The sequence below is a fragment of the Narcine bancroftii genome, chromosome 14 (assembly GCF_036971445.1).
Source record: "Narcine bancroftii isolate sNarBan1 chromosome 14, sNarBan1.hap1, whole genome shotgun sequence".
Taxonomy (NCBI): domain Eukaryota; kingdom Metazoa; phylum Chordata; class Chondrichthyes; order Torpediniformes; family Narcinidae; genus Narcine; species Narcine bancroftii.
The window spans coordinates 54,429,783-54,573,961 of record NC_091482.1 but is presented as its reverse complement, the minus strand read 5'-3'; the positions used below and the strand labels follow the sequence as shown (position 1 = coordinate 54,573,961).

General features: G+C 39.2%; 1 protein-coding gene and 4 long non-coding RNA genes across 15 annotated transcripts; 1 reads left to right on the top strand and 4 right to left on the bottom strand.

Moving 5' to 3' along the window:
* Positions 1 to 45,656: 45,656 nt before the first annotated feature.
* Positions 45,657 to 49,668, bottom strand: LOC138749396 (uncharacterized). The gene is made up of 3 exons (XR_011348607.1): positions 48,081 to 49,668; positions 47,042 to 47,139; positions 45,657 to 45,792 (listed from the first exon to the last, which is right to left on the bottom strand). It is a non-coding gene; the product is annotated as an uncharacterized lncRNA (long non-coding RNA).
* Positions 49,669 to 49,777: 109 nt separating this feature from the next.
* LOC138749607 (uncharacterized) lies at positions 49,778 to 66,192 on the bottom strand. The gene is made up of 3 exons (XR_011348768.1): positions 65,767 to 66,192; positions 52,844 to 56,380; positions 49,778 to 50,195 (listed from the first exon to the last, which is right to left on the bottom strand). It is a non-coding gene; the product is annotated as an uncharacterized lncRNA (long non-coding RNA).
* Positions 64,677 to 107,606, top strand: nr2f2 (nuclear receptor subfamily 2, group F, member 2). Of its 11 annotated transcripts, none has more exons than XM_069911225.1 (6): positions 68,986 to 70,131; positions 70,913 to 71,461; positions 72,903 to 73,090; positions 104,266 to 104,414; positions 105,941 to 106,091; positions 107,276 to 107,606. In XM_069911225.1, exons 1-4 carry the CDS (start codon positions 69,720 to 69,722, stop codon positions 104,341 to 104,343), a joined length of 1,227 nt encoding a protein of 408 aa, XP_069767326.1. In that variant the 5' UTR covers positions 68,986 to 69,719; the 3' UTR covers positions 104,344 to 104,414; positions 105,941 to 106,091; positions 107,276 to 107,606. The 11 variants fall into 11 exon arrangements, 9 of the variants coding, with proteins under 9 accessions (XP_069767334.1, XP_069767332.1, XP_069767326.1 ...); XM_069911229.1 differs by lacking the exon at positions 104,266 to 104,414 and adding an exon at positions 105,036 to 105,119 and having other exon boundaries at positions 68,987 to 70,131; XM_069911227.1 differs by lacking the exons at positions 105,941 to 106,091; positions 107,276 to 107,606 and adding an exon at positions 105,036 to 105,119.
* Positions 70,934 to 78,361, bottom strand: LOC138749609 (uncharacterized). The gene is made up of 2 exons (XR_011348770.1): positions 78,222 to 78,361; positions 70,934 to 71,494 (listed from the first exon to the last, which is right to left on the bottom strand). It is a non-coding gene; the product is annotated as an uncharacterized lncRNA (long non-coding RNA).
* On the bottom strand, positions 79,662 to 84,101 carry LOC138749608 (uncharacterized). Its single transcript, XR_011348769.1, has 3 exons — positions 84,016 to 84,101; positions 82,918 to 83,092; positions 79,662 to 79,936 (listed from the first exon to the last, which is right to left on the bottom strand). It is a non-coding gene; the product is annotated as an uncharacterized lncRNA (long non-coding RNA).
* Positions 107,607 to 144,179: the final 36,573 nt, after the last annotated feature.

Genomic DNA, 144,179 nt, shown 5'->3' with positions numbered 1-144,179 from the left:
GCCTTTTCAAAGGCTTACATTGCGCCTGCCTGCAGTCCCTGGCATGTTATTGACATAAACAGAATTTAATCTGTCTCCAGCAAGCACGAGGCAAGTACCACACCGGGTGATGACTGTGTGCATTACATAACAAACCACAGATTTTTTTTTGTCTGATTTTTTTTTAAATATCCACTGAAATTTTTCCTCATAACTGAACTGGATTTAAATCAAATTTGGTTATTGTAAATTTGGTCTCAATCACTGAGAAACAGAGCAGAAAACAAGAGTTTGAGCCTAATGAAAACAAAACATATACAAGCTTTGTTTGAAAACTGCCGTGGCGGTGAAATTGGTGTGCAACTTGGTGTTAACCACTAGTCGATTTCTCAAACTCCTGCAGCAAAAAGAGACCTAACTGGGCTTTGTTTAAATCCAGATCTCAGCAGGAAAGCATTTGGAAATTCCATGGCTTCGACAAAACCTTCCAATAGCAGCTGGGCACCGCAAACAACTGCTGCACTGTCCCACAATCAGAGAGAGGGGTGGGAAGGGCGAGATTATTCGATGATGGAGCTTGGTTTTGCAGGCATTACAAACAAAATTAGGACATAGAAATCTACAGCACATTACAGGTCCTTCGGCCCACATTGTTGATAACCTGCTCGAACAACTGCCTAGAATTTCTCAAATGCATACCCTCCATTTTCTCAGTTCCAGGCACCCATCTGATAATCTCTTCAATGATCCTATTGTACCTGCTTCCACCACTTTTGCTGACAGCACATTCCATGCACCCACCACTCACTATGTGAAAACCCTTCTCTTACATTCCCCCAGTTCTGACTGCCACTGTTAATCTACGCCCCTTTTGGGCCTCTTCTGGCCCTAGAACATTTCCTTGCTGAATCTGGTCTGGTAGAAAATTCCACGCCAATCCTTTCTGAGACGGCCTCATAAAAATTGCAGTCTGCATTCCAGTCATTTACAAACATGCATCGAGCGGCACTGATATCGTAGCGGTTAGCGCAATGCTGTTAGAGTGTCAGCAGTCGGGATTCGAATACCCCGCTGTCCATAAGGAGTCTGTACATTCTACCAATGTCTGCGTGGGTTTCAGTTTCCTCTCCTCAATCAGAAAAAATATACTGGGGGGTAGCATGGATTTGTGGGCTGAAGAGGCCTGTTACTATGCTGTATCTCTAATTTTTTTTAAAATTAATTTAAAATTCTAAATGCAGACAGGGGGGAGAAAAGTCCTTATCAAGTTTGGGAGAATAGCTTTGTCTCCTGCAGAGGGGAAAAAAAACAACTTTCACAAAGTAAAGCATGACTGAATTTGATGGATGACACAAGTTCTGCTGGGGTTAGGTACAAATATCCCCAGCAACTGATGAGTAGCATCTAGTTCATACTTGCAGACACAGAGCCCTTTGAAAACACACAGGGTCAATAAACCAGAATGCTGCTGGGTTGCTTGGACTCATCTTTCTCAACCTAAGTGGAACTTAGGAGGATCTATCAGAGGAGCCATTTCACCAAGCCACAAACTGAAATTCTCCACTCATCCACCTGCTAATTTCAGAGGATTTTGCCATCGATCTATCAACTGGAAGGATCCAAACATTGTGAAAGGATCACTTAGCATTATTCTGTTTGAATAATGTACCCATTGAGCACTGATGGATCATCTCATTAAAGCAGTTCCTAAATGAATCACTAAGCAGATAGGTTCACACCAGACACTTATGTAAAGGTCCCATTCACTGAGCCACTGTAAGATTAACTATTTTCACTCCATGGCTTAGAAAAAAACCCCCACCCATTTGCGTCACTATGGAAAGATAGATCTTCTAAACATCAAATGAAAGGATATGCAGCCCAAACCATTGAAGGGTCCATCCAGTAATCCACTGTGGAGTGGTCCAGTCAGGGAGACACGAGCTGGGAAGTGTCAACAAACTGAGGGCCTAACCAAGTGGGACTCCTACAGTCAATGACAGATAAATATCCAACCACTCTCTCAATAGACCAACTGAAAAGGATCTACTCATTGAGACAATCACAAAACATGATTTGCTGAAGACTACTTACAATTTCGAAGAAGGCATCTTTGGAATCTGGTTTACAAGGAAGTGTTACCAATCAAACCGTGCATCTTGGCGCCTCACAGTTTGGCGGGCAGCAACCTCCTTTGAAGAAGACCGCAGAGCCCACCTCACTGACAAAAGGCAAAGGAGGAAAAACCCAACACCCAACCCCAACCAACCAATTTTCCCCTGCAGCCGCTGCAACCGTGTCTGCCTGTCCCGCATTGGACTTGTCAGCCACAAACGAGCCTGCAGCTGACGTGGACTTTTTACCCCCTCCATAAATATTCGTCCGCGAAGCCAAGCCAAAGAAAAAGAAAAAATATGCACCAATCTACAATGCAGGAAAAATTAATTAGGCCATCCACTTTGAGGCCAATACATCCAGCAATAAATGCCAATGGATGCTGCAACAGCTTGCCATTGCAGTAGCATAAAACTCTTGTTTAAACAGGAGGAATTGCATAAAATAATTTAAATTTATAGCACTAAAAACTCATTCAGCCCAATGCATTCATGGAGACCAGAAAAAAATAGCTGTCGAGACTATTTCAGTATGTTTAGGCATGTGATACAAATGATGAATTTACCTTTAAAGATCGAGAATTTACAAGGAAAAATACTTGATGCTTGCTTAGAAAATAAATACTTAGAAATTATCCACTTGTTTTGCCAGGAGGTGGGAAGGAGGAGATGGAGAACAATCACAGACACAGGAAGTTATGATCCAAGATTATCCATTTAAAGTCAAATTGACAGAGATGCTTTATTTCCTGACCTGCTCTCCCTTTTAAAAAAAAACTCTCATCTTCATCTGAAAGCAGGGTCATTTTGAAATGGTGGAATCCCATAAAAATTCTTTATGACTTTTAACCTGTGGAAGCTTACTGACTATGCTACTGTTAACCATATAACAATTACAGCGTGGAAACAGGCCATCTCGACCCTTCTAGTCCACACCGAACCAAGTACTCTCCTCTAGTCCCACCTACCTGCACCCTGCCCATAACCCTCCATTCCCCACCCAACCATATACCTATCCAATTTTTCCGTAAATGACAAAATGGACCCCCCCCCCCACCCCCCGGCCCCTCTCCACCCCTCAACCCTAGTTCCTTCCAGGTAAAATTCTAATTTATGCCAAGAGTGAATTGGTTTGCCATTTAGACGTCTGTTTATGATAATTAAATTGGGAAGATCAGTGATAAATCGGAAAGAAGACAACTGAAGCAGAAAATTAATGGAAGGTCTGCTTTGCACACGTCTTTGCCCAACTATTAACATTAGTTCACAAGTTGGTTTTGTATCTTTATATTTGCTAATATAAAGTACAAAATTGGACCTTCTGAGTTTCTCCACCATTGTGTTTCTACCTCAATCATGATGTCTGCAGGCGTTTGCGTTTTACTCCAGTTTAAAGGTTGCTAAATGGCAAGATTTGAAATGGCTTCAAGTGTAACCTCATCTTTCCAAGATGATGCAAGAAAGAGGGCAGTAATATTGATATGGTTGCCAATGTGATTAACTTTGCTGCTCTCACACATTGCACATTAATTCTCGTGAGACTGCAATCGCCATTATATGCCCAAAACGCATTTTACTGCAGCTCCGAGCAAATATATGGTTGGCACATTCCAAAGCATGAGCGTCAGAGTCTTAACTGTACCTAACCTGACCTCATGATGTTCAGGTGCATCAATGCCTACAGTGGAGCTGAAGTGTTGTGGGAGTATTGCAGTAATAATGAGTCACACCTCCAGCTGACAAAATGTGGCAGCACATCTGAATTGCTGAAATGAACCAACATATCAAAGAAATGGCTCAGCTGAGGACAATTGTTTGATCCATTCATTACAATATATTTGATAATGTAAAAAAAATACAACTTTTCAAGTGTTCACACACAAAATGCTCGCTGGGTTCCTTTTAAGGGGATTCAATTCTGGATGATTTAGTCTTGCATCGAATATACAATTGTTTCCAAGAGCAATATTGAAATTTTCATATTTAAAGAATTCTGTGTTAGCAAATCAAAATGATCAGGCATTGACTGAGCCAGCTGAGAAAATGGGAATGTTTTTCAGGCAGTTGGTTAGACACCTGTAATATTACAATAAAAGCAGCAGGTTCTTGTTTGAGGCTGGTAAACATTTGAGAAGCATTTTAAAGAAATGATTAAGAACTGAGACAGTGTGCAATGTTGAAACAAAACATTTCTCTTCTTGTAAATCTGTAGATCGCCTCAATGTGTTGTTGTCTGATCACTTTCAACTCCAAGATGCCTTTTAAAAATAGCACTTTGTTCACAGCAAGAACAGTCTTAGTAGAAACTCTTTTGCATCAGAAAATAACATTGGCAAAATAAAATTAGAATAGTAGTGTTTGGAAAATGCACAATATATATCCTTGCATATTGTTTGACCTGATTTGATATTGATTTTTAAAGTACATTTTGTGGTCAGATTTTGAAAGCTTGAATTATTGTACTGATATAATTCCAATATTTTCTATGTCTTCTGATGCAATTATCAATATGTTGGGCACGTGTTAGGATACTTTAGCCATTTCAATTTGGAGAAAGAATTCATATCGAAGGAGGTATTTTAAAATGACATTTTTCTAGACAAGTTTATGAAAGCATTAAGAAGAAATGTGGTTACACTGTCAAAGGGAGAATTCTTAACTTGAAGTCTGCTCTTGTAATTGATAAATACTTAACTTACTGCAATGGGACATTTTTATTCATTCAAGTAGTTTGTCTGGCTGAGGTGTTCTGAATTCTTGGTAAGCACAAACTTTTGGTCATTCACTTTTCCAAACAGAAAATGGGGGAACATCCATCTATTTTTTTAATGGGTTATATGATTCCTTTAATGGGATTAGGATTGGATAAATTTCAAATTGCATTTATACGTTTAGCATTATCTGTAGCTCGAAAATGTGTAGCAAGTACATGGTGATTAATATAATGCGATGGCAGAATGAAATGAAAGCTTGAATTGTTATGGAAAAAAATACATATAATCTACATAATAATTATTCTTTTTTTGTTAATAAGTGGTTAGCATATTTGGAATATATGCATTTAGATATACTTTAATTTATTATATATTTTTAGTTTCTGTTTATTTTTTTCTTGGCTATCTGGCTGATGGGGTGGGAGGGTGGGTGGGGAATATTTTTTTCTCTTTTCTTTTTAAAATTTTTAAATATATATACTTTCATAAAATTGTTTTTATTGAATGTACGTTGTATTATTATTAATGATTTCTCAAATAAATAAAGTTTGGGAAAAAAAGAAAATGGGGGAACTCATTTTATCAAAGTCAGAAAGTGAAAATGCAGGATTTCAATGAAGAGATACTTTCAGTCAAGAAAGGTGCTGCACTAACATTAGAAAGTGGAGCATGCTCATTACTTTATTATAGAAAGGCAAGCTGTAATGAATTTACGAGTATCCCATTTCCCTGTATGATCATTCGCTTTCTATATGTTCACAACATATCCTTGACCTCATCAAGAATGTTTAAGACTACCTCAGAATCCAAATTTATTGTCATGAACAAGTCATGATATTCAGGGTTTCGCATCAGAGTCGTAGAGCAAATATTCATATTATAACCATCTTATGACAATTATTATGAAAAAAATAAAAATAATAATGCACAAAAAGTAAAGCATAGTCTTTGTTTCAGGAATCTGATGGTGACGGGGAAGAAGCTGTCCTTGAGCTACTGAGTGCTCGTCTTTATGTTCCTGTACCATTTTCCCAATGGTAGCAGAGTGAAGAGGGCATGGCCTGGTTGGTGGGGGTCCTTGAGAAGAGAGGCTGCTTTTTTAAGATACTATCTCATGTAGATGTTCTTCAGAGAGATTCAAGAAACAAATTAGATGATATCCAATTTGTTTGCTAGGAAGAGCACATTTTTACACTGTTTAGGTCATTTTGTACATTGATGCCAGATAGCAGGAGTCAACTGCAGATTGCAAGGAACGTGTGATTGACTTTTATCACAGTGACCGACACCACTGACCCACAAAGGTTTTAATACCAGACCTGAATTTGTACCAAAACTGAAAGGTTACTTTTCCAGATAGAGAACATTGTTTTCCTTCACTAAAGGCTCCTGCTTCCTTACCACCTTGCTCTGAAATTTACGGATGAATGTCAATAATAATATCCATGGGTGTTGTTGAAAGGTGCTGTCTTCATATCGGGTTCATTGCCACCAATTAGTTCCACACGTATTCTTCAAGACAAATTATATACTGTTGTCAGGAAAATACTTTTTGAATTGAGAACTGTTATCAAATTGCTGTTATGTAAGCTGATTTTTTTTTATACAATCGAGTTTCCAAATAACATATTAGATTAAAATATATGAATTGACTATCTTAATGACCACTTTCCCTTTATTAATGAAGTGGCTTAAACACTCAAGCAATGCTGTAGAAAAAATAGTGGCTTAGTTAACAGTGAGCACAACTTAGAGAAAAAGAAATGTACATGAAAGCCCAACAACTTCATAAAAAGGAACGAAGCCATACATTCATCTGGCATATATCAATAAGTTCTGGGTTGTGAAGTGATAATGGCAAGCATGTTTAGCTATTATTTATTGTCATGTAATAAAAGAGAAATGTAATATTACATGTTCAAAATATGAACAGATGATTTTATATTGCCAAACATACAAAATATCAGTGAGGATCGGCAAGAACATCTCCTCCAAAATCTGCATCAGTTCCGGAGCACCACATGGGTGCATACTTAGCCACCAGCTCTCCTCGCTATGCACCCATGACTGTACGGCTCGTATGACAATAACACCATCTACAAATTCAGTAATGACACCACGGTAGTTGATTGTATTAAAAGACCCGAGGAGTCAGCAGACAGGAGGGAGAAAGAAAACTTGGCTGAATGGTGCACCAACAACAACCACACACTCAGTGTCACCAAAACCAAGGAGCTGATTGTTAAATAAAACCAGAGATGTATGATCCAGTAATCATTGGGGAAATAAGAGGTGGAGAGGATGAGCAAATTTAAGTCCTTGAGAGTCACGATCCTGGAGAATCTTACCTAGTCACAATGCACCAATAGCATCGTGAAGAAAGCACATCAGTGCCTCTACTTCCTCAGGGGTTTGCAGAGGCTTGATTATGATATCTGAAACCCTGGCAAATTTCTACAGATGTAATATGGAAAGTGCGCTGACCAGCTGCATCACGGTCTGGTATGGGGACACCAATACCTAAAAGCATAAAGGACATAGCCCAGCACATTACAGCCAAAACATTCTTTACCATCGAGACTATTTACATGGAACACTGCCATTCGAGAGCTGCAGCAATCGTCAAAGGATCCTCACCATCTAGCACACACCCTGTTCTTGCTACTACCGTCAGGAAAGAGATTATAGATGCCACAAGACTCGCACAGCCAAGTTTAGGAACAGCTGCTCTACCTCCACCATCAGACTCTTCAATAACAATCTCAATTATGGACTTACTTTTGCACTTTAATGAATGTTTCCCTCTCTCTGTATTGCAGTCAGTTTGTTTAAATTTCTTTGTTTACATGTGAACATTGAGTCAGTTTTATTTTGTACTGCCAATAATTGATAATTCTGCCTTGTCCGCAGGAAAAATCTCAGGGTTTTATGTGATATTAAGTCTGCAAAGATTATAACTGAATAGCACATCACAAGGTGCAAAATGGAAGTTGATGTGCACAAAAGAATAAAGCAAGTCTAGAAAACAGAATAGAATATTGAGAACTAATTTGTTTCTCCAGTAAGTTTCTGCTTTCCCTATTTGATATCCCAAAGTCACATCACTGAAGATCTTTTTTTCCTTGTGCACTATTTACACTTGTCCATTCTGTCATACTTTGTTGTCATTTTATAGATGCAAAGTCTGAGCCAGAAATTGTTGTCTAATCCCTTGCTTAGTAAATGTTTTCATGTTAAATTCTATTAACAAAAAACAAAACAGCCACCATAATCAGTTATAGAAATAAAATCAATGATATGAATTCTGGCATTGCTTTGACAAATATTTATTACAGTAACCTAATGCATTCTCAGCAAGAGTTTGAAAGTCTGGAAATGTTCATACTTTGAGATTTCTTAAAGAGTCTGTAAACTACGACTTTGAGAAGCATAATTTGCATTAGTATATAAATACCCAGTTCTACTTTGTTTTCCTTGACAGAGTAGCTGTCATGAGTAGCTAAATGGTTCAATTCGATTGCCAATTTGATCCACCAAACGTCCTTTGAAGGGGTACTCTTTTTCGACACTCAATGAGTTCCTATAATCTTGGAAAAAAAAATAGGTATGGCCTGCTCCATTAGGGGTGTGTGTTTAAAAGTAGAAAATAAGTAACACTGGAGCATTTCAGCTGTTTTACATTGCTGTATTGCAAGGGGTTGGGTGCAGAGGCATAGATTTAGAAATTGCAAATGCTGGCAGACTCTGCCAGCAATCACTTGACCCTTAAGCCTCCACTGGAGCCAAAATGAAGAGGCCAAAGGCTTAAGTTGAATGACAGATGAATCTCGCATTGCTTCATTGCATAAACAACCAGGAGTGCCTGCAGCATTTTGTCTGTTAATTTTAGTATAATTCATGCATCAAATGTGCCCATTCTACATTGTGAATGGACAAGCAATTTGCTTCCTATGGCTGCTTGGGAAGGTGGCAAAGGTGGTGTCTTCTGAAATAGTGAGTGAGTGATCATCTGGAACGCAGAGAAAGTGAAAATCGTACCGCAGTCAGTACAAAAGAGATCACTCTTCAGATTCCCATGCCATTGGTTCACTTTCATGTGCTCCTGGGATGAAAGGGTGAAGGAAAGAGCAGCCCCCGATAACGTAGAGGTTAGCACAATGACACAGTGTCAGTGACAGGGGTTAGAATTTAGCGCTATCTGTAAGAAGTTTGAATATTCTCCCTGTCTCTGTGTAGGGTTTCCTCCAGGTGCTCTGGTTTCCTCCCACCTTTCAAAACATACTGGGGTTGTAGGTTAATTGGGTGTAATTGGGCAGTATGGCCTGATGTGCCAAAAGGGCCTGTTACTGTGCTGTATGTATAAATTTAAAATGTAAAATTTGTTTGTTTTTTTAAATTAAAAAGACAGGATTTGAAAGCTAGCAATTTGTAATGTGCTCTAATTCAATATGTCTTAGACTGAATTAATAAGATCGATACATGCTAAACCAATAGTTCTCAACCATTTTTTCCCCAGTCACATATCACTTGAAATAATCCCTCACTAACCTATGCCATAACAGTGGTCAGTCAGGGATTACCCAAGGTGATAGGTTAGTGTAGAAAAAAAGTTAAGAACCATTGTGTTGAACCATCTGACATGTAGGCAAGTTTTATGATTCTCTTGTGCATTTCAAATATCTTGTGACTGTATTACATTACAAATCTTATTTCCAATTCTAAATTCATGAGCTTATTAAGTTTCTTACACGATAGCCAAAAAGCACGTTCAGAAATTTCTTGAGCAAGTTAACAGAATCCATCTTTTTTTATTATTATTGATGCCTTAGCTGAACACTAATTTCATATTTGATGCTCCCATATGGCCTGGGCTTTTATGGACCACCTTTGCCATTTTACAATTCGTTTATTCCTGACCTATTTGTGTGTGAATTGTTCACGAGTCATGTAGATGATATCGGAGCCTCAGGTGAATGCAAGTTTTGTATGTGTGGTGCTTCATTATGAACTTTGAAGTGAAATCGATAATGTGTTTTACCAGTATTTTCCAGAGTTTCAAAACTGACCTTCAGGCTTTTAAGTTTTGAATATCTCAACTTTCCCTTGGGTGTGTCTGAATTACTCATACACCTTTTATGTCTTTAATTTACTTAATAAGAACACAATAGGAGCAGCAAGAGATCACCTGACCCTACTATTTAATTTACGGCTGATTTGCTCCAAACTGAACCTCCTCTTCTACATTAAAACCCAATAGCTTCCAATCTCCTAATTTTTCAAAAATGGATCTACCGCCATTGAAAATACTTATACTTCACTTTAATTTGTCAGAAGTTTCTAACCACCCCAGTTTTAAATAACCATTTATATTGAAAGTACATCTCTTCATTTTAAACTCTCCCACTCGAGTAAAGATCTTGACATCTACACTGTTATCCCCTTTCAGATCTGTTTCAATAAGATTACCCCTCATTCTTCTGAGGTTGGGTTTGTATTCTTTGAAGCTTTTTGACCTCTCTTGATAGGACAATCCTAGGAATTAGCCTCGTGTATCTCTTTTGGACTGTTTCCAATGTGATGCACCATCAATAATTACAAAAGACTGAAGTGGTGAAACTGATCGGCTTTTATTAACTATAGACTGATCAAGGCAGAGTGGAATGGGGTGCATGCAAAAGGCTATGGGTAGGATTGGTCTCAGGAGGTGTGTCCAGCCAGCAGTCGCCAATTATTGCATAACAGTGGTGGTTTACCACACAATGCTACTATATTCTTCTTGAACTAAAGGAACCGGAACTGTTCATAGTATTCCAGTCGTGGCCTCTCCAACACTCTGTAGAATTGTAATAAATCTTCCCCATGTTAAAACTCTAACCCTTGAAATAAAGACTAATATGCCATTTGCTCTCATAGGTTGTGGCACCTGTTTGGTTGAAACTTTGAGATTCATGCACACAGATTCCGCTGGAGTTTACTCATTGACAGTTTCTTTTCATTAAATAATAATCTGCCTTCTTACCAAAGTGCAAAATCTCAAACTTTCTGGCATTATTTGCCAGGTTTTCACTCAACCACTTCATTTATCTATCAGCAGTCATAGGGTGACACAAAATCCTCATCGCAACTTGTCCATTTTTCAAATAAATCACCAAAAGCTTTATTTCCTTCTTTGTGTTTATCATCTGTCAGAAAAGGGAATAATTTCACCAATTACTCTAGTGTCTCTCTCTTTTCTTTTAATTTTTTTTTGTTCACTTAGTTATTTTCAGTTTTCCAGTGCACACGTACTTTTTCTGTTTTTGCTGAACATTTTCTATGAATGTCACAGATTCATAGAATTTTACAACAGAAAGAGACCTTTGAGCCCAAGTTGTCCATAGTGACCAAGTTGTCCACCCAGGCTAGTCTTATCTGCCTGTGTTTGACCCATATCCCTCAGCAGTGGTTCTCAACCAGTGGTCCATGGCCCACAGCATGTTCCCATTTGGGTCTTTAAACATGTTAAATAAAATGCTTTAAATTAGAGCAGTGGTTCTCAACCTCTTCCCCCCCCCCCTCCCCCTCCACACTCACTTACCACTGTAAGTAATCCCTTACTAATCACAGAAAACCTATGGCATAGGAATTTCTTGTTACTGAAATATTTTGCTTGAGAAAAATTGTCATTGGCCCATTTCCTTTAGAGTAATGAAACTGTGCACATAAAAAGTTAATTAGGTACGATTAAAAGAGTGGTTTTCAAACTTTTTTTTCCACTTACATACCACCTTAAGTACGCATGTTAGTCCAAAAGCCAGGTGGGCTTTAGACCAAACAAAAGTTGAGAACTGTCTTCCTTTCCATTACCTTTCTGAAGCTTTCCTTTTCAAGACGCCTCCAAAGCCCACCTGTCTATTCTACTAAAATCATGGAAAGTTAAAAACTCTCTAATGAAATGTTATTTTCACAATGGGTGGAGATTTAATTTTATTTTGGAATTGAAATAATATAAATCTTGCATACTTTGATCTGTGATATTGATTTAGCATGAGGTAGATGTATTATGACTTGCATGTCGTGATTTGCTATTCACACCTGTTGACTGGGGCAAATGAGGAAATTTACACAATTGTCTTCACCAGATGCACAGACAACAAGCAGTGACAACTATTTTCAAATGACGTACACATATCACACTAACAATGACTGGAAAGAGAATCTAGATATCATTGCCAATTGGCAATTCTGGCCATAGCACAAATTTGATTGATTAATTATATATATGTCAAGCATCACCTTTTTTTTATCTCGACATTTAACCTTTCTTCCTGTCACAAATGCAGATTTGTATTCCTGGTTAGCATTAAATTGATTTTGAACTTGATCTGTTTTTCCTATTTGCATGACAGGCTAAAGGTTCCTATAGGTTGCAAACCTGGGTACGATGAGAATATAATCTGGAATAATGCTCTCCGCTCACTTCCAAAGGCCCAGTTAATGGAACAGAACGATAGGGTTGAAATGCGCTTTTTATAAATCTCTTATTTTTATTGACTACACGGAAGTGCCATGATCTTGGAATATTAATAATATGAATTAATAACTATGAAGTCTTTGTGCTCAAATATTGGAAAATATTTTAGTCAACTTAACGTTTCCGAGGCAATCAATGTCTAGGTAAATAGTATTATGTCATTAAACCTCTCAATGTGAAAGAAGACCAGAGAGTAGATATTATCTGAAAATTAGCCAATAGAATCCAAGTTAATCACTTCCTTGATTGACAACCACTTTCTGCTTATTATTGCTTAATTTTCTTCTCAGGGTTTACAAGTGATAGAATCAAGCTCAACAAGAATCTTAAAATCTGTATTTGAATCTTTCCTTTCATTTTTAAAATATTTTTATTGACTTTAACATAAGCATACGTAATTAATGACAATTACACAATGAAGCAATGGTATACAAGTAAATATGTATAGAAGGGGGAAAAGAAAAAACAATGGGTAAATAAGAAAATATGCATAATTGCCTTAATAGTTACTTATAACTCAATCTAGTAATAAACATAACGTATTCAACCATGTCAGACTCATTTATTAGACTGTTATATTAAAATAAAGATGAAGAAAAAAAAACCTAAAAACTAATGGACTGAACTAATCTAATCTATCCCCTCCCTCTCATCAAGGTTACCTTTTTTTTTAAAATGAGAAAAAAGAATCAATAATGATGTGGAATCACTGGCGACCCCCCAGAGAATAGACAAAGAATTACTGGAACGTATAATAATTATTGATTCTTCCAATTATTAAAAAAAATCTAAGAATGGGCCCCATAATTTCATAAATTGAAACTTTATATCTTTAATATATTTGATTTTCTCTAAACTTAAATAGAACATTACATCATATAGCCACTGTGTAAAAGTATGGGATGAATCTCCTTTCCTTTTTAATCAAGAAGCTCTTCTGGCTATCAAAGTAGTAACGTAGACAGAATTCGTTGCACTGTTTGATGCAAAGTTAATTTAAAATTGTACTTCTCTGACAAAGTTTCCAAAAGTGCGTAGACATTTGTGTATTTTAATATAAATGTCCTGATTAATATTTCCCACTGTTATTGGGGAAGAAAAGCATGCAGTCACCACTTTCTACTCAGCAGTGAACATTTAAAATTAGCCCCTCCCTCTTCTGTGTTGTTTCAGGCTCTTCAACTGCTTTTATATTGATAATTCATTCAACCACAGAGGATCAGTAGAAGATCCAGAAATGCTGTAATGTTTTATTATTTTCTGGATTAGCTGAAGAGTATGTTTTCACAGTAAACCTGTGTGGGTATATTTAAAGGATTTGAGAGCAGACTTTTAAAAAAAAATTTCAACCCTTATGCCACGCGCCAGCAATTTTTCTGTTTGTGATAGCCTATTTAAACTCAGTGAGGTCTTAGCACTTTTTACTAAAACACATTCTGGAAGCATTTAGCTCACTGATCATTTTATTTAACAGCTGTTGATGTGATGGTGAGAAGAAGATTAATCCTAACATTCATTGTTTATAAGATTTCATTTGCAGCCGGTGACCTAATCACGTTAATAGTTGTACATCCATTCAATTTTAGTTCAGTTATCCACAAGGTAGTTACAATGCCCTAAAATTTCATCTCCAAGTGGTTATATAAATTAAACCAACTCATATTTTTGATTCTGGTAAGTATACAGAATTTTCTCTGCAAACTCTTCTGTTCGGTCTCATGGTAAAGTTTGAATTTAGTACAATGTTAGTTTTCCTTCAATATATAGAACCCTTTCTTATTTGTCTGGCATGCCTCTGTCAAAAGTACAAGGTTCAGTTGATTAAACCATAAACTAAGTTGTGTTTATACATAACTACCAAACTGAAGATGCGTTCACATAAGCTCTAGCTTTCTGATTCATGTGGTGCCTTGTGGGAATTAATTACCAGAAAAGGAGGAACTTGTGGGAAATGAATCAGAGGGGCAATGTTGCCCTGCCACAGAGAAAATATATATTTTCATTATTAAATATTAACAAAGAGCAACAAACAATTGGCCCCAAACTTTGCAAAATCTAAATCCCATTTTTAATCAATTACCTTTGAAGCACAGTGATATTGTGAATTATATTAAAGTTTTTTTTGTTGCTTCAAACAACTTCCGGCTCAATTGTTTTTTTACAGGTCATGTTGAAATCTGAAAGGCTGGTTCTTTTCTCTTATGAATGTTTCACTCTTGCCGCATTCTGCCTCAGGTCACCGATTAAGTAGAATTTATCCCTTATGCTGTTCTTCATACAATCTGGTTTAATTAAAATATCCTTAGCTCTCAGCGCAAGCATTAATCTGCTTAAATTCAGTTTTATTTTGCTGAAGCTGCCAGTGGCAGCATTTCATTGTGGTAGCCAGAACGGAGCTCAGAATGAGAATGAATCTTAAAATGTACTGCACATAATTTTTTCTCTTTAAGTGCTTTTAGAAATCATAAACTTTGATAATAATTGAAACCTGCCACTTTAAAGTAAACCTTTATTCTCTCTTGCTGATGGAAGCTGCGTGAATTTAGTTACACCTGAAGAGGCCCATGGATGTTAATGAGCATTCTTGACCATTTTAAAATGCTGTTGGTGTAGGTTGAAAAATATAACATTTCAGCCTTAACCCTTCAACCCACTGAGTCCTGCTTTGCAAAAAAAAAATGACCTTGCAGTCCATGGAGACTTTTACCATCAAGCTGTCACAGTCACCACCAATCTGCTGTCACAATGGATGCAATTTTCATGTGTGTAAGAAAAACAATTAGTGTTCCATTTTCAGATTTGTCAGGGACAAAATTTAACAGATACTTTGGCCATTAGCACCACAGCAATTATGCAGGCTGCAATTTTAATGCTGGTCTATACCTGTAAACAAAATAAACCAGCTTCTCAAGATAGCTTGGACATCAATGGAGATACATGCAATGCATCGGGAGACACTCTTAGGAAAACTCTGGCAGAGTGTCAGTAGGTGCTCCTGGGAGTTCAGAAATGGAAGTAGTGTATTCTCCGGTGTACTTATCAGCTCATGTTTATAGTTTTTCCTTTATTAATTATACTGTAAAGAGGACCATAAATTTCTAATTATCAAATGAGATGTCTATTGTCACACTGAGTGACGCATTATAAACATTAGATCAGCATTGCCTGATTCAAAGGCGATCATACAATCTCTCTGTGAATGGCGCAGCACCAAATAGCTCTTTCTCAAGTGTGAAAGATTTGGAATTATAGCAAGGGCAGTCTTTGGCTAATTGACAGGGTGAAGATAAGCTCCGATAATGCCAGGCCTGTAGAAAAGTATTTGTTTTGCAAAATCTTTTCAAATTCCTGGTCAGATTTTTTTTAAAACTTGTATGAAATGTCTCGTGCAACTTGGATTCATCTCTGACTTATTTTAGTATTTAATTTTTTTATTATCATTGCCCATGTCCAATTGAACATTAACTTAAGTAATGTTAAAGACCTAATTCAAGTGTTTCTTCATATAGAAGAACTATAGGTTAATCCTTCACTCAATCAAGATTAATTTTTTTTATATATAGTGAATAATGATCTCCTGTAAAGAATATTTTTAACATATTTTGTGACCTTATACAAAAATATTGAAAAAACTTAATTTTCTTTAATAATGCAAGGAAGAATCTACCACATGTCAACCAAAAAATAAAAGTATCAGAAACAAGAAAGAAATTTCAGACGCACTTACCAAATGATCACGGATAGTGGAATAACATCAAATTTATTTGAAAACATGGTGTCTTATACTTGATCAAATAACATTTAAAAAGCTGCACTTACATGATGGTCGTGCTGTCTAGATCAGCAGTTGTAAGATACAGAGACCGGAATCTTATTAATCAAACAATTAAGGATTAACACCTGTAAAAATGAGAATAGAATGACTGCAATGAAAATGATCGCAATTGGCATATCCTTCACAGGTAACAGATTTGAGAGAGGTTGAACAGAAGTTAGAAACTGGGAAATGAGCAGGTTAGTTGATAATTTCATGGCACGTTTAATCAATGTAGGTTGCTTTCAATAGCAGAAGTAGCTGCATCTGGGTAAACAGAAAATAAAAGGAATAACTATGGATAATAAAAGGAGATTATAGTTTAATGCATTCTGTGAGGCTAAAGATTCTATCATATTCCAACAGGAATGTGATGGATCAATGTGTGAACTGATAAGGATCCAAAGCCAAAAAAAAATACACCAACTCATTCATTTGCTGTCATAAATTTGACATATTTAGGTCGATTATCACAGCAATAAAATGTGACTATTGAACTATTGTATCGAAGTTGAGTGGCAACAAACAAAACCTGATGAGATTCACTTTTCTTTCCCCCCCCTCAAGAGAGTGAGACATTTTAGCACCCCTGCCTAAGATAGAAACAAATGAAATGAAGCAGATGTCCATCATTTATCACAATTTTTAAAAAGTGAAATATTTTAAGAAAAATAATGGTTTCTGTTGGAAATGGAACAATAAGCCTTCTGTCTCTTTAACCTAGACAATGGCGGCTTTTGAATTTGTATTCTTGACTACTAGATTCCTTGAGCATTTTCAAAATAAGTAATAAATAAATGTATAAACAATTGGCAGAATTTAATGGAAGGACTTATCCTGTAATTGGTACACTGGTTAATGTCACCATATTTTTAAGCAATACATGCATAACTCCATCATACAGTCATCAGTGTTCCAAGAGGTCATTGTTCATTCACTGTAGCACAAAATTAGTTCATGTCTGATTTGTGCTCGAGGCCGCCCATGATAACAATCAGTAGATGATTGGACACACACATTCTAAACATGGGTGACCCATGACATCAAGGATGCAGAGGAGTCTGTCATTAGGTGCACAATGCTCTTGCGTCTCCCCTTATCTTGCCAGATGACTTTGAGATTTTTTTAAAATTCTCGTTCACAATTAGGGTCACAAACCGGCAAAGTAACAACAGTATTGCAGAAGGTTCAGAAATACTAACATTCTTATTTTATTCCGGCTTTATCTTGTGAAATGAAATACCATAACTTAAACTATGTGAAGCACAAGTAAATAACCAATAATCTCAACGACCATGAAATTTAGTGGCACTGCATTATTTTGTTCCCCATTAAGCTTTTAAAATATTAAATTCTCTGCGTCAACCTAAGAAGCTCCTAAATTATTTCTCATAACTTGTTTGCTGTTTGAAACAAGCATCAAGGTGCACACTTTATATACTTTGAGAGTCGCTACTGAAGTATATATTAACTTCCGAAATGAGCATTGATTTTTGTTTCGACTGTTAATTCAATCACATCCAATTAAGAGCAAGACCCAGGACAGAAGTCCATCAATGGAACAGTTACTTTGGTGTCACTGTTAATATTGGTTAGAAAAGGCTCGATTAAATAATACAGTGAACACAAAAACTATTGTTTGCTCTAAGCAATGGCTTGCACAACCTCAGAATGTTATAAAGTTCACTCCAGCTGATTTTGGAAACACAACTATTTACAATGCAAAAGATTTGATTTTTTAAGAATAATTTGTGGGGAATTATTAATTAATTTGGACTGAGTTGAAACCAAAAACAAACCAGCTTCAATACTCGTATCGGCTCACCAGCTAACATGTGGAGATACTCTCCATTTCTTCAACAACTTTCATTTAAAAAAGGGTCCTTTGAAGCATCACAGGCGAAGAACAATAAAAGTTGGCAAAAGCTTAAGGTAAGAGTTAAGGAATAACCTTAAACAATGAAAGAAATCTGAGCACAGAAAGGGATTTCCATGTTTTAGCATATATGGAGGTAGGAAGAACAGGGGCCTCGATGTTTTAAGGAAGAAAGTCAGGGATAAGCAAGTGATAATTAATGTTGAAACACAAAAAGCTGCAAGTTGCAGAAGACATTGTGAACAATTAGATGCCATGTCCTCATTTCAAAATTTTGAATGAGAGCTTGGTTCATGGAAGTACTGATTTGTTCTGACACAAGAGAACGTTGTATGTATGCTGGCTTCTGGAACAGCAATCTCATCAATCTCATTTCCTTGCTTTTTCTCCCCCAATATTTCTGAATATTTTTCTCTTGTCCTTCCACAAATCCCTTTTAAAGGCCCTGGTTGTTCCCTTTTCACGACACCTACAGGCATTATAACTGAGCAAAAAGATTTTCTTCACAACACCTTCTTTGGCTTGGCTTCGCGGACGAAGATTTATGGAGGGGGTAAAAAGTCCACGTCAGCTGCAGGCTCGTTTGTGGCTGACAAGTCCGATGCGGGACAGGCAGACACGGTTGCAGCGGTTGCAGGGGAAAATTGGTGGGTTGGGGTTGGGTGTTGGGTTTTTCCTCCTTTGTCATCAAATCTCGACTGAAAACTTCTTTGCTTCAGGGAGAACAATTCCAGTTTATCTGGTCTAACTAAAGTTAAAGCTTTGGAACCATTCCATTAACCTTTCTCTTCCTCCGATCAAGGAACTTGTCACCCCACCTTGTGTGAGGTTACGCACAATTGGAGCAATATTATAACTGAGGCCAAACCAGTGTTTTCTTCCCCCCTACTCAGTGCTTCCATTTATCAACCTCAGAATTCTAGCTGATAATATTTTTATTCCGAATCAGAATTTTTAAAATTTTGTCCAAAAAAGTGGAGAAGTTCTGTAGTTTTTAAACTTTGACATTCTTTGGATGAAAAATTGGAATGAGAGCAAACTGAATATCAATGTTATGCTCAACTTGAAAACAATTCTTTCCCCTTGCTATACCACAGTTCCGGAAATGGGTCAACTGTTCATGCATCTTTCATTTGCTACTTGTATTCCCTAAACTTCATAAATGACGATGAAGCATCTTAAGAGGATGACAGAATTCTATCTAAAATTGTGCAACAATTCATAACAGAATCACATTAATTTTCATGCCATTTACTGTATTCCCGAGTTTAACGAGATGTCCAAGCTTCACCTTCTGAATATGCACAAGTTAAACTAAATCACATCTTCCTTTGACCTTCAAGGCAATTCCAGGCTACTGAATTAATTTCGATCTCTCTTTGCGGCAGTCAAAGGTTCTCTCCTGCTTCAAAAGGGCATCGGTCAAGCCAGTGCCCAAGAAGAGATGCCTCGATGACTATCTTCCAGTAGCACACTCAGCTACTGTAATGAAATGCTTTTAGAGTTTGGTCATGGGCAGAATTAACTCATGCGCAAGTAAAGTCCTGGGCCCACTGCAATTTTGCCTACCACCATTAATCTACAGCAGATACAATCTCACTGGCTCTCCACTCTGCCCTGGATCACCTTGACCACAGTAACACAGACAACAATCTACTTTTCATCGGCTACAGCTCAGCTTTCAACACCATCATCCTTTCAGTACTGGTCAGCCAGCTTCAAACCTGGGCCTTGCCACCTTCCTCTACGACTAGATCCTTGACTTGCTCATCGGAAGACCACCGCCAGTGCAGACCAGTTAAAAAAAAGTCTCCTGCTCACTGACAATCAACACGGGCGCACCTCAAGGACGTAATGTTATTCAAAATTGCTTTCTGACTGCTGTACGGCAGACAAAGATTTATCATTTGTGTTGCTCAGTACCCCTTCCAGTAAGAGAGAGAAGCAGAAGAGTCTATACTGTGAGTGCCCGTTGATTTGTCTCCAGTTCTCCCGCAGCCACTGTAGCTGCATAGACTCATGTTTGGTCCATGGGCAACCCAAGCTCCAGATCCAAGCATCTTCCCCTCACCCTCAGAGTTCTGATTGGACAATGAATCACAGACATTACCTCACTTTTTTTTCTCCCTCTTCTTTTGGACAATAACACTGATGCAAAACAACACATTTTGCAATTCCTTCATGACAATGAACCTGATTCAGAACTGCATTTATCTCATGAAATAATATCTGTGAATCAGCAATGAGTTGAAAGTTCCTGTTTGATTTTACCAAAGATGGGTAGCACGGGTTAGCGCAGAGCTGTTACAATGCCAGCGACTGGGACTGAAGTTAAAATTCCCACGCTGTCTGTTTGGGTTTCTTCCAGGTGCTCCAGTTTCTGCCAACCCTTCAGGAAGTGTACTGGGGGTTGTAGGCCAATTGAGCAGCACAGGCGCATGGGCCGAAAGGGCCTGATACTGTGCTGTACGAGTGAATTTAATATTAAACAAATTAAAGATGTAAACCAACAAAATTAAACCTGATGACTAATTTGCATTTATTTAGATAGACCAGTGATTTTTAAACAGACCCCCTAAACACACATTCCAACTTAAGCAATCCCTGTGCCGTAAGTGCTCTGTGATTAGTAAGGGATTGCTTAAGGTGGTATGTGAGTGGAAAAAAAAAAGGTTTAAAAACCACTGTTTTAATCGTACCTAATTGACTCGTTATGTGCACGGTTTCATAACTCCGAAGGAAATGGGTCAATTACAATTTTTCTCAAGCAAAATATTTCAGTAACAATTGGGTCTAGAGCAGTGATTCTCAACCTTACCTTCCCACTCACATCCCACTTTAAGCAATCCCTTACCAATCACAGAGCACCGATGCATAGGGATTACTAAAGTGGAATGTGAGTCGATTGTGGGGGCAGTTTGAAAACCACTGAGATAGATGATTTGCATATCACCAGTTATCTTGTCTTGATGAATAATCCAACTAGGAATGGAGTGGGGCACCAATTCATGCTGATGAAACCCAATCCTTCCCAATTCAGGAAGCTAGGGAAACTTTCCAGTGGAATGGAAAGATATCACCATGGATGACTCTTCCACAATTGCAGAGACATCCACGTATTATAAATGGATGTTTTCTCATGTAGTGAGTGCAGATGGCAACAAAGAAGAGGGTTTGCAAAATGGGAGAGGGCAATTGACAAAATGTAAAGGTATTTCAGATTTTTGCATGTGTATATGGATATGACTCAATGCTTCATGTATTTGCTTATCATGTAAAATGATAGACAGACATCCTCCATACTGAACAAGAAACTGCATTTCACTTGTCAAATATAACTTACTCAAATACAAACCTGTCTCTGTTCCATTAGTTACCACTTAAAAAAATTACAGCTCACATTTATGTGTGACCTTCACAAAATACAGGATGTCAGTATTTTCATTTCTTTTGCTATTCCAACCATTTTCCTTCACATCAGTGGGCCAAAGGCCGTCCCTCAAGTCTGAATTGCAGTGCTGTTACTTCTCCCAGCTTTCCTAAGTCTTTCCCTTTGGTTCAATTGTAAGTTTAGAGAACCCCTCCTGGTTGAGCTTTTCTCTGTTGAAACATCTCCACTATCCTTGACAGTCCCAGACCATGAAGTTGGCATTCTTTGAAGTATGGGATAAACGTCCAAATTAAAGAAAATTAATCATACTTTTCAGAAGATTGGGGGGGGGGGAGTTGGGGATGGGGGGGGGAAGCAGATCTGAAAGCAGTGATGAAATGAGAAATTACATTTAAACACTGATTAAATATTTTACAAATTTTGGGGTCTGATCTTTTAACTTTAATATATGGTCATCTCTTGTATACATTGCATTTTTTTTTCAAGTTTCCTATTTAATTATATTAAACATACATTTTCTAAAACTTCTTGCCCCAGACACCATCTCACATTCTCTCCTTTCTGCTCGAATTTATTTATTTTTAAAATGTAATATATAGCAATATTTGCACTCGTGGTGCTGCGGCAAAACAGATAATTTTGCGACATGTTCATGACAATAAATTCTGAATCTGGCATCGCATACTGGTCTCCCAACTTCTTGGTCTCTCAGTAAAGTTATCTCAATCCACATGAAGCCTCTTACATCCTTACAACTTGTTTTCCCATTCAACAGACATTACAATTGGTCTCATCCAAGTCATTAATATAGTTTGTCTAATTCACACAGAAATTATATTTTCCAATTTGTTAAATTTTGCAGTTTTTATAAATTTTTTTGTTCACGTCACACTCAGTTATTCTTTGTACCCCTATCGAAGCTAATGTTTGATGGCTTCTGAGTGGCTCAGAATTATTTGTTTTGATTATTCTCCTTTGTAGCTCATCGGGTGCTGTACTCTATGGAGTATGCAAATTAAATTTTTACTCTCGCAGCGCATGGTAGCAATGGAAGCGTATCAATCCCCACACCTCAGGTTTGAGTTTTGTCCGATGGTCCTTTCCAGAATTAGTTATGGATCCTGACTCCAGTCATCTCATAATTATCATCATCTAGCTGAAGTCAAGTTGATCATATTCTGGCCGGGGAAAGAACGACAAAGGGCCGGTCATACAAATGACTAAAAACTATACTGTTGGTAAACTTTACATCCACAATCAGACTACTGTTGTTTATACCTGCTTTCAGAAAGAACACACCAAGGAATTCAAATTACTTGCACTCAACTTGCATCTTATGAATCTGACAGCTATTTACTGCATGGGTATCTTGTATGGCACATGAGTAAATTGTCCTCAGAAAAAAATTGTATACACTTCAGTTAAATGTAATTCCTAATATGCACTTCAAATGCTTTTAAGACCAATAATTCAAGAATATTTTAGAATTAACCTAGTGTTTTACTGATGTGATGGGAGTAGTTTAATGTATTTGGGTTTTTTTGGGGAGAAAAAGTGCATTAAAAACACATCTCTCTTTTCATTTCCATTTGGAGATTATGAAAAAGCCTAAAACGAAACACACATAACTTGTCTCTAATGCAGCTTAAAGTAGATATTTAAGAGCTCTCGCTCGGAAGGCAATTGTAACATTTGAAAAGCTACTCCAGCTTTTAGCAGCTGTCTTTTGTGGGAGTCCATGGAAGTCATTGTGAAGCAATAAAATTGATCTTTGGAGCCACAGCTATCCAATTGTCTCTTAGTCTGTTAACAAGGGGTCATCTGGAAGTTTTTAATTTCCAAATGCAGTCTTGAGGAGGTCACTAATGTGATCCACAATATCTACTGGAGATATAACATCATAAATCAAAGCAGTGCTAGATGCTGTTTTCTTTCCAAAAATGATTTGGAGAAGTGTCTGCATTCAAATTAATTAATATTATCCTCGGCCTTGTATTTCAGAGCAGACGAAAATTGTTTTTCGGTAAAGCCAATCTGAAAGAGACAAGCCAAGGGAATAAATAACAGAGAGCAAAAGTAATAAAGAGGGATTGCGAGGTATTGATAAAGATGAGGTGGTAGAGGTGAGAAGAAAGAAAGTAAATAATCTGTTGACATGTAGTGAAATATGACTCATTATCAAATTCGCGTTTAGACCATATTGGTCCAGCGACACCATCCGTCACTACATCACTCTGCTCCTAATGAGCCTTCATTGAATATTCATACTATTGGAGCATGTCTACTCACACCCTAGGCTAATTTCTGGTAAATATCTCCACCTCAATCCCTGACTCTGCCCGAGTGACTTTGTGTTATGTCACAGCAATTACAGTGCAAAAGTGCTGCGAAAGATTGATTACTTTGGTCTGTGGTTCAATTGTAAATTAGAATACGCTGCCCCTGGGGAAACAGAAGCCTATTTGTGATTAAGAAAAGCTCCATAATAGACTAATAGATAAAGTTCTTTCTCTACTTTCAGGCAATTAGCTTGATGAAATAGCCTTTTTGTGCTTCCTGGATATGTAAACTGATACTGTAATGAAGTGCAAGATGTTTATTCCCCCTTTTCACCTTACAATACAAGAAAACGCTTCATTAATGTTCATTTGATTTTCAAATTAGATAAGAAAGATGCAATTTTACAACCCACATTAGTTCTTTAAAGAAAATGGTATCTTTGTTGAATATCTAACATTTGACACTAAATTGTAGTAGGTTGCTCCGCAAGTTAAAATTTTATAGAAACTGCTTTTGGAGTAGAATGAAAATGCATCACCACAAAATGTTGACTTCTCTCCAAATTTCACTCCACTTCATTATGTTGTAGTTGCTTCAATAGTCTCCAACGAAGTGTAAAAGGATTTGGACTGACTGAAGTCTTAGAACTAAATTTCAGAAAATTAATACAATGCACATTCACTACAGAATCTATACTTACAAATTACCAATGTGTTTCCACTGACTAATAAATTTATCTGCAGACCATATTCATTGCAAGCAAATGAATATTTTGGAGGGGTGAAGATTTTCTTTTAAGTTGTGCTGTTCACCACCCTTTATATGACCCTTCTAGGTGATAACTTGGAATGGTTTTTGTTCCAACAGTTCTGGTATAAATTATTATTTTTTTCTATATTTTAGACACAACAAACAGTAATAGGCCCTTCTGGCCCACAAGTCTGTCCCACCCAAAGTCCCTAATTAGCCCATAATGCCCTCTGGATTTTTGAAGGCTGAGAGAGAACCAGAGCATCCAGAGGAAACCCATTCATCCCACAAAGCTGTGCGCCCGCACACTTGAACCAAATGGACTGAGTGCGCACACGGCTTAGCGGGATCGCCAGTGAAGAACATGCAAACTCCTAACAGTCAGCGCTTCAATTGAACCCAGGTCGCTGCCGCTATAACAGTGTCACGCTAATCACTATCCTAACCATGTACCTGCATTTACATAGCATCTCTCAGGAACATCTGCCTTGTTCCAAAATGGTTTTGACAAATAAAGAATTTAAAAGCAATGTAGATGACTCCATCTGGATATATTGAGGGCACTTATGCACTCAGAGGGGAATATGTTAAATGTTGCTCACCTAAATCAACAGCGTCTATGTAGCCTGCTCTTAGGAATTGAGGGAAGGCCCAGTGAATAATTGAATCAAATGTCGCAAAGGCATGGATCAGAATGTTTTTTTCCCTGTTCCTGGATACATCAATGTGAGCAAAACATAAATCAATGGTGAAACATCAAAATGACACTATCATGTGCCATGCAAGGTGAAGTCCTCAGTGTTTCTTAGACAAATTGCAGTATCAGTATACAATATTTCCAAAAGTGATGTCATCCTCCATAGAAGTCACCTGTTGAATTGATGCATTCTCAAGAATAATTTGTAGTAAGGCACTATGGTCGAGTCAAGAATTAAGGAAGAGATAACAAGGTGCAACTTAAATACTTTCACATAGAACTAAGACTAAACAGGAGATTTTCCAAATAATTTCAAAGCATGAAATTAAGGCATCTTTTCTCCTCCTCGTTTTGAACACTCATTGCAGACAATGGAGAGAACTTCATTATCTGTCACATTCCAATTAATTAGAAAACTCACAGAATTAGGAGCAATGTTTTCTTATCAAATAAAAACTGATGTTGAGGTGGTGAGAATGTAAATATATCCAACAATAATCAATCTACCCTTTCTTCACGTTTCATACAGATAGTTATAGAAAATATCGTTAGGTGAATCATCATGGACCATTCCTTATTATCTTGCTCAACAAAGTTAAAAGGAATTCTCCTCACATGACGACACTCATCAAGCCCCATTTCAAAAATTGTAAACTTAAGAGTGCTTAAATGTAAACATACAGCTCAGTAACAGGACCTTCCAGCCCACAAGCCCATACTGCTCAATTACATCTAATTAACCTACAACCCCATACATTTTGGAAGGAAACCAAAGCACCCGGAGGAAACCCACGTAGACATGGGAATATGTGCAAACACCTTACCGGCGACCAGAAGTGGAGTCGGAAGTGGTGCCGCCCCGGTTTGTGGTTCCCAGGGCCCCATCGATCTGTCCCCAGCCACCGGAAGTGACGCTTGAGGTGAAGCTGGAAATGGGGTGTTACAAAGTCTGTCAGCCACATGTGGCGCTGCTGGGGGAAGGTTAGGACCTACACACTTTCACATAGTGCCCTTTCTTCCCGCAAGTGGAGCATATGGCAGCTCTTCTGGGGGTGCTTCCTGTGCCCACAGTAGTAGCACTTCTGGCGCTAGTACAATGGGCCTGTTAATTTGCTGTACCTCGAAGTTAAAACTAAAACATAGTTTTGTGAATGTTTCTTGGAGTTGAAAGAACCAAAAGAATAGTTTTTTTCTTGTGTACAGTTGGGATGTAGACAATCTCCAAAGTACATAAACTTGGGAGGCAGATTTCGCTGAGGTGGGCAGTAATAGAGTTCAAGGAGAAATCATTTTGGTGGACTGGCCAGATAGGGGAAGATTAAATTTAATTCTGAGTAAGACCATGAAGAATTAAAAACTAGAAAATACAATCCTGAAAGAGATGCAAGACCAAAGATTATAAAATTGAATGGAAATGTTTATTTTCACGTGTACTAAGATATAATGAAAAGATTTGTTTTTCTTGCTATCCAGGCAGGTAAACGTCCATGTGCATTGTTCATTGAAAAATGTCAAGGCAGATTGAAGAAATTATGAACAAAAACTCAATGGTTTACAAGCTTTATTAAAGCAACAAAGAATTTTGACCTGTGAAGTTAATTCTATTTTCTTTCCAAAGATGTTGTCTGAACTAATAACTGTCCAGGAATTTTTTTTTAATGGAGGCATCACGAAACAGAACTGGACACCGAACATGAAGAATGATGTGAAGGCTTTGGAGAAGATGCAGAAGAGATTTATCAAATGAGTCCAGGGACAAGGAGCTTTACTTACGTGAACAGAATGCAGAAACCTTCTGGGATTATACTCACCTGAATTCAGAAGAATGAGAGGAGATCCTTTAGAAACAAAATTATGAAAGGGCAGGAAAATTGTTTTCAGTGGTAGGTGAGATCAGAACTAGGGGACACAGCCTCAAGATTCAGGGGAGTAGATTTAAGATGGAGATGAGGAAAAACTGTTTTTCCCCAGAGAGTAGTGAATCTGTGGAATTCTCGGCCCAGGTATAGAGTTGAGGCTTCTTCATTAAACATATTTAAGGTTCCATTGGGTAGATTTTTATATGAAAAATTAATTAAGGGGTATGGGGAGGAGTTGAGTCAATGATCAGATCAGATCAGCCATGATCACATTGAATGGCGGAGCAGGCTACATGGGCCGGATGACCGACTCCTGCTCCTATTTCTTATGTTCTTTCGTTCTAAGCGGAGGTTGTTCTTTTAATCAATGAAGTTGTGAAAAGGTCTCAGAAGTATTTAAAATTATGAAAGTTCCAGACAGAAGAGACAAGCAGAAACTGTTACCTGTTGTGGAGGCACCAAGAAATAGGGGGACAGTGTATAAAATAGATTGGCAAAGGAATCAAAAGTGTCTTAAGAAAAAAAAAAATAGACTGCACAATTTATGGTTAGAGACATTGTCAGTAATGGAACTAATGGTATATTATTCCATTTTTTCTGATGACACGGGAAGAGATACTTCAGCCTATTGAGTCCATGCGCTGACTCAGAAAGCAACTTGAGTCTCCCACTCACCCTTTCCCTGGCACAATCTCCCCGCAATTTGAGTCTCCCACTCACCCTTTCCCTGGCACAATCTCCCCGCAATTTGAGTCTCCCACTCACCCTTTCCCTGGCACAATCTCCCCGCAATTTGAGTCTCCCACTCACCCTTTCCCTGGCACAACTTGAGTCTCCCACTCACCCTTTCCCTGGCACAACTTGAGTCTCCCACTCACCCTTTCCCTGGCACAATCTCCCCGCATTTGAGTCTCCAACTCACCCTTTCCCTGGCACAATCTCCCCGCAATTTGAGTCTCCCACTCACCCTTTCCCTGGCACAACTTGAGTCTCCCACTCACCCTTTCCCTGGCACAATCTCCCCGCATTTGAGTCTCCCACTCACCCTTTCCCTGGCACAATCTCCCCGCAATTTGAGTCTCCCACTCACCCTTTCCCTGGCACAATCTCCCCGCATTTGAGTCTCCCACTCACCCTTTCCCTGGCACAATCTCCCCGCAATTTGAGTCTCCCACTCACCCTTTCCCTGGCACAACTTGAGTCTCCCACTCACCCTTTCCCTGGCACAATCTCCCCGCATTTGAGTCTCCCACTCACCCTTTCCCTGGCACAACTTGAGTCTCCCACTCACCCTTTCCCTGGCACAATCTCCCCGCAATTTGAGTCTCCCACTCACCCTTTCCCTGGCACAATCTCCCCGCATTCCCATCCATTCCATCATCCACACTCGGAGAAACTTAGAGGCCAATCAATTGACCTTTTCGGATGTCCAAATAGAAGCTGATTAAATATCCAATGAAAAGAATTTACACAGCAATTGGCGTAGAGGAGAGTGGGATCTACTGGAGTGAGCAGTCAATAGACTGAATGATCTCCACCTGTCCTACAATCATTCTATTATTCTGCGAAATACAACATTACAGTTTGCTTGCACTTTTAGCACTTCCTTCAGGTCAGTGGATTTAAAACATCATAGAGCTGATTTTGTGTTACATTGTTCAACATCCATGCTCTTTACTCTCGATAAGCTGCTTCAAAGAAGATGTTTCTCCCTTCTGTCCCAGATAGAAAAGGCACGTACGAGCTACCAATAAATCCAAGAAGAAATTTAGAAGAAACCTCATTAACCATAGTGACTGGGATGTGAAATTTGCTCGAGAAGCAATTGAGGCACAGGTGTGCGAGGGAAAAGTGGAGAGTATGCGAGGGGGAAGAAGAGGGACGAGAGGAATTGGACCAAATTCTGTATTGTGCATTCCATATGATGCTTTAAAAAAAATAACCTGCAAACCTCTTCAGCAAATCTTCATCTCCTTCTTTGTGCACTTCACAGATGGATTTGCAAACCGTAAGTGTTTAATGCTGATTAAGTGGCTTGTTTTATGCCTAAAGAGGGCTCAGCAGTATTATTACAGGTGCCATCTAATTGCTTATCAGTTGCAAGTGCATTCCAATGACATCAATCTTGCAAAAATATCACTTTTCAAACTCATGCATTTTCGTGAGCAACAAAAGTGCTGTTTTATCAATTTTCTATCTTCTGTGAAGGCTTTTATTTATAAAATACACTGTCAGCTGTGGTTCAGTTGGTAGCACACTTGCCTGTGAGCCACAAGGTTGTGGGTTCAAGTGCTGATCCACAGACTGCTAATGTTTGTATGAAATACTGCGGGACTGCTGTGCTACCCACAGTCACCTCTTAGATGAATAAAGTGATTAATGTAACAGTTAGTGCCACCCTGTTATAGCGCCAGGGACTGGGATTCAAATTCGGCACTCTCTGCAAGGAGTTTGTAGGTTCTCCCCGAATCTGAGCTGGTTTCCTCCCATCACTCAAAAAGCACTGGGTTTGTAGGTCAATTGGGTGGCACGGGCACTTGGGGCGAAAGAGCCTATCCCAGAGTTGTATGGCTAAAAATAAGTTAAGGCCTTGTCTTTTCTTTCAAGTGACAATAAAATATTTCTCACACAAACAGATGCCACCCCTTGTATGCTGGATGGTACATAATCCACAATCAGCTTTTCAGTTTGTGGGAGCTTGTTTTATTTTTGTGTTCCATTACTGACCACACCAACGCTATTCAATTAAAACATAGTGAGAGATTCTGAAAGGGACTTAAAATGTGCATTAAAGGAGCAGATCTTTCTTCTTTCCCCATAGATCCTAGTTTGTTTTTGGTCAGCTATTCTGTACTTATGTTTTGAATTGATAAACTGGATCGGAAGCTTCTGCCAGCAGTCCAACAAAGGAAAAAAGAAAAAAGTTCAGTAACCAATCTCCCATCTGAATGGTTATCTCACTTATTCTCCAAATGATCAATTTATAGACTTCATGTTGGCTCATATCCAAGGTGAGGGGGTTAACCACAAAAGTTTGCAGACACAGTGGTTGAAGTAAAAATATAATCCTGGAGAAACTCAGCAGGTCAAACAGTGTACTTAATATAGTAAAGATACATAAACAAAGTTTGTGAAGGTACTTTCAATAACTTGTGCACTTGTTCCAACTAGATAAGAGCCAAAAATGGTCCATGAAATACGCAACTCTCAAACCTGCAATCAAAGCCCCATCACATCATCGTAGCTGTTTTGAGGTGCATCTGTTTCCTTTTAAAAATTGCAGTCAGTTAATGTTATAAAACATGAAGGTCTGCACACGCTGTGATGGTAGTAAAAACTGAAGCAACTCAGCAGGTCTCACAGTGTCCATAGGAGGTAATGATATATTACCGACATTTCAGGCCCAAGCCCTTCAAGGTGTGTGCAAAAAACAGACAAGGGACGTATCATAAAAAAGCTGGTGAAAAGGGAAAAATGGGGAGACGGAGGAGTACAGACCAAGCGACAAAAGGTGTTAAATGGATATGATAAGAAGACAGGAGAGCAGAAAGGTGAGAGTTGACAGGAGTAGGGTGGTTGTTTTTGGCTCAGTGATAGAGGGTAAAGGGAATTGAGAGAGACATAAGGAGACAAGGAAAAGATGGGGAACTAACAGAAACCAGAGAAGTTAACGTTAATGCCATCCAGTTGGAGGGCGTCCATATGGAATAGGAGGCGTTGTTCCAATTTGCGAGCGGTCTCAGTCTGGCAGTGCCTGAGACTATTGACAGACACACCAGCAAAAAACTGTAGCAGGGAACTTAAATGAGCTATTGCAGCAAACAGAGCTGGGATACTCAATGAAGCCATCGCCCAGTCTGCATCCAGTCTCTCGGATATAGAGGAGACCACAACAGGATACAGCATATGACCCCTGTAGATTCACGTAAAGTGTTGCTTTACTTGGAAAGAATGGAATCTTTACATGGGACAGGGTGTAAAGAGTTGTAGTCGAGCTAACTGAGATAGAGTTGGTGGGTTTGTTGAAGATGTACAGTTCCAACTACCACGAGAAGAAGCGTGACACAGCAGCATCAAACCCCGAACAGAATTTCCATCTCAGCCGCTGTGGCCGGGCACGTCTGCCCCGCATTGGCCTCGTCAGCCACCAGCGAGCCTGCAGCAGGCATGGACAGCTCCCTTCCTAAATCTTAGTTTGTGAAGCCAAGCCATGGAGAAGAGGTCTCCTGAGATGGAGACTGAGAGATCGAGAAAAGAAAGATGGGTCAAGTGTATTTGAGGTCAGAGTGGAAGTTGGTAGCAAAGTGGATAAAGTCAATGAGCTCATCATGAGTTCATGAGGCAACAATAAAGTAGTTGCCCGTGTAGTGGAGGAAGAGTTGAGGAGCCTTGCCTGCGTTGGCCTGTAGCATAGACTGCTCCACATAACTAACAAAAGGGCAGGCGTAGCTGGGGCCCATGTGGGTACCCATGGCTACCCCTTTGACTTGGATTACATACAATTAATGTTGCCTAGTAACACATTTCAACCCTCAAGCTCATTCTGATGTCTCTACCAAAACATTCACTTTAACATTTTAAGTCCTAATTATACAGCATTTGTAATATTATATTGGCCACTTGACTATAGAAGAGAACCTGTTATCAGTAGGGATTGTATATCATAGTCTTTGTGTCTGTTGAAGTTAAAGACCCTAAACTTAAATAAAAGCGATATAATTGACTGGGAGGTTTTACTTTAAATTTGAAGAGCTAAATAATCAGATCACTTCTGTTAAAAATTAAGTCTGGCAGATGAAGCTGAACTAGTATTTAATTGTTCATCGAAAAATCTATGAATTCCTCCATTTCAATCAAGATGCACTGCCTCAAGAGACATTCTGACATTATACAAGATGCCTGTTACCCTGAACAAAATCCCTTCAGGCAGAAAGGGACAGAAGCTTGAAGTCCAGGACCTTCAGGTTCAAGAACAGTTTTTATCCAGGAGCTATCAAGCTCTTGAACTTCCCACACTACTGTAAACCCAACTATAAACTCCTACCAGAAGATCTGACTGCACTACTAAAATATCACTTAGACATACAGCATGAATCAGCCCATGAGCCCCTGTTGCCCAATTACCCCAATTAACCTACAACCCTCATACATTTGGAAGAGTGGGAGGAAACCGGAGCACCCAGAGGAAACCCACACAGGCACAAGGAAAATGTGGAAACTCCTTAAAGACAGTGCTGGATTTGAACCATTGCTGGTGTTGTAGTAGTGTTGCGCGTACCACCATGCAAATCATTTTCTTCTTGCATTAACTGCAACTATGCACATTTATTTCCCTATCATTTTATATTTGTTATCTCTTTCTCAGACTTCCAATTGGGGCAATTTAAGTTTTTTACTATTACAGCTGGTGTATCTTGCAAACCTGTTTGGCTGCAGCAAGAAATGATTTTGTTGCATCTGCAAATTGTACGCACTCATCTGACAATAAACTTACCAAGCATTGAAAGCTGAAAAACTTGCAACTCAAAGCCAGAAATGTTCTCTGTCCAACATTGACAAAATCAGCACAGCTAAAGCTTTATTGCAAGTTCATCTGCCCTGTAAACTGATGAAGGATTGCTTATTTGTGGCTTCGCAATTTAAAAAAATGTATTTTGTTGGACGGTGATTGCAATTATATTGTGGTAATGGAAAGTTTGTGGCAGCCAGAATTTGTTTGAGCAAATTTCTATGGAACACAGTGTCTAAATAAAATATGTGCACTAGAAATCAGGATACATATGTGTGCATACCTACAGTATATATAGGCATATAGACGTGTGTGTAGAACTAGAACATTTTTTTTACAAGCAACTGACATGTTGTACATTGGTCACATGTTTTATGATAAAAATATATATAACACACAGTATATATTTATATACGCACGTGTGTGTGCACAGAACTAGACTATTTTACAAACAGCTGACATGTTGCACATTGGTCACTGATTTTATGTTAAAGTCAATATTTCTGTGAAATAGTATTCTGTGAAAAATATTTTTATTTGAATTTTATTTGTAGTTATTAAATTAAAAGGAAAATATTTATCTGTTACCGAAGTTAACATCTGGAGAACTAATGGACAGGAAAATGAAGACAAGTGCACCTTGAACTTTGTGACAGATGGTTGCAGATCCAAGCTCCACCCAATCTTTTACCACATAATTGCAGTACTGTGGGAGTGCAACATCAGTTGACAGCCATCATTTAACTGTTTGTAAACTCAGGACTGGGCTACCAACTCAGGTAGATGTTAAAAAGAACACTGAGCGTTCATCATAAAAACAAAGGATTTTGATTATTTGCACTTTGCCGTCAATTATGATGTGGGGTCCCATTCTGCATGTGGCCATATCTATAACTTTGATAACAATTCTCTGACCTCCTTCCACAATGTGTTATTTTCACACTCAACAAAACCTCAAGATAAACAAATGCATTTGTTTAATTGTTTGCTATGTCTTGAAACCCAACATACAATCTGGATTTTTTAAAAATAATTTCATCTTAGAGTCCTAGAAGAAAAATTATTTTCTATCCAGCTACTCATCAGGAAGGCCCATTCATAAATCTTGAAGTGACACTCTTCTGGGATGTTAACATTCTAACATTAGCTCTCAAGATAGGTGCCAAGTTTTAAAGTATTGGTAGGAGGAGGTTTGGAAGTGTATTTTTCAAGTGAATAGGATACACATTAGGAATGTGTGATAACACAAAAGCAGACGATGATTCTAAGTTGTTGTGTAATAATTATAAAATAATATAGTATGAGAAAAACAATCACTGACTTGACTTGGATAAATCAGATGGTCTTTATCAAATACCAAGCTTTATTGGCTGCAACTGTAAGTGCCATTTTACTCTTCATTTTGAGAAAGATTTAACAAGGATTTTTTTTTTCCAGATAAAGAGCCAAGTGAAATAGACTGCCAGTTCTTTGTGTGGGATTTTGTAAGCATTAACTTAGTTTGTAAAATAAATTGGACAACTGTGAATCATTTAAATTAATATTCCTCTGCTTTTCTAAAGTAGCCACTTTATTACTAAAGATGTTGATCACCAGCCTCTGATGTGAACAATGCCAGAATCAGATATAAAGTTAGGTAAGATCAGGTTGGAGAATTTTTCTCTAAGAAACTTTTAGATTTGGGACTTGACTTAAAATTCCATTTTATACTCCAGAACAGTGGCAAGAAGATTCTGGACCATCAAATCCTTTAGATGAGTCATGGAATTGAAATATAATTGATTTTCTTTCAGGTATAGAACCTCAACAGCAGCGCGGTGGTTACATTTCTGGATTAGTGATCCAGAAATCTGAACTAACAATCTAGAGCCCCGGTCTCAAAGTTCGTCATGACAGCCATGGGAGTTAAACTGATTTAATAATCTGGATCTTAAACAAAACCTAGCCACAACTCATGATGACAACTCTAAAATTCAACCTAAAATGTTCACTAATGTTCTTCAGGAAGAGATAATGTCATTGTTACATAGCTTTGTTTCATCTGATGACTCAATCCTGTTGCAATGAACCAGTAACCTGTTTAGTTCAAGGATATCTCAACATGGGCAATAAAATCTTCGTTCTCTGCTGATGCCGGATCCAGTTAAAAAAAAACAACCATTAAATATTACTTTAGCATAGAAAAGGAATATTCCCTGAACCTTTTTGCCATTATTTACCCCTTTTAGGCAGCCAAGAGAAATGAATTATGGCCACTGCTAGTCAAAATGATCATGTTATGTTCCATATTTCTTATTTACATGTCAACAATATGTCATGTAACATGCTGAGCTAATTAAAGGTTCTTCAGAAGTGCAGAACTTTCCTCATCATTGAAAATTGATGGTGCGATGAAGTAGCATTTTCTCAGCAACAAGTCTGCACACAGAAGGTCTATTTGGATTCTGCCAAAGTCACTCAGATCTTGACCATATTACAGCTTTGTTCCAAACAGGGACAAGAAGAGTTGAACTTCAGCGGTGAAGTGATAGTGAACTACATATTGTGAACCACAGAAGTTTGCAAGGGTGGTAGTTGTAGTTAAAAACTCAAAGATGCAGGAGAAATTCAGCAGGTCTTGCAATGTCCATAGGAGGGAAAGATATATTCCCAACGCTTCAGGCCCCCCTTCAATGAATTATCCACATTCAACAACAGGAGTTGTTGATCATGGTTTGGACTTATTTTCAGATTTCTGGATCACTAATCCAGAAATGTAACCACCGTGCTGCTGTTGAGGTTCTATACCTGAAAGAAAATCAATTATATTTCAATTCCATGACTCATCTAAAGGATTTGATGGTCCAGAATCTTCTTGCCACTGTTTTGGAGTATAAAATGGAATTTTAAGTCAAGTCCCAAATCTAAAAGTTTCTTAGAGAAAAATTCTCCAACCTGATCTTACCTAACAGCAGCAGTTACAGTGGTTAAAGGGGCAATGGAGGCAGTGTGCTCCTCGACCACTTGCTGTCTCCAAAAGGTCCTTCTTTCTTTACCTCCCAATCACTTTTTACTGCTTGCAAGATAACACCAGAATGTTGTGATTCCTTGCAAGCCTGAAAAAGAAAACATTTCATGGTACTGCAGTACATGTGACAAAAATAAGTCCAAACCATGATCAGGCCTGCCACTTTTAACAAAGCCACAGCAAAATTCTAAATGTTTGGTGTTTACACTTTTCAATTAGTCATTGATTCAATGATCAATGAATCGTTAGAAATAATCCAAATATCACAATAAGATTTCCTCTGGAGACTGTCCTCTGCCAACATTTGCTGCATTAATGACCTTCCCTCCAACGTCAAGTCAGACTTGGGGCATTCAATGAGATTTGAACAGTGTCTGGTCCCTGTCAGAATTCCACAGATTTTGCAAGACCTGAACAACATTTATATTTTGCCGGCATGTGAAAATTTATATTCAAGTTACACAACTCTAAGCAATAATTGCCTTCTCTATGAGAACCTCATATCACTTCCACTTTTTATTACTGTATTGTGTTAACTATCATCCAAGATCACCATTGACCAGAAACAAGTGGATCAATCCCAAAAACATTGGTTGCCTAAAAGAGTAGGTCAGATTGGGAGTATTCCATAAGGAGTTGTTAACTTCCTCAATTGTTCTTTCTTCCAACTTCAAGACACAAGTCAGATGTAAGGAAGGATGCATTTATATTTCTTTGGCAAATCCAGTTGCATAAATGATCAACAGCACATTTCCTTGGTCCTCTCCAATCTTCGGAATTATTCTGTGCACAACCATGACTGGAGATATTCCAGCTACTTCTGCAGTATCACCTAAACTTGTAATCTCAAACGCTAAGGGGAGCAGGCATGGAATACCAATACCTACAAGTACATGCTACTACCAAATCAGAGGTTTGCACCATCATAGTCACTCAGTTAAAATGGGTGACTTCAAGATGGAGTCCAGAGAAATACGATCCAAACCAATAACACTCTTATCTTTAGAATAGAATTAGAGAGCATAAAAGTTGATATTGAATCACCATGAATTATTTTTTCTTGATAGGGCGGCACGGTTAGCACAACACTGCTGCGGCACCAGGGGCCGTGGATTGAATCTGGTCCTGTCTGAAGTATATTCTACCTACATCTGCGTGGATTTCTTTACAGTGCTCTGGTTTCCTCCCACCATTCAAAATGAACCAGGGTTGTAGGTCAAATTGGATAGCAATGGTTCGTGGGCCGAAAAGGCCTGTTACTGTGTTGTGTGTTTAAAATGTAAAGTTAATATTTAAAAATGTATTAGTCATCTCTTTCTACATTTGTTAAGTTCCTGGAGCTTGTTTTGCTCTTCTACGTAATGCAAGTTTCACTAACATTTGATCATAATTTAAGACATTGTCTGCACAAGTTTTAATTACTTAGAAAGGCAGCTGCATGGATTCATTTGGAAGCCTTGTGGCAAGCATCAGACAAATATTATCCTCGCAGATAGGACACATGTGGAAAAACACACTGAATACACATGCATGGATCATAAACTGAGACGGACTTGCATGTGTCAGCGTGAGAAAGGATATCACACCCACCAAGATTTCTCATAGCAATTGTGGGCAACTTGGGCAAATTCTGCAGCCTGAAGCGTAGGTATTTAACTTGGCTGAAGGTTAGGAAATATAAAAGGTATTGAAAACTCCAAATGTAAAATCCATTTGACAGCTTGTCTGCAAAATGATGCATTTTATGGAAAATTACTATAACCCAGCTTTATAAAAGTACACATTTAACAGGTATTTAAATTGCAGTGGAGTGAAGAAATAACTTGCACTTTTTTTTGTACTTAAGTGCAGTGATGTCAAGAAAGTGTCTAAACTTAAAAGCACTTTTTTAAAAACCTCAGTGATAGCGGTGGAAGCAGATATGATGGGTGTTTAAGAAGCTATCAAATAGACATGTAAATATGCAGGGTGATGGAGGTTGTGCAGGCAGAAGAGACTAGCCAAGTTTGGCATTGTATTCAGTGCACTCATTGTGGATTGAAAGACTGGTTCCTATGCTCATTCCAAGAATCAACCAAGTTCTCCATGCTGATTCCAATGAAAACATATACTTTAAAAAGTTTTTGCACAACACCCCAGATACCGTCCAACCGGAGCCTTGTAAAGTTGCATCAGAACTTCCCAACTTATACATCCCACACCCCTTGACTTCCATTAATCTTCCCAATATGCTTGTTGTGCTTGCATCAGTCTTTTGTTTTTCATGCACCCGGACCCTTTGATCCATTTGTGGTCCTATTACATTTATATAATATTTTGCTTCCTCATTCTTTCTTCCCAAATGGATAACCCCATATTTTCCCCACACCATCCTTCATCTACCAACTTCTCAGCCACTCACAGAAGCAATCTACTCTATATTTCTTTGTGGTATCCACATTACCCACTAATCCACTTCTATTTCCATCACTCATCAATATAGTCGCACCACACAATACAGATTACTAATATAGATTCTAAGTTGATATGGTCTCTATGAAACAAAAATTATCCTCATATTCTGACTCTCTCTTCAGTAAGTAAATCCACTATCCAAAGGGGATGGGGATTGTACTTTGGGCAATAACTTCTTCTGTGGTAATTTAACAAATCTTTTCTAGAATTCCAAATACACCTATTAATTTCTCTTCACCCCCTTTATAACATTCTCAAGTCAAGTTTCCTTTGATCATTTGATGATTTTCCACATGGTAGGTTGGTCTGGAAAGTCAGATTTCATGGGAGCCAGGGTGAGCTGACCAATTGGATACAGAATTAGCTTGATATTCAGAGGTAAAGGATGGTAAGGGAGAATTGTTACTGAAATTGGAGGCCTATGGCCATTGGTGTGCTACAGGGATCATAGTGCTTGCACTATTGTTTGTCATAAGACTACAAGATATATCAGCAGAATTCAGCTATTTGGCCTATCAAGTCTTTCCTGCCATCTGAATCATGGCTGATTCCTTTCACCCTATTTTCCTGCCTTCCCTCCATAATCTTTGATGCCTTGTCTAATCAAAAGCATAAATTTCTGCTTGAAATCTATGCAATGACTTGGCCTCCACAGCAGACTGTAGCAATTAATTCCATAGATTCACCACCCCTTGGCTGAAGACATTCCTGCTCATCTCTATTCTAAAAGGATTGTCATCAACATTAATGACTATTGACAATGCAATTAACATGGTCATTAAGTTTGCAGGCGACATGAAAATCAGTCCTATGGTAGACAATTGTTTACATAAGATTACAATAGGTTCTGGATGAACTAGAAAAATAGGCCAAGGAATGAAGGATAGAACATAACTGACAATTCCAAGGTGCTGCATTTTGATAGGTTAAAATGGGACAACACTGGGGAGTATTGTAGAACAAGGGAATATGAGGGTAAAGATGCATAGTTCCATGAAGCTGGTGATGAATGCAGACAGGGTGGTGAAGGAGACATTTAGCCTACTTGCATTCAATGGTCAAGGCGTTGTATAGAGAAACAGGGATGTCATGCTAAACTGTACAAAATGTGGAGACTGGATTTGGAGAAATGTGTGCAGTTTTGGTTACCCAGCTATAGGAAAAATATTAATCTGAAAATGGGGCAGAAAACATGAACAAAAATGGCACTAGGACTGGTAGGCTTGAGATATCAGATAGGGCTGGTTCTTTTCTCTGTGGAGGATAGGAAGCTAATGGGAGACCCGAGAGGTTTATAAAATCTTGAGGGTAACTCATCATAGATTCATCCAGCCTGACAAAGAGCCAAAACTGGAGGACATGGTGCAAAGGGGAAAGATCTAAAAGCGACGTGAGGGATATCTTCTTCACACAGACGGTGGTGGATTTGAGGAACAAGCTGAGAGAGAGGAAGTGGAAATGACATCACAAGACATTTAGATAGGTACATGGACCAGGAAGGTTAAGAGGGATTATGGACGAAACAGAGGCAAATAGGACTAGCTTTGCTGGCATGGAAAATGTTGGGCCAAAAAGCCTAATTCTGTGCTGTAAGACTCTGTGTCTCTGTCTCTATAATTGTCTTGTTATTACATCCTTAGTAAAGGATTCCAGCATTTTCACAATGACAGCTGCTGAGCTAATTGGCCCATTCTTGTGCTCGACATTCAATCGAAATCTAAGTAAAACTCAGATGTATGGTACAAATAAATAAATTGCTCATTTAATAGTTCTACGAATGCTTTGCCTGTTAAGTTCAATTCAATTTTATTTTGGTGATAAGAAGATACCAACAATATATCCAGGATCATTCAGCCACACAGACCAAAAGCTATTAAAATTATTAAAACTGAGAGCTGATACATTAAAACTCTTCATTCTTTCCCCTTCTTGACAAAGCATTCAATTTTCTGTGCCTTTATAATCAGAATCTTCAGTATTTTTTGTGCAACTGGAGATTAGGTTTTGTATTGAGAATTGTTGCTTGTTTATTGGCATTTATTGAGTTACTAAATGTTTAAAGATTAGATGTGAGAAATAAACTTGAATGATTTCTAGACTCAAATAGCTTTATAACCAGTGAAAAAATCTTGAGGGCATCCTTGTTTTACTGAAATGCCCAGGTCTGCTATTGATTGTTTTGACCAAGATGTAAATAATGGAACAGATCCTGTTCACCCGGACTTGATCAATCAGCATAGCTCCCAACTCACACCTCATCCCAGCACCCATCCTTGTCAGGAGGTGAACCCTCAGTCTCCTGGGGTGGTCAATATAATTGGAAGGTCTCATGGTCAAAACAATTCCAGAGTTGCCAAAGCTGTGGGGATTTTAACAATATGTAAATATCTCTGATATTCAATATCATTTAAATCCATTAAATTACTTTTTTTTAATAGTGAACTAAAAAGGTTTTAAATGCATGCTGATATAATACAAAATAATTTATGAAAAGCAAGTTAACTTCCCTATTGCCTTCCAATCCAAAACCTACATTCCCCACAGTCCTCAGCACTTTGTCCAGATTATATGGAATCTTAGTAAAATGGTTTCACTTCTGGGCTCCGTGCAGAGATGGACAGACTGATAGATTTGGTCTTGTAAATTGTTAAGGCATACTGGCAGATGCATTTGCTCTTCTTTAAATCATGGTGAGGGAATTTTAATGCCCAACTGGAAGCTGGTTTAGCATCCCACTTGAAAAACAACAATTCTGATAGCGCAGTAGTCCTGCAGAATTTTACAAGACTGTCAACCTAGAATGTGGAGTTGACTAGAATAAATTGACAAAAGCAAAAGAACTATCTTTGAACCCTGCCTGATACTTCTCACTAATGTCACTTATCCTTGGCCTTATCCCAAAAATGGCTCACAATAAATATGCATTAGAGTGAGAAGTCACAGATGTGTAACACCTTATTTTGTTAAATCACTTTTTATGTACATTAAAACTTGTGTACTGTGCTTTTCATTTGATCCTTCAAAGACTGGAGTGCATTGCACAGTACGGGAGTCAAATGAACAGTTGTCTTGCACTTGATGCCCAGGTGATGAACAAGAATGCACTTGTTTCTGGGCTCCAAAACCTTTCCTTGCACTTTTTAGTGTTCAGGGTAAAGTCGGCAAGTCTGGTTGTTAAGATGTAGACTGAGCGTTACAAATAATATCCAGACTGGAATTAGAGGGTCAATGCCTCGGTCAGGAAGTGCATGGAATCCCAAGACCTCAACCGCTGGGGAGATATGGTCACTGTTAGAATGGAGGCAATGGAGCATGGACACAGTTGGCCATTTGGAATTTAAACTAAGCCACTATGTGTGGCAGCATTTTTTTTAAACTTAAAATCCACCTACCTGAAACAGCTGTCCTTCCAAGCCAGTCCTCTTTAAGATGCACCTAGAGAGGTCTTACGTGGATGCTTCCAGATCATTCACACACATCAAATAAATATGGAAATTACATCCAGATTTGCACACCATTGAATGCCACAACCTTCGTGTATTAGTGACTCAGCACATGGCAGAACTAGGAGAAAAATACGATACGTATTCTGAAGAAATTCTCTAGCAGAGTACACTGAGCCTTGCGCAAAGCAATAGAATATCAAGCCCCATGAATGCATATTCACACTCAATGTTCATCTTGAAATAATTACTAAATTTAGTTGTGCTCTCAGATGAAAAACAGCCACCAGGTAAAATTATTTTGCTGATTGCATCTGAATGGGTGATAATGACTCCCTTGCATGTAGACTGAACTACTACTTGCGTCTAATTCAATTTTTAATATAGCTAGCAGTGATAAAGGTGAGTAAAAGCACCACTTAGCACCGCATTACATAAATTTTTCCACTTGAGTGTTGTATGATCTGTTATCAGTAACACCTTTTAATGATTATCACAGTGAAATATCAGGAAACCATGCAGAAAATTTTAAAAAAAAACATCTTTTCTTCAGATGAAATGAAAATCAATGCAGATTTGGAAGTGATTGAAATCTTTGGACAAGAAAATACAAGTATAAATAACTTTCAGCAGAATTGAGGCTTTCCTGTTCACTTGTTCACTTTGCTCAGAGTTATTTTAACAGTCTAATTCATTCCAACCACAACATTTTATATCTTACAGGCCAGGAATCAGTGCTAAACCTGCAAATGCTTTAAACAATTGGAAAAGCTAATTTCTTGAGATTTACACAAGGTTACTGTGTATGTTACAGTAAAAGAAAACACCATAGCATTCCTGGAATAAATCAAACTTTGTAATTCTGATGTAGAAGTGATGTTTGCCATCACTTTAAATGAACATTAATGAGATGAAGATTTAAAATCTTGTTCTGATGTACAATGTCCGCTTGTAATCTAAAAGCCGACTTTTAAACATTTCTCGTTATTCCTTTGGGAAGCTTTTGCATCATATAACTTTATGATGAACATACTTCCAAATTTATATTTTCAAGGTGTGATTGTAATTACAAAGGAATTACCTTTAATATATGTCATTCAATACTAGATAAAATCTATAGAAATTTCATCAAATGAACATAACAAACACATTTTAGAACTCCGATAAATTCCAAATGGACCATATACTGCACTTTTAGTTTATTATGTGACATTTAAATCATCATTCTAGAGTCTTGTGTTTCTCAGCAGCAAACTTTGAGCCTATATGTTTATTTCTTGTATTCATTGTTACTTCAAATTCAGCAAAAAGAGGTGAGAATGAAACAATAATATTTCTGTTTTCAATACTTAATATTAAAGTTTTTAAAATGTGAGGTGTATGCTTTAAAAGTAAACCAGTATGACAGAGTTAGAGCACGAAAAATACTAATGGCAAAAATAAGGAAAACATGTCAACAAAATCAATTGGATTAATTTGGTATCAGTCGTCAAGCATTGTACACAAAACTTTTTTGGTGCATGGTTATAGAAGCACAGAAACAGATCCTTTGGATCACTATGTCTGTGCTGGATATAAAATATTTAACAGTATTAATCTCATTTCTCAGAATTTTGCATGTAATTTTCTATCCCATGACATTTCAAATGCCCAAATCCTGAACTTTACTCTCCACATGGACCTTCAAAGGACTTTGTGTTCTTTCAATTTGCCATCTCCATTCTTCCCTCAAGTTATCAGTTGTTGGGTCTTTGCTTCTGAAACCTAGAATTTCCTCCTTAAACTTTGTACATCTCCACCTACTTTCAGGTAATCCACAAAAGCCAATGTAAATTCGAGCGTGTTGATGTTCTTGTGAAACACTTTTGAAAGATCACGCTGCCCTGAAGTTGCTACATTAACACAAGTTGTTTTTTTTCAAACCATACGGTATCAGTCATCACATTCTACAGCATGGACAATGTTCCCCTCATTTTTAGTCGTCAGTGTGCACAAAAACTTCTGTGCAATTTTTTTTTCCTGTGATTAAAAATATGTGCGCAATAAATGCTTGTGCAAATGTAAACTTGATGGCTACTCAAACTGCATTGGCATCTTTTAATATAATGCAAGTATGATCACCTACTTGTTTAACCAACGAGCAAAAAGCTTATTTTCAATAAGTATTATATGAATGACTACATGATTTAACCTTTTGTGCACCTTCCTGCGCTGGGTTGCAAAACGTGCGCACGGGCACACAGCTTAGAGGGAACCGTGGACGTGGACCAGCAACCATGCCTGTCAGTACTTAACCCACATTATTTCAATATCCCTCTACACCCTACTCATTCGTGCCTCTTAAATGTTGTTACTGTCCTGCCTTCACCACCTCCTCCGGCAGTTCACCCCAGATGCCAAATCATTTTGTGTGGACAAATGCAGCACTCCAATCTACATTAAACCTCCTGCTCACCTTAAACCTATGCCGTCTATCTTTAGACTCCTCTACCATGAGAGATAGACATTGGAAATCCGCCCTATCTATGTCTCTCATTATGTTGTGTACCTCCATCTTAACATCCTTCGTTCCAGGGAAAAAAAAACATATCAAGCCTGTTCATTCTCTCTTGACAACTCAAGCCCTTCAATCAAACCAATATCATTGTTAACCTTTTCTACACCCCTTCTAACTTTATCACATCCTTCTTTTGATGTGGCAACCAGAACTGCATGCAATACTACACTACAGACTAAGCAATTTAATAACAGGACATCCCAATTCTTAATGTCACACCATTAAGGCCATGGCCATGATGAAGTATGTAATGTGTTTACCTTATCACCTAATTTAATCCTATTTTTTAAAAACTATGGCACTCATGTTGACACAAGTTAAAATGTGAGCAAGAATGGGAAGAAGGACAACATGACATGATAAATATTACATGAATGAGCATTATGCTGTCATCAAACATACCATGTAAAATAAAAACCAGAGAATGCCGTTAACACTCACCAGATCAGAAGCAGAAAAAAAATTCATGTTTCAAGTCTGAAACCCTTCATCAGGATTGACATACAGGCCTGTGGCACAGCTAAATTGTCCATAGAATCCAGTGATTCACCTTTTCCAGCTATTGCCAATTACCCCATCAATTAGGTCGATAGTCTGATACCATGCTTCAGAGGCAAGACCATGTGACCATGACTAATGAGGATCTCCCAGTGGCAGCCTATTTCAGTTCCATGTCCCATTCCCATTGTCTCTCCACGGACTCAGGCGCTGACGGACTTTGCGCCCGTAAGTTGGAGAAACACCCCAACTTCCATCTGGCCGCCCTCCAACCAGATGTCATTATAGCATCAAGTTCTCCAGATTCCATTAGGCCTTCCCCATCTCTTATATTCCAAAGAGAGTGGAAAATAATTTTCTCAAAAAAATTCACTCCTAAAAATGATTAATTAAAACAAACTGCAGATTGGAACATAATTGTCAATATTAATTTCTGATTTACCATTAACAAATTTCCACTTTTATGCAAAAATAGGAAATTATTAATGATAGCATGAGCAGTCAAAAACGGAGCCAGCCATTCTATGGTGGTAGTCATAGGATGGTTACAGTCCTAACTGGATTGAATTGACAATGCAGAGCAATAACTAATTTGAAGTGGTTTCCAACAAAATTAGTGGCGTTGATACTCAATAATTAGTCAGAACGCGGTAAGGTTGCCAGGGAAAGCTAGAAGGTAAACAGAAGCAGAACTGCCAGTATGACCAACCACAACAGCGTTTTCCAATTACATGTTATCTCCTCATGATTGTATTGTGGTTCTCATATTTAATATATTGATAATATTTCCTGTTTAGCACAGATATTGTGATGGTGCAATGGTTAAGGAAGCCAATGAGACTTGGATTCAAATTCCATCAGGATCACTTCAGAATTTAAATTCAGTTAGTATCTTCATGATGACGGCCATAGACGCTACTGGATTGTTGTAAACTAATACCCTTAATGAAAAAGAAACCTGCTATCCTTACCCAGATTGATCGCCATGTAATTCCATGCTGCTCCCATGTGATTGAGTTACAAATAGCTCATGGCCGAACAACCAATACAACTTACGGATGAGCCGAGAAAGAATAAAACTGGACGTAGATTCCCAATTTGGACATATTTGCAAATCCCTAAGATCTAAATGAGGAGATGTGTCCCTTGTCCAGTGATGCAAAAGCCTGACCTGTTCATGCTTGCAGGGTCTTACCTGGTGGATCGTGTGTCAGTCCCCTCCATCAGAACCTCTAGCTAGCCACATTCTGTCACATCCTTAGAAGAGTACTGTTGACCATCAGTAGCAGTAGAAATGTTTAGCCTGCTGTTCCAGCATTTCACTCATTCCAGCATCGCTACCAAGGCAGGGGATCAAGACTGGTATATTAGGAGTATGGCAGGGCAGCAGCAGGTGCATATAAAAAAAGCTGAGGTCAGAGCTCAATCAAAGTACAGTGCAGGACTACTCAATGCATACTCAACAGCAGGGACATTGTGCAGTGGACAAAGTGAAGTGATCTGGCAAGCAGAATTCACATTAAAGATCGACATATTTAACTGTGAATGCCAATGTATAATTAAACTATATCCAGACAAGGCTCCAAGAACACTCCATGTAACATCTGAGTGTTAAAGCCAATACTAAAGCACTTGTAACAAGATTCAGTCAGAATTGTTGAATCCATCTTGGCTTCATTCTGAACTCCTCACCATTAGAGTAGACATTCATCAGCCAGTTTAATTTTTACCACATGTTAGCAAAAAATGGCTGGGAGCTCTGGCTAGTGCAAAGGCCTTGGCTTGGAAAGTAGCCCAGTGGTAGTATTGTGTTCCAGAACTACCAGCTGTATCTCCAACCAAGTTATTAAGCAGTTACAAAAGTGGCATTTAAACAACTGTGTGAAATATTGTTTTGTTCACAAAAGAAAATCCCATCGGCTAATTACCACATTTTACTCCATTTTATTGCAATAATCTGCGAAATCTCTTCAAGAGATGCTTACCTGGAAGAATTTCTCCTCTGCACATACCTTGATGAAAGGCTCAAGCTCGAAACGTTGGATCTATAAACTATGCTGTTTGACTTACTGAGTGTCGCCAGCATCGCGTTACTTCAATCACAGGGTCTACACACTTTTGTGTTTTGTTCCCTTCTACTGCAATAATCTGTGAAATCTCTTTGAGGGATGCCCTATCCTGAAGAAGTTCTCCTCCACTCATACCTTAATGAAGGGCTCAGGCCTGATCCGTTGGTTCTATAATGTATGCAGATTGACCTGCTGAGTTTCTCCAGCATTGTTTTCCTGGCTAATTGCCACCAATCATTCTTCTCTGAATGATCAGCAACACAATGGAGCATATTGTGATCAGGCAGCACTTACTCAACTGTAGCTTGCATACTAATGCCCAGTTTGGGTTTGCCAAGGTCATTCTCTCCTCATGATGGTCTAAACCTAGACTAAGGAGCAGAATTCCAAAGGAGAGGTGGCAATGACTGCTCTTGACATCAGAGAACACTTGTCGCAAAGCAATTTATTGGGAGGCCCAAGTGAAAATGCAGTCCATGGGCATCTGAGAAAAACACTCCAGTGGGTGAAGTCCTACCTTGCGCAAAGTGGGTGTGCCAGTTCCAGAATATCACTACATGATTCCTCAGGGCAACATCCTTAAGGTCCATCATCTTCTGCTGCTTTATAAATGACCTGCAAGCGTTGATCAAATCAGAATTGGGTTGGTTCACTAAGGATTGCATGATATTCAATTTCAATCATAACTATTCAGCAAATGAAGCAGTCTATGCCTAAATGTATTAAGACCCAGAAAATATTCAGGCAGGAACAGATAAGTGGTAAATAATACCATTGGCATAGAGTGGCAGGTAATGACCAGAACCAACAACAAGAGATGTCTAATCGCCCACCCTTGACTTTCCATGACTTTACCATCATAGAGTCAGGTTGGTATACTTGGCATAGCAGTTAGTGTTACACCAGCGATGGGGACCAGGGTTTGAATCCTGTGCTGTCTTTTCCCGGGGGGCTCTGTTTTCCTCCCAACATTTGAAACATACCACGGGTGTAGGTTAATTGGGGGTAAATTGGGCTGCAGGGACTCATGGACTGAAATGGCCTGTTACCGAGCTGGAAGTGTAAATTTTAAAAAAAAAGAGTCCACCACCTCAAACAGCCCACGGGTTGCTCTTCAACGGGAACTCAGCTAGACTGACCATTTAACAACCAAAATTATAGGAGCAGGTCAGAGGCTGGATTCCCTGTGACAAACAATTCGCTTCTTGATACCCAAAGTCTTTCCTCTCTCTACAAAATGTATGACAGGAGTGTGGAAGAATACTCTCCACCTGTCTGGATGTTGCTCCTAGAGTTTGCAGGCAGCTTTGGCGTGGCAGTGCATGAGGCCATGGCCAGACATGATGATGTGGGTATGGTGTAATAACTCCAGTACTGCATTTATCTGAGTATTAAGTGATGCCAGCACACTTCCAATCAAAGAGTTTATTGGGCCGAGGAAATCAGCTCTAAGTTTCACTTCATCTTAATTTACTGTTTGTACCTATTGCCATAGGTTAATGTCAAGAAGCAATCTAAGTTCACCTTTTCTCACCATTGATCTATCAGATGCTTACCTTGGCATGCAGCAGGTCAGAAATCCCTGTGGTCTCCAGTCTTTCCTCATAACGATGAATCTTGTTTGTTCAAGTTAAACTCCAGTGGTGTATTTCTATTGCCATTGCATCATTGCCGATTTCAATATTGAGCTTTGACACCAGTTCACTCCAACATCTCCTTCATCCTCTGCTATTTCAATGTGATTTATGAAATACACAATGCCTTCATTTTTCCATACTAAGTTTCACTACCTCCCTGCTTGTTGTGTTTAGTTGGTTCCACAATTTCTAAAGTATCTGGTTTATTGCTGGTTCCAAGTTCTAAGTCGGTATCCATGACAGTCACCCCAAAGTTGGTACATGGAACATCACACTTAGACCTCCATTAAGACCAATGTTGTTCTGCAACCACTATTTAACTGTTACCCAGTTTTCCATGTTTTGCCAAATATCATTTTGAATTTTGACAGCATTGGTTTGATTAGAAATCTTATATCAACATTTATCTTTACTATTCAGGAACTGATTTTTAATTGAATATATTTTTAGATTAGAGATGAGTGGAAGATTTGTTTAAAATGTAAATGGAATCCTACAGTTTTGATTAAATTGACTTGAAAATAAAGCAAACCCAGAAAAGCATGTTTAATTCCCTTTCAAGACAGGCAAGAGATTCATGATCCTTCATCTTCTTAGGTTACATGGTGAAGCAGAAAAAGGAAGTAAGGTGTGAGAAGTTGAAATCAGTCAAGGCCCTGGTGGAATGCATACGAATCAGGAAAAAACTTGAACAAGAAATTAAGAGGGTTAAAAGGAGACATGAAGTGTCCTTGGCACGTAAGATTAAGGAGAATCCCAATAAAAATTATGTAGATCTAAAATGTGCAGGAGAATAGCTGAATAATAGCAATTTCATTCAAGTACAAAGTTAGGAATTTGTGCATGGAACCAGACAAAGTGAGATATGAAATGAACACTTTGCTTCGATATTCACCAAGGAGATCAATATCATTAATGGTGAGATCAAAGAGGATAGCATTCTAGCGCATGGTAATATTAGGGAGGTGTTGGATGTCTTAAATAAAACATTAATGTAGGTAAATCCCCAGGACCTGATGAAATCTATCCCAGGATACAAAGAGGTAAGGGAGAAGATTCCTGATATCTTGACAAGGTTCAAAAGACAGGAAAATATCCAGTGTTATTCTTTTGTTTAAGAAAGGCAACAGGGATAATCAAAGAAATTACAGGGCACTGAGCTCTAGATCAATGGGTAGAAAATTACTGGAGAAGGTTCTTGGTGACAACATTTATTTGCATTTGGAAAGATTGGGCAAACTTGAATTATTCTCTCTGGTGCAGTGGTTTTCAAACTGCCCCCCTAAATTCACATTTCATCTTAAGCAATCCCTATGTCATAAGTGCTCTGTGATTAGTAAGGGATTGCTTAAGGTGGTAGGTGAGTGGAAAGGAAGGTTGAGAATCACACCTCTAGATCCAATTATTACTGAAATATTTTGCTTGAGAAAAATTGTAATTGGCCCATTTCCTTTGGAGTTACGAAACTGTGCAATTAGGTACAATTAAAACAGTAGTTTTCAAACCTTTTTCTTTCCACTCACCTACCACCTTAAGCAATCTCTTACTAATCACATATGGCATACAGATTGCTTAATGTGGAATATGAGTTTGGGGGGGGGGGTTAATTTCAAAACCTCTGCTGAGATGGTGAAGTATGTAAAATTATTTTTAAAATGCCATGTCAAATATTAGAAGGAAAAGATGAAAGGAAGAACATTTAATGGTGATATGAGATCCAAATATTTTACACAGAAAGTGGTAGGCGCTTGGAGGCACTGTCATGGGAGGTGGCAGAAGATATGATAGCAACATTAAAGAAGCATTTGGACAGACACGTGACTAGACATGGAAAGATGATACATGCAGGCAGGATTAATTGGATTGACATCATGGTCAGCACAGCATGTTGGGTTGAAGGGCCTGTCCTGATCAATGTTCCAATTGAATTTACCTACACTGAATCAATCGCAAGAAAAACTGAAATCTTTGAGTTGTTCGTCAAATCTGAGACTGGAAAGGATATGAAAAAATGATCCTGAAGTGCACCGAGTCCTGTAAAATTTTTAAAAATGCAACAAATGAACATTTGATGTTAACTTATTCCTGAGGAGAAAATAACAATTAAGAAGTCCAATTGTAGCATAAAGGACAGTCATAGAAAAATCATGGAAATACTCCATATCCTGCAAAAGTCGAATTGTCTTTTCAACATTTGTATCATAACCTTTGTCAGAGTGAAGCAGAAATTAGCCATATCAGTCAAGGAAAACCTCATTGAATAAGGGAGTTGAACACATCTACAAAACCCTTGAGTGATGCTTGCATTCTGCAGTAGTAAATGCATACAATTGCTTATTATTGTCCGTTGTCTGGTTAAAACACATGGTTAAAATCATTCTTCAGTTGACAATTAAAAGGGGCATTAATCAAAGTATTTTAGAGCACCCTTATTTACAGAAGCGAGTCTGATGATTTTTTGGGCAGATTCTTATTCACAAAATTCTGAAGTTGTGCATGAGATCATTGCAGATATTATTAAAGTTTAATGCCTCTCTATTGTTTATTCTGTGAGCATCAATAGTGTTTGCAGAAATAAATCTCTTCACTTTAAACATGATGTGTCTAATACATTTGAATTAAATCCAATATGCACCACTTCCTATAACTTTATGACAATGCACTTAGGCCTTGCACTTTGCAACACACACACACAGACCCACACACACCCGCACACCCACACACCCACACACCCACACACCCACACACATACACCCACCCACACACACACCCACACACCCACGCACACACACACACACCCACACACACACACACACAGACCCACACACACCCGCACACCCACACACCCACACACCCACACACATACACCCACCCACACACACACCCACACACCCACGCACACACACACACACCCACACACACACACACACCCACACACACCCGCACACCCACACCCGCACACCCACGCACACACACACACACATACACCCACACACACACACACCCACACACACACCCACACACACACACCCACACCCACACCCACACCCACACACACCCACACCCACACGCACACAAACACATATGCCCATAGATATGGCACACTCAGCATTAACAATCTTTTTCTTTCCTTCAATATTTTTCCTCATAATTACCAAATTAAATAAACTATGCCAGACTTTAAGTCTTTAAGTGATACATGCTTGTAGCCTAAGAGTGATCAAATTATGATGCAAGATGGGAAAGATCCTCGTGGCTATGATCAATCTGAGATTCAAGGAAATGTTTCAGCCCAACATTGTCCTATTTAAGACGATGCTAAGGTTATAAATACATTTTAACTAACACTAGGATAATTGAACAATTTTGCAAGGAGGCCCTTTTATTCAAGATGGACTTTCAATACTATTAGAAACTAAAGCTTTGCTTATTTTTTTTGCAAGCCATTCTAAATTTAGGAACGATTTATTAAATTTGTCGGACTACGTCCAGAGACCTTGGGCTGTTTTTTAACTCTAACCACAGATCAAGTGAAAGAATGTATAAACAAGGAACTTCAGCATTCCATTCAGCTAATTGATCCCAAATGCCTTTTGACATTGATTGTCGACACATACGCTTCTTTCTCCCATTTATTTCTTTGCAGTTCCTGATCAACACTTCAAACAATACTAAATGGAATATTGGTTCGCTTCGTGTTATCCATTAATTCATTTGTAAATATCTGAAAAAAACAAATGAAACCGTGAATCTTCTTATTCTTTTTGGATTTTCCCCCTCAGTTTAAGGAGATGATGCTGTCATGTGAAAGGTTGTTTTCTTTGAGTGGACATATTTTTAAGAGACCTGGTCACATGACAATCTGTGATCATTCTTTTCACCCATTTCAATAGGCATTTAAATAATATTTTTGAAATTCATACACATTGTTGACTGAGGCAATCATAGAAATAATTTTAACTGCTTGCATTAATAGAGTACTTCAGGAAGAATGAAAAATACAGAGATCTGTGGTTCAATGTACTTGTGTGATTCAGTGTAAAACAGGAAAAATTAAGACTTGAAAAATTCCATGTACCAATAATCTAAAAACAATGCAGAACATCCTATGAATTAATTGTGTACTATCAGACAAGACTTTGAGTTGGCTTGCCATAATCAAATTCATATTTTCATGGAATATTGAATATTTCTCACTGTAACTATTGCTGCAATATTTGCATTTTCTGTGGCTTTTTGAATTAATGGGCATAAATTCTGATTGGTGGCCACAAGTGACCATTATTTGGAATTCCCTGAAATCAATCATTGGAATGAAACTCCTTCAAATTATATCTTTCAGCAAACTGAAATACTCTTTCATTGCTTTGAATCTTGTAGAATTATTTATACCTGTATTTCCTTTGAACTTCCATTGTGTTTTGTGTTCTGTTACTGAACCCGAACAAAAGGTAAATATAACATTGGGAGTCAAGTACTTTCTGGAGTCATGTCCAACGAAAACAAAAGCAATTAGCTTGAGAGAAAAAATAACTTGCTTACCATAAATAAATATTTTATGTTTAATTTGAACCATTTATAACTGAATGAAGTCTTCATGTTATCTGCTAGGATATATCAGGAACTCACAAGTGATTTGGTTACGGATTAAAACATATTATTTAAAATATTGTGTAACTTACAGTTATGAAGACAAGTCCTCCTCACCAGTAAGAATTCACCCATCTGCAAGAGTGAAATGGAAAAAAAAGAAATCATACTTAACATTCTTATTGTTTTGTCCCATTATATTTTGAGCTTGGGGCCCTGCCCTAACTTCACCTGTTGCCCTTGGTTTTTGAGTTGTACGTGTCAGAAGGCGGAAATGAGACGGTTTTGAAATTGCAGGCCTTTGTTAAATCCAAGTCTCATGAAGACTTTGCTAACCAAATATTTTTAGACAGTTCCTCAATACAGTATACTTCCAAGTTCTAAGCTACAAAAGAACTGAATGCTGATAATGTGAAAGAACTGCAGGAGGTTTAAATAAGCAAGCATCTAATACCCTTAAACAATCAAATTAGTTTGTTTGTGTTAGAACTCAAATTGTCTGGAACATTTGCCAAACAAACCCTTCAGACTCAATATATATTAGCACATTGTTTTTCTCTCTGAAAAATCTCAGTCATGTAGACAATTGCATATGAAAATTTAATTGCTTAAAGGCATAATGGTTAACTGATGTTTATTCTCTATCTTTGTTATGTGCGATTGCAGTTGTAATCTGACAACAAAGAAAAGGAAGAATAATGTAAATAATGCCTTGTGCTTTATGTTCTCTGGCAGAGCCCTGTAACTATTTTCCGATTGGCAAAAATGATGTTTGGCATTTAAGAATAATCTCCTCGCACCAGTGCTACGAGTATGTGGCAAAGTTTGAGTTGAGTATTTTGGTTGCAATTTCTTGATTGACACAAAATGATCACCACGTTAAGGAAGAGTGCTGCTTCTTAAAATGGATTATATTTGTATCAATGAGTTTCCCATGAATGGTAGATAATGCTATTTTGAAGCCATTTTGGAGGTTTTTCTTGTGAATATTTGTATTTTTTAATATGCTGATTAGCACTTTAATAAAGCTTTCCACATTTGAAGTTAGGAAGTCCAGTCTTTCCTATTATTTAATTAGGGCTCACATCAAAATTATTCCCAAATGGAAACTTGCGAAGGCCCGCTTTATTCCACCTTGTGAACCTAGAAGTAATTATGTGTGCGTTGGATCAGATGAGTGGCTCTCATTTAAAAAAATTAAAATGTCAGGAGCCTAAAGACGAGCAAAAGAAAAGGAGGAGAAAGAAAAAAGAAGCCAAAAGAAAAAGCACTCAGCTTCTTCGCCGCTGTGGTCAGATTCCTGATTAATCAATGAACCAAAGACACTGCCTTACTTTTCGTGCACAACTAGTCTGTTCTTATCATTTTATTTTATGACAGTAATGTTGTAATATGAACGGTTGCTCTATGACGCTGCCACAAAACACCGAATTTCATGGCTTGTTCGTGACAATAACTCCTGATTCTGATTCACACCTTCAATCATTACACAACTCATCATTTCTATCGTCAGTACACAAAAAAAAAACTACAATGTTAGTTTTATCAGTTATGGTTTGATCTGACAAAATGATTGAATGACAGGATTGAAATCTTATCTTTTTCATCATACTGACAGGTGAAAGTTCGACTTGTCATATTCCAGTCAGTTTTTCCATAATCTCTGCACTCCATCCTAGGCTCAAACCTCTGAGATTTTCTCTCTGGACCCTTCTGCTTCTCGACACCTCTCTCCTCTTTACAACTGTCTTGTTGAATGAGCTTCCGGTTACTAATCACATCTTTTTGGCTGTATTTCCATTTTTTTTCCTGATAAGTTCCACTGAAGGACCTTGGCAATTTCTAATGCTTTGAAGGTGCAAACAGGTATTGCTATACATTGACTTGGTGGGGATCTGTTTCTCAGGCTACTCACCATTCACACCTTTCGCAAGGTTTGAGATCTCACTGATCTCAATGGAGATTCCATGTTCGTTGTTCAGGAGGCAGATGAGGTGTTAAAATTTATTTCAATTATTTTGTTTCAGTTTTCTTATTTGCCATTAAATCTAAGTCACTGTTCTAGTAAAAGACTACTTGAGGTCGTATGTGAGTGGGGGAAAAATTGGTTAAGAACCACTGGGTTAATAGATTAATTGGTCACATGGATGTATTTAGCATCAGGGCTTTGTGGGCCAACAGAAACATACACTAGAGTTTGCTGCATCTTCAAAGTAGATGAAATGTTAAAATTTATGACAGAAGGCAAAGCTCCAACAACCACCCTGTCCCCTCTCAACTATTCAGAGTTGCCCTTTAACAAGCTTTGTCATGAACATTCCGGACTAACTAAGACAAAATCCAGATTTTGTGAGATGTGCTGGGCCAGTAGGGTTGGTCCACTACATGCAACCCAGGTGCGCATCGGCATGCAAGGACTGCCAGCAGTTATTTAAGGCAGCTGGTCTGTCCTGGAGTGAGTTTCCCCTGATTACTGGAGCCATGAATCCACAATATCGATTCCAAATTTGGTTCTGGTGGTCCATTTTATGTGGTCAGTTTCTGGTTAGCATACAAAGTAGAAAAAGGAAAGGCTCTGGTGTATCCCTGCCAGTGTGCATAATTCTGAAGACTACAGAATAAAAAAACAACACATTCTCCATTCCAGCACATTATCATGAACTTCACTGCTGGTGTCACTGTGGCCTGAGTTGGAAAAGTGTTCAGAAAGCTAATACTTTGTGACTCATGAACTCAAAATTACGAAGCAATGTTTCTGAACATTTGCAGAAGATTTCTTTCTGAGCTGTTGCCCATCTTGAATGTGATGGACATTACAGTAGGCTGATGGACAGTATAAATTTCTAAGAATCTGAAACAGGAAAGGGAACTGGGACTGAGGTCAAAGTAGACACAAAAACCAATATGTCTGGAACATGTCTCATGATGATTCCAAGATGTCTAAGGAGTACAAAAAAAGATGAATGGCACCAAAGTCCATATGTTAAACAAACTGGAGGATAAGGAGAAGTCCAAGAAACATACACTAGAGCATCTGGTAAAGTGAAGAAACAGATCCAGCTGGAGTGAAGTCAACGTTGAATACTTAAAATGTGGTTTGTGTTTAAAACGCCAAGCATTTTCTTTGATATTTACTGCTTCTTTTCCCAATAATGATGGCATATATTTACATTTCAAAATATGCCAAGATAGATACAAGGGTGTATAGAATATCATATTTTGTATGCACTGATTTTCATTGAACTACGAAAAGAGATATAAACCAGCTCAAACTATTTTTTTCATGAAGCTACCACTGTACTTTACATATTCTTTTCAAGGCAATTCATTTTTGTTCATTTATATCGAACAACCAATTCAAATGGGTTTCTAAGTAGCTTTTGAAATATTTAATATATCCTTTGCAAGAGAGATCTCTGACAAAGCAAGGTGTGCTTAAGCTATCATTTTAATTGCTGATTATAGCAAGTACAAGGATGTTCTTTCAATAAAATATCAACTGATATCTTTTCACTTAGCTTTCTTTGTTCCTGATGGGATTTTAGCAGAACTGCTCTTGAAGATTTGGCTGATTACAGATGGCCTCATCTTTTCTGAGGGTAGAGAGCTGCGACCATAGGACGCGCAACCTGAATTAAAATGTAACAAAAATGTGATTAGTGGTGATGTGGAATACATTTTTTTTCTTTATGTTTATGGTCTGATGTTCCATTATACTGTCCAAACCTTGATGGTGCATTGCTGCTTTTTGGTGTTAAAATATATAAATATATTTTCAATTAATTTGAATGGAAAGTCTTACTACTGCCATTAATTTAAATATTTGCTCTTGGATTTAAGTCATAAATGAATATGTTAATCTGCATTTTGTTGTTACATCATCTACACACAGTTACAAAAGATTGTTATTTGAACTTGAAGCATTGCCTATTTGTAACAAAATATCAGCTGATCTTAAAACTTATTTCCTGTACTATTACAGGTTGAATCTCAATCATGCAATTTTACATACAATTGTTTCAGAGGTTATTGCATCATTTAATGTTTGACTATGAATGAAATACTTCCTACTTTACTGCATGCTAATTGTAAATGAACTTGTTATTTCACCCTCAAATACACATAGGAAATTCCACTGGAAATATCTCATAAATGTTGCACATGTGTGCATTAAAATATGGTCAGGAATGCATTTTCTCTGTTGTTTGATCTTTCCAAGCGGACAAGCCAAACCATATTTAATTAAACATTATATTATCAGTGATATGGTTTAGCATGTGCCTTGTAAACATCTATAAAAATATTGAATGCCAATTAGACCATTCCATCAGTGAAATTTACAAACTGAAATTCAACAACTTAAGTGGAGAATATATTAAATCTTCTGCCTTTTGAGACAGATTGATATTGATATTGCCCCCACCTCCATAGGAATGGAAAAAAAATTCCCAGGTGCCACTATTGAGAGATGTGCAGGTATGTCTAATTACAGCATTGTTCCAAACTGACTCAGGTTGATCAGAGAACCTGGTGTGGGAAAGTTAGAAGAGTAGAAATATATAGACTTGTCTATAATAAGTTGCCCTTTTGATTAAATGCAATGGGCATTTTAGGAAAATGAAATTCACATTTTAGTCAAGCATTGCACAAACTATGTTTTTTTCTCAAGACTGGACACAAAATTTTGATTTCTAAAAAGAAATTATTAATTTGAAAACCAAGTATGTATTTGTACTAGTTTATATTGTTCAAATTTTTTTTACAATGAATTGCAATATAATTATAGCAATAAAGTTCCAATTTTGTTTACAATGGAATTGCACAAAACACACAAGGGAGAGCTTTTTGGGGGCAGGGGGAGATTTACTACATTTGTTTTGAGCACACTCATGGATGCAAATATGGAGTAATTAACCTGTACCTGCCAGAGGATGAAAGGTGTAAAATGCTCTCTGAGGAAATACTCAGAAGCTATACAATTCATATCCATATTACCCATTCATATGTATTTATATTAAATGTGTGGTAACTTGGGGGAATATTACCCTACAAATACAGAAAGGTCCCTCCCTCCCCTTCAAACAGCAAATAAGATATGATCATAGCAAGTTATTATTTTCTGCCCTTTCGGTAAAAGAATAGTTTCATTATCAAGGGAATTACATTAAAGGAATTTTCAGAATATTGCTGAATCAAATTTTCACTGTGTTAATAATTCTGCAACATTTTAAAGCACAACTGGTGTTCTCTCTCTTTATTTATTTTCGATATTAAGGGAAAGGGTGGATCTGAGGTTGATGCATGAAAGTGACAGATCAAGTTGAAACAGACGCGAAGGGCTGAATGGCCCACTTCATCTCCTGCTGCTTCTTGCTATTCTTCGCCCCGATAGGTTTGCGAATTTGCACTTTTATTGGCAGCGAATAAGGGATGTGCCGCAAGTCGCACAATGAGACATAGTCAACATGAACCAAACGTATACATTGTTCACTTCGCAATGAAATCTCCGATTCCTTCATAATGAATGAACGTCCTGTTAATTCGACTTCTCTGTTAATATTGGGCGCCAAATTTAGAGCCACCGGTGTTAAGGAATAAAGCTTCACGTTCCAAGATAGATCATGGGGTTTTTTTTGGATTGCCATTGATATTCCAAACATTCAATATTTGCTTAGCTGTGTACAATCGAAATAGAGTGTACCCGAGGCGCAGAGAAATCTTATGGGGTAAAATAAAATCATGTGCAAAATACAATTGCTGTTTAACTTCGCCTGTTGTCCAACTCCCAGATTAAAACTAACGTTAGGGAGTTTGACTCAAAACTGGAGGGCCGAATAAATGGACCTTAAATAAATGGACCTTAAATAGCAACACAAGTTTATTGCCTGTCAGTGAATCAATCCCGTTCGCAAAATTCACAGCCCAAGTTCATTAAAATAACTTTTCTTTGAGCTATCCGCCAAGTCCCTTTCTCAAACAACCTATCCCCGTATGAGATGGCAATCACGAAACAATTCCAATTGCTTTTAAGTATCGAAATGCTGGAAGTCCAGGAAATGTGATTGAGATCTGAACTGGAACTTCTGAGATGGATACATCGGTGAGCTGCTTTTGTGAATATCGATTATTACTGTGCTTTACACTTTACTGCCGGCTTTTATTTGTATTCCCTAAACTCTTGGCATGAAGGATATGTTATATCTTCTCCTTACAGCTCTTTGCACCGCCGAAGTAGTGGGTAGTTAAACAGACACTCATTTCTGTCGGCTGTGAACAGCGATTTGATCTTGAGTTAAAGAAGAAGCCTCATAAAGTAATGCAGGACGGTGGCGTCGGGGGGGTGGTGGGTGGGAGAGTGGGTTGGGATTGGGGCTGCTATTCATCAGACATCAATGTGAAGTTAGCCCCCCCCCCAAAAAAAAGAGTCACTTTGAAACACTCATGCTTAATTATCTTAGAAGCCGATTCGTGCACAAAATAATTTCAGGTTTTGGAGAGTGAGAGAGAGAGAGAAAAAATCCTAATTAAATCCAGTATCTGAGGACTGGAGATGTTTGATAACTAAACTCTTCATCAGCAATTTATCTTCCTGGAGCATAAATTTACTGCTTTCATAGCTCTGACGAGTCCTATTAATCTTCTTCGCCAAGTTTTCGATAGGAGTCTACAGCTATTTGGGCCATGTGATCCAGGAACATCTAAATTGTCATCTGGAAGGGCAGAAGGGAGATTCCACACAAGCCTTGTTCAGTTTGAAAGAGAACACACAGACAATCGAAACCCGAACCTGTTCAGTTTGAATTGACAACTGTTTCCTGTCTCACTCCCGCACTATTTTATGTGGTTTAGAGAACCAGTCTCTTCGAACTCGATACACACACCATTGTTGAAAATGCAAAACCAAAAAAGTCATTGTAAAATTCACTATATTTGAGAGAAAATATAATAATGTCCCATCAATTGTGATAACTATGTAGAATCAAAATATCAGCAAGGTTATCATTTGGGATACGCAGGAATTGGAGCGAGGTGACAACAGGCAGGGTTGGTTGCAGTTAGGGCCTGGATCTTTATGTTGCAAAACTGAGAGAGGATAAAAACCCCGTATTTATCAGAATATTGTTCCAGTTTATTAGAACGTGTTGGGAGATATGTCCACAATTTATTTTTCTGGTAAGACACTCGTAAAGTATTTAGAATATAAACAAATGAATATAAAACTATTGATTTTGCACGGCGTGTGTTAACAGTGATAGGAGCATGAAGTCTAAAGAAAGTGTTTTGCGTTGAATTAGGAAGAAGTATTAAGGACATTATAAATTTGATTTGTTAAGTTGCAAGCAGTCATTTTAAGGAGATGGAGAATCACTGAGTAACAATGTCACGGCGCGACGGAGTCTAACTATTTCTTACAATTATCTTCCTTACAAACTACATCCACTTTGGATGTAAAGAGAAGAGGGAAGGGGAAAGGAAGAGATAGAAAAATGCTGGCGTTCTGCCTAAAGAGAAATCATTTAAACAAATTAATCCTTCGCCGGTTAAATTGACATGGCAATCCATCATCGCAGAGCCAACCTCTGAAAGCAATCTACTGGCTGCGTGTTCTCAGATTGGCCCTGGGGGCACAGAGACAGATAGAGAAGGTGAGGGGTGGGGGATGGAGTGTAACCTGCACCTTTAAATGAACAACAAAGTGTTTATGGAAGGATGTGGAAAAAAAAGCACACAAGAAACATCGAAGTTAAAGCATCTAAGTCAGTGATTAATGAAAGTTAAAACGAGTAGTGATTTGACTGTTCGGGACTGCAGGTGAAAATAAGCACGACACCTTACATCAACCATATGTTTCTTTGGTTCAGAAAATATGAGACTGATTCAGATCCCGATTAGTAAAAGAGAATAAGAGTCCAGCGGTTGGATTCGTCTCTAATAAGCAGTAAAGAAGAAGAGTGAAATCATGTTTTAAAATGGACAGTGAAACACTTAGTTATCGTTGACTTGAAAAGAGATGTAGACAAGGGCAGAAAGTCCCATTGATTGGAAGGGATAATCATTGCTTCGTACAATCCGCATGACGGCACGTTGTTCAGAATGGGGGAGCTGGTGTGAAAGGGGGACTGATAACTTATTTAATACTTGGCTGAGATCTAAACTCTCAGTTAACGCTTGTCTTGGATTTTGAGAGATCGTCGTAAACAAGAGGAGAGCAAATTTACAGAGTGTTCCGGGGATACACGTAAAACCCTGACCAAGACACGAAGAGGAAAAGCTGTAGAAACCTGGCGTTTCCCCAATAATTAAAGGAGACAGTGACAAATTGGTTTACATCGGTAACACAAATCGCGTCTGCACTTGTTTGGGAGGAACTAGGAAAGTTTTTTTTTCATAAATGGTTTGCAGGAGTTTCTAGAAGTTTAATGCACAGTGCGTGTGGATGGAAATTCTATTTCTCGCCTTTCCTGGAACTATACTCAGTGTAGCCATCGTTTTGTTAAGCATTCGCCGCCTTCTGCCGCAAATCATCTTTCTGACAATACCGGTTGTCTTTCTTTATCGATCAAGTACCTCTTGCTGCCTTTCAACATCATTTATGGTGTAACGTAAATGAGTTCAAAGCGCGCCGTGGATTTGCTCGGATTAATGCACGCGTTCGGCATGGTCTTGAATTAAGAAAATCACACGTGTTACCAATTTTGTGTGTTTGTGCTGGGGAGAAGAACATTTTAGCGGATTCTTCAGAATCTGGTAGACGGGAGAAGTGATGTTGGGGTGCTGGGAAGAGTAACACCTTTTTGTTTGTCAACGCAGTCGCTGCAAACCGAATGGATCTGAAACTTAATCATTTTAACAACTTGAAATAGTAAAAGAGCAAATGCACAAAAAGCGATTGCCAAAATTCCAATTGCGAGATCAGCGTTCAGTTCATGCTATATTTTTTTTCTGGCATCTTTACAACACACACAACCTCAAAGAAGTTTATCACGAGAAACCAATACTGATTCTCGACTGTGTATCCAGGCAAACATCAATCAGATTCTTAACAACATTCTTGTATACGCTAAATCTTTCCGCCCAGCCTTCAAACTCGATTTTTTTTTAGCGTGTTCATTAGCCTGATTAATTTTTGTTATATCTTGGGTTAATTGGGGCATCACCGTGAGGCCCAGGGTCAGAGGTGCCCATGCTAGTCTTGGCGTAGGACTTCTGCAAGAAGGTGAGGGAAAACGCAGTTTCTCTCACACGCAAACGCACACACCATCATCTTCTCCACCTGCAGCTCGCAGTTTGTCTCCAGGGAGTGCAAAACAGGAGATGACACTCTGCAAATCGCTAATTAGACTTTCCCAGATACCTCGGGATGCAGTTTGCCTTTTCGCTTCTGTACAGCTTTACGGCTAAATATAGACGGAATCTCAATTTATTTAACATTTTACCTAGTTTTGCTTCAGATTTTTTGTTCCCTCTCAATGTTGAGACACATGCGATTTAACCGTGGGATCCATTGGAATGTACAAATATCCTTTATTCATGTAGGGGTATGTACCCTGTTAGTGCGTCCGTCCTTTTCGTTTTAGAACATTACTTAAGACAAATGCAGTTGATGTTCAACTTCCTGCATCGTCCACAGATGTTTCGCCCTCGCCACCGCTTCAGTTCTCTTTCCCTAATTTTGTAGAACAGTATTATTTCTTCCTTTCCTCTTGCCCTTACCCACAATGTCAGAAATCGCTTTCCAATCAATGTCTATTGATTTCAGCACCTCTTTTTATCCAGTTATCCCCACATCTGAAACATGCCTTTAAAACCTCTCTTTACACACAGTGATTTACCCCTTTGCTCCGTTCTCACCAGCGAAAAGCAATCGATATGCCCGTGTTATTTGTGTGTGATCAGTAAATATTTAGTGTGGTGACATCTTCAGCTTCTCTACCAATCGATACAAGACCCAATAGGCGGCGTGTTGTAATCTGTAGACAACTACTGTCTGCTGTTCTCTACGGTGTACCTTTTATGCCTTTTCCTTTCTTTCTGGTCCTCTGTTAAGATCAATTTCTTCTCGCCTCAACCTCTGAGCCACGCGAGTAACCCTTTAGTGCGACATGACACATAATAAACTGGGTCGCTTGCTATCATTGTCTTTCCATTCATATATCGGTGTGAATCTTATTAAAACTGCACTGTACATTGCAAGTTATTAGGTTTATCCAGTGTATATTGCTGCTGTTCCGAATTATAGCGGTGGCCATGCACGCGAATAAATAAATGGTGTCATGTTTATTTCTAGCAATTTAGAACTGTTAAACCCCTCTTTCTAATTTCACGATGAGCAGGAATAACAACGTTCTCACATTTGTCATTATTCTGAGTTTTGAAAAAGAACTCAGGAACTACAGATACGTTTTTTTTAAAAATCCACTGCAATGCTGTTAGTTTTTTTTTCATTCGTCAAGCAGTCCTGTGCCTATATCCTTGGCAACTAAGTCACAATACTATGTTCTTCCAGGTTGCGCACACTTCTCACTTTTGTAAAACAAAAGTGCTCACTCAATATATTTAAACATGGTTATAACTAAAATAAATCATTTTAAAATAAAACGAACTGCACATTGGTGTTAAAAATGTTTCACTTATTAATCGGCCTTATCACAATGCCACCAGTTTCTTTTAAGATCATCGTTCCTCTGTGTGTATATGTATCTGTGTATCTCTCTGTGTGTGTGTGTGTGTGTGTGTGTGTGTGTGTGTGTGTGTGTGTGTGTGCACCTTGAAAATAAGCAGAATTCACACCATCAATAATTAAAAGATAGTGTAATTATATTAGCGGTAAGATTTATGGCCAAATACACTATATAGGTCGTTCTCCTTGGTTTGACATTTCACTTGTGATGTTCCTCTTTTTAACATAAATATTTTGCTTAACGTATACGTTATAGGTATATAGTGTCCAGTAGAAATGCCTTTCAGTTCTGATATCTATTGTGCCATTTGGAAGTGGCTATATGGAAAAGTGATGGAGCGGCTAATACTGGCAAGATTTGGAAGTGCACACGGACTTAATGGTTTAATTGCAGCAGATTCCAACCCGAGAATCCGGAGGGTGAGCAGTATTTAGCTGCAATCAGGCCAGAAATGTAGCACAAGATTTTTCTCTTGAAAGAGCGCCTATGTGTCCATTGAAGGGCGCTGATCCGAAAAGACAGAGGGGACAAATAAAAATCGATCTGAAGCGACCCTGGCCGTCCTTTTCACACGATTCACACACAATCCCCTCTCAACTCTACCAAGACAAAGGCCTGGGACTGGAGGGATTCTCCACAAGCTACAGATACCCTTTTGGAAAACGCGTAGATAATTATACACTGGGCATAAACCACACTGTAAACCACTAGATCATCTCAAATCTCAAAGAAATATTTGCTCTTCTGCAAAGCATTCATGGAAGTGGAGACAGGCATTTAGCATTGGAGCAATGAGCGGCGTTTGCATTTATAAGTCTGAAACAACTTTATAGAACACAAATAAATTAACCTCGACATTAAGTTCTCGGAATCCAAGCAACCACACAATCGGCTACAACTGGCGAGGGGTAGAGGGGGTGATTGAGGGTTGAGGGTAATATGATATACTCCCTCCTCTCCTTGCTAGACTACTCTAGTCGCAGTGTACTTCTGGTTTGCAACTGATGCATGCATTCTGCACTGTTGTCTGTACTTTTGGCCTCAATTGTCTTCATGCCGCCCCTCCCCCGAAAATCCATATATTGGAAACTTTTCTAATAGCGTAGAACTGACCAGAGCAAAGGAGCGAAATCGCGCAGGACAGGGGTACTACTCGCCCGGGGGAGGGGAAGGTGGGGGGGGGGGAGATTTAAAAGGCGGGGATCGCATTCCTCTGCACTTTCCCCAATTCGGCGCTATTGAAAGGCCCATAAAGTTAATCGTAAGATTGGGCGAAAGTTAAATTGCAAATCGAAAGTACTTCCCCTGGTTTCTGAATATTTATATGAGCCTCTCGCTCTCGCCAAAGGCTACCTTTTTTTTTTATCAGTTTACACTATCGGTCGAGCAAACAGATGACGGTCGATTCTCTTCAATAGGCAAATAGATCAGGTGAGGAGGAGACGAGCCCTCCTTCAGTTCACCTGCCAGAAAAAAAAGAGATTCATCTCACTCAGTAGTTTCCAACTCGGTTCCGCCAAGATTCTCAACTTCCTGTGTCCAGAGGAGACTTCACCAACCCATCACGATGCAAATAATTTCGGACACTGAACAAAGACAATTGCAAGCAATGATGTTTGGTACGTTTTTAATAAATATATATGTTTCTACTGTTGTTTACTTAATCGAGGGAAATACGCTTTTCTTGATCAAAACATGATCGTTCTTAAACACCTGTATTAATTAATCTATATTATGTTGACACGAAAGCAGGCTTTGAATTTCAACACATGCTCTACTTTGTAGCCAGTTGAATATCCGTTAAAACAATTCAAGTTTGTGCTTTAATTATTTCTCGATTTAATGGGGGGGGGGGGGGGGATCACTAAATCAAGCTCGGGTTCTCGTTCTGATAATTTTGATAATCTAGTGCCCAGTTCTTATGTTCCGGGTAGTTATGTACGTGTTTCCAAATGTAATAGCGATCGGAAATTCAATCGAACCGTGAATGGTTTACAATGTTGCACGATGGTGTAATATTATGGAATATGTAATATTAGAAAGAAACATGTTCGCCAACCTCAGGGTCCTAGAAACCTTTCTCAAGCCCGTCGAGTCCGCAGAAATCCAAAGCCCCTGTCCCGTATTTCAATTAATTTTTTTTCTCTCTCTTTCCATTCATTACCAAATTGCTGTGTAACACTGCTTTGATTTACAACGCTGTATATCGCCGGCGAGCTCATTACAAAACAAACCCCTTCTGCCTTAATATAAGAAAACAGTTTGAATCGGCGCAAATGACTGCTACAATCAACAGATTTAATTTGAACGGTGTATTAGAAATTGGTACTCACCACTTTTATCTAGATCCAGAAACGCATCTGATGATTTTTGGTGGGAAAATAAATGTTTATTTATTTGAGGGTCGAAGCAGCGGGTTCAATTTGGCAGTACTGCTTTGATGAATCGTTTTAGAGAGGGGAAAGTCTATTAGCAATCGGTTGTTTTTGAAATAAGACCAATTCCAGGCACCTAAGCCAACCCATACGTCCAGGCAGATCTAGAAAAAAAACAAAGCGACGGAGATCACGCAGTCCCGCTCAGCAACGTCCAAGTCAATTAGAGAAAAATCCTAAAGAATTAATCACATTAAAGGTGCAGAAGTTTTTTTTTCCCGGGGTATAAAGGACGCGTTGTGAGCGAGGAGGCGCCGCGATCCCTTTGAATAGCTTTGCTGCTTCAGAGTTCTACAGCGACACTCCATACGCTAGGTGGCAGCCAGATACTGTACAAGATTTTGACAAATTCTCCAGCATATGCTGCGATTTAGCACTGTAAATTTTTCAGAAGCCCGCTGCACTGACAGCTCCCGGCGGTTATCAAAGTGCCACAAGTCACCGCTTAAAAACTGCAATGACTTTGAGATCACCGGGACACAATGGGAACCACTTTCCCTATTCATTGTGTTGAAATGTCGTGAGAGAGAGAGAGAGAGAGAGAGAAACCAGGGCAAATTCACAGGGAACTCAAATTCAATAGATCTAGCTAGTTATCAGTGTACAACTGGGAAGTAAGTGGCATCTAGTTTGTGTTATAAATAACCATGCCACGGTTAGCATACAACACAATATTAATTTAACAAATCCTACACACCTCCATCCTTGGGAAAGCTTTAAACTCCGACGGAATGGTTTCTGATTGTTGGTCTCGTTGGTTCGGAGTAGCTCAAACTTACTTTTGAAATGATCACTAAGTATTTCCTCGCTGTCATTAAAGAAAAAAGAACGATTCAATTTTGCTCCATAACCCATGTTTCAGAATGTTGCCCTCATTTCTTAAAAGGGCCTTTGGCAACGCCGCCCATTTAAGTGATATTGTTGACACATTTAATTACGAACAAAAGATATTCATTTCATATTTCTCCAAACTCTAGTTTCTCGACTATCTCCTCAAAATTATTTATTGTTGGATCAGTCATTTAAGCTGTTCAATTTTCACTCCTGCGCACTTTTGGGGGGGGGGGGGGGGTAACGTTGCAACATATTTTTCTTGAGAGATGCTAGACTGGAGATGGTGTTTTTGTGAGCGATTGCATTGTGAAGTGGACATTGTAGGGAAAAAATAAGTTGATTTACCTCCAAGTAAGCACATCATGTGTGAGAGATTTTAATCACTTCCTTTAATTGTAAGGATTCTTCTGAGGAATTGGACCCTCGTACTATGCATTCGAATAGAATTCTGCAGTTCGGTCAGCACGTAATAGAGAGAAAACATTATGAAAAAGTAACGGTATTTAAGGTACGACCCAATGGACATTAAAGGAACACCTGTTTAGTGTACTCTTCCCAGGGTTATGGATTATATACTTGAACGGATGTAATTTCGTATTTTATATCTCTAAATTACGTAACAATGCAATCATCGATAAGCGTGAGAATTTCTGAATATTGCCGGTAAGGCATTCTATAAATTTTTGCAAACCTGTACCATGGGTACATGATGCATCTAAAAATGCTTTAAAGTACACGTATATTAAATGATATACTTTGGTTAAAAACGTGAAATGCGCAATTACAATTGATCTAGAGCGGACTTCTAACAGCATGCAGCCTCTTGCAACCATGCATTTTCTCCATACACTCATTCAATTCCATGTCCTGATTTAGTATACTGGAAGAATTTGGCTAAGTATTCAATCCTGCAATTAAATATAACACATAATGCGGCCAGACTCGCCAAAAGAATTCATTTTACGTGACTCTTTATATTTCTCTTGACAAAATCTGCTCTGCTTCAACATCAGTTTCCCAGTTAATTTTAGTAATGTTGAAAACAGAGTATCCCATCCAGCCAGAGTGACCACTGAATATAACGTGGCCTCAATAAAATAACCCCCCCCCCCCCCCCTTCCCCCAAGAAAATACAAGATACACTGATAGCTTTTATTATGGAAGGACAAGGGAGAACAGCAACCCCACTCCAAATAAATCGACAGTCCACATTTTTGAGGATTTTAATGTATATAAATAAACACACACACATACACATGTGCATAGATGTCTATATGTGTGTATATAAATATATTTTAAACACATATAGATATATATATGCCCTCACAAACACACATATGTATTTATATATGTATTAATATATTATATAGATAATATATATATCTTTCAGTATATTTCAATGTATCTGGATAATCAGTTACACGCGCAAGCTCTTCTCCCTTTTTCGTATCTCACTTTATTTAGCAGAATTAATAATGGTTCATCAGATGAATGAGACCCTTTCGAATATTCATAGCTTTTCTAAGCCAAGATACCCCGTGGAACGCAGAGGAACTCTTATTCTCCATTAAATTTGCAATAGCTGATTTTTTTGACTTCATTGCATTTGGGACGTTTCCCTGAAAATGCATCATCACCCTGGCTACCGGGAGGATGTCCCAATGAAATGAAATAGCATCGCCGCCCATGGTACATCTTCAGCATCAACTTCTGTGCTCGATAAACCTGAAGCTTTTAAAAAAAAATGGCATTGATGGTTCAGGAAAACAGAGAACCTATGAAATTTATATATACATTATTACCCATATGGTCAACTCAGAACTAGTTTATGTCAGATATATTCTTTTTTTCTCTCTCCATAGGACACTCCTGCTACTGTATAATTTTTTTTTTAAATTAGGACTGTTCAATGTTTATTGTTGCATGAGCTTGTCGAGTCTTTATTGCATATCCTTTGTGAGATTATTTCATCTTATCTATATATTAATTTGATCTATAAACGGATCATTTATGATAGTTCCATTTATAATATCTACTATTCCCCAATGCTTCCAGATTTTAATGAAAATTGGTGGTGATTTGGGGAGGGGGGGATAAAAACTTATTTTTCGAAGTGGACCTCTGCGCATGGATTTAATGTAAATGTGTTGCCGGCCAGGATGTGCTAGATAATAAGTAAGGTGCCTATCCAATGCGGTGCAGGGGGCGGGCCAGATGTCCCAGCCCCTCGAACCTAAAGCTCTGACCAGTCGCCTTTGATTGTCAGTCGCAAGCAGCCGCCGCTTGGCTCCGTCACTCGGCAGAGCCATATAAGGAAAGCATCTCCATAGAAACGTGTCAGTTTCAATAGTCGTGTCAAAGTTCACTATATACAGCCATCCGCGCAGATTTCCCCTTTCAGAAAAATTACTCCGCAAGCCCGCTCGTTCAAATCGGATTCACTTCCAACCCCCTTTTGCATATTTGATCAGTTTGATTCTCTCTCTCTTCCTTTTTTTTTGCCTCCTCTCGCATGAGAGAGGTTCTATAGCTCTCCCTTTTTCACGACGTCGACTCTGGGTCTTTTTTTGTAGTCTCTTGCTGGCGAGTTGTTGACTCTCATCGTGTTCCAGCACAGTACGGCGGAGAATCTATGATCAGTTGATGGTCGGGCACTTCTACTCCGGATCGTGCATCTGTCTGCAAGAGTCGATCATTTTTGTTCTTTTCAATCTTTAACCTTTCGTCCCCCCCTTCTTCCTTTTTTGATGGGTTTCCTGAATGGCTGACTGCGTGCTACCCTGGTCTTGGCCCCCCGACACTCACCTCCTCTCTGCCGATCGGGCTTGAACTGCTGCTCTCTCTCTTTCTTTCTTTCTCTTTCCCTTTCTCTCTCTCTCCCTCTCTATTTTTTGGGGGGTCAGCTCATCGACTCTCCTGCCTTCATTCCCCCCCCCCCCCACCCTCCCCACCCCTGATTTGCCGATCCAAAGAGACAAGACCTTTTTTTTGCTGCCTTATAACACTCTGCCCGAGATATGGCAATGGTAGTTAGTACGTGGCGAGACCCGCAAGACGACGTGGCCGGAGCGCAGGGCACCCAGCCACCCCCGCCTCAGCAAGGACCGCAACAGCCTTCTGGAGCACCCCTTACCCCGCAGACCCCGGGACAGCCGGGAGCCCCGGGTACCCCGGCCCAGTCCAACCAGCAGCAAGGCGAGAAACAGCAGCAGCACATCGAGTGTGTGGTATGCGGGGACAAATCGAGCGGCAAACACTACGGCCAGTTCACCTGCGAAGGCTGCAAGAGTTTCTTTAAAAGAAGTGTGCGCAGAAACCTGACGTACACATGTCGTGCCAACAGGAACTGCCCCATAGACCAACACCACCGCAATCAGTGTCAGTACTGTCGCCTGAAAAAATGCCTCAAAGTCGGCATGAGACGGGAAGGTATTGAGAATTAATTTATTTCAAATCTTTGAACCGCTTTTACCACCCCCCACCCAGCGAAAAGAAAAGCGCTTGTTTAATTCTATAAAGTTAAAATAGGCTTGCATGCATGCATATTCCAATCAATTGCCTCCGTCTGTCCCCATAGTCTATGGTCGAGAAAGTCCTTTTAAGTATTCTTGTAAATGTTTTATTTTGCTTTCATTTGGCGTGAGAGAGAGAGAAAGAGAGGGTGTGTGTGTGTGAGAGAGAGAGAGAGAAAGAGAGGGTGTGTGTGTGTGTGTGAGAGAGAGAGAGAAAGAGAGGGTGTGTGTGTGTGAGAGAGAGATAACTGAGTGTGGGAGAGAGGGTGCTCGAAAATTTCAAGTTGTAGATTAACCCTAGAAAGCGTGTTTTGATTGTAATCTAATTTGAAAAATGTGTTATTTTGCACATGAAACTTCACATGAAAAAAAGAGAAGGGAGCTAATAATGCTCTGTGCAAGTTGGAGCAGTTTGCTGAGTAAAGTTCAGATAGGGAAAATAAATCAGCCATTGTTGTAAAATATTTAATCAGTTTTTACACGCTTCAGGGAAATGACATAGCAAAATTTCATTGCAGTGTTTGGCTTAGCATATGCAGTCATGGTTTAAAATATGCAACATTGTGCTGGAATGGGTGAGATTTATTTTAAAAAGACGGTGTCTGTGGCAGCTCGTTTCTTTTAGTAAATGGCGAGGGAGATGTATTGTGTGCAAACTGTCTGAAAATGTGGTAAGATTCAGGTTTCAATATCTGTAGTCTGTTCTTTTCGCACTGCAGCAGTCCAAAGGGGAAGAATGCCACCTACACAACCGACTCCAGGCCAGTTCGCCTTGACAAACGGAGACCCACTCAACTGCCATTCCTATTTATCGGGATATATCTCCCTCTTACTGCGGGCCGAGCCCTACCCGACTTCCCGCTACGGCAGCCAGTGCATGCAACCGAACAATATCATGGGCATTGAAAACATTTGTGAACTGGCCGCTCGGCTCCTCTTCAGCGCCGTGGAATGGGCGAGGAATATCCCTTTCTTCCCGGATCTGCAGATCACAGACCAGGTAGCCCTGCTCAGGCTGACCTGGAGTGAGTTGTTTGTTCTGAACGCTGCCCAGTGCTCTATGCCTCTTCACGTGGCTCCTCTCTTAGCCGCCGCCGGGCTCCATGCGTCCCCGATGTCTGCAGATAGGGTCGTGGCTTTCATGGATCACATAAGGATCTTCCAGGAACAAGTCGAAAAACTCAAGGCTTTGCACGTCGATTCGGCAGAGTACAGCTGCTTAAAGGCCATCGTCCTCTTCACTTCAGGTAAGCAAATATTCATTCCAAAATATGGCTGATCTGCAATCAGAACAGCCATGACATCAGATCAGAATGGAGATGCAGGCAAATGTTCAGCCCTGCTTTCAATGCACTTAACATATTGTCATGCAGTCTCCACATATGTCTATTAAATGTTGAATGACTAAAAAGTCTCCTTGATTTAGCAAAATACAAGTTTAAAAATATAATGAAAACACCGTGAGCTTTTTAACCTTTTGTTATAATTTATGCCATGTACAGTTACAGCATATTTTCCAACATTTTACACGGGAATGTGCATTAAGATATTTTTACAGAGTGCAAATGTACATTTGGAAAGAGAATAAATTACTTTTTTTTCATATTTCACAGAGTAGGTTAATTAATTTACATTGAGTTCAGCATTGGTGACTTCAAGTTATAACTGCAGCAAAGCCGTTCATTTAGTGCTAGTATAAAGCTTTCAGGGATTGCTATCAGGAAGCAGAAAATGTCACTTTCTGTGGGAAAGCGGTTCACAACCCTTTCCTTGTGCCAGGGTGATCTGGGGATCTGGAAGACTCTCTGGACCCCTTCCAGTGCTCGAGCCGTGACCCAAACTTCCTTTTTCCCCCCCATGTTATTATTTCCACGCACTCACACACACACACACACACACACACACACACACACACACATACACACACACACACACACACACACACACACACACACACACACACACACACACATAAACGACGCCTTTCCAAAATGTCTTTTTGTAAAAAAAAACCCAGATTCGTCATATTAAAGTGAACGTTCAGTTAGAGAAAAACAATATCCAGGCGACTGAGTTTAAGTAAGGGTGACGTTTTGTGTGTTTGCTTTAAGTTACACCATGCCAGCTTTTATGAAGTCGTATTTTTCTTAGTCTTTTTTTTTAAATACTTGAATTACTAACCGGCTTGGAAACACTTTTAAATGTTATGCGGTTTATTTTGTTTGTTCAGTCTACTTGATCCTACTCAACCAAGAGCAATCGATGACATTACCATAGCAGTTAATTTATTACTATTTGTAAAATGTCAGGCCTTGTGTGCAGCGAAGCAAACTCACTGTTTTGTGAGGACTTTGGTGTTACATGCTGACGAGAAATACATTTGTATACATGCATGTTACTCGCGGGTGCAGGCTAAATGTGTTTGAGTTTACAAACGCAAAAATAAAGTATTATGTAAAATGTGGTTGTGAATCTGTGCTTTGTGTTTTCTTTGATGGCTGTAATAATATGCGTCTGCTGGCCTGGGTATGCAGTATTGCAAGATGCAATGGCTAGGTCAGGTCATAACCTATGCTCTCTAATTAAAGGTCCCATGCAAGTATGGGTGTAATATATTTAATCCTACACTTTTTCTAATATATTTCTTTTTTTTTGCTCCTTCCTTTGTGTCCTCTATCCTTAATGAAGATGCTTGTGGCTTGTCTGATGTGGCCCATATAGAAAGCTTACAGGAGAAATCGCAATGTGCTCTGGAGGAGTATGTTCGTAGCCAGTATCCAAACCAGCCGACCCGCTTTGGGAAGCTTTTACTTCGACTCCCTTCTCTTCGTACCGTCTCATCTTCCGTCATCGAGCAATTATTCTTCGTCCGTTTGGTAGGTAAAACCCCCATAGAAACCCTGATCCGTGATATGTTATTATCCGGGAGCAGCTTCAACTGGCCTTACATGTCGATTCAATAAATAGGATGGGGGAAAAAAGGCAAGTGACATTATTTTGCAAATTCCTTCTGTCAAGAGGGAAATAAAAGGCTGTTACAAGTTTACCTATGTGACACAAAAAAAATTGAAGAGAGGGAAGAATAAAAAAGGACTGTGGATTTCAATGACTGTACACGAACTAAAAAAAACGCATTCAAAAACTCCTGTATCGTTCAGAACAACTTGCTACTTATCATTTTGTAACGAAAGGAATTTAGTCTTTTATTTTGGTTTATTTTGTAAACTTTTGAGAAATATCGATATAAAGATAAGTGCATTTAAACAAGAATTTCAAAATTAGGAGGAAAGAAAAATAACATTTTCCAAATTATTATAAATTGTCCGGTGTCTATGTATCTATAGCTGTTTTGTATTTTTCCTGGTTTCAAACCAGTCTCCTATGTGATTCTCTACTAATAATTTTGATATAACCATTGCTTCTTATCAGATACGGTGTATCACGTAAATATGTTCTGCAAGAATTAAAACTGAATCCGCTAAAATGTTAGATGAAAGGGGTTTTTTTTTGACAGAATTGCAACTTAATACTGGAAGCGCACTTATAGTGTTAAGTCGAAAGACGTTTAATTTGGGGGAAATTGACTGCAGACCAATATTAAATGATACACACTTGTAATTTAAAAATCCATTGTTGAAAACTCGTTAATATTGACATGTGGGGGTGGGGCGGGAGTATAACGTGGGTATATATATCTGAAAGCAAAAATTTGATGTGTCCAAGACACGGTGCAATTTTTTTTTCATTAAATTTACGTGGCTCGATTTAGTTCCTGTTGCAGTATGAGGCTCCAAAACATGCCCGTTTTTTTTGTATATTTCCCACCTATTTGTAACAATTATAAATCCTTCGCCCTTTTAAAGGAAAAAAAAATACCGCAATTTCTTTTCTTGGATTCAGCATGGAATTCTATGTCGGCACTTACTATTTGACATGTGGTTAATTAAGTATCTGGAGTTTACAGTCGTGTATACAAACTGAAGGGTTTTTTAAGTGCAAATTTTCTGTACTGTAAAAGTTATGATTGGATTGTTTGGTCAGTCTTGTGTGTTATATTCAAGAAAAAATGAAAGTATTCGGAGATTATAATATCATTTGATATATGGAACTTTTCGCTGTTACAATTGTATGTTCACCCAAGGGAAAAAAAAATCTCATTACATTGGTCAAACATCGCAGTTTACTGGAGTCATTACAATTCGTGCATTATTTCTCTTATTTACTCTATATACCTGTATAGTTTACTGCCACCGTCTGTAGTAGTGGACAAACCACATGCGTTTTCAATGAAAGGATAAACCGTGCATTCATGCTACTCCTTGCTTTTAGGGTTTAGCAATGACACCCTAAAGATACTGTCACATGGCCCCTGTACTACACGCTGTACCCCTTCCTTTTAAAATTCAAAATGCCACGGGGATTTTGACCACCGACCCTTATTTTGTTCTAACTTAAGTGCCTGTGCAACCAATGTACATTAGACAGGTGTTAGGAAGCATGGATCATTATGTGTTTTAATGGTCAGGACTTTGTTTTGAAGCTTATTGTGTCTAAAGTTCACGCACAGAACACACTTAAACAAGCAATTGCTACTAGGAACAGTGTTGATTGTAAATAAAATATATTAAATGAGATTTATTCAAAAAAAGTATGTCTGGAAAAAATGTGGTTGCCAAGTTTTGTTATTGGAAGATTCTTCAAACGGAGGATGATGTGGCTGACGTTTGATGTGTAGCACTACAAGTGAGCCTGATTTTATGTATATAAATATAAATTCATTTGGATTTTTATATGTGGGAATAAACTGTGAGAGCATGGCCACAGGTCGCTAACACATTTTACATTTGTTACATACATGTAAATGTTTGATTGTATAGAGGATATACATTTAGGCGAATGATTGCCTTCAGTGCTCCCATATACCCTTGTTTAAAAGTAACACACACACACACACACACACACACACACACACACACACACACACACACACACACACACACACACACACACACACACACACACACACACACACACACACACACACACACACACAAAGCAAAAATAATAACAGAGCGAGCTGGTTTGGGTTGGCCAAGCCATTTGTTCCGAGCTTTTCCATAATGCTGCTAATTACTTTGCAGTGTGAAAAATTGCATTTTGTCCCCCTTTTTAAAAAAAATTAAAAAGACAATTTTTTTTGTGTGTGTGGCTGTCCAGCCACATTCTACATCATGTTGTGGTTGCACAGAGAGAAAAAAAAAAGAATCATTTTGTATAGTTGATGGAACAGTGATCTTTACCTGTTATAGAGACAGATCTGGACCAGAAATGATATCTAATTGTGATTATTAACACGTTTGCAGCTGACCCACGTTTTTTTTTACTTCAGGGTATTGCTACGCTGTTCTAACTTATAGATCGAGCCTTTTCAGATGTTTTTTATTGCGAGTAATATGTGTGCGGAGTTACTACGCCAGACTCCTGTTTGTGTTAGCTATTGTATACAGCGTTTTGTTGTAAATTGTTCTTGGTATTAAATTATAATTTATGGCTTTGAATTAAAGTCTCTCCCTGTTTCATTCCCTCTTTTCTTAACTTAAATATTGATCAATCGAAGCTTTCATTCTAACCAACGATTCTGGATACAATCTGTACATTGCACGAAACTGTATTGCCGTACAGTAAAGTTCCACTATTGCAAGTTGCTGGATTATCTATTCTACATTTAGTTTAAGAGAGTTTATAAATAATAATGTCCTTCTCCGTCTCCACACTAAGAGAGAGCAAAAAAAGTTTTCCCTTTTCTCGCTGCGTTAGAACAATAAAATTAACCCGGGGGTGAAACTGACAAAAGGGATTGAAATTGACGAGCTTGTCCTTTAACTGGCGAGATCTGAGGCCGCTGAGATATGGTGACGCTCCCCTGAAGTGTCCATTTTTTTTTCCTGCGGTTTTTTTTTATCTGATCTTGCTCTGCTAGGGGTTAAAAGAAACCAGCCAAACATGATCTGCAAGCTTGTACGGCTCCGGCGTGCGCAACCCCCCCCACCTCCTCCACCACCCCCCCCCCCCTCTCTCTCTCTCTATCCCCCCGCTCTCTCTCTCTCAAACACACACCCTTGTAGCGAGTGGAGGGAGGTCTGTGCAATGGGACTTCACTCGGCATATGCTCAGTAACCCAAATGATTTGCCTTTAACCGCTAATGACCAAACCTCGGCAATTCTGAAGGGTGGGGGCATATCAGATCATGTTTTACAACGCGGCTAGGCGATCTTTAAACATCAACAAAAAGCCCCATTAAGAAGATATAACTCAATATAACACCACCTGCACCGCATCAAATCCAGTGCGATCTCCAAACGCTGCTTGAAAACGCAGCGCTGGTATTGCAGCATGAAGTTTGGTGCATTCTTTCTCTGTTTGTCTTTAATATATTTTATTGGGAGGTGGCAGGGGTGGGGGTGGGATTGTATTTGTAATCGGAGATCGAGCGTGTGAAAGCATGCGTTCAGCCGGCTGGGTTTAGTGTCCTGTTAGCAACCCAACATGGCGTCGTGTAAATATGCTGCTGTCTCCAGGCGAGTGGTAATAGGAAACACATTTCAGTCCCCCTCTACTATTCACGTACAGAACCGCTCTGCTAAACCTATTAACACTGAGTTCGGGTTTAATGTAAATATATATCTATATATTACATGCATACATCTTATATTTATGTGCAATCTGTTCTAAGAGCGATGCAAAGGAGAAATTGAGCAAACTCGGTCTGTTGTTGGAAGTGCAGTTGGTTTGGCTGAAGACAGCCAGGTTTTTACCCCTTGCAATCCTCGCGGTAGAAAAAAAAGGCCCGACGTTTCACGCGATCCTATTGTGGTTTGACATTTAAATATGCAAAAAAACCACCAGCCTCAATTCAAATCTCCACCCCAGTTTCATTCGTACGGAGGAGAATCCACAACCACAAAACTATCGGACGCATCGGCTCACATAGTTGATGAACGATTTGCATTCCGGCGCCCCGTATCCCTCTCACTTCTTCCTTTCTTCCTTTTATTATTATATTGCGAAGGGCCGACAGGGTTAACTTCAATCCTGAGCAGATCAGCTTAATGGTGCGTTGACAAAGCCAAAAAGAAAAGGCACCGAGTGATTAAACAAAGTTTGGATTCCCCGTGCCACCGACTTAAGGGAAATGCATTTACAGCCTTCGAGACGCAGACGCGAACAGAATTCTAAACCCCTGCGAGCATTTATTTATTTAAACTGGGCTGAAAGTTGCTTCAGATGATTCTTCCCCCCCCCCCCCAACCCCATTTTCTCAAATTTCAAAGCCTCCCTACTGTGCTGTTACCTAATTAATGGTGAAACGCAACTCAATCTAATTACTCAGTAATTTTAAAGCAGTTAAATCTGGGCGTTGGTTGTAACAGGATTCCAGACGATGAAAGAAAGTTTACTTGAAATGTGTGTCTGTGTAGCCTCAATCAATATAAATGTATTAATTAAATAAAACGATCGGCAGAATATTCTTTAGATATCCGGCCTTTAAAAATAAGAATGGCGTTTCAGGCACACGAAGGGAATCGATAAGGTATCTTGTAAAATTTCAGTTACATACGATTATATTTTAATATATCTTTAACGCAAAGATGATTGCCATTATCCTCACAACCTCAAAGGGACTGAAAATGCAATTTTGCAGCAATTTGTATCATGGTTCTAGTGGACTGATTTTAGTTGACAACGCGTGTGCTGGGTTTGAACTCTATAATTTGCACTTATGTCTCCGTATTAGGATCGTACAGCGAACTAATGAGCTCTCGCTTAGCCGAATGTCACATTTATTTATTTTCTTCAGACGAAAGTTTCAGAAAAAAAAAGCGAAGGGTTTACACCAAAAAAAAATCTCAGCGCCTCTCGGTCCAGCCCGAGTCCACGTATTTGGTGAAGGTCTTCCTTTAAAATAGGAAGTGTCAAGAAGAATGGCGGTACAGTTGACCACTTACCTGACACTTAGAAAATGGAAGTATAATCAATAAGAGAGCCTTATGTTGACCGAACTACACACACACACACACACACACACACACACACACACACACACACACACACACACACACACACCTAACATAGTTGGACTTTAAAGCAATGAGTGAAATATTAACATTGCCAGAGGTACAAAAAAAATTAAACAAACGTGAGACTTTTGAATAAGTGCAGTTTTCCACGTTACGCATTGTTTGGGTTACGGCGGGTGACTATATACTATTGGCTAAATTTAAAGGCATTTTACGCTAGTTTCATCTTTTCCACCCTTTTTTCCTTCGCTGAAGGTTATCTGTCTCAAACAGTGTTTACCTTTTCAAGGAAGATAGAATAAATCTATTGACAATACAAAAATTGATAACAATTACACTGCGGATGTCCACTGTCTCCGTCACACGGGCGCACGCATATATATAGATTTACAGGTATATACTTTCTGTGAAGGTTCACTTTGATATACGTGGTGTTAAATAGGATCGCGACTGAATCCTAGACCATCCAACGCCATGCGTTTTATCAAGGCACTCGCAATTATCCAGCTGAGGTGTGTGATTGAAATAGATGATGTTGTTCTGCCAAATAAAAAGGCCTGCTACATTGTGATTCATATTCATCCCTTGAATGCACATTTGTTTGACGCGAAGCACTTTTTAAAAGAAAGGTAACCAGATTACCAACTCGCGCCTTTAACGCTCAGTTTCGAAGTTTATACAATCAGACACCCCACGCTCTCTCTAAAAGCATTTAATAAATGTCTATTAAACTGCTACAAAAACGAGATAAATTTACTGTAACTGCCGCCTTACAGGAAATAAATGTTAATGATGGATTTACCATCAGGGATTCGCCTTCAGCTCAACAGACTGTTCAATGCGGCCCAGTCCTCCAAAATTCACAGCTTCTGTACTATTTATTTTCAGTTCAAATTGACATTTCTTTGGACGGGAATTAATTTATTGACAACCCCATGGAATAATGCTTCCCTTTTCTACAATATTCACGTCTCCGATTTTTCTTCCTAACCCTGCGATTTGCAAATTCCTTTGTGCAAACTTTTACAAGCTTCATTGAGATGTCTATGTTCAGCTTGTCTGTCAAGTTATCTCTGTGCACACAAAGAAAGTGCTTCTAAATGGACTTTGTGCTCAGCGTGTGTGCTCTCTTAAATGTTAGAAAATTGTGCCATCTACCCGTTATTCACAGAATTGTCACTTAAGGACCTACTTCGGGTTTCAACGACAAATTATACACGACGAGATTACAAATACTTTAAAGTGGGAAAAGGCTTTATTATCTTCATACCTGCACCCTGATAGAAGTTAACCGGTCGTTCTTAGCAATTTTTTTCCCATAATTGCGGATCGTCGGATTTATTGAGACCCGTTCATTTAGTAACCACCTGTTAAGATCGGTCTAAAAATCTCGCAGGTTCACTGTAATACACATTACGTCAATCGTCGCCATCCACAATGGAAAGAACGGAGTCCAAAATTGTCTATAATTGCATTGTGGTATTGTGCTTGCTTCTGAACTGTTAAAACTTTGAGAAGTGTGTAAACTGATCGGACGCTAATGTTTTCTCACGCATACATCTTCAGAGAAAGAAATGCTGTAACAGCTCCAACTTTCTGCCGCAACATCTCTGGTATTTTTCCCCGAGAGCCAGTTTATCCCTCTGTTGCAAAATAAAATTAACGTTTACTTTCACGAGGGATGGACACGCACACACACACACACACACACGCACACACACACACACACACATACACACACATACACACACACACACACACACACACACACACAAAATAATACACGCGCTTCTACGGTTTTTCAGGTCAGTCACAAACGCGGGTGGCAACCCATATATTCAACATACAATAATTTGTCCAAATATCCACATATCATTACGTGTTCCCTTTTAAAGCTTTCTTAAAGCTTCCCACTGACACTCCTATCGATAGTCTTCAGTCGTGGAGAAGCGCTTGAGAATGGTTATAAATTGTTATCAAACGCCAGCAATCGTTATTGCAGAAATCTGTATCAACACAGACATTATTTCAAGTAAATTCTCATGATTTTGCAACTTTAGTGTTGAATATAGTTGAAGTCGACATCATCGCCGCAAGGTCCATTTGAGCACACTGGACTTGTATTCAACAGAGTTTGCATAGAATATTTGTTGTCCCAAATCTCTCTCTCTCTCTCTCTCTCTCTCTCTCTCTCTCTCGCTCTCTCTCTCGGCATTTAGACATACTAACAAAGTAAATAATTAAAAGGACACTTGGATTTTTAACAGGGTTTCCATACAAATTCCGAAGAGTACTCTGGAAATACAGAGTTGATTGTTAACAAAAGTTGTTGGTTTGTGAGTGGTTCAGTGCTGAGGATGAGGTTGATTATATCACTGGCTATGAAGCATAAATAAGACGTTCTTGGAGCCCTGGGTCAACAATCGATCCCTTCCAATGTAACGAAAGGACGGGTTAATATTGTCTCATTAGCATTCCCATTGCACGACCCTACAGATTGACAACTAACACTGATGCATTGGCTCTGAGCTTATTTTTTAAAAATCTACCCAATCACCAAACACGAGTATTAGTGTCGTTATTTTTATTTCAATAACAGAAGACAATCTAATCCTCCCAATCATCGCTTTCTTAAAATTTATTTACGTTGCCTTTCATTTATTTCTTTATATTTGTCCTCTCCTCCTCTTTCCCATGTCGTTCCTCCCCAGTGAACCCCAACCTCAAATTATGTTTCGTCCTCTCAACACTGCCTCTTCCTTCCAAATCTTATCGCCTTTTTAAAATCCAGAACTGTGCATTGGACGAGATTTAGTCGACTCTAAATTGGCAAAGTTCAGATTGTGTGTGTCTATGTGTGTCCGTCTGTCTGTCTGCCTGTGTGTGAATGGGGAGGGAGGGGGGTTGGTAGTTGAGGGTGGAGGTGGGGGCAACAGCACCGACGAACAAAAGGATGCTTGGGCTTGAAAACTATAGCAGGAATATGAAAATCGCAGTTTCGACTGGTGTATGTGTGCGTATGTACGTGTGTCCCTGTGTCTGTGTCTCTGTGTGTGTGTCTGCCTGTGTTTTAAAGGTTCCTTTGAACTGCCTTTGTGCTGAGTCGGCGCTGCTTTTTGCCAATGCAAGTCACGGTCATACGAACTTTGTGTTAACCTCTTATGTCGAATGAATCTTTTCATTTGGAAACCCATAAATCTCATTCCGTCGCTCCTTTTGTGCGGCACGCTACGATTTAGTAAACCAAGTGTGCGCCGGACAACAACTTAAAAAAAATAAAGCAGAAAAAAAGTTGCAACCGGTAAAAAAAAGTTCAACTTAAAAAAAAAGATCCCAGTGTAAAGTGCGGAACTGGCTGTTCGCAGGAGGAACGAGGAAGCAAACGGAGTGGAAACGAAGCGCAGCATGAACAACGACAGTAAGCAAGCTATTTTCTAAAAAGCTCCTTCAAGGTTTACACGGAGACGATGATTTATCGTTCTGAAACAGTCATTATTTTAGTGAATTTCAAGTAGTTAGAGACGTGCTGTGATTTGAGCCAAGAAGGTAGAAATCGGATAAAGAACTGAAAGTGAGAGAAAGGGAAATGTAGAGGAAGAAGGAAAATAAATAAATAAATGGTCTTTTTTTTCAGAATGATGTTTCTAAATGAGGTGAACAGAGAGGCACACAACACGGAAAAGAATATTTTAACTGAAGTTTATATTGAACTGTCAGCAATTGGGATTGGGGGAAGGGCCGTAAACGTGCATGCGCGAAAAGGAATGAGTGGAGAGAGACAGAGAGTGGGAGAGAAAGAGAGAGGGGAGGCAGACGGAGTGAATGAGAGGGAGGGAGAGAGAGAGAGAGGGGGGGAGGAGAAGGGAGACGTTAACATTAAAGAATTGACCTGCAAAAGTCTCGAAAGGGAACTGATAATTTGCAATTAAACCATTGGTCATTCCAATATGTGATGCTGTTATTTCTGTTTTGATTGTGTGTGAGCTGTATTGTGTGGCGCAGTTTAGATTTCTTCTTTTACACATTTTATCCAGTTATCCGCAGCGACGGTCACTTCGTTCAGTGCCTATTGCAATTCTTTCATCCGCAAGATTTCGGTTCGCCAATCCGTTCGGTTGTGCTCTACTGGAGACCCGCTTACTTGTATTTATTTCGCCTTCCCATTTGTTTCCTTCTTCTCCCTCTATCTCTACCTGCGTACGCTTTATTTCCCTTCCATCGACTCTCCCACCCAACCCCCGCCCTTTTCGAATCCTTCTATCATTCGCCATCATTGCGGATCAGCTGTGCTTATCACTACCGGTACAGGAGGATCCATTCGTCTTTGAGTGTTCCACTCAGGGTGTTATTAATTGCCACAACAACGCTGGTGATTTTTAACTAATAACAAAGTTGTAAATTAACGCGTTCCTTCAAATATTTCTAATTTGTCAACACTGATTGATTTGATTAATACACCGCTTGTATAAATAACGTGGCAACAGACCTATCTGCCTCAAGACTATTAATACAGACCGGTCCTCTCATGTTAGAAACTAAATGACTGGCGTTAAAATAACGACCGCACGACTAAAAACTCCATTCACTTTAGTTTTGAACAGCAGTTTGCCCTCCCCGCCTGTACCTTACGGTAAGTGGTACAGTACTGCATCCACGAGGTGCAATCTGCAGTTGTTTACGTCGATCGTTTACACAACACAGGTCTTGACGACACCACGTCCCAATATGTTTATTCTTTTCAATAAAACCAAGGTGCAGGACAGCAGTAACCGAGGCTTCAGTTGCAGCTTGGGGAACACCTGGAAGTCAATAGAATGCTGTTAAACTTCGACCTCTACTCCATTGGACACCCCCGCCCCACAATCACCTCCTCTCCACCCGCACCCATTTTGAGATCAAGCGTGATGGGGGGGGGGGGGGGGGAAGAGACGGGGGCGGGGGGCTTTGAATCGTCTCAAAGGATGGCTGAAAGAATGGCACGCTCTGATTATGAACTTACTGCCAGCGTTAAGCCTTTAAGCCCTTTGGCGCATTTTGACACTTCTGTTGAAAAACAGTAACTAAGATTTGCAAAGTTCCCTCGTTCTGTGGGCACCTTTTGTTTCATCCCCACTTCCATCGCCTTCTCTAAATTCTGACAACCAAAGTTTTGCATAAATTCCATTTCATTACTTGAAAGCTAAGCAGAGAAAACTTTCCACATAGACGAATCTGGAACTTCCAGGTAAAGTAGAAAGGACCAAGAGACCAATTTATATGCCTTATCAACAGTCATATTAGGAATATAAATGTGTGCATGTGAGAGACAAACTTTCCACAGGAATTAAAGTTAAGCAGACATTTAATCTCCTCCGATCAATAAATTACACGCCATGTTCATATACACAGACTATAGTGATGTACATACAATACGTTTATTTGTGTGTGTGCGTGTGTGTGTGTGTGTGTGTGTGTGTGTGTGTGCGTGTGTGTGTGTGTGTGTGTGTGTGTGTGTGTGTGTGTGTATGAGGTATTCAATCTGCCGAGTATTGTGACTCCGACTCGTCTTTAAATAGGTTGCATTTGTGTGCTCGCAACCTTTGTCTGGGTTTTCGAGCAAAGCTTTTTCAAGCAGACCCAACGATAGTTCAGGGTCATTGGCAATTTACTGTCCTATTACTATAGAGCGCAGTACCGCAAAGTATTCAAAAATAAGAAAATTGGAATGCCTGTTAAATACTACCTTGACGGTTTTTTTCTCCTCTTTTTCAACTGAGGAGTTCAGTTCATTTGAATGGAATTATATTCGGACATCACAGCGACACAAATGGCGCAGGATACAGGTTCACATTATGATAGAAATATTTCGCCATGTCAAACATACAACTTTCATTGAATACATTTCAACGTAATCAAACATATAAATGCTTGCAACAAATATGGGATGAAATACATTTCAGTAGCTTACTGGTGCATTAGATATACTATCTCTAAGTCGCCAGATGACACCTTTCTGCAGTTAGGATCACTCGTTTGTGCAAACGTGCTTTGGTCAATATAATGTCCAGTTTGATTTGGTCAGATTTGATGATAAACGAGGTAGCCTGTAAAGCACTCAATTGCGCAGGTTTGTCTTTAACATTTGAGATGTTTTCAATGGGTTGATTCGTTTTGATAAATATAGTTAAATGTTAACATTTCTATGAAGTGTTCCGAAACTAATATGAACAGAATCTCTTCGTCAGATCTGAAAGAAGGTCCAAACTTCTTATATCAATAGGCAGAATTAGGCGTCGTATGGCGACATTGCATGGTTAATCCTTTCAAATGTGGTTATTCCATCGGTAGCTGGGGACAATTGCGATTCATATTTTATATATTGATGGCGTATGATTCAAGTACCTCTGTTTGTTGCCTTCAAATAATATTCAAAATCTGATAAACATTATAAACAGTTGCACCTAAACGCTAGCGGATTTATCTTTTGCAAATTAATAAGCTTCAAAAAAGTTTCTGGGAAAATATTGAGAATATTATTTTTTGAACGTTTGACGATCCAAGCATGTGTCATGATAGTCGAACCCCAATTAAACAAGTTTCAAACTTCTGCTGAGGAAGCGGAATAAAACCACCAAATAATATGTTGTATCCCTTCTAAAATGTATGAATAAAGCAAGTGTTAGTTTAGCATTAAATGTTGATGAATTTAGTGCACTTGACCAATGCCCATTACAAATATTTTTACAATCAGGCTGTACCTAAATAGATATTGGATATTAGAAACGAAGCACACAATCGTCGTGGGTTGGCTCTTCCAACTTCGGAACCGATTTTAAATGAAACACGATAGAGTAATATCTAAAACATTTAATCCGTATTTATCGTAAATTTATTTTGACATGGTGACTATAAGGCTCCAATAGCGTAGAGTTTTGGTGCTTATACCGATTCATCTGTTTTTTTTTTGCAATATAGAAACAAAAATCCAATTGCAAGGTAAATTATTTTATTTATACGTTACCCAGGCACGATTTCCAAGAGATTAAAAAAATGGCTGCTTTATGGCAGACAATCAAGTGCCGCCATTCAGTGCACGCGGATAAATAGAACTGTTTATTATAAGTATCAAACATAATTCCTAGACGGCAAATTTTAAATATGATTTGAAATTTGTATAAAATTATGGAAATAATTAACTGGGTTGGATTTAAAGTTTTTTTTTGTAACATGTCTCTGTCTGACATCAAGAAACATTTTTAATTTATTGACTGTACATTATTGGGAATGCATGGGGAAATATGGCAGGTTATTTGTTTTGATAATTCTGATCTACAACCCAAGAAGACCGGCTCATAAGGTTGCAACACACTTATTGATCCAAGAGATATGTTTAAAATCCCAGCATTTATTGATCTTAGATGCAACACTCACTGTGTTTTCTATTTTGCATTGATTAATTTCAATGTTGATAGAGATATTGTATGTATGTAAAATATATCGAAGCTTTCTTCTGCAATCCAAAGACCTTTAGATTGATTCTGCAGCCCAGTCTTTTTTATGATGTTGAACATGCATCATATACACCTCAATGCTTTGTCTCTCTTCCCCTCTCTCTCTATCTCTCTCTCTCTCTCCTGATCCCCACCCCCCCCCCCCCCCCATTTTCTCTCTCTCTCTCTCCCTTCCTCTATCTACGTTTAATAAGACTGGCGGTTCTTTTTTAATTTCTGTTTTTTCTTTATCCTCTCTTTCACCCTGAAGATCCGACGATTAAAGCATGCTCAGAATGAATAGATTAAATCGGATCTGAGGTTGGAATCCCAGCCTATCACGTGACTCTGAACAATTGCATTTGTTACAATATCAGGACAATCAGACGTAAACCAAGACTTATTAAAACAGCAAACCTACTGTGTTCGACTTGCACTTGAACGAATCAGTATGGTCCAGGCGCTGGTGTAATACACGATGAATATTTCACGTTATTACAAGGCATTGTTCAATATATTAATAAAGTAAAATGCTTGCATGTATATTTTAGAGCCAGATACGACGCGACGGAGCTTATTAATAATACAGAGCATATTAAGACTGGGAGTAGTAAGGAAATTTGCAACATATTTGTAATGGCAGAAAGAAATATTAATTGAGGAATTCTACACCTTGCACTATTTTAACCTGTGAGGCACAGAACTGGTTTGTATCAGGGATGTCTTTTATTAACATGTCTTCCCAAATAGTCTTAGCGACTTGATGTTTAATGCTGTTGAGCTGTCTGAAGGCAATGATCCCCCCGACATTTTGGTGTGCACTAGTTCGTTTAAATTAATTGAATTATCTCATTGGATACTTTAGACATCAGGAATATATAACCAGGCTATTTCTAGAAAGCATTTCAGATATAATTCTACTAATGTTAATGAAAACAGAAACTGCACATCAAATTGGATGAATGATTCACGACCCATCAGTATTAAAAAGTAGCAGAACGTTGAATCCCTTTGAGATCAATAGCCCTTAAAAAGAGGTCCAGAAAGTAGTTCCACCATCTTCGTGATTCCAAATATTCCCAGCGCTTCCAGCACGTAATATTGAATTCAAACGCCTCCTTTCAATATAAGAGTAAAACAACGTTTTTTTTTAAAGCCCCATTCTGTTAGTTATTTGCCTTAATAATGGAAATCTTGCCGTAAAAATATATTAAACTTTTAAAAGCTTTATTGCCAAAAATAGTTTGATTCCACTGTATTAAATATCATCTGAATTATGAGGAAACTTGATGCACAAAAAAAAGACTGGTCTTATATTCTCTATCTGGTACTTTAAAATGACAAATGTCTTGTCAAATGTAGAAAACCTATTCCATCTGGATCTCCGCAATTACTCATTCAGTGAAAAGCGGCTGGAAAGGTCTGACGGTGCGTCACATAAAATAAATTTGTAATGTAATAGCAAAAACGTAGGGATAATTTGCTGCTAATCGTCTTGTAGCATGGTTGCCTGAGAGGAAATCAGCTGTATAAAGAGTGAAAGCGGTCTTGAAAAGAGAGAAAAGTTTATAATTAGCGTTGAGACAGAAAGCGTCATATTTTAAAAAATCTTTATGTTGGAGTGCTATGTGTTTCTTGTTTTATAGTCCGGGGAGAGTTGGATAAGTGCCTGACCACTGAATTAATAATGGCCAGTTTCTAGGCTGCCTGTTCTTTTGGAGCCGGGGTTTATACTGTAATTATTAGAAGGCCCTCTGGCTACATGTTTTGCATTGGTGTAACACTATGACACAGTTGTAATACAAACTCCTCAGACTTGCATTTCATTTGTGGCAGGAAGTTTAACAGCACTAGAATTCAACCTCACATTACTGGTATAAAAGTACCATTAAAATGTGCAAAGAGAGGGAACTACTTACTGTATGATTTTCAATCATTTCATCCTAAGTTTGCACCAAAATATTGATCGAATGCTTGTTCGAATAAGAGTTAGGTTTTGGTCCATATATTTATGTTTAATTATCGCCGTAATATCATTTATAATGGTATATTAATAGAATTAATTTGTAATAAATAACTTTCCAGTTAACTGTCAAACTACAAACTCTTCGAGCAAAGGTATATTTTAATGTGAGCGGTTCAGGATACTGCTGTTTGTGTCTAATAAGAGGTTCAATAATTTAATGAAAAGTTACAAAGGGTAACGATGTGTGTGTCATGTTTGAGAGACTGTTTGATCTGCTGCATGCTTTTGGAATGCACATCCCACAAATGACGGCGGGGTGGCGCTAATATCTGTCGTTTTCCTGCTGTACTTTCAAGATGGTTCAACAGAGGTAAAAGGACCTTACATTACTGAATTTGTTTGGGATCCATAAAATGTGATCAAACCCCATTGACATTTTTTTTTTGCAACTTCCAAAAATAAAATCTTACCGAACCCATATTTGAATTGCCACCTAAGATCGTAGCAGGCAAGAGGGTGGCAAATTTAAGTCCATTTAAAAGCACTAGTTAGGGCAAATATTGACGAAGAAGGTGATTTTTTTTTGCACAAAGGAGTTCCCTTAATTTGATCCCCTGGTTGCGAATCGTCATTTTGTTCGTTTGCCGAGAATCTGGCTAACAATGGATTCTGGAAACTTGCTCAGTTTTTGATTTTAGTTTTGCTTTGTTTGAATGCAAGCCAGAGATGAGAAACTACGCTGCTGCTCTATTTATTTATAACTATACAGGCTAGTCATGCAATGACTGCGTTTACATTGTTTCTCTTTCCAAGATTACCAGACATAAGATACTAAACGCACGCACGCACACACACACACACACACACACACACACACACACACACACACACACACACACACACACACACACACACACACACACACACACACACACACACACACACACACACACACACACACACACAACTATAGAACGAGCCCTGGATGTAACGATATAATTTTTTATTTCGGATTCATTGCATTACTATTCTTCAAATATATAACTATGTAATTATGGAATGGCAGCAAAATAAGGATAACACCTTAATCCTACCCCTCCCATCCCCACATCCGATCCCATCATTAAAAAAAAACATTATATTCTCGAACTGAGCATTGAATCTCACTGTTCGCGTCCTATTTGGAAATGAAACAATTTAGACGTTATTGCCTTGTATATACTTTATTCATTTACAGGAAAGGGCGTGTACGAAAAATACAAACAAAGTTGCGCAAATGAAAGTTATTAGCGCCCATAGCAGTTGACTAGTTCAATTAAATGATATTCTTAAAGATCAAAACTTGCGAAGCGTTCAAATATTTTAATTCGTGGTAACTAAACAATATGGAAAGAATGGCCTTTTAATCTTCATAGCTTTTAATTGTTTGATTTTTACCTTCTATAGCTTGGTGAATGGAACATTATATGTCGTCGATATGTGTAAAACACTAGCTATCAGTATAATTTCTCACCTTGAACAATCGTTTGATTTCAGTACGAGTTGGAAAATATTGACACTGCGTTTGATTGTGCGGTACAATTGCGAAGTTAGCATTTCACGAGACTGATGCCGACCAATGTGAAACTTGCAGCAGATTAATTCTGTTTTAAACCTTCGATTATACTAGTTGTTTTATATGTGTGTGTGTGATGAATCTTTCGGAAAAATCTACTGGAGTTAATACCCTGCTAGGTACTAGGAGGCGCTGGTCTTTGAACAAGATTATATCCTATAAAACTCAATTCTTTGTCTGGTGTTTGGTGATGAAGGCAATAAAATATTGCAAAATTAAATTTCAGCTAATGCAAAGTCAACCTGTCTATTATTTTTATAATAGTTTATCCCATTTGCCACTCCATTAAATTGATCTGCATGCAAAAATAAACGTACAGTATTTGCACCAACAACAACGAAACCATTGGCTTAATTGAATCCTGGATTTGGAAATATTTATTTAAAACTTTTTATTTAATTTGGAGTGCAGATTTCCGGCTATTATTAAAGCGAAAACACTGTAGCTGCGCGTTTATTCTTTTAGTTTGTCGGTATAATATGAATTGAAAGGCTTTCACTTGTGCACCAGTTTCGTTCAGTGCAATACCTCGAGAACGTTGTTTGTTTCGTGAAATTTAAAGTGACATTTCAGTATTAAAATCTCTTAACTGTGACTGGTGAAGTCGTAACCACGAATTCGTCCAAGGTCTTGATAACTGAAGAGGAGCCAGGCGAAAAAGGCTAATCGATGAAACCATGTTTTAACCACGACGTTAAAGGAAATTATAAATTGTAATTGAAAATAGCTGATATCATTCTGAGCACTAATCTAACCGTTTCAACCGAGAATCAGACAATAAACACCGACGACATGCACAATTACCAGATCTTATTGTACTTCTGAACATTGCACATTGAGATCGTTTGAGGTAATCAGAAGGGGTTTCTTTGTGTGTGTGTGTGTGTGTGTGTGTGTGTGTGTGTGTGTGTGTGTGTGTGTGTGTGTGTGTGTGTGTGTGTGTGTGTGTGTGTGTGTGTGTGTGTGTGTGTGTGTGTGTGTGTTTGGCGGGGCGGGGGGGGGGGGGGGGAGTGGGGAGGAGGGAGCAAAAGACCCTGTTTTCATGTACATTAAAATGAAACAAAGTTCGGAAACATTAATACTGACAAATTTTCCTGATTAATAAAATTAAATCACGTGCAACATGTAAAGTTATTTTAAAAGTAGCAAATGCACGAATCAACATGTAAATGTGCTTTAAAACGTCTTAACTGAAAAATAATGATTTACACAGAAATATTACTTATATCAAAATAAATTTCTATTCGCTGTATTGATATAAAGAATAGCTATGTTCCTAGGACAGGAGTTATTGTCATAAAGTGATAACACACCCGCATGTGATCCTGAATGGTCTGCCATTCATTGAAGGCGAAACTTTCATTGAAGCTCTGTGATTTTTTTTCTAATTTCCTGTCTCCTTATAATCTTCACAATTGTCAGGTTGTCACACTGTCGCTGCATCAATATAGTAACGGCCAAAGCAAATCAATTTGTTCTTTACATTTGTTTCTTATTCAACGCTGATTTCAGCTTATAAAACACGTTATTTTCTTTACAGATTTCAAGAAAATGGACAAACGGGGCATAAAATATTTTCCTCGTGAAATTCTATTTAATTCTAAATAATTTTACATCAATAATGTAAAAGAAGGTAAAGTGACCAGAGGGGAAATAATATTTAATCATGGTACAATACACTTCCAAGATGTACTATAATCCAATGTTGGTTTCACATTTAATACCACACCACAGAACAAATGATAGTAAATATATTTATACACACACACACACACACATACACACACACACACACACACACACACACACACACACACACACACATACACACACACACACACATGCGCATCTGTGCCTATCTAAAATAGTTTTATAAAATTCTAATACAAAAATTACACTTTTTTACATATTTGTTGTTGACAAATGAGACATATTCCACCAACAGGGTTTATTCGTTTGCTACTTCTAATCGAATAAAGTCTTCTGGGCAGAGACTAACAAGTTCAGTTTCATTCCATTTATTTTGTAGACGACAAATATGAAATTATGATTAAAGGCCGATTAGTTTCTTGGAAGTATCATGTCATTGGTGCTATTGATCGACTCAGGTCAATTGGATGACGACTTGGGAAATAATTTTGCACAGTAGCATCTAAAACAAGAAAGTTAGCAGGTAGATCAGAAGAGACGCCCATCCCATTTTCTGGTCAACCGATACAAGGTTTAGACCAATACCATTGAACCGTATTATTTAAGTTATATATAAAGCTCACTATCAATATACCTTAATTAATGTACCATAATATAAACTTAGCATCAAATCATTTGTATGCAAAACACTCCTGGATCTATCACGTATTTTTTTTATATACATGTATTGAACGCCTATTCTAAGGCAATACTTTAGTTCCGTAAAATGAAAAATGGACTCTCTCGAATAATTAGTCTCTGCACAGAAAATCTCACAAACTTATCTCGTGAAGTGTTTCATTTCCATTATGGCCTAATGCTGCGACATTTCCATTAAACAAATGTGCCATAAATAGAAGTGACTTTGTTATTGGGTGGCTGCAATGTGATCAGAAACTTTCATTTGAAATTTTAAATTTTTCATTTGAAACAAGTTTGCAGCTTGTTTCCGTCAGAAGTGTTCAAGACGTGATGAGATTCTGCAAGGCACCTGTTGAAAGCATTTATAGACAAGTTCCACTTCTGATTGCCCCTGCTGCTGGGATTCATTCCACGCACTGTCTGATCATTTGTATGAAACCATTTCCATTGATTTTCTGTATTTGGTCTAGAAAATAATTGAATTATTCTTTCATTCGTTCGTCACAGATTTAAACTTAGCTACTGATTGAATTCACTCTTTTTTTTGTAAAAAAAAAAGGACACTACCCAATATGAAAAGGAACATCAATTTCAAACCAATGAGCGGTGACTTTTTCCCCCAATCAATTACTTTTTTTTTCATTCCACAAATGTATGTACATCTTCAGCTAAACAGAACTAAATATTAAAGCTGCTTAAAATATGTGACACCCACTGGATTTTTTTTGGACATGTTGTTGTTTTCTTCCCTTTGGAAAAGACCAAAAATCAGTGCTCCGGAATAGTATCGGCACAATCGCGGGAGTTCAGATGAAATTCGAACCTAATCAAAATTTTTTTTTTCTAGTTCAAACATCTTTACAACGCACCCCCCCTCCCCCATAGCTGTCAATGCCACAGGTGCTACAAAGGAATAGTTACGCATGAAGCAGATATAATAAGTCCCCTGAAACCAAAGTATATTGTATATTTGCGTGAAGGAACCCTAATGTGCGGATTTTCTTTCATAATACGAGCGACAAACAAAAGTAAACAAGTTAATCTGAATTATTTATTCCAACAAGGTCATGTCAAGAATAAACAGAATATACATCGAAAGTACATCTGCAATGAATTTATGGTCGAATCGATGCATTTTCCTTCTTCCTTCTTTCATCTCCTTCTCTAACAGGCGAGTCCACGGAGATTAGCAGACTACTTTTTTCACTCAAGATCCGAATGATGTATATCTGAGTTCAAAACAAGAAAAGTGCATAGAATAAATTTAAATATATGAAGGGCAATCTTCTCAGGTTTATAATCTAATATACTATATGTAATATATTAGCTTGCACCAACGATTAAACCAATGTTATGCAACTTAAAATATTAATATTGTATTAACGTGAACTTTAATAGATATATGAATCTGACAGACTTTCCAACATATAGAGTAAAAGAACACAAATTAAGCCTAACTCAATGGTATCTCTTTTTTTCATTAAAAAAACATAAACTTTCAAAATACGAAATAATCGGATTTCATCAAGATGTGTAAAAAAGTTTTAAATGACAGATTTTAAAAAAATACTAGCAACAATTCATACCAGGATGCACTGTCCACTGATACATTTCATGGCGCGTTTCATAGAATTCCCATTACATTTTCAAAGCTTGTATTTTCGAGAACTACCCAACTTGATGCGATAACAGTCAAAAGTTCACATCAAAGACACAATATTATTCAGTTACCAGAGAAACTGTCTCCCCAGATAAGAATATCTTAATTACTACGGCACAAAGGTAACGATTGTAAAAAAAAAAATCAGTTTTGAAAAGGGAGTCTTTCGGTCCATTTCTTTGATGGATTTCTATATCGGATCATGATGAAGTCCTCAATCAGGGAACCCTGAAGTTCGCTGAACTCGGGAGCTATAAGTAAACAAGTTGTCAGATTGGAATAATCTCTCTTCTTTGGGTTCTGAGAAAAATTCGGCTTCACATTCTTAGATTTATCTAAATCTACTTTCTCCCCGAGCCGATAGTGGCGTACTTCGCGTCGTGGACAATAATGTGGCAATTGTTAAAGTTTTGTGACCCATAAAATTTCGGGGTTAGTATTCTGGCTATGGCATGTAATTATGCAAAACACTTTCCATAAAGACTTGCCATTCGATCTAATGACATAGTCTACGGTCCAAACCTCTGTGTGTATGTGTATTCGTTGGAGCGGTGGTGATGGTGATTGGATAAGGGGTAAGGGGGGGGGGGGGGGCGCAGAATAGCAGTGGGAGTCGGAGTGGAGCAAGAATTTTATATTTGCACCCAAATATTAAGCAGACAGACTGTCTGGACTCCAAAGTTGTAAACTACAGCTAAGATGCTATCACCCACTATAGCTGCTTCTTTTCTGAAGAGCATGTGCACTACACCAATCTATTCGAATATGTATCTCTGAGCAATCCCTATTTACTTCGCTCTAATGACAGTTATTGATAGCTATAAGCGATCGGTGAGTTGCAGGCACTTCTCTAGACTGACGTGAAATTGGCAGGTGCATTGTGAAAGAGACCTAATAGTTGAGATTGAATTAGTTGAAGAAATGAGCAAATTTTGGAACCAATAATCAGAAAATCAAAGGGGGGGGGGGGGAGGGGGGAAGAAAGGCTCTGACATTCAACGGAATCAAAGCTGGAAATCACCGATTGTTTAATATGGAATCAAAAAGACGAGTTCTAACTTGTAATACAATCCGACAAGCTGAAACACGGAAAACCAGTGCTTAAAATATAAGAAACGAATTCTCAACGTTGTAAAACACTTGCAATAATAGTTCAAACTATAGCAAGTGAATACAACCGTGAACTTGCGTTCACTACTTAGTGATCAATTTCTATTCTTCCGTTTCATCATCCCACCCCACCTCCTCTGAAAGAATTCTATGTCTCTCTACCGATTTAATTTAAAGCAAAACATATTAACTTTTCTCATACAGTTTTCTTTCAACATCGAGACTCCACAGGGAAGGACACCAAGGGCAGTTCATTGTGAAGGAAAAGTTGCTCAAACTTTCAGTGAAGTTTATGTATATGTAAGGCAGGTGTACGGTTGGAGGATAAATTGCTGTCACGTGTCTAATACAATGAGCCCACGAGAATTCTGTTTGAAGTATTATACATTACTTCATCACACTGATGGGTGCACACTCCCTGTTTGTAAAATTTGGCTTGTCCTCCGAAACATCTATCTATGCAAATAAACTAATCATTGTTTAACTGTACCAAAAAAAAAGCACCAAAATAAATGAATAGAACTTTATTTGCTGGTGCTCTTGTTTATCTTCAATTGTGACGTCTCTTATAAGTCCGTCTGTATCCCATCCAATGGTTTTGCTCACGTTTTACAATTGCAAGACACTGAAGCATTTATTCTCTAAACAAAGGGGGATTCGGGTGAGTTATTATAGACAAACTTCAAGGTTACTGTCGAACATAAAATACTATAGGTGACAGAGATCGCTGAGGAGCGGAGAAGAGGGAGCGAGAAAGAGTAAGACAGAGAGAGAGACAGAAAGAGATGAGAGAGGAAGAGAGAGTAAGAGAGAGAGGAGAGAGACAGAAAGAGATGAGAGAGGAGAGAGACAGAAAGAGGAAGAGATGAGAGGAAGAGAGAGTGAGGGAGAGAGAGGAGAGAGACTGAAAGAGATGAGAGAGGAAGAGAGAGTAAGAGAGAGAAGAGAGAGACAGAAAGAGATGAGAGAGGAGAGAGACAGAAAGAGGAAATGAGAGGAAGAGAGAGTGAGGGAGAGAGAGGAGAGAGACTGAAAGGGATGAGAGAGGGAGAGGGGGAGAGAGAGGGGGAGAGACAGAAAGATGAGAGAGGAAGAGAGAGAGAGGAGAGAGACAGAAAGAGATGAGAGAGGAGAGAGACAGAAAGAGAAAGAGATGAGAGGAAGAGAGAGAGAGAGAGAGAGAGAGAGAGAGAGAGAGAGAGAGAGAGAGAGAGAGAGAGAGAGAGAGACTGCCAAGGGTCAGTCAGCCAGAGATTGCTTCTTGAGATCTTTCAAATTTCACACGTTTGAAGGCTTATAGGCTTACTGATTCGCATTTCAAAACAAGATCAGTGGATTCATAATCAGAAAATTGAGGTCTATAACTGGACTGTGTTTTGATGCAGAGAAATGTCGTGTAGGGTGAGCGAATTTGGAAAGCACGGTTCTGACACGTCTCTGATCGTTGGAATGACGGGTCTCTGAGAGAAAAAAAGAGATTCCTGTCAGTCTTGTTTCCTCTACAACATCAAAGCTAGAGTTAGAGAAAATTGGAAATGAAATTAAGTAATTGATCAAAATAAAAGCCATATCCAAGTTTTCTTTTGAACCACGTGTTTCTTTAAAAGCACCATTTCCACCGGGTCTTAGGACCGAAGGGAGGGGGGTGGGGGGTGGGGGGGAAACATTGAACAACAATCACAACGTGATATCTTGCATATTTCCAAATAAATCGATAACCAATGACGTTTAAAGAAACATGCTTGCTTTCAAATCTTATTGTGTGGTGTCATTTGATGACGTCACCCGGCAGCATCAATTCAAAAAAGTTTGATCCAAATATTAAATGCAATTCCACTTTAAATATCAAAAATAAATTGAAAAATTGTCAGTTGAATAAAATGAAAGCAAAGACCATTGAATATCAAAGTGGCTAAATGTTTGGAGTCTAATCTACATATAATCTGTGAATTTAATAGAAATGTTAAATATATATATTAATTGGCATTAATAATTTTCCAATTAAAATATACCAAATCTGCAAGTAATTAGTCATAATGGAAAAGGCAAAATAGTGATACAACCACACAATTTTACTCATTATTCATCTCACTACATAGAACATTCCACATAAAGTTAGAACTTTAATGATATGCATTGAGGGCCTGATTCAATCTCCCATCCGTCATATTTCTGCAAAGATCCTACAATTACAAGAACCTCGCGAAAAAAAACAATAAGATTATAGACCACGTTTTCAATTATGACTGATACATTTTTTTTCTAAAATATATATGAGCCTTTGTTTATAGGAATTAAACGCCTTGAATCGAAGGACATAAAAAAATTGTGTTTATTTTCTAAGTAACCGGCTACAAGCCGATAAATTGGGGATTTTTAAAAAAATGTCGGGATCTCTTTTTTGGGGTATTTCCGAGGATTCTTGACACTGAAGACGTAGAGATAGAAGTGAAAATGTCGGTGCGAAGTCGTTCTACTGATAGTTTTTTTTTAATTTGTTGTATTGTTTATATATTTGTACACAATTACAACTGAAAATAAGTTGATTAGCGATGGAAACTTTGAAGAAATATTTCAACTAAATATAAACGTAAATGAACATTGAAAGCTGGACTGGACACAACCCGACGTGAATAAATTGAAAGGGAATGTTAAAGGTAAAAGTGAAGAATTAAATTTTCTGATAGTTACATCGATAAGAAAATCTAACAAACGAGTTTGAATCGTGAAATTAGCGTCCGATTGAGCATGTTGGGAAATAATTGAAAACCGGGAATCTATAAGCAACTGCAGGGTGGGGTGGGGTGGGGGGGAGCAGTGCTAGAAAGCGTAACATAATAAACTAGACTAGAATCAGAACTGACAAAGAATTTAACCAATAATCAGAAATGGAAGGAAAGGGAACACTTGGCAGAGGAGAGAAAGAGCGAATCTGAGAAAAGTGAGATAGAGGGGACAGAGATAAAGAGCTGCTCTGATTGATGACCAGTTTTTGTAGCTGACATTACCATTAAATTATTGCCCAGTTTCCTAGTTGTGTTGTCTGTGGCAAACCTCTACCACAAGCTGTTTTAATTTTTTTCTAATAGTCTCACGCCTGGCTGCACTGAGCGGTTCGCTATTAATCAGCAAGAGACTTCACGCTTAGCAAAAAAAAAGCATTTTCATTGCACGTGTTTGTCAGTGTAGGATAATCTGCACTCAACCATTATTCTTCTCGGCTATGGTTTATATTCCAATAAAACTTCGATCACGGAGATACAACTTCGGATTTCAAGCAACAAACAATCATTTGGATAAAATACACTTTCCATCTCACTTGCATGGCCAATGTATGCACATTTTGCGTATTTATCTCATAGTCAGTAGTTCACTTGAGTTCATCTTGAATGGGACATTTTCTCGAGCAGACGGCAGTATTATTGCAAAATTTTAACATTTCTAATTTTCAGTTGAAATGTCTCCAAAGCAACCATTTATTTGGCATTTCTGCGTGTGAGATGGGCCATACCATTTACTGACCCAGCTTGGTAGCTAGACTCTCTTGTGGATGGAAACAGATATTGATTGCAATGCGAGACATGTTTTGTTTTAAACATCCACCTTTTATTCGGCTGGTGCTTCCACACGCGCTTCAGATCAACGCTGTAGAATTAGTCTAAAATGATCCAGTGGGAGCGACATTCCCTTTACAGGTGAATCAAATGGTAACTTTTACTGTGCTAATTGCATCCCCAAGTGCCTGAATATGGGCTCAGTCTTTTTCTTAAGTGACAACTCTTCTGGGAAGTTTCAAGACACTGCATAATATGACAGAATAATGTCAGAATTGATAAGCAGTCACTTTTAGCGATTTTTTTTTGGTGGTATACTTTGAAGTCGATTTGTCCCTTGCGTGAATTACTTGCGATTTCTCAAGGATGCGACGTATTAACTCTTCTTTTAAAAGTAGTCCGTTGAAGCGTTAGAGACTCGAAATCCTGAGATTGGATTTCACATTCCTATTTCTTCCTATTTTCATGGCAGTTCATTGATCGGTTTCTTCCCACGTTATATTGTTTACGTATAATTGCACTTTCCAGATTTGTTAAACTCCAACACTGGACCCGTTAACTATCAATTTTACAAGAATTGGAAGCAAAAGTTTCCATCTATAAAGATTTGCATTTATTTGTTTAGGAACAATGCTTTTCAGACTTAAATGTACCGTCAACATGCACTTGAAAAGTGGTGTCCTGCTGGGCTGTGGACATGGTGTCGGGAGCTTGGATCAGATTGGCATCTTTTCTTTCCGACCAACACAGACATGATGGGCCGAGTAGCCGCCATCTATGTCACAATTTTCCCGTGGTTCTGTGATTCTGCACCATGTCCAGAAGACAGTTTTGCACTAAATGACGTCGAACTGATGCAACCGAAAATACGTTGACAACATTCATACCTGGAATGTACCAAAACTAATTTGCCAATTCGTAAAAGGTAACCTCTTTCTTCGACGTAATCCGGAAATCAGCAATTGATTTACAATTCAAAGACACTCTAGAAACATAATGACGAAAAGAGATAAGAGAAATTAAGGGAGAAACAAACCTATGTAGTAACATATCGCCAAGAACAACGAGAAAAAGCCACATGAAAAAAAATACTTGCCATTAGATCAACAACCAAAAGAAGTAAACGCTTCGCCAAAGTGTAAAGTGAGTTTAATATAACTAGTTTTGTTTCAAACACGTTATATGCACCCTGGTGCTTGCTCACTGTAATTTCACCACAACCTTGGTCTTTCTGGACATTTAATACTCAAACCAACCAAATGAAGGAAGATTTGTCCCATGAATTGTTCCATAAATCTGAACGACATGAAACTGTCTCGGGCAGGATAGAATGAAAAGTGAACCTCTTTTCGCTCAGCTTTAAAATTCCCCTTATTACTTGAATTTAAAAGCACATCGTTCATAAAAGCAAATCTACTTATCAGTAGTACTGTGATAATGGGCTCATCTTTGTTTAGAGTTAACATATTGTTAATTTTTTTTTCCTCCATGGTTGGACATGACTCTTTTTAAAAGGGGCAGAAACTAAAATCGATAACATCTTTGCTGTATCCTCACCCGCTGCTTCATGATGTTCTGCCACCAATTAGCTATTAGGTTGTACCATCCCTTTTCATCATCGTCTTTGCTCTTTCGGTTGATGTGACCGGAGAATCTTCTCTTTTCCCGCCATTCCAGGGCGAAATCTAGAAAAGAAAAATGATGACATCATACTGTCACTTCAAGAACAATTGCTGAGTCTAGATGTATGATATTGGCAAAACATAATATAACCTTGGCATTTGCAAATGACTTTGAAAATCTTATTTATACGATGACAAGTTATGTATAGTCAAGTAAGCTGCCATCTTCCCTATGCCAGATGCACGAACCTCACATGAAGATTCAAATGTTTGTTGATAGTTGCAAGAGTTTAAAAAAAAAACTAAATTATAGTTGGCCTATCAGGTATAACATTTGTACAACTGAGTAAATTAATTTCTGTCCAAGTCCTAGGCTGAAGCAAAAGGGAACGAGTGGGATTAACGATAACTCCATTGGAGGCTAAAACCCTCCTTAAATATATGAATATTCACTAGTTACTAAACTTTGATTGAAATGTCAGTGTAGTTAACTGACATTCAACCAAGGCTGGAGCCAGTTAGGGTATTGTGAAGAGTTTGTAAGGTTAAAGACAACCACAGCCCAATTATAGTTCGCAACAGAATTCCTTGCAATAGTTGATGCCATTCAAACACAAATTGAAGTGGGAGAATGTCGGCCGATTCTCTCCTTATCGAATAACAAGATTTGCTTTGGAAGAGGCAGGATTACAAACGATAAAAATCGAAATTAACATTCGAAAGTGTGACACAAAGACTTGCTGAGTTCTATTTTGTTTTAAAAAGACAACGTTTGGAGGACAGATCGCCGAGGTTGCCTTTGAGAACACACAAAAATCATTTTCTCCCAACCTTTAAATTCAAGCTGGCGTATCGTTATTCTTCAATGAATGCCAATGCAGAATTCCCTGCGAATTTGGTGTACCTGAGGATATATCAAATTGCCACCAACATTTCGCACAAGGGGACAACGTGTACGTGTTTCGAAAGGCACCACAGGTACAAACACCACGGTCTGATTCCTACAGTGTGTCTGTGGCATCTGATGAACAAGGTGTAGGTTTAGGCGAGCGGGATATTTACTATATGTGGACGGATGGATTATTTCGTGAGAAAAAAAAAATGCAACAAAGGGGAAATGCATTTCCAGGCTGGATTTGTGAACCCAACATTCTTTGTTGGAGAAACATGTGCCCGATTGGCGTTATCCCGAGATCACATGGCCAACCTTCTGTGCGTTTGTCTATAACCTTGCATTTTAGGGAACACGAAAAGCTTGTTGACTCACTTACATTTCAAACTTTTAAAACCCGGAATTTTCTGGAAATCCAGGTGACTAACGGGACAGTTTTATCACGCAGGATCTCTCTTGATGGATGTCATTTTGCAATCTCTGCGAACTGCGGCAGATTTTTGGAGAGGTTCCCTCATCTTCTGACTCTGTACAATAAGAGCACTTACATTTACACAGATAATTGTTACACGGCGGCATCCCGAAGCACTTCACCCGATGAATTACTTCTGGAGTGTACTGACTGTTGATATGTATGCAACTGCATACGCTTCAATTAATCAGAAAGATGGGCAGAGAGGTGACTCCAGAATGATACTGCAAATCCAAAGCAGGTTCATATCAATGCAAATTATTATATAACTTTATGCTAATGCTGTGGCATTATTAGATCTACCCGATTAAGATTGGGAAGTTAATGCACAACTGCACTCTACTTCCACCCCGCCCCCACCCCCTATCGTTTATACGATTGTAAGCTGCATTAAGTTTCGTCGCAAAGGAGATTTGTGGACGGGAGACAGTGGTGAAACTCGACTCTCTAAATATCGCATTTTGTGGCATGAAAGAAATGCGTGGATTTTCGGATGTAGTATCCGAACATCCCAAGCAACTAACTTTTAAAATCGAAACTTTTCACTGTGATGAAAAAGTACTGCATCTGGTGTCTCAAGATACCAGCGTCTGAGCTGCACCTCCGAAATCAAATAATTGACCGGATATTTGTGTTAGATCACACGTTCAATGGCTTTTGGATGTGATGAGAAAAGGTGACCCTCGTGTTCTCTTTGATGTAGAGGAGGCCTTTGTTATTTATTTATGCTGAAATTAGCATCACTAGACTATTAAACTCATATGTATTTAGTGTTAGGGACAGAAAAGTAAACTTATGAGACACTGAGGGTATGACGCAAAGCTAACATCTTCTCCGCGCATAGTTTCTTTTCATGGATCGGGAAAGGTCGCCAAGTTTCCATCAGAAAATGTGAATATTTATACGTTTGTCAGATTGTCATTTTTGAAAAAAATATTTGGGAAAGAATCTTGAGTCTTTTGTGGGGTTCATTTTCTCCGAGTCACCGTTTCCTTTCTTCGTCCGGACATTAACACGTAGTTTAAGGTCATAGCCCATTGCAGAACAGTGGAATAGTATTTTTTGAAGAATTGTTTTCAAATGATCCCTTAAACTGTCTATACAGGGAGGTGCAAACTATCCTCACTCAACGAAGAAGAGCAGCGAGTTTCTTCATGACCTCCCAACAGTCAGACCTCAACGAAGCACGAATTAAATGCCAATTTCTTTCATTTGCTACACAAATTGGGTGGGCAGTGGTCTCCTGAACAACGATGGTTACACACGAACTATGAATTAAAAAAAAATGACCGCAAAACATTTGGACATACCAAGAACAGGAACACAAATTCATAGTTTTATTTTCATTCGATCATTATGATGATTCATAGGTTTAAAAGAAAACAATAACGTGGACCAGCACAATTTTCTCCATATTCAAATAGACAGTTGATTAAGCAAGTGCATCAAGATATTGTACTTTCATCAAGTCGGAGTGAGACCTAAACTTAGAACCATAAAACGCTCTAGCATAGAAATCAGGCCATTCTGTCCCTCTAGTCTCTGCCGATAATCGTCTCTCTTGTCCCACTGGCCTGCTCCCATTCCATAACCTTCTAGGACTCTCCCATTCATGTATCTATTCAATTTATTCTTAAAGCACACGTCGGAGCCCGTCTTCACTGCATCGGATGGCAGCTTATTCTACACTTCCACCATTCTTCCAGCTAATGTTCTTCCTAAACATTTTCCCCTTCATCTTAAAACGATGGCCTCTCGTATTTATCTCTCTCCCCCCCTCCCTTTCAATCTAAGTGGAAAAAGCCTACTCGCATCCCTTCTGCCTCTACCTCTCTGAACCATTGTAAATCTCTGTTAAATCTCCCCTCATTCTTCTACGCTCTAAAGATTAAAGTCCTAAACTGTTTAATCTTTCCTGCAACTCAACTCCTGAAGACCCAGCAACATCCTAGTAAATCCTAGTTAATCAGGTGGTCTGGCAATGGTCGACTGCACTCTCCTGGACGGGTCCGTAAATTCCCCAGGTAACTTTGTTTTTGCACAGAGGGTGGTGAGCGCACGGAACAGGTTGCAGGAGGAGATGGTTCAGGCAAGGACTAATGCAACGATTTTGAAATGGGCAGGGACATGGATATAATAGGTTTAGAGCACCTTAAGTAATCTCTTACTAACCACAGAGCACCTATGGCAGGTGAACGGGGGGTGGGGGGGTGGGAAGGTTGAGAACCACTGGCAGAATAATGTGGGCCTGACTCAGTCATGTAGAACTAGTGTGGACGGGTCCTTTTGAATGGGTTGGCAAGTTAGGATGAACGAGACTGCTTCATATAAGCAATATACGTAACGATTTGACTGTTGGTCCAACTCCGATCTTGACACTGTTTAACAGACACATATTATCTTCAATAAGCCTATTATTAAAAAAAATACACAGATATTGGGCTGACCTCCGGCGTATTCATCCTATATTCGCCTTTACAATATCCCCCGATTCTTTTTTCCCCTCTATTCATTGTGGACTGTCGTTTTATGGGAAACTATGTTTTTTCACTATTAACTGTGATTTCTCGAAGGAATTTCTTCAGTCTGAAGTTCTATTCTTCCTGCTTTCAATTTTCTTCCCTCCTTTTGAACTGAAGAAGCCATTCAACGATTCATTAAATAGGATAGAGATTTCTATGGGTTAATATTTAAAACCTGCTTTATCTTAAAAAAAAGTTGTATGGCACCTTCTGCAAAGATCGATGGTGGGAGACTACTTATTATATCTACTTTTCCACATCTTACTTTGTTGTCATATCACACTCTAACCCCAATTTAGATTCTTGATTTCACATCCAAAGGAACTTCACACGTTGGCGCACCTGTATGATGCAAAGATTTAACCTCGTTTATATGTTATTTGTCTATTTCCATTAATCACATATGATTTTTGTGGACGAATTATTGAAGTTCGGGGTGACAGAGTTCAGCAACTATGTAAGGATATATTCCCAAGCCATTTGTGGTGCTTTTGTAATGGTTTCTGCTTCATGGTCTTGCAGAACGGTGGGTAAACCAGGGAAAGTAACAGACTGAATCAATTCCTGATCATATGTCGAATCTGTGAATCGTAACATTTCATACATAAACTATGCCTCCCTCCCCAAAAAAGTATTGTGTTATTGCATCGCTTTTCTCTAAAGTATAAGAGCGAGCATCTGGTACATTTGGAGAAATGTTAACATGTCTATTTCTTTGATGCAAAATTAGCCAAAATTTAACAACAGGTGTCACAACAGGTACAGGAAGATGCCTTAACAACGTTGACTCTGGGTTTTTGGAAGTGGCAGAAAAAAAAGTGTTCTAATTCGCAATGAAGCGAGAAGTAATTTGTTCCGGATTCATGAAACTGAGTGGGAATATGTCACAACCCAAGGAAATTAGAAAGGTGAAGGCCTTTGGCGTTTATGTTATTGTCAGCGTTAAGCGGGCTTCTGCTATATTCGACTTTCACTCCTTGTTTAATCCTGTAAGTTTAATGCCTCCTCCAATCCTGTCAACAATGAGGTGTCAATAATGCAACTGAAAAATAATGGAATATAATCAACTTGAAATTAACGTCAATAATTACAGAGATTTGAATCTACAAAAGACGACCATGCGGAATTAGTAAATGTGCAAATATCTCGTTCCATCTTATATTGAGATGATCTGAAAAAAAAAAAATCCGCAAGGACAGAATCGTTGATTCCTTCAGAACAAACCCACGGACTCTTGAGATCAAACTTGTCAAAAGGCACGAATTTCATATTCCACAGTAAGAATGTGGCTTATCATTTCATGGGCTCCCATTACAAATGATGACCTGACTCAAGGCAACTGTTAACTCGCCGATGAAAGGAAAGATGGCAGCTGTTAAAGGCTGGTTTGAACTTATTTGGTCATTGTGAACCAATGACCTTAGAAAGGTTCTCTTTTTAAGAATATAATTTGCACTGTATTTTCTTGTTTCTGAAATTATAATCTTCTATTGACTCCATCCACATCACCATCTCGCTGCCATACTCAGGTGGAGCACCGACCTGAAACCAGTGCTTCTGATCTCTGGAAGTGAGGATTCTGTTGGAGCTGGTCAGAATGCACTCGGAGAGAGGTGAGGGTTATTGGCCAGGTATCCAGTTACTGATATTTATGCATATCCTTGCATTGTTCGGACCGCAGATCAGGGCTTGATCTGGTGCGATTACCCCTTAGGCTGAGTCGCATGTGAGCACTCGTTTCAGGAACGAATTTTAAGCACACGACTTGGGTGAAGTAATGAGGGAATCTCAACAAGAATTCATCAATAAAGACATTTAGCTAGAAAAGACACAACACATTTTCGTTCCAAAACATTTAATGATTGCACTGCAATATGCGTGCCTCTTAAACACAGTTCTCAGTAAAGTGTAAAAAAAAATCACCTATAGGGTGAGTATGGGAGCACTGTTCTACCGAATAGATAACTGAAGCGGCAAAATAATTTATGCAAAACGTAGCAAGAGGATGATTGACAGTTTAGGGGTAATCACCTCTCATTCAATTAAAATATGTACATTTTCACATGATTTATTTTGCAGTAACTGCCTCTTGTTCAAACTTGTCAGATTTAAAAAAAAAACAAGAGTGACAGTATTATGCAACAGCTTATGTGTTCCGCTGCGGTTGTCTCCCCCTGAGTTACGTTCAATCGATTAATTTTCTCTTTGAGTTTCCAAGATGACTACAATATAGTGCAACAAAAATAACAACGTTAAACGTTGGAATAAATACTTCAATATGTAGAGGATTATTTCTGAATAGGATAGAATACAAAGTCAATATATATTTTTTAAAAAGTACGTTCATTAGGCAGTTTTACCTTGAATGCCATAAAAAACACTCATTTCATATAACTTAACATTAAACTTTTTTTTCTGCTGTTTGCTTCATCAGATTTCGATATTAATGAAAGGGAGACGTACGACCTGAAGTTACAACTGGCATTGCCGTAAGGAAAGGAAGCAGCTCATCAATGAATGTCCTCGGATATCCCAGCACCTCTTCAAAACAGATAGGGACGCAAGTGACATCAAGAACGAATGCTGTAAGTTAAGTAGAGTGCAAAGAAAGATCCACACACAAATAACTCTCGGCAATGACGGAGTGCATTTTCCAGTTGTAATAAAGCTATACACTGGAATATTTCAAAATAAATATGGCAAACAAACAATTAGGAAACAAAGCGAGCCTTCGGGTCATACAATTTGCTTTAATACATCGATAACTGTGAATGAAAATATTTGCAACCCATTTCACTGTCGCTGAGAACACGTTGAAATTCCATTTGGAAAATAAAGTATTTCCACTTGTTACGCATGTGCTCATATCTTCCCAGCGCAGTTGGGAAGACCAGAGCAACAAATGTGACCCCCTTCCCCCTGCCAATGAACGTTTTCCTCTCGACGTCACCGGCATTGACCACATGTTTTTCTTTTGTGGTCTGTCCGCTTTGCACAGGCTGGCAGTATCTCCAGCAGGCACCAGGAACACGGAGACAAACTCAGGCTAAGATCTGTGATCTGTGGCACGACAGAAACCGATAACAATATAAGTCTGTTGGACATGCCGGCAGGGCTGTCAGTTTTAATTTGTGCATGACCTGTTGGCCGAAAAATGGGATAGAAGTGGCAGAACGTGGGACTGAAAGCTAGCATTATTGCTTTGACAGCTTCACTCATCCAGAAGTAATGCAAAATGCAATTTATATTTATACTCCCTGACCTCCGCAACTCCAAGAGGAAAGTATCTAATGAAGGGCCACGGAGGCAGAGGGGTTGCAGTCTTAAGTTCAGCTGGAATTTGTCGACATGGTTGAGCTTCAACTGTTTAATTACAATCGAAATGTAAAACATCGAAGGGAGCAATGGAGCCTGAAGTCTTGCCATTGTCTTTTTGGTGTCTTGCATGGGGCAGGAAGGAATACGGAGTCCTAAGAATGTTTTGCAGGATGTCTGTGCAAACTCTTTATTAGATAAATGTTCAAGCAACGCGTTTGTTCCACCCCCCCCCCCCCCCCACCCACCCCGAGATCAGTCACTGAACTGTGTTGACTTTTCACCGAGGCACCAATGGCCAAACGTTAGATATTTTGGCGCCGCGCCAAGCAAAGGTTCGCGCTTCTATCAGAATAAGCCTTCCGAACCTACTAGCACCGCGTACTGTCTACAAGACCCGGGTTCGCTGCCGTCTTAAGCCTTTCCTTTCTTCTTTCTCCCTTTTCATCCACAGACCCGCGGTTCGGCTTTTTCATCCCGTGGCGTGTGCTGATGACATCAACGATGCCCATTGCCTGCAACATCCAGTCCCTTGCAACTGTCATTTAATGTTGCAAGCAAATGAAAAATGACTGTGAGACTCACTGGCTCCCAGAGGTGACCTTGGGTATTATTAGAATGACCTCCCATCGGCTTGACCAGAAGACCTTTGATATCTGCATGAAGAAAATATACGAGTGAAATGCCTTGTCGACCAATTGAAAGAACAATAATCGGCGAACACAGATCTCACGCTAAACTGCGGCTCATCGCAACCAACAATAAAACGTGATCAATACACTCAACTTGAATCTCTTTCCCATTGTTTTCTGAATGTTGCTCTTTATACACGTCAATGGTTTATTGCATTCATTTAAAATATGTTATGTATCGTATCTGTCAGCTGGAAATGAATCTGATGGTCGATAGAGTTTAACTCCTGTCAAAGACTATTTTATTACAGGTTATGACAAGCTGAAGGCAGAAAACAACAAGCGGAATCCCACTTTCTGAACCGTCCATTTAATAAACAGTTCGAGCTATACCAATGATCTAAAAATGTAGGTAAACAGAATTCCTAGATGTAATCAGCTTTTCTCCACTCAATCACGCAGTTCATCTCATCCCTAAATAAAGTCTAAATACTGCCCGGCTCTAATCAGCTCACACACTCGAAGCACGCTCCATGACTAATACGATATCCTCAAAACAAATTAATGAGGATTGATTGCGGGAAAAAGGTTCGCCCAGGTTCCACTTTCACCCCCTGCGTGGTTCATATATCTCCGCCAGTCTCTTCCTTCCGCCTCTTCACATTTCAATAGCTCATTTCCTTTCTCGCTTTCCCCTCTTCATCAAGCTCAGTCTCTTCCTCCTTACTTTTCTCCAGTTGTGTCATTTTATCTCATCCCACACCATAAACACACGCGCTTTTTTTCGTTCCCTTGATTTGACCAGAAATCTGAACGAAGTGAAAACACAACGCTGGAGAAACTCAGCAGGTCAAAGAGTGTACTTTATAGAGCCAAGATAAAGCTACATAACCCGAGTTTCGTAGTTGAGCCCTTCCTCATACCTTATGAGGAAAATGTTGGCAGGCGCCCGAACAAAATGGTGATGGATGAGGAGCACAGACCCAGTTTCCAGCATTATGTTTTTACTTCAACCACGGCGTCTGCGGGCTTTCGTGTTTTACTCACAATCTGAAAGAAAGCCGTTCAAGTGAAATATTGGACCCTCATCACGTTGTACATCTCTCAGCTGCATCCTAACATCAGCCAATAAAACGAATTTGGCGTGTTCCTGCATGCTGCCCACACAGCATTTCTTGTTACATATTGTACCTGTCCGGTTTGTTTCGCGTTGGCGAATTACGGAAAAAAAGATTATCTATCGGAACAGTCCAGGAAATAACGATTTACCTCAGGCGGGTATTATTGCAAGATTAGGGCCTCCAGTATTTAAAAAAAAACTATTGTCTTTTCATCTTTAAACTAATCACACGAAAATGGGGACACATGAACATTTAAAATATGGAAGGAAAATGCAATCTTTTATTCTTCCACATTCGCACGTTCTCACAACACCGTCAGCTGCTTATTTGCAAGCATGAGTGTCCATGACCATTTGAGTACTTGAGTTGAGCTAATGCCTTGCATACACTCCCATCCGTCAAAATAATAACACGTTTTCTTTCCATCTGAACGACTGACACCATAAGATTGCAAGAAGTGATATTAAACCGGTGAGAGAAAGATTTCAAAGGATACTTCAACTACAAAACTGATATCTAAGTAAAAATTTAAAAAAAAAATGGATTTTTAAAACACCGCATCATGTCTAGCTCATCCCTCGATTTTACAGTTTACGGAGAATGATGAAACAAACGTCTCTTAATATTTCAGAAAAAAAGATCGTTTACAAATGGCAGCCACTGTTATAACTATAAACCGTTTCCACAGTTTTTCCACAAATTATTGTGCCGCGGGGGTAGGGCAGGTCAAATAGTTGTAAATACCTTCCATTCACCAAATATATATATATATATATGTGTGTGTGTGTGTGTGTGTGTGTGTGTGTGTGTGTGTGTATATATATATGTACACACATATATATATACATACATACACACACACACACACACACACACACACATATATATATATAAATTGACACATGGGAAATTTATGAGACTGTTAAGGAAAGTGAATAATTCGTGATTTATTCAAAAATCTGCCCAATCAGTCGAATGGAATCCTCAATTGGTTCAATGACAATTTAAATATTTTCTTAACGACAGTTGGTCCAAAAGAAACAGGTTAAATGGGTCTCGCATTAAAATAGGTTGAATAAAGTAATCCCCTCTTCTTACCAGTACCTATAGAGGCACTTGGAAATTTACTATGTCTGACTAAAAGGTGAAGAACACAGGATGTTTAGTTGAAATTACTCTTGATTTTCTACATTCTTATCGATTATCTAGAAACGCTAACTTTATTTCTGTCCATGGAACAGAGCAAAAAGTAATAGGCTTTACTCAGTCGGCACGGAAGTGATATAACCTTTGAGAAAGATACAGTTTGAATCGTTCCCTTTCCATCGGAGTTCGTGAGCTCTTTGGACCAGAGATATGGCAAATAATGGATGACCACGCTGAGCTTTTAAAAGAGTTACAATAACTGTTAATATTATCTAAATGTTAACTTTGGCCAGCTGCATCCCTGAGTGTAACTGAAATACGACAAATACATTGTTCTGGAAGTACACGCATGGGTCCACATAATGAGACAATTTCTGTGGATTCCTCGTTCAGTGATCGAGGGCAATTATTCCTTTCTCCAAAACACTTTGTTTCTCTACTGGTTTGTTTTTTCCACCAATAAACTAACTCATTCAATCAGTTGTTGCTTGTCAGCAACCTATCCAGGCTCTAAGAAAAAGTCGCACGTTCCTTGCATTTTCTATTGATCACCCAGACAGCATCACCAGTTCTGGTTCTAGAAAATACATTCATTTATATGTGTTTAGAACTAATGACTGTGGAATTCTTGCATAAGATAAAAGCAAGAGCTGGTGGCTGGCTTAGTGAGAGCCGATTCTAGTAATTTCATACCCATTTACTTGCGTTCAATTGAATATGCTCTGACAGCATATAAAAAATAACGCCGGTAGACAGTATGATACTGCAATATTTCCATTATTAGTCAAACGTTACGACAAATAGCCATGCTTATTTTATCTAAATGGACGTGCGACAACTTTCAGTCTAGAATTACTAAATTTTGGTTACCTACTGAGAAATGATGACCTTCCTATTTTAGAATGCGAAATTTCCTGGCTAATTTCAGCGTTAGACTCCTGCGCTTGGCTACATGAAACTAAATGTGTGTTTTTTCTAATTCAAACAGTTTAAAACATTATCCTTATGTTTAACATTGTTAAATAGAGATTTTTCGTTCAATTCATGGATGGATTGAACAAATGGAAATAGTTCAAGGAGATTGTGAATATTTGCGGCGACTTTTTTTTATAACGAGGGGAGGGAAAGGTGATCTTTAGTGGGAATCCTCAAAGGAAGTTCTAGAGGAGAATATTTCAATTTGGGGATCGAGTATTTGGACTGTAATCCACGAGGAATCTAATCATTTTTATGCCATTTGAAAACACACTTGAATTAAAACTTTTGGTTCGCGACAGTTCATGTAAAATGTCATAATAGTTCCCTATAAATATTTCCGACACAAAATTAATGGAGTACGGAAAACATCTAACGTTCGAGAATAATTTCTGCTCCCATTGTTTTAATGTTTTACAATTATTTATTTATAACCGATTTCCGAAGGAAATTCGAGCATTAATATTGAAATTATTTCCAAATACTTCTTTTTTTTTAAAATATTTTTTTCTGAATCGTTTTATTTTACGCAGGGAAATCTAGAAAGAGGAATGGCTGTGATCGTAGTTACATTAAATGGAAGTAGTTCATTCAAATCTCAAATTTACCGACAAAGCTACACTTTGAGTAGCTACCGTATAGCCCGAAGCATAGATCAAAGGAGAATAAAATGATCTGAGTTGGCATTTTTTAGCATATAGTTTCTGCAAACTCATCACTGGATCCCCAAACCCGGGATGCTACTGACCCAGTCTTCTTTGTCTACTAACAGTTCGTTTCTTCTTCCTGAACTAACCTGACAAAATAGAAGAAATATGACATGTGAATTATTAAACAGAGTCTATTTGACTTATAACCCTGCTGTTTTCAGGAAGCTAAACTTCCGGTATATTTATCTTGATATACATTACAAGGTCTGCAGGCTACTGAGCTGAAAAATAGAGAGGCAGTATGAAATGCCAAAGCCCAGAGAGAAGGTCTGCATGAAAAACGAGCCACTTGTCACCGTAGATCGTCGATAAATTAGATCGAATGATAGTGAGAAAGGCCACAAATGGATGTGAAAGACCAGACAGCAAACGTCCTCTTTGCAGATTAAAGCTGGCGCAACAGGCAACTAACTTTTCCACCGAAGACTTGATCTGTTAACTGTTCAAGATGCAGTGTAGAGCAGGTGTCATGCCGTGTGATATACCGTTTTACAAATAATTTGAGAACTTAATATAGCAATGACATTACGACGACAACGTTAGGTTTAATTTAGGTTCAACTTGTAATTATAATTTTCATGATAGCTTCGATCAATCGAGGTTAGCAGTTGACCAGAATGGGCATAAAATAAGTGTCGATACCTTACCACTTTAAAACAAATCTAAAGAAGCGTTCATCTCCAATTTGAGTTGGAAAGAACAAAATTTAGGCGTCGATGGTGAACAACATACCACTTAAAAACAAATCTAAAGAAGCGTTCATCTCCAATTTGATTTGGAAAGAACAACGTTTTGGCGCCGATTGTGAACAGCAATTTAGATATTACCCTTGGCGTTTCCAAGAACCCAAACAGTCTATACGTTTGCTAAAATGGAAAGAATCTATGAAAACGTGTTGCTCGATGTGCACATTTAAAATTCTGTCCATCTCTCCATCCAACCCTATCTATTGATCTGTCATATGATACCGTGACCCACGAAATAATGATCGCAAAACTTTTATTTATTACTGTTGGAATATTTCTATTTAAATTCACAATTACTTTCTCGTCAACAGTTCCTGTAGAAAAGCTGATGCCTGTAAATCTATAGAAACATCAGTTCCTTGTTGGACAGGTGCATTGGTTAACAGGATCATTGCATTCTAGTCCAGGCTACATTTTCCTTATTTATCCCGAACACGTGATTAAGATTATTTTATTAAGAAGAAGACAGTTTAACTGTATAATTGACGTGAAAACACACAATTAGCCAACTGGATGTTAAAAGGAGAGAAAAATCCCAAGTAATTGAATGACTAAAATCCTGGTGATAGAGCAGTCAAAAGTGGCCACGGTGACAGGGGAGCTACGAGGCAAGTGATGGATACTATTGTCCCAATTTGACCCTCCATTAACACCAGTTCTCAGCAGCTGTATTATGTCAGAAATTCCCATCGACATACAGAGGTTGTCACTAATTTTCTCAACACATTCAGTTCTTGAAGCAGGGCTCAATCCTATCTCAAATAAATGGGTGGAGAATATGACCCAAAACTGCTCTCCAATCTGAGCAACCCTCTCGTGACTTCAAAACGCATTGTTGTGCAGGGTTCCAGTAATTTGGTCCTTATCTCTAAAATGTTTATGCAGCTCTGTCCATTAATACTGGAAATGTTATTAATATTAATTAACAAATAAAAACGAACCATTTTGGATTCAGTGAATAGCCTCATCTTCTAATTGGACTTAAAGGAAGAAAAAAGTTGACCTACTTGTGACAGACACAGGTTTGAGGGTGACATTTCATTGTGTAGCACTATGTGAAAGAAATAAAAAGGGACCCGTCAATTTAATGCAAGACCAAAAGTGCATATTGTTGCTAAGAGACAGGGATGCCGCTGAACTTCCATCAGAAGCTTTGCTCCGACCTTATGCAAATGAAACTGCAAACTCTTTGTGGATGGCAGCGAATTCCACCCACAATGTCAGGAATACCTGGCAGAAGCTTTTATTCAAATGTTCAGTAAAACACACACAAGATGTGACAAAGCATGACACATTCAGCACTGTTGGAGGGACAGACAGATAGAGTGAGTGAGAGAGAGAGAGAGACAGAGAGAGAGAGAGAGAGAGAGAGAGAGAGAGAGAGAGAGAGAGAGAGACAGAGAGAGAGAGAGAGAGAGAGGCTCACCAACCAAAATGCCATCAATCCATCTCCCTGAGCTGTCATTTTTCTCCTTTAGTCTCACAGAAGATTGGTCCAAATACTAAAGTGCTTCTCCTTACATCTCTAAAAGGACTATTAAGGCAGATTAATGAAACTAATCTACCACCTATGCAGGCGGAAAGGAATCCAAGGAACGCTTAGATGCTATCATTGCAACGTGCCCCTAAAATTATCCAGATGAACAGAAAACAAAATCACATTCACCTTGGTAACACAAATGAACAATGCACAATTTCATTAGCCAGTCACGAATAAAAGACCACCATATCTGTAATTGCAAGGAAATAAAGTTCAAAGTATGTCATTCATTTATGAATATAATTAGCGACTGTAAGAAATTAAGTAAAGAGTAATAATGCATCAGCTGATTCTATTCTTTCACATAAATAACATAAACGTGAATATTTTATTTCTTCAAGAAATAATGCAGTGACAAATTTATGAAGGAGGAAATCTTCTAGTTAGTGACTGTACAGATCACCGATTCATAAACAAACGTTATGTATTTCCAACAATAACGCTATCTAATTGTGATTTATATGTGTAGGCCAAATAAAAGGTAAACCCTGTATAACCTAGAATGTCAGGTCTGTATTGGTTCCGTGAACTAGTTCACTCAAATGTTGTGCTAATATTTTAAATGATCACATAAACAGCGAAGCTGATCATTCTTATACATATTTAGTAAGTGGAAGGAAGTGCAGAAGGAAAGAATTATCAGACCGTTTTGAAAGTTAAACCTTGAATTTTCAACATCAAATGTGAAAAAAAAAATAACCGTGTCTTGGAAGATTGTGTTTTACTTTAGGGTTAGATTTGATTTTAATGGAATCTAATTAGTCAAATAACAAACAATGAAAACAAATGGACAAGTATTTATTATAACGTTCAATGAACAAGTTCGTTGAGAAAATTAGCAAGTTAAACAAATTAATATCCTAAAGTACTATTAAAAATGTTACGAACATCAAATTAAGGCGCTTTCAAAATATATATTTTTTCCCAGTAAGACATTTGTTTTCACACACAAAACGAAGTGCGGTAAAATAAAACCATCGAAGACTTTATGCCCAAAACGGGACACACTACTGCAGTATTAGAGCAACCCCGTTCGTATCTCGAGTTGGTTAACGGAGTCAGCTTCACAGCACCAAATTTAAACTGTCAAAAAGAAAATATTCCAGTGTTCGATACTCGGGATTTAGTTCTGGAAGTCCCATTTCACGAATTCCCCAAGTTATTGAAATTGTTACTGATGCCCAATTTTACATTAGAATGTATTATTTTAAAACGAGGAGTGTATAATTTCATTTATTCTATTGTATATCAATCATCTTGAGAAACGCCGGCACATTTAATTATGCGTATTTTCTAACTCTAATATATCGACGCCTGTAAAACACCACTTAATGTTTTCCCCCTCACCCCCTTCATTCCCCACTCGTTTCTCACCCACACGCCACCCCTTCAAAATTTAACTTCCAAATAAGATGTGGGCATTCCTTAACAAGACATAGCTGTTCCCCATATGCAAACAGTTGGGAATCAACGAGGTTATTTCGAATATTTTCGAACACAAGCAAACGCCGAGCGTCCACAAGGAAGCTAATTTGCTTCGTCGTAAATGTCAAAGTTAAACCAACTAAGAGGGTCTGACACATATCAAGTGAAAATATATAGAGGTTATCTCTTTAGTGGTTTTATATGGATAGAAAGAGAACCATTGTATTTTCAATACTGCAAGGATTTGCAAGGCATGCATAGTAAAATTAAAACTGTTTGAAACCAGCAGTTAAATGACTTTGAAATTGCAAAAATAACTTTGAAATTGCAACTGATATTGTTACAAAATTTCCGAATAGTATCAACTTTCATAACGTGTATAATAAGATGGTTACTTAAGCAGTCGTTCCATATGTTCAAAAAGGATTTTAATGGAACACTCAATAAATGTTGTAAATATTAATGGGATTTGAAATGATTTGATTTCTGATAGCAGCGCATGTAACGGCTGACAGTAATACATTCTGAACATGTGGCGGCCCTGGGGCAGGATGGTCCGCGCACTTGTCTCTCCCACTTCATTACATGATTCCAAGAACTTCACTCTAATTTAGTTCGGGAAACAAAGTTCGCGGGTCAGCAAAGACAAATGTCCGGGCAAATACTACACACCCCTGCCCAACCAATGTAAATGATCAACAGGCCTCCTCATAAGAGTCCTTTTTACAGGTAGATCGTGTCAAGAGATCACACAAACAAGGACGCCCTGTCCCCCTCACTTCACCGTCGAAGTCAGTCACATTACAATAGTCGGCAGGAATGGACATCGGTTGATTTCACCATAAGGGTTTCTTTTTTGTTCCGAAATATGAGGCAGCGAGGTTCTTGGATGCAACTCCATCCCTCCCTACCTCCAGATCATACACGTCAGAGCATCTTACAGCTATAACGGTTCTTAATGTTATAGAACTCAATAACCTGGAGAAGAACAGATGGACCATCATTTTAAGCTACTATCTGTCAACTTAAAGTCGGTTATCCATTCAAACCGTGTCTAGAATTTCCAGCCCAGCGTGTCAACAGGAACTCAATAAAATGATGCTTTAAACCACAGAATGCCAGCATTATATCTTAGAATTCAGAAATATGTTCCATCTGTATCAATTTCGAAACGGGGGGATATAATCGAGCCCCCTCCACCATTGTTTTTCGTGTTAAATGTACGCTTTTTCGACAGGTGTCGGGAATATTAAAGAATTGTAAAGTGTTCCTTCACCCAAACGAATAGACCGTGGTCCAATTATATGCCATAAGCCTGAAGGAACCTAATGGAAATCTTTCTTAACAATGTATACTCGAATTGCTTTTTGCAGTTCGTTTGCATAATGCATTAGGGCTATCATAATTATATTTTACAGGGCACTACTTCTTATCGAGATAAATGCGGTTTAGCAAAATGGAGCATTGCCGCATAATCACAATTTTAAAGACTGTTACAGATATGATTGTCTGTTTCATAGACTCGCTGATTGAACTATTATTAACTACATTTCAAATGTAAATGTCGCACAATGGCCCATCAACAAACGGCGTCCCCATTCGAAGGCTCAAGGGATTAATGCGAGACTGTTGATTGGGTTTACCTATACCTGCAACACGGGATCGTCAACCCTGATTCTGTGATAGCAGAGAATTCTCGCTGCAGGACATTTGCATGTCGCACCAGCAGCATTGGGTGTAAAACCGATCCATCTATAGAATGATGGTTGCATCCAGACCATGGGGTGCGGGGCTGACGCATAGGTTGCCGATGGGGGTAAACTTATCATCCCCTCGCTTTTAGAACAGAACAGCTCTATTTCTCTCTCTCTCTCTCTCTTCACCTGGGCACACTTAATTCCAACCCACCTCCATGAAAATGAGAACCAAAGCACTCTGGGGTGCGGAGTAAGGCACCGTGGCTCAGTCAGGCAAGTGTTCCTCACTGATCCATATCAAAACAAAAATCTTACTCTTAGTAATTAATATATCAATAATAAGGATTGAACTCACATCTATTGATTTCTTAGCAAAACATTTCATTCATATATTTAACAGTAACAGCAGAATCCATGGTCTATGAATTAAATATTAATAAAATAACAGACAATCTGCAAAGGTTAAAACAATATAACCAGTGTCATTGCAGATTTAGATCTGGAATGGGAGCATAAATCAAACTGATGTCATGACTTCATTGAGTAAAGACAGGACTAAGCAGCATAAGCCATTTTATGGCTTAATATTAATGACATAATTCCAGGACAGTTAAATTATATTCCATTCAGATTTCCGGTTAATGTAAACTACAAGCCGTGGATGCGATTGCTTCTAAAATAGTCTGCCTCGGTGATAATTACAAGGGTTTAAAATCTGGGGGACTTTCATGAACGAAAGGCGGACAGCCGGCGGACTGTTGTAGACCCTCGGTAAGCAATTGAACACTCTCTCGGTTATTAACATTAATTTCGTGGCCCATTCCTCAGAAGTTTGTCTTGAACGCGCGAGGAACAGTCTCAGCTCAACCTTGGTTGCGAAAAGTCAAGGGGCAAACATCAGAGGATAACAAATTCACTCCCAACCCATTTAAATGTTCCTCTCAGATAAGCAGCTTGACCATGGCCCATTTTTAAAATCTATATCTGGCGCTGCCTCAGCCAAGTGATTGCTGAGACAATTATAAGTCACATTTATTGCTTCAGGACTGATAGATGAACTATACATCCTTAGGATATTAACGGCACTTTCTAAACCTTGCTGCATCCGTTCACGTCAGGTTACCTCGCAAATCCATAGGAGTGATTTGTTCATGGTGTTGCTGCATTCAGTCCACCCCATCCCTCCTTTCTCTCAGCTATTCTCGCCCCCAGGAGAATCAGGACACGCAAGGAACTTTTTGTTGATGCACGCAGTAAGTGTGAATGCACCCTAGTTCATAGGAATCAATGTGTTGCTTTTTTTTGGGGTGGAAACATTTGCTACCCTTCCGCTAACTTATCTGATAGGTCAGTTGTTAGAAGTCAAGGCATTTCTGCATTCTCAGTACTCACCGTGACACCTCCTTTGGCTGATAACGTTGTGTACAGACGTTAAGTACAGCAACTCACCCAGACCTGCTGTTTGCCTTTCGATGTGTTTTTTTTAAATGACAAAAATATTTGAAAGGCTCCAGGAGGTCCACCAGTTCACCGGGGAAACGTATCTATCAGTCTAAGTACACAAGGCTCAGAGAGGGCGTCATGGCATATATAATATTGACGCATGACTCAGTGTAGACAGGGTGCAAGGTCGTACCAAGGTGAACAAAGGGGCAGCTCTGGATCAGGCATAGGTCAACAGAAGTTGTAAGACACAATGATAACATTAGCTATTAATATTTTTGATAATGATTTGGAGATAAAGAGACGGAGAAACAAAGGCAAACAGCACTTAATCCTCCTGAAGAAAAATAGGGGCCAGTTTTAACGGGGTTTTTGGTAGATGTTGTGTTTACCTTTGCACATTTCCACATAATGAGTCAGTATTTGGTACTGATAAGGTGGACTGTTAAAAATAAACATGGCCCGTTGTTATATGAGGGTAAGGTGTGGGAATGGTTATCTCTATGTTAAAGCAGTATTGAAACAACCCAAGAAGGATATCAACACTTTTTGTTGGAAAAATCCTATTCATAACAGTTCTAGTGGCTTTGAAGAACACCAACTTTACACACAGACCATTGTAAATTGCACACCTTGTATCATTCAGGTATGTATGTCTGGAGTTTCTATTGAAGATACCTACAGTATGTGCATTACCACAGCAATGTTGGGGATCACCCAAATACAGTTGCCATTGTCAGGAAATTATGTGAAAAGGTAGAAGTTATTCCAAAATTCTTAACGGAAGTTTATTAAAACGGCCCTGCCATTTTTCTCCCATGTCTGCACCTGTTCCTCAAGCAAGAGATAAGATGGATGTGATTCTCTGAAAAGAAATGATGGACAGCTTCCAAAACATAGCTTGATTGGCACCTTCCCACCAGATGTGCTAACAGCTTGATTTAAGAGTGGAATGCTTCTCAAGCATTGAGTTTCTTTTCCACTGATTGTCCAGGAAGACATCATAACTCCCTCCAAGACCACATTCGCAAAAGAGTTAAGAAAAGAGAATATGTTAAGGTCCATCTATTGAACTGGAATCTTTTGGGTTTCTATGAATATCATCAACCTTTGCTCTGACTGAGGAAGACCCTTTACAAAGTCACCTTCAAACATATGTTTTGAGTCAATGCACATATTTCTCAGTGGGTTAAGCATTATAATAGATGTAAATAACAATTTGAAAAATAAACAATAAAAGCCTATGATTTACACTCCAATGAATCCATAAGCTTATTGAATGCACTAATTGGGGATAAAATGGAGCACTAGAATTAATGGTGATCTTCTCTCACACTGCAGAGAAAGAAACATTCTCCTGACACGGTAAGATGATGAAGTCAAATGCAGGCAAAATTTACAGTTACATACCTCTGGTGTTGGGCCATGTGAAATGTATCGATGATGGCTGTTGAAATCACAGGGTGCCTTCATCCAGGCTGCTTTGATTGCACACAGTGGCGAGGCCAAATACCTTCTGCTCCTGCCTGCAGGAGTGTGGGCATGGATGGGTCACCAAATGTCAGTCATATCTTTTTTCTGTCCCATTACTTGACTGTGCTGTGAAAACTCTCTCCCAACATACCCCAGGGGTTGCATCTTCTGAAGGTCAGACCACTGCAACCAAAGAAGTTAATTACCAAACTCTGGCCATTTCTGTCATGGTTACAATCACAGCATCTGGACACTTTGGTGTTTCACCTCCTCTCAGAATGATCAACCCTAGGAATGTGTTCTTTCTTTCAAGCACAGTGAACCCTCAATCCCTGTTACTGGATAAAGAAATATCTGCAGAATTTAAGAGTTAATGCTATTTTTTAATACTTCAAAATAAAACCAATTATCATCTCTAAAGGGGAATGACAACAAAGGGTTAGTGGGATAGGTGAAGGTTGTATGGTAAAGGATTCATAAAGTGGGATGGTCTGGTATCAAGTAACAAGTTCAATATTGAGAGCCGAAGGGCCTGTACTGTGCTGTATTGTTCTATGTTCTAAGTAACATGTTCTATGTTCAGAAATATCTCTGCATCCATCAAGACAATTAAACCATCCTGAGGATCATGGAAGCTATACTTCCCTAAAATACCTCTATTTTGTTAGAAGTGATGAGATATCTAACCAGTTCTCATGCAAAGGGCATTAGTAATGTAGTATCCAGTGAATACAATGGTGGTCTCTTTCAGATCCATACTGCTTACTGTTAGAAGAACCATCAATTAACATATCTAACTTTGATAATGTCAAGTCCTGGTCCTCTTTCTTGGATAAATAAAATGGACATATTCATCTATACATATTTTTTTCTCTTCATCAACTTCTAACTCCCATCTTCAAATCCATGCATCACCAAAATGTAGAGTCTCAACTCCTTTAATCTACTTTGAGCAGAATGACACTGGTTAAATGTTAGAAAAGGTGGTGGAAATTGCAGAGGACATACATTGGATGAGGAGGCTAGTTGATGGTAGGTGAGGATAAGTGGAATCTTTATCGCCTTGTCTGGGTTCAGAGAGGACCAGAGCAAGTGTGCAGGAAATGTAGGACATGCTGGTGAGGGCTGAGTTGATGGTAGTGGAGGAGAAACCATGTTTTTTGAAGAAGGAGGGTATATGGGGAAAAGGTAGGTACAGATCAGATATGCCATGATCTCATTAAATGGCAGAGCAGACTCGACGGGCCTATTTGTTTCTCCTATTTCTTATGTTCTTATGTTTTAAACATTTTGCCTTTGCATCTAATTATGTTTTACACTATGCTTTCAATAAAGGTTTCCTATGATCAGATAGTAACTGAAAATATTTTTTCACCTATGATTTAAGTGCCTCAATTTTTTTTAAAAATATTCAATTTGTTTTATTTTTAGTTGATTTAATTTGCCGCTGATTCATGCTCAGCAGCTTCCATTCTTGGTTTAAAATTCCCTGTTTCCTTTTAGCAAATCTGGCTCCTTGAAGACACCAGTTTTCCTGTGACAAATAGGAAAAAGGATTGTAGCTCCCTCGCTGCTATTTCTGGTATCTCTCTAATTATAGGAAAATGGCAGAAATAGACCTGGAACAGAAGAGAAACCCCCCCCCCCTTCTTTTCACTTTATTTATCTGGAAAATCAGTGCCAGGGACAATCAGTGAAACTTACCATTGTATTTGCCCAACTAAACCTGAAAGGAAACCAAAGTCCCAAGAGGTTTAATTTTAGATAGAGCACTTGGAAATATTTAGAATTTACTGGTGAGAAGGATTTGGCCTTGCAAGATTTCTTTCTCAGGTGAAGGGCTGGTTTGGTAATTCAAGTGCCCACCAATGCAGAAGAGTGAAAAAGGTAGCAAACATGGGTCCATCACAGTCTCTGACCTCCCATCCCATTGTAGACAACATGTGAGGCGTTGCCTCAAGAAGGCAGCTGGTGCTAAAAACCATTACCTTCTAGCTTCAAGTAGAGTTTACTTCTAATACAGTTCTTGAACCCCCCTTGTTTCACTCATAGCACATCTATTGCAAGTTACTATTTTGTTTACTAGGATTACTGCAAATTTTTAAAAAATATATATCCATCTTAATTATTTAGTGTCTTTTTAATTCAATTAAGTTTACTCATAGCTTTTATTTAAATTGTACCTGTTTGGCTGTAGCAAGTAAGAATTTTGGTGCATATGTTCACTGTACAATGCATTTCACATTAAACTCATTATCATCCTCTTAAAGGGGAGAAAAGTTTGGCATTCAGTTATGAATAATGTCTCAAGACAGGTGTACGAGTTCACTATGATTAATCTCCCAGAGCTTAAAAACCATAACACGACAAAGTTTTCAGGCCCACAGTGAATGGAAAAAGGAGAGGGATAAATCAATGGGACAACATTCATTCAGTTCTATGTCAGAATTTAGAGATATGTGGAATGAGCTTGTGGAAGGAAAAATATAAAGAAAAAAGGAAACCCCATGAAGTATTGTCGGGCAATGAGTCTGTGGGAAGAATACAGAAATTCTGAGCCTTGACAGATATGGAAACAAGAACAGGGACCAAAATAGGCCATTCAACCCTCAAAACTTAATCCTCCAATTGATTAGCACCATTAGATTTATGGACAGAGAAATGGCAAGTGGAGATTAATTGAGACAAGTGGGAGGATTTGCACTTTGGGAAGTTAAATGTATCCAGTATTGACATGTAGAAGGAGCTGGGGATTCATAGATCTTTGATAGTGGCCATGTAAATAGATAGGGTGGAAAAGAAGGCTTGCCTTCATTGGAATAATTGTTAGGAAGTCATCTTGCAGCTATGTATAATTTGGGTTTTCCCACTAAGAAGAATATGTGCAATTCTGGTCACCCCATCAGAAGAAGGTTGAGGAGGCTTTGTGACTGCTACAGAAACGATTTACCAGATCATTGCCTGAATTAAAAGATATGAACGATGGGGAGAAGTTGGACAAGCTTGGATTGTGTTCTCTTGAGAGGTGACCCGACAAAAGTTTATAAAATGATGAGAGATATTGATTTAGTAGACAATCTCAATCTTTTTCCCATACCATTGAACCTGCATTTAAGGTGAAAGAAGATGTGCAGAGCATTTTCTTTTACACAGAGTGAGTTATATGCCTGGAACGGGTTTAGTGGTGTAAACAGATACAGGAGTAGTGTCTAAGAGGCTTCCAGAGAGACACATGAATTTGCAGGGAATAGAGGGATATGAATCATGTGCAAGCAGCAACATTTTAAGGATAAATTGGGTACCATCATCAGCAAAGAAAATGTGGGCTGAAGGGCCTGTAGCTCTGCTATATTGTGTTAGATTACTGAGCAGTAACTCCATGACATTTAACCAATTGTTTTTCGGACCCCTCAGTTCACTTCCCAAACAAAAATCTGTTATCTTCAATCTTGAGATTTTATATTGACTAAACAATAACCATCTGAGTGACATAAACATTTTGCATTAATCAGTAATGATCCATGTACTGAACTGTACAGAAAAATCTTTCATCAGCTGGTCATTCATTTGACCGAAGTTTTCACTTCTTACCGGACCTCCGTTTCCAATACTATTAGATTTAGTCAGAATGCAACCTCCTTTGAAGAAGACCGCAGAGCCCACCTCACTGACAAAAGACAAAGGAGGAAAAACCCAACACCCAACCCCAACCAACCCATTTTCCCTTGCAACCGTGTCTGCCTGTCCCGCATCGGACTTGTCAGTCACCAACGAGCCTGCAGCAGACGTGGACATACCCCTCCATAAATCTTCGTCCGCGAAGCCAAGCCAAAGAAGAAAAAAAGAAAAAGAAATAGTGTAAACATTGCGATAAATTATATTTCAAAATAAAAAAGTCATGAAATTCAGTGTTTTGCAGTATCATTATTGTACAAACATTCATGTTATAACCATCTTACAACATTACTATATAAAAAAAAGTAAGGCAGTGTCTTTGGTTCATTGATTATTCAGGAATCTGATGGCAACGGGAAAGAAACTGTCCTTGTGCCGTTGAGTTCTCGTCCTTAGGCTCCTGTACATTTTTCCTGATAGTAGCAGAGTGAAGAGGGAGGACATGGCCTGGGTGATGGGGGTCTTTGAAGATAGAGGCTGCTTTTTTCTTTAAGACTCCCCCTCAAGTAGATGTCCTTGATGGAGCAAATACTGAATAATCTAAGTATTGCAATCAATTCTTCCAGATTTATATCTTTATTTTGCACAAGTACAAACTTTGTTTTATTTCAATTTTCCTAGCTTACTTGAATCTAATTTATACAATTTAATTTCAAGGCCCCCATTAAATGTCTTCTTACTTAGCCCGAGTAACTCTGTAAGTTCATAGTTCTTGCTGGACTTTTTGTCTCATCACTTCATCCACTTAAATAGCATCTGTGAGAATTTCTAAAGTGCAACATTGAATATGAAATGCGTGATCCACTTCAGAAAGATCAGAATCAGAATTTATTGTCATGAACATGCCATGACATTTGTTGTTTTGGAGCAGTATCACCATGAACATCTTGCTATAAATGATATGTCAAAATAAATAAATAGTGCAAGAAAATAGGATAAAGTGATGGTTCATCGTCCATTCAGAAATCTGATGGTGGAGGGGAAGAAGCCGTCCTTGTGGCGCTGGGTGCTCGTCTTCAGGCTCCTGATGGTAGCAGTGTGAAGAGGGCAATAGGCAGGGTGGTGGGGGGGGGGGGGGGGTCCTCGAATATGGACACCGCTTTCTTCAGACACCACCTCGTGGAGATGTCCTCGATGGAGTGTAGATTGGTCCCCATGATATTGCTGTCAATTTTGTTACAATAAAGCATTTTGCACAATACTTAATTAAGGATATGAATAAATATGAAGTGGGCTTCAACCACAAACCATAAAAATTCAGGTTCAATCCATCAGCAGAAAATTATCTCAGGTCTTTTCAGTTTGAAACAATGTGCTTTTTAAAAATATTGTTGAGGGGAAGATCTTTGGACCTAAGAACATGTTAAACCAAACTGGCGTTGTTCCTTTATCATCTAATATGATTTTCAGGATGGGGAATCATCCCAAATTACTATCCAAATGACTTTTGAAGTGAGTGGCTAACTTAGCCATTCAGAATTTATTGAAAGGACAACATTGGTGATTTGGAGTCAAGTAGACGATATCAGATAAGGGTGGCTGATGTAGTTCATTCTGGATAAATGTGAGGTGAAGCATTTCGAAAGCTGAGCATAGGGTTAATAGTTGAATACTTAACATTGTAGAAGAACAGAGGGACCTTAGGGTCCAAATGCATGCTTAGCCCACTGAATCACTCATTATACATCCATAACTGTGTGGCCAGGCCAAAAATTCCAATGCTATCAATATTTTTGCCGATGGCATCACAGTTATAAGCAGAATCGCAGACAGCAACGAGGAAGCTTACAGGAGGTGGACAGCTCTTTGAGAAGGTGTCAGAACAACAACCTTGCGCTCAATGTTAGCAAAACCAAGGAGATGATTGTGGCCTCCGTCCTCATCGAAGGCTCAGTAGTGGAGAGGGTCAAGAACTTCAAATTCCTCAGTGTCAACATCTCCGGGGATCTGTCCTGGACCCTCCATGTTGATGCAATCACAAAGAAGGCTCACCAGCAGCTATACTTTGTGAGGCGCTTGGGGAGATTAGGTATGTCACTGAAGACTTTCGAAAACTTCTACACGTGTACCCTGGAGAGCCTACTGGCTGGTTGCATCACTGTCTGGTATGGAGGCGCCAAATCTCAGGATAAGGAAAAACTACAGAGGGTTGTAAACCTGGCCTGTGACATCATAGGCACCAGACATCACTTCATCGAGGATATCGGCATGAGACGGTGTCTTAAAAAAAGCAACCTCAATCTTAAAAGACCCCCACCAACCAGGCCCTTGGGGAGAAAAAAAATTACAGAAGCCTAAAGATGAGCACTAAGCAGCAGAAAGGCAGCTTCTTTCCTGGTGCCATCAGATTCCTGAATAATCAATGAACAAAAGACACTACCTTACTTTTCGAGCACGACTATTTTTATATTAATACTGTAAGATGGCTCATAATATGAATGAATGTTTGCACTCCAATGTTGCCGCAAAACACAGAATTCTGTGACTTGTTCATGACAAAAAATTCTGATTCTGTTTCTGAAATCCATCCCACTCTCAAGGTTGCTGAGCAGGTTGATAGGATAGTTAAGAAGGCCTATGGATGCTGGGCTTTATTAGTTGGGGGAATGAGTTCAAGAGTTGAGACGTCATGTTGCAACTCTACAAATCTCGGTGAGATGACACTTAGACTATTGTGCTCAGTTCTGGCCACTGCATTATAGGAAGAATGCAGAAGCTATGGAGAGGGTGCAGAGAAGATTTACCAGGATGTTGCCTGGAATGGAAATGGCTTATGAAGCAAGTTTAGCAAAGCAACGACTTCTTTCTTTGGAGTGAAGAAGGATGCAAAATGACTTAATAGAGGTTTACAAGATTCTGAGAGGCATAGATAAGGTAGCACCTTTTCCCCAGGGCAGGAATAGCAAACACCAGGGGACATCTGTAGAAGTGAAGGAAGGAAAGTTTAGGGGAGACATCAGGGGTAAGTTTTTTACACAAAGCGTGTGGGTGCCTTGAATGCCTTGCCAGGGGTGGTGGTGGAGGCTGAAGCGTTAGCGACATTTAAGAGACTCTCAGACCAGCACAAGGAAGAAAGAAAAATAACAGTTACAAGGTAGGAAGGGTTCAGTTTTCTTTGGTTGGAATATATAGGTTGGCACGCTATCGACGGATGAAGGGCCTGTATTGTGCTGTAGTGTTCTGTGTTCTATTTCATCTTGAGAGACATCAGTGAATAGATTTATTCAATTACTTATAATTTCTTGTTTATCACTACAAATGAACATTACTTTTAAATACAAATCATCCAGATTATTAACAGATTTTAAATTTCATAACTGACCAAATGTAGACTGTATCTTCAATCCCTGTAATAGGTCCTGGTCTCTAAATTACTAGTCCAGCAATTTAAATGCTGCACCAGGATTCTTACTTTGTATAAACAGTAAACATTTCCAAAGGAATTGCATTTTAGTGACTGGAAGGATTTCTTGTGTGTAACTAATTCCATAAGGATTCTCTCTGGGCAATGAGCTTTAACAGAGCAGTAATGTCTGAAACAGATTCACACCCAACCAACCCAACCATCTGGGCAGACCCATTTTTTCTGCTTCTGTCCCACCAAACTAGTTTTTTATCCTACCTTGACTCTATCCTTTCTCCCCTGGTCCAATACCTCCCCACCTACATCCTTGACATCTCACATGTCCTCCATCTCCAATGCCTTCAGATTCTCTGAACTAGGCCATCTCATCTTCATGATGGATGTCCAGTCACTTTATATCTCTATTTCTCACACAGAAGATCATTCTTCCTGGACCAAAGACCCGACGTCACCCTCTACCACCACCCTCCTCTGCCTGGCAGAATGTGTCCTCACTCTAAATAAGTTCTCTTTCATCTCATCCCATTTCCTCCAAATCAAAGCAGTAGCAATGGGTACCCATGTGGGTCCCAGCTATGCCTGCCTGACTATAGGTTATATGGAACAATCTATTCTGCAAACCAACACAGGCAAGATCCCCCAACTACATCGGGGCTGTCTCATATACCCGTGATGAGCTTGTCAGCTTCATCCACTTCGCACCCAACTTCCACCTTAAACTCGAACTCACTTGGTCCATCTCTGAATACATTCTCCCCTTCCTGGATCTCTCTGCCTTGGGAGACAAGCTTTCCACTGATATATAGTACAAATCCTCTAATGCCCACAACTACCTGGACTACACTTTCTCTCATCCTTCCCCTGCAAGGATTTCAAACCTTTCTCTCAATTTCTCCATCTCAGCCACATCTGTTCCCAAGATAAGGTCTTCCAGTCCAGAGCTTCTGAAATGTCTGCTTTCTTCCACAAAAGTGGCTTCCCCTCCACCACTATCAACACAGACCTCACCTGCATCACCTCCGTTTCCTGCTCATCTTCCCCAGCCTCCTCTGCTCCCAGACACAACAAACATAGAATCCCCCTCATCCTCACCTACCACCCCACCAGCTTCCTCTGGAATTTTCTGCACTTAACTATAGGATCCCATCATCGGCACATTTTTCTTTCTCCTCCCCTCTCAGCCTCCTGCAGGGAACACTCCTTCCACGATTCCTTCTTGCACATCCCACCCATTGCATCCCCAGCACCTTCCCTTGTGCTTGCAGGAGCTGCAACACTTGCACCCACACCTCCCCCTTCCACCGCAGTCCTGGACCCAAAACTGGCCTTTCACATGAAGCAACACTTCACTTGTTCATCCTGAGGACTTATCCACTGCATCCAGTGCACTGTTTGTGCCATTCTCTACATCGGAGAGGCCGGCCACAGACTGGGAGATCACTTCACTCAGCGCCTCCTCTTCATTTGCAGCCACAGCGACCTCCCAGTGGCCAACCATTTCAATTCTGGGTTATACTCCTGCTCTCACATGCCTCATGCACTGACCGACCCTGGCCACCTGGAGATTGGAGGAATAACACCTTATTTTCTGGCTGGGCACCCTCCAGCCACATGGCATGAACGTTGACTTTAGTGCTTTCCATTAACCTGTATGCCGTTTCTTCCTCCTCCCTCTCTCCTGTCCTTCCAGCTCTTTCACACACCATCCTCCCTCCTGCATTGCTGCAGTCCCCTCTCTCCTTTCTCCTCCTATCATTCCTGCCTTGCAAACCCCCTCCCCCCAAAAAAATGCTTGCCAGCATTTTTTCATACTTTGATGAAGGGCTCAAGCCCAAAACGTCAGTTCTGTATCTTTCCCTTTGCTACATAAGAGATACTGTTTGATTTGCTGAGTTTCTCCAGCATTTTGTGGTTTTACTTTTTTTTTTGAAACAGATTCTATAGCTACTGTTTATAGATTGATAGATGCAATATATTGAAAGCTATAGTAGCAACTTAAAATGTTGAATCTTGTTATTTAATGTTAGTATCGGAAAGAGGATGAAAAAGAGCCACAACATTTCCCAAAATTAAATCACTTTAACTATTTCAATAGATTTAACCAAGCAATTTCAACAAATTTGGTTTCGATATTTTGGGAAAGGGTTGAATTGGGGGTATTTGAGTGATAAAGAGATTGGACTGTGTTTTTTTTAAATGACCAATTACATCAGCTGAATGGGTATGAAAGGATGGCGAGGTCTTGGTTACAGGTTAGATAAGAGCCGAATAAGGACTGGATTTCAGGTGGTTATTCTGAAGGCAGAGGAAAATGATCCAATGGAAGCAAACCTCCAATTCATGCAATGAGTACTGATTCACAACATGTTTCAAGTCAAAGCTGGATGAGATAATTTCTTGCTGAGATAATTTCAACACATTTGCAATGTCGCTCAAGTGATGAGATTTAATTGCCAATGTAGGTTAAAGGGGAAATGTCCATAATTTTTCCTCTTTGCCTTGGATTTCTCTCTAAAATGTAGAATACTGGAATATCATTTGGTAAAGGAAGCAGAATACTCTTAAGGATCACAAGTTTGTGAAAAATGGACCAAACCAGAGCGTGCACTCATGTAAACCACAGAAGTTGTTGTTTCTTACCAAGATCTTGTTGTGTTGGAATATTTGCAGTTTAATTTTTCGGAAAAAAGCATGCTCATTAGTGAAATCCTTGTTGTTTTGACTTTGTTGCCCTAAGATTCAGAGAACATTGGACTATATGCCGACTATATGCCAAAGCAGTGTCTGCTGAAGTCCAATAAAAAATTGTAGACCCGGCTGAATTGTATGGTGCAGAAGAATGCCTGATGTGTATGACATGGGTTGAAATGGTCAGTAAACTTTTCAGGTTGGGAATCTTTATTGAACTTCCCATTCATATTTCTGTTGTCAACTGATTCTGAATAGTTGAACATCTTTAAAAGAATTTGCCATAATTCATGGTCCATAGCAGGTTCCATTATTCCCACTTAATAGATGCAAGTTTCCCCAGTGATATTCACAACACATTTAATTAACTTATAGTTGATATCTTTTTTTTAAATCAGTCCTGATTTGGTTGCTTCAGTTTTGGTGGATGACAATCCCCTTTAATCAAAGTTCATGTGGTTAAAACTATTATATAATTAAACATTTTCTACTCCATCCTTGAGGAGAAAGTAAGATAGTTAATGTGATTTCTTTGTTTTTCATTTTTGGTCAACTTCCAAAGGAAAGCAGGAGCTTTGGCGATTTCATTTCCTTCCTCTGATACAGCAAGTGAAGACTTAAAGCAAAAAAATACGAATATAGATGACTTCAGTGCCGTGCTGAGAAATTGATCTGCCTCCATTAACCTCGCTGGATGAATTTAAATTAGTTGTGCACAACCTTTTAGCAAGAAGGGAATTCTAAATTACTGGCCAATACAAAAGTCCTAGACATTCCTGAGACTGTCTTGCTTTTGTCCTTCTGACAACAGTACAATTCTGAATGATTTGTAGAGAGGCATCTTTTTATACTTTTTCAGCATTTTATGCTATGTTTTGCTTTGAAGCAATGCTTACAATTCCAGTCATCTCAAAGGAGTGGTGAATGAGATGAATAGGTAAGATTGTTAAACAATTGAGTTGATTCAAATGATTTCATTTTTAACTTCAATGCATTATTTTCAATCTGGTTTAATAAGTTTCTATTGGTCAACCCAATATTGTGAGTTTTAAAATGTAAACCGGGGGAGACTAACCACATTCCATTCATTTGTTAACAATTCAACAAGGCTGGGGCTGACCCTGGTTTAATGAATCCAAAGAGAATTCTAAGAAACATGGCGACAGTTTTGTTTCAAATGTTTTGGAAAACTGGAACTTTGTCTGCATGAATATGTAACTTGCAATCCATGAGGCAAACTCCCTTAGGGTGAGACTAGCTGCTTGTGGCAGTAATTCTTGTAACGGAGTTCTCACACTTTGCAAAGTGAATTTAATTTTTTTTTTTTGCAGCTGCATTTGTGCTTGTTTCTCGAGAAACCACACGTCCACTTTAACAGAAGGTCCTGTAATGTGCTATAATGTTCCATGTAGCATGTATTTTTATGTGCTCCAGTGCATTTGCATTTGAATATCAATACCAGAGAAATTCACAGATGTGCAAAGTATTGACAGCTTTGTCAGCTATCATGTTTCAGTTATGATTTAACTAGTAATCAAAACAGTTTTGGGGACAAGGCTTATATTTTTGGCAGATGCTTCTGTACTACAATTGGATATAAGTGATCAAGTTGCCATTGCAGGAGGAGTGGGGAAGGTGAGCATGGGAGCTCATTTCACTGCTTACCAAACTCCATGTTGAAGATCCTGCTATAAAATACTCCCTGGCACTATTTGAAGATCAATGAGGAGGTTTGCCTGACTTCCTGGACGTAATATATCCCTCATAATACATCATTAAGAATGTGAAACTACATTTGGACAGGTACTTGGATAGAAGTGGAGGGATAAAATGCATGAAAATAATGCAACGATAATTGCTGATACACATCACTGTCAGTAAGAATGATTTGGGCCAAATGGCCCATTACTTTGTCAATGAATTTGACTTATCAAATTTGGTTTTGATCGTCATCAACTTTACTGGAACATTTTGATACTGCATCTAACCAAACAGAGCCTTCAAGGGCAAATGTCCCTTAGATCATCCAAGTAATTCATCTCTTAGATCCATAATTAGACCCAATTAAATCCCAATCTGAGAATGTCAGAGAGTTTGTGGGGTAGCAAGTTATGGTTCCCATAATAGAAGGGCCAAAAGTAGCCAAATGCCCAGATAAGACTTTAAACAATTTTTATTCGGCATGCTTTGTGCCATTAGGCAGGCGTACCGACCCCACTTGTCACGCACACGGCAGGGCAGCCGGCCAAAATGGCACCATTGGGGGTTTCTTCCCGACATCGATACCGGGCTCAGAAGGCCACACTTGGGGACCCATGTGATGCCCCGGTGACATCAGGGCCCCCCAGCGTGGTTCTCAGCCAGGTCCAGGCTGGACCTGCAATAATTCAATTTTTGCTCACTGAACTCATCCCATCTGGTTGTGCGATCCTTCAGTTAGCAGTGTAGCCACCGCTACAATTGATGACCCTGACAGGATCAAACGTCTTTAAACCCAACATGAATGACCCTTCAATCAATGCTATACCATCAAGCTTCCTGACTTCTGGTTTCAGGAACTGGAGACCTGGTTTAGCCACGCAGAGGTTCAGTTTCACCTCCGTCAGATTTCATCGGATTCGATCAAGTTTTACCATGTGGTCGCCACCCTGGACCTGGCCATCACCAAACGAGTGATGCAACTCGTTCAGCACCCACCCGCGGAAGATAAGTACGGGACCATCAAATGGATGCTCACCAGCTCCCTCGTCCTCTCCAGGTGCCAGCGTGCCACTCAGATGCTGCACCTCGACGCCTTGGGGGACAGAACTCTAATTGAGTTGATGGACGAGAGGCTTGTGCTCATGGGCGATCACACCAACTGCCAACTCTTCGAGTGTATCTTCCTCGACCATCTGGCTGAAGACATCTAGCTGTTACTGTCCCAGGAGAGCTTCATTGACACTAGGAAGGTCACTCAAAAGGCTCAGGAGCTATGGCTCGAATGATTCCCGGACGGCTCAGCAGTCCAGCAGGTTATGAGTCATGGGCATGACCACACCAAGCCTTCCTCTAGTGCTGTGGTGGAACATCTTAAAGAGCATAGCCAGATGCAAGTCATCCACTTCAGGCCTCTGCTTCTTCCACCAGCGCTGCGTAGCCAATGCTCAGAAGTGTCATCAGCCCTGCTGATTCCAGGGAAATGAGCAGGCCAACCGCTGTTAATGGGTGCGGCGGCTGGCCAAGAACACAGCCTTCTCTACCTGCGGGATTCAGTCAGCGGCTGACACTTCCTCGTCGACACCGGGGCCCAAATCAGCATCATCCCAGCCACAGCCATCAAGGACCTCCCCTCCGTGGAGCCAATTCAATGGAGATCCGAACATATGGAGACAAGACCATCCACTTCCAGATCAGCCAGCAAAAGTTCTTGTGGAGGTTCACCATTTCATCCCTTCCAACCGCCATCCTGGGTGTTGACTTCCTCCTCGCCCATGGACTCCTGGTCGACATTTGAGGTAGGCAACTCATAGATGCCTGTACCTTCTAATTCACTTGCCTCAACGCCTCCCGCACAGAGCAGCTGCAGATGGCCACGATCAGTATGCTCAAGGTTGAGTTTCAGTGTATCCTGGACGAGTTCCTGTCCCTCCTCAAGCCGCACCACGGGGTGTTTCATTACATCCCCAGCCAAGGCCTGCCGGTCCACACCAAGGCACGTCGGCTCCCGCCGGATAAGCTCCTGATAGTGAAGGAAGAGTTCTCACATCTGCAGGAGCTGAGGATCATTCGATGCTCCAACAGTCCTTGGGCCTTACCACTCCACCTGGTCCCAAATGCCTCCGGTGGCTGGCACCCCTGTGGAGATTATCGATGGCTTAATGACGCGACAGTACTTGATCGTTATCCGATCCCTCACATCCAGGACTTTACAGCTAACCTGCATGGCGCGAGGGCATTCTCCAAGGTTGACCTGGTGCGCGGGTATCACCAAATCCCGGTGCACCCTGAGGACATACCCAAAATAGCCATCATCATTCCCTTTGGCTTGTTCGAGTTCCTACGCATGCCATTTGGGTTCAAGAGAGCCGCCCAGACCTTCCAGCACCTTATGGACACAGTGGGCAGGGATTTGAATTTTGTTTTCATTTACCTGGACGACATCCTTGTCGCCAGCAGAGACCGGGCACAACACAAGTCTCACCTGCGCACCCTCTTCTCCCGACTGGTCGACTTCGGCCTAACGATCAATCTGGCCAAGTGCCCATTCGGGAAAGAGTCCATGCAGTTTCTGGGCCATAACATCATGGCCGAAGGAGCCACACTTGCCGCTACGAAGGTCGCTGTAATCAGGGAGTTGATTACAAAGGGCTACAGGAGTTCGTGGGTATGGTCAATTTCTATAACCACTTCATTCCAGGTGCTGCACACATTATGCAGTCACTCCTCGCCCTCATCGCGGCCAAAGACAAGACACTCGCCTGGACTCCAGAGGCCAGCAGGGCATTCGAAGCCTCGAAAGATGCCCTCACAAAGATTACCCTGCTCATCCACCCACGGACCAATCTGCATATGGCGCTCTCCGTCGATGCCTCTGCCACAGCCGTCAGTGCCATCCTGGAGCAGCAGGTGAACTGATAGTGGAAACCATTGGCATTCTTTAGCCGACTTCTTTGCCCACCAGAGCTCAAGTATAGAGCTTTCGATTGTGAGTAGCTGGGCATGTACCTGGTGGTGTGTCATTTCCGCTATTTCTTCGGGGGGAGGCCTTTCACCATTTTTACTGACCACAAACCCCTTACTCAGGTGATCGCTATGGCAAGAGATCCCTGGTCGGCCTGCCAACAGCGTCACGTCTCCTTCGTGTCGGAGTTCACCACCGACATTTGACACAAGGCGGCGAAAGACAACGTGGTCGCTGACACACTCTCATGACCAGCCATTTGCGTGCTGACACCTGGCCTCGAATTCACCCGGGACCAGAAGTCCGACAAGGAGACGTGGGCCTTCAGGACTGCTATCATGGGCCTGCGGTTCCAAGACATCTCGACTCCTCTTGGTGAGGGCACTGTGCTGTATAATGTCTCCATGGACACCCCGCAACCAGTGGTTCCTCAGCAGTGGTGCAGGCAAGTCTTCCACCATTTCCATGACCTTTCCCACCCTTCCATCAGGTCCATGGTCTATATGGTGGCAGAACGTTTCATCTGGTACGGGCTTCGGAAGCAGATTGTGGACTGGGCCAGAACGGGGACCCATTGACAGCTTTCCAAGGTATACAGACACACCAGAGTGCCCGTACAAGATTTCCAACACATCTAGGAATGGTTCAGCCACATATACATGCAGTCATCGTCGGACCCTTACCCATTTCCCGAGGTAACCGTTACCTTTTCACAGTGTAGACCGTACCACTCGTTGGTCCGAGGTAATCCCGATGCCAGATGCTTCCATGGATTTCTGCTCCCTAGCGCTTTTAAACGGTTGGGTTGCCTGTTTCGGTATCCCGAACCACCTCACCAGTGATTGGGGTGCTCAGTTCACCTCTGCGCTCTGGGCACAGCTCACTAACAGGCTGGGGATCGAGCTATCTCACACCACGGCCTATCACCCACAGGCCAATGGGCTAGTTGAGCGATTGCACAGCCATCTTAAGCCAGCACTTATGGCCCACCTCATTGGCCCCGATTGGGTGGACGAGCTGCCTTGGGTGTTCCTGGGCAGCCACTCAACACCGAAAGAAGAACTACAGGCATCATCAGCCGAGCTGGTCTACAATGCACCGCTAGCCCTACCCGGTGAGTTCATCAACGCACCTCACAACCCCCAGCAGTCACCGTATGGTCTACTTACCCCTCCTCCGGACCCAGTTGGACTCCTTCACACCCCCACCGCCGCCCAGACATGGCTCACGGGCCTCTTATGTCCCCAGCGAGCTGCACTCTGCAGAGTACATTTTTATCAGGCGGGGCCCGTCCACAGCACCTCTACAAAGACCATACGAAGGGCCGTACAAAGTCGTCCAGCGTTCAGGATCCACTTTCACACTGGACATTGGTGGTAAGAGGGAACTGTTTTCGGTGGACATGTTAAAGCCAGCCCACCTCGACCCCACCGAACCAGTAGTTGTGACCCAACCCAAGAAGTGAGGCCGTCCAGCAAAAAAAAGGTCATTGTTGCTGGTTCTGGGGGGGTGGGGTGTTTGTGTGGTGGTACGCCATTAGGCAGGTGAACTTGCCCCGCTTGTCACGCACGTTGGGGGTTTTCTCCCGACCTCGGCACCGGGCTCAGAAACCCGCGCTGGGGGACCCACGTGATGTCCCCCCCAGAGTGGTCCTTATTCAGGTCTGGGCTGGGAGTATAAGACTAGCCAGGCAGCCTGCAATAAATTAGTTTTTGTTCACTGAACTCAACCCGTCTGGTTATGCGATCCTTCAGTTAGCAGTGTAGCCGCCGTTACAGCTTTTTCTTTTCATTAGTTCATGGATATAATAGAGACATGCAAGTAGGCTTTTTCCATTGAGGTTAGGTAAGATACAAACCAGAGGGGGAGCATCTTCACATAGAGAGTGGTGGGAGCTTGGAATAAAGTAGTGAATGCAGGCTCAATTTTCACATTTAAGAAACATTTGGAGATATACATGGATGGGAGGGGAATGAAGGACTGTGGACTGGGTGGAGGTCAATGGGACTAGGCAGAATAATAGATTGGCACAAACTAGAAAGGCCAAAGGGCCTGTTTTCTGTGCTGTAATGTTCTATGGTTCATGGATTGTGAATGTTGGTAACTCTTAAAGTGAATGACTTATTGGACTATTTCAGAGGCGAGCTGAAATTCAAGCACGTGGGTTTGGTTGTAGAATCATGTCTTGTCCAGACTGGGCAGGGTCAGCTGATTTCATTTCCACAGGACATTTGTGAGAACCAGTGTGCTTTTTCTTCTACTTAGGTGGTTTCAGATCTTTGTTAGCAATTCTATTTTCTAATCCATATTATTATAATAAACTGAATTTAAATCCTCCAGTTTTGAACTCATGCCGTCAGGTCATTTGTCCTGATTTATGGATTACTGTTCAAGTAAAATTACAACCATTCTATTATTTCCATGTTGATATAAATGCTCCTTTGTCTGTTAATTAAATATACAAACTTCTAATCAGTGCCTTATAAACAGGACAGTTAAAATACTAGCAATTGGCTTTTATAACCCTTTTCTCTGTTTTCTTAATAATATGTGCAATAATTTTGCCGTCCTTTTCCATGAATTTTCTGGCTATCCAGATTTTTTTTTGGACATATCTTCCAGTGTCCAAGGCATAAGTTCTACCAATGACCAAATGGAAGATTATCTGGGTGGGTATGGTGATCATTTGCATAAGAACACCAGGACTCTTTGAACCCACACATCTGATAAGATAATCAAGAAAAATAATGGTTTAGTGGAAGAAAGAGGTAAATAACCACCATTAGTCAATATATCCAATCTAATTTCCTGCTGCCACAATTAGAGGTGCTAACCTTTCAAATAATTGAACAAGATCTGTGGATCCATTGATGAATACGGTCTATGATGCAAACAATTGGTCACTTTTGCTTTCCCTCCTTGATTATCAACACATTTGGATATATTGCCAATCACAGATTTACTTTTATCATTGTTACCAGAAAGTACATTTAGTGCAGGATTGTGTGCATTTTAGATTTGCTTTAGTTGTTACTTTTCTAAATATCTGCAAGGTATGAACTGTTGTGCACTCAGGAGAACTGATCTGAATGATCCACCTAGAACGGTTCAACACTGCAAAATCTACTTGAAAGCTGGATACAGAAAATGATGAAAAGGACTAGGAGATCCAGAAGTGAATAAATCAGAAATAGAAAGCATTGTTGGACTGAAAATTAAACATAGAAAAGGAATGACTTGAGAAGCACATGAAGGGTAAATTTCCAACATTAGCATCCATGAACTAGAGAAGAGAGGGTAGGTGGAAAGAGAGCAATAAGTCACTGATCACCGGGATTCTTCTGTGCTCTCAAAACTTTTGCTAATCCTTACGTTCAAGGTACCTCCTCTCTGAGAGACAAGAACAGAAGTGGATTTGTTGAGGATTCCAACAAGAGAAATACCTGAGGAATCCTTAACTGTGACTCTATCCTTGAATTCTACTCACTGACCATCAACACAAGGGCACACGTGATTAGTCCCTGGTTCTATTTCCAATACACTCATGATTGCATCGCCAAGTTCAGCTCCGACACAATCTATAATTTCACTGATGACACCGCTGTTGTTGGTCACTTAATGGGTAATGATGACTCAAAAGATTGGATGCAGATAGAGAATCTGATTTTGTTGTGCCAGAACAATCATCTTGCTCTCAAGTTAACAAAGACCAAAGACCTAATTGTTGATTTTATGAAGGGGAGACCAAGCGACCATACACCTGTCTTCACTGGCACTGGCGACGGTTAGCCTGAAGATAAACTCCCAGCAGTACAAAATCAGCTTTTTCCCCTCGGCCACCAGCTGTGCGGCAAACTTGAGAGATGTATGGATTTGAACCCCAAGCTCCCTCTGTTCCTCCACATTAAGTATCCGGCCATTAACTCTGTACTCAGTCTTCTGAATCCAAAATGGATCACTTACCCTGCCACTTTTAATTCCAACTTTGCATCCTTTTGCAACCTACTTCAATCTTCAGCACTATTCACAACTTTGTGACCTTTGTATCATCCACTCCCTAGCACTTCAGCAATGTTATTTACCAAGAAGCTTGATGAGATGTGGTATGTCATTGAATACTCTTTCAAACTTCTGTAAGTGTACTGTGGAGACTGTTCTGACAATTGAGGCCTGGTTGGAAACTCGAGTGTCCGGGAATACAGAGGCTGCAGAAAGTCGCAAACATGGCTACTTCCATCACGGGCACTGACCTTCCTTCCAATAAAGGTATCTATGTGAGGGGCTGCATCTCAAAGGCAGCCAACATCACAAATAACCCAAATCAACATCTCTTCTCACTGCTACTTACAGGCAGAGGTCCAGCACCTTGAGGTTCAAGAACAGTATTTCTCCAATAGCACTCGGGCACTTGAACCTCGCCATTCTATCCTAATCCTAACCATAAACTACTCCAGGACCACCAAAAGATCTGTCTGGTCTACTGAAAGATCACCTTTTTTTTGCACTAATTGTAGCTGTGAATATTTATTTAACCATCCTTTTATATTTATTATCTCTTTTTCTGTCCTGATATATTGTAGTAATTGAATTAATACTATTGTTGATGGTGTATTTTACCACACTTCTCCATGGATTGTCACCTTGTCGTAGTGGAGAAGTTTGTGTGGTCCTGAGATCCCAAGAATGATGCCTCCTGGAGCTATGCTCTTGGTAGGGCCGCCCATGGTGGTAAGGTCGAGGCTGAGGTCCCTGACATGGAACAATCCAACCAAGACCTCAGTTGTGGAACAGGTGGATGAAGTTATATTGAACTCAATGGCTGTGAAGGCGGATGAAGACTGCAACAAATCAACTCCAATCATTGTGGTTTTCAGGCCATTGGAACTTGTTGGTTGATTTGTGAAGTATCATGTGCTTCTTATGCTACATTAAGTACATGTTAAACAAATACATGCACAGGCATCTTCTCTCCGCAGGCCACTTTCCAAGATTGGATTCATAAGCCACTTGAGAGCCCACAGGAATGAAAACCGTCATCCTCAACCTCGAGGGATAGCCACGACGGATTTTACCACAGTTAACATGTAAGAATTTTGGTGCATCTGTACATTGTACTTCTGTATACAACAACTTCTCATAGTCACATTCCCACATTTGACTCCATACCACTCTAAACCTTTCAGTTCAGCCTCCCCACCACCCAATCTGACAGAAATCTGTAAAGAGGGCAATGCATTCATGACCCTTTTCAATAAGTAATTACTGTAACTAGTATCTGGATGGCATTGAGAAAATGAGTGCATCACCATACCTCCCAAACTGCCCATCCACCTGCCCTGTCAAGCACTTCCTACAGGTAGGCAGAAAATATTTGGCTGGTAATAGTTTGTGCATTGATATACGTGGGCTTCATCGACTACTTCAAGCTTCACAAAAAAAAATGGTTTCAAACCAAGTCATCCTTGACCCTAAGTGACTGACCCAGTAGAGATGCAGATAATTAACATTTTCAAATATGTCAAATGTTCTATAGCTTAGTGGAATTAGACAGATTGGAATTTAAACAACGTTAGATATTATTTCTGTTGCAGCCTTGCTTTATGTAATACCAACTCATTTAAGAATATTGTTTACATCCTATTTGTTCACAATGGGTACCATCACCTGTGATCTTATTGAGCTCCAGTGCATTGATTAAAAAAAAAACCCTTCCTTATACTATTGAAGTCATCAGTCTTGTTAGCCCACTATTCCAGCATACACTTCACTCAGGTCCACAGTTCCTCTTCAGCCTTCAGTAAGCATAATGTTATTGCCCCTTTTCTTCAAAAGACTCCTGAAAATACATTAATTTTGGTATACCATTCAGGCCATTCCCTTAATTTAATTCCCACATATTTTACTGGATCCAATGCTATTTGCTTAAAGTAGCATGGAATGCTTCATTCACAAAATAATCAATTTAATCACATAATGATATGTAGTAGCATTACCATGTAAATGTAAATGTAAATGTAATACAATGTAAATGTAAATGTTGACTCCCTATTTTTGGCACCAAAATCTGGTATTTTCCATATATCATGTACAAAAATGCACCCCCCCCATTTGTGGCCCTGATTGCCCACCTACTGGAGCTCCTGACATCTTGACCACTGACTCCCACCATGGCCCAGGCCACCTGCCAACCAGATCTTCTGACACCCAGACCGTGGAACTCTGTGAGGTTCCAGCTGCCCGTAGATCTGAGCTCCCGATGCTCTGAACATGGAGTTACCACCCAGTCCTGCCCGCCTGAGCTCCCTACACCTTGAGCGACACAGGTACTTACCGCCACCAAAAGTCGTATGTGTGGATTAGGCGACCCCTAAATTTCAACCCCAACCAACCAATTTTCCCCTGCAACCGCTGCAACCGTGTCTGCCTGTCCCGCATCGGACTTGTCAGCCACAAACGAGCCTGCAGCTGACGTGGACATTTACCCCCTCCATAAATCTTCGTCCGCGAAGCCAAGCCAAAGAAAGAAAGAAAGAAAGAAATTTTAGCCTAAAAATTAGTCCACCAAATACATGCATACATATGGTCTGTGATGTCGGTAGACTACTTGTGGATTGCTTTTTGCCTGTCTCAGTTTTTATTTGCATTGACAACCACAGAAATAAAATCAAGGATGGATGCAAAATTGGCTTCCAGCCAACTTTCATGCAGTTTATACTGTGGAATAAAGTAAAGATCCACCCTATGGTTTTGTGCATCAAAACAAAGGATAAAACTTTCCATTGCAGCTAATATGTGTTGTGTGGCTCTTCTCTAGATTTGACAATACGTGTTATATATGGAGATTTTACGCTACTTTGAGACATTGTCGGCACTGGGCATAATCATCAAAAGTTACGGTGTAAGAATAAATAGAGGCATTGAAAGAGGGCAGCCCTGTCGTTAGGATATTGAATATATTTTCAACCACAGGAAATATGTAACCAGTCTGCTGCTCTTTAAAAAAAAAGGTTGCGGCCTGATGGTAGCGATGAATCACAGAGTACTGAAGAACTTCCAGTATAAGGCCTGCATTACCATTAACTAACAGGGGAGAGCTTTCCATTAAGGGCAACAAAATCATCCTTTTTTTACACCATACTTTGTCCCCTCTTTCAAGCCTTTCCCTTTTTCATGATCATTGTGGTTAGGTATAACAATCTGCATCTGTGAGCTGAAAAATCAAATGAACTGGAAGGACAAGTTAAAAATAAAGTAGTGAAGTAATAACGAAGGAAAGAAAAGATTGAAATTTATGAATCAGATGATGGAACAGAGTGATGAATAAATACATAATCATGAAGAAATGGATGGCTACCAGAGAAAAATATATTTTTACTGTCTTCTCCAACTTTTTAACTGACAGTTTTATTATCCTGTAATAAATATACATGGGTTATGTAAAAGCAGTGTTCTTTAAATGTTCCATTCTAGTCAGAAGAATTTATTAAAACCCTCAATTTTGATTTACAGTTGAGGGCTTTTCTAATGCTGTGTTTTCCTTCAAGCACCACTGATTAAATCTTAAAACATTAAATGCTGATGGATGTGAAATAGTGCACCTGCACTGTTAAGTGATGGGAGGTTAGAAGACTGCACTCGGCATCCAGAGTCACTGACTCCTAAGACCTCATCTGTCTCAATCTCTGCTGCCAGCTGACATTGTACAAGCAGGCACAATTAATAATGGTGTTATCCGCTAATACCACTATAGACATTCTGATGAAGAGATTCTAACCTGAACTACAAAAGCACTTCAGAGGAGGCCAAACAGTCACATCCCTGCCTTTAAATTCAGGACTCCACTTTTGCCACTGACTCTTAGCAGACCACATTCTCACAGCAAAAATAAAAGATCAAGTGCTACTGGTTATTATGTTATTTTTTTTTCTTTACATCAATGAGGGAAGGCTGAGACCAGTTATGGATTAACAAAGTGATCAATAGTTCCTTGCTGCCTTTCTCGGCAGGGGAAAATGAACTCCAAACACAGTCAAACTCTTATTGATCAGAAGATAGCTTTCATTACCTCTGTCTCCTGATAACCCACAAATAATGTGATGAGCTGTAATCTCTCTGATTTTCAATGGACCCTTCACCCTCTCATCTCTGGTTGGGCTTTCATTTTTTTTTCCTTGATAAATCCTTTCACATAATTTATGCAAGAACTCTTCACCAGTGTATCAGACTGTGTGTCACTCACAATGCTGAATTTTCTGTGAGCTCACCCAGCACCAACAATATTAACTGATTTGGTTTTTTGTTCAGAATGTTTTCATACCATTTATAACATCTCATTGATTAGTAAGTCAATAATCAGTTACAATGGCATTAAATGTGTAAAATAGTGTTAGCTTTACACATGAGAAATACAACTACTGCTTAAAATACTTGAAAGACACAAATATTGCAGGAATATTACGCAGAATAATTAAAATTTTAGTGCACATTATTTCATTTTCCTGCATTCTGTGCATTTCCAACATTTTATTGAGGGCAAGGATTGTCTTTATTAGTTAATATGTAGCTTAATTATTTTGTAAAATATTTGGAATTTCACTATGTTCTTTGAATTTCTCCAGTGAAAGTAATATTCATCGAATGATGGGAGGTGTGTTTGTGTGTGTGTGATGCAATTGGGCATTGCTATATGTCCAAAACTCACTTATTAAAATGGTCACATCGCCTACAGATATTGCTCCAATACTTCATCGCATGCCAGCAAAAATGTTTGGTTTTGTATTTCTTTGGAACTTTACTGCAGTAAAGCTAAGGAAAATTGAAAACACCTCAGGATATCCACTGGGTATAATTACAATGAGTGGCATTTTGATGAAATCATATTGGAAACAATAGTCTCACAGTGAATCTTTACTCTCCTCTGAACGCGATGAGAAAACTTTGCAAAGTTTTACTCATTAAGATTTGCAGTGGACTGCAACTAGATAACTAGAACAGTATAAGTTGTGTTGGCATTAAAAGGTGCCCTGCTGGTATTATTTAATTAATGTTTTATTGAGGGTATTGATGTTTTAACCTGAAATTCATAAAGGTTCTACATGATTTCTGCACTTCTTAATTAGATATATTACAAAAGGAGAGGATACAATGTCACAATCGTTTTTTTTCAGACTTTGGGAACGATGATAGTTTTAATCCCAGACACCCCATTTGGCTCGGGGGGATTACAGTCCGAAAGATATATAAAATAACTGTGTCCATTTTCAAACATTTGTTTGATGCAGTTTCTTACAATGGCTAAATATAAAACAGGCAAGAGTGAACCATATCCCTTATCAGAACATACTTTATTACTCCGCTTTAAGGATAACATTTTAGTAAAATGATCTTTGCTTTTTAGACCGGACAAAAAAAAACTCATCCCTGAGGATCTATTCACAGAGAATGTAAATCCAGACCATGAAGATTTAACCACTGGATTGCATTAAAAATCTGAGGAAATAGGAAACTCATATACGGGAACATCTAATTAGTGGCCAATCAAGCCACTGTTCAATCCATAAGTTTATATTGTGTTAATTTCTCCAATTTAATGTTAACATCACACAAATATTCTATTTTAAAAGTCCAGCTATGTTGCAATAATGCATGTATGTATGTTAACTACATTCCTTGTCTTTTTGCCTCATTTTGTTCGGGAAACTTTGGGAAAGCCACAAATCAAAAGAATCGCAGATTACAGGTTTTAGGTGGTATCGTTGCATGCAGGTACCTTGACTTAAGGTATACCAATTAAGAATTTGACTGATCAGTACAGAAAATGAAAATGAGTAAATCTTGCAGAAACGTGAAATTTGAGCTGTTCTGTTAATTCATTTTATCGACTTGCCAGTATTTTTTTTGAAGTGAAGCAAAAAGAAATGGCTGTGTTGCTGTAGCTGTAATAACAGTAGTGCTGCTGTTGGCGTGGACATGGGAGAGCGGGGAGTGCCACTCCCCAGGATCCTGCCACCCGATCTTGATGCTGATGGCTCCTTACAGGATCTGAACTGCTTGTTAAAGG

Coding starts and splice junctions, on each gene's coding strand:
- nr2f2 (XM_069911224.1), top strand. CDS start 69,720: ATGGCAATGGTAGTTAGTACGTGGCGAGACCCGCAAGACGACGTGGCC. Junction 70,132..70,912: donor AGTCGGCATGAGACGGGAAG/GTATTGAGAATT, acceptor CAATATCTGTAG/TCTGTTCTTTTCGCACTGCA. Junction 71,462..72,902: donor CATCGTCCTCTTCACTTCAG/GTAAGCAAATAT, acceptor TCCTTAATGAAG/ATGCTTGTGGCTTGTCTGAT.